Below are 121,424 nucleotides of genomic sequence, written 5' to 3'. Positions count from 1 at the left end.
GCAGGCTAAGGAAGGGGCCGGGGCATGCCTGGTGGGGAGGCGTCCCCGCGGCAGGCTGGCAGGTGACTGGCCTTGGTCTCAGGTCCAGCCCTCCTCAGCTGAGGTCCCCACATAGCTCCCCTCAGTCGGGCAGAGCCACTCCCCTTTGCCAGCTGGAGAGCAGCACTTGTGGCCACACTCAGCCCCTGGGGTCGTCACTTCTATTATTTATGGCGGCTCCAGGTTTCAGATTGGCCTTCCAATCACATACCCAGATGTTCAGAGAAGGGGGCCCAGGGCACCCGGACCCTACGTCCTATCGGGGTCTCCAGACTGGTGCTGTCCTTGGCTGGAGCAGGAAGAATGACTTCAGCCCTTCTCCAGGGATGCAGGGGGCCTGGCTTGGAAGTGATCGTGGATGCAGAGGAGATGCGGTTCTTAGGCTGGGCCCCTCAGTCAGTGCCCTCCGCCCGAGTCCATGCCTGCTGGACTCGGGGTCTTCTCCCACCTGACTGGAGCTGGGCCAGAGGCATGGTGCTCCAAGGGGCAGCCAGGCGGAGAGAGTCCACCCAGCTGGACCCTGGGGAAGATGAGGGCAGGATGCCAGCCTCCGCCTCATGCAGGAGTAGGGGGACACATTGACGCATGGTGCTATAGGGCCTCTGTTGACCCATGTGCTGTAGGGTCTTGGTCAGGCCAGCTGCCTCCCAGCCTCCTCCAAGGGGCAGGTACCAATCCTGGACCCTTTGGCTCTCAGGTTTTCAGGCTGTTCCTGGGGGTCCTCACTCCAAGGTGCTGAGGGGTCTCTGACCCTTCATGGGGGAAGCAGTGCTTGTCAGTTCATGCCTTTCCAGGCTGGCAGAAGAGGAGCCACAGGCCCCTGGCCTGGGACCTCCTTGAGCAGAAGTTCTGGGGCGCCCCTCCATGGATGGCTGGGCACGGGTGGAATCATTCCCGGGAAAGCAGCCGGGTCCGGGTTAGGGGGCATGAACTCCTGCATCCTGGAGACCCAGATCTTTACAATGTTATGTATTTATTAACATTGCCCTTTTAAACCCCCCAAAAGTGGTGGTGGCGTGTGTGGCTTTTTCTCTCTTTTGGAGGAAGGGGACAATGAAGCCCCTCTCAGGCCAGGGCTGTAGCAAGATCACTGGGGGTGGAGGCAGACAGGGAGGGGACAGGTTGGAGCTGCGCAGCCCTGGGCAAAGCACCACACAAAGGGTGGCGATCGATACCTGGGAGGTGGTTTGGGGCTTCACAGAGAGAAAAGTATTTCAATGGCCGGAGCTTTCAAACCTGTGTGGGGTGGCTTCCTTGGGAGGTGATGCACACTCTTTCCCTGGATGGATCTCACAGAACCCGGATCCCAGGTGGGAGGAGGGAGTGCCACACATCTCATTGGACCAGGAGGGCTGACGTGATACACACTGCAATTTTAAAGTTCCAATTCCACCTCGCCCAGCCTCGCCCGTGTCAGACATCACTAATCAATCACCACCGTTTCCAGATGCATACACAGCTCCTTCCCCAACACGTCAGCCTAACTCTTGACCCAAAGAGTACATGGACCCCTGAGCCCAGAGCACATGCCCCTTCTCTTCCTGCCTCCAGGGACTTGACATGAGTGGACAACCCAGCCCTCATGGCCAAGCTCCATTTACATCCCCCTGCAGACAGCCTCCCCTTGGGAGCTACCCCTTTGCAAATGGCGGCCACATGGGTCTCAGAGAGCACATGTGGTGACCCAGTTCCACCTCAAGGGGACAGAGGTAGAGAGATGTGGGCATAGGACCTGAAGCTGACTCAGGATGGCTCAGGCAGGAAATTCTGTGGGTCTGCAAAAGTGGAGAACATGGGCCCCAGGTGGGCGCTTTCCATTGGCCCAGTACAAATCGAAGGACGTAGTATGGGCAGGTGGGGCCTTGTACCCGGCTCTGACAGCAGTGCCGATGCATTGCATGGGCAGGGACAACACATGGAACACCTATGCTTGTGTGTCTCCATCCTGTGCCCATGGCAGACATTGCCAATCCATCACTGCACTTGCTCTTCCCTCTGAGTCAGATTCCCCCTAAGAATCCTTTATTCACATAGTCCTCTGGGCAGTGACCACTGATCATTGCTGTTGTAGGGACCAGGCGCAGGGGTGGTGGGTCTGAAATGTAAACTTTAGAGCACTGGAAACCCTCACTCGTCAGCATCTCTGGCGGAAGCAGAGATCTAGAAGCAGAGCTGCAACACTGGCATTGAGGAAGAAGGTTCTAGAAGCCATACTGAGGAACCACCATGGGGCTTCAGGGCCCACAGAACCCACTGTGGGGAGCAGGCCCTGCCTGGGAACTTCAGGACTCTAGCCCCGGGCCCCTCCGTTCATGTGAAAGAGAAAAATGAAAGCAGTTATTTGCCTTGCCTCTCTGGAAGCACCAGAAACAGCTGACAGGAAATGCATGCTCTCATGGTGTTGCGGGCGCCTCCTGGGGCTGGATGATCACTGAGCTCTTCCTAAATAGGGGTTAGGGATCCAGTCACCTCGAGACAGAAGAGCTTGCCCCAGAGCCCCCAACCTCAGCCTGTGGGCTTCTCCCCTTCTCCAACCTCTCCATGTCCCCACCCACCACGGGCCCAAGGCTGTTGGGCAGACAGCTAGGATCTTGGGACCCTGACCGCAGGTTACCTACATGCTGCCTAGGAGCATGGGATGTGGCTAGCGGCCAAGCGCATGCCTAGCATACACAAGACCCTGCATCCATCCCCAGCACTGAACACAAACAAACATACCAAAACCCGTCACTCTTCACTCTACCTTAACCAACAAAAGCCTGATAATCTACAAACTTCTCTTTTAGTCCATCAGAACTGAGGTTGTAAAGCAAGCAAGTGAACTAAATTCCGAAGGGTGACAAGGACATATGCAGTGTTGACCTACCTTGAGAGGTTTGCACGCTCTTATGGGGTTCCTTACCTGCCTGGAGAGCGGGTGAGACAATACACCTGGAATGCTGATAGATGTTTAGCAGTGAACGTGACCTTTACAGTCGTTGGCAGCCCTGGCCACAAGCGGAGCCTATACCCAATGGTAGCTCTCTTCCGCAGGCCTCTCCTGGATGTGCCCAAGAAAAATTAAGTCAGGGCGGGAGACCCAGGAGGGCCCTGACCCTCTTGAGACCCTGACCAAGTTTCAGAGTGTGAGTTTAAAAAGCAATATCCATTTCCAGGTGCATCAAGAATAGCAGACACCGGAACACCAAAATCTCTAAAGCATTACAGAGAAACTTTTCAGAATGTCTGCTTTAGATTCCACGATCCAGAGACCCGGCTACTGTTAAGTAGCCAGTGCCTCCCCAGGTGGTCTATGCTCACTGGGGTTCCCGTACCTGGCAAGCCTGCACCATGGCTGTCCTCTGTGTCCAGCCGGCTTCCCTGGGGCTCTGGTCTGTGGCTTCATTTGGGTCTTGGCTAGCAAGCCCTGCAGCTCTTGGTGGGGAGAATGGCTGGGCCTCAGCGGGCTCACCTTCCCACTCCTGCAGTGGAGGAAGACAGGCAGCTGAGCCTCGTCCTGCTCCTGGGGAGCAGCCCAGCCTCCATGGGGCAGCTTGGCCTCTGGGACCTTTCCTATTGCAAACCACCGGGTTTGGTGGACCTCTGGGCTTTCTTTGTAAAATGACACAGGGGGCAGGGGAAGAGGGGACAGCACAGAGTCTGCACCATCTAACCTGGAATTCTGTGGGCTCTATGAGAAGCCCCTATTCCCTACCTGCCTTCAGGTGCCTGAGGCTTGGGGGAAGGTAGAGATATGGGGCGGGTGAGGAAGAGAAAGGATAGGTAAGAGTATGGCTGGACAGAGCCTGGGGACCTGGCTACCACTGACTTGGTATCTCCAGGGCCTGCACCCCAACTTCTTCTCTCCTTTAAAAAAGTATGCAAAAATTACATGTTTGTTGCTGGACATGGTGGTGCACACCTGCAATCCCAGCAGCTGTGGAGGCTGAGGCAGGAGGATTGCAAGTTCAAAGCCAGGCTCAGCAACTGAGCCAGGTCCTCAGGAATTCAGCAAAACCCTGTCTCAAAACAAAACAAAAAAAATTTAAAAAGGACCAGAGATGTGGCTCAGTGGTTAAGCATCACTAGGTTCAATCTCTGGTACAAAAAAAATTACATGCTCATTATTGACAAAATTTAAAACTTGTTGAGAAAAAAATCATTTTTTAATCCTTCAATAGCACATTAACCATTTGATTACCCTTCTAGATATGTATCATATGTGTATGTACATACACACACAAGCACACACACAGACACCAGCTATTAAGGCCGTCAGCAACTTGTCCCCTCCCCCAACACCCCACAATAATATAAGGACACATTTCCACCCTGAAATATGTTGAGCTATATCTGCAATTCTAACGACCACACGGTACATTACCATATGGCTAAGTGATCATTTATTTAACAAGATCCTCTAGCACTGTAAATTTAGGTTATGTCTCAATTTTGGTATCATAAATCATGGTGTAAGGAAAACTTTGTCACACCCAGGGAAGGAAGGCGCACTGGGGTGCAGAATGTGCCTCAACCATCTCAAATTATTCAGTGTGCATTTCCAAACTGCCTCCCACAGAAGCTGTTCGGATTTTAGTCTCTCCAATGGTGCAATAACCCCAAGCGTGGAAAAAGTTTTTCATCTTCTTTCAAGACACTTACAGAAGACCTGGGCATCCAAATGGATGCTATTTCCAGAACCTTGTGAATTTGCCATCTGCATGGCAAGAAATGGCATTCATGATGATGTTCCCAAGAGCCTGGGGCATTCCTGGGACTTTCAGCATCAGCTGAGCATCTCGACATGTGTTGGGCAGGATGCAGGAAGTAGAGCAGGGTCTGGAGGCAGGAGGCCAGCCTTGCCTGAGGGTCAGGCTGTCGCGGCCCCTCTCTGCCCACACCTGCAAGACGGGGACAACCCCCTCTGGCCTGATCTGCAGCCGTGAGAGCTCTTTGTAAATGTTTCCTGTCCCCTGGCTAATGGGTTGTCAGGAGAGTGGGTATGGCGCTAGTAATGTGACTTTTGTGCTAGATTAATTCCGGCACTGGGTACTCGAGCGTAGGGGATACATTGCTGACGCTATATTCAGCATATCCTCTGTGCCAGACACTATGCTATGCCCTTGACCTAATATTTCACTAGATCTTTACAACCACCCTTGAAGTTGGTACTCTTATTGTCCACATTTCCCAGATGAAGAAACTGAGGCTCAGAGACTTTGGGTCACTTGTCTAAAGTCACACAGCCAGCAAAGTGTACAGGTAATCTCCATATAGGCAGCTGGGAAGAGACTACACAGTTGACAGAATACAGACCTGGAACTCTGTATGTAGGACAGCCCCTGCCACCTAGCAATTGACGGGGTTTGCAAAAAGAAAAAGACTTGAGGCTCTCAGGACTGAAGTCAGTGCCAAATCTAATGTCCCGGATGGAAACAGTCCCCATACTAACGAAGAAGACACAGCTCAGAGAAAAGAGATTCCCACTAAAGGTCACATAGGGAGTGGCAAAGCCTGGCTCTGAAGCCATCAAGTCTGTCCTCCTTCCCTCTGGCCAAGGAATAGCAGAACTGGCCACTAGACAAAACTAAGCAGTCACCAAACACTTTTTGCAACCGGTGACTTGGATCCCCTGCTAATTTCCTGTGACTCACGATGTGGTAGCACATTTCACGCGGAATTTCCCTGCTGTCAGTGGGCAAACACTTCCCTTGTCCAGGACTCAGCTGCTTCTGTAAAACCGATGATTGAACTGAAGGCTCACTGGGTGACGGTTCTGGCAGAGACAAGGTCAGAAGCACTTGAGCTGTCCCGGGTGGAGCCTGGAGGCCAGGGGTGCGTGAGGGCGGCACCTCAGGGTGTGGGGTGCCGGAGAGCTGAGCACACCAGAGCCTGCAGGAGGGGCCAGCAGATGTGCCCAGCAAGGCTCTCAAGCACCAGCGACCTTGTAAATGAGGCTGGGACTGTGGTGCCCACCACAGCCTATGCCATGTGGAGCAAGGACCCAGTGTTTCCGTTGCTTCCTTGGAAGACCGAATGCTGATTTTCAAACACTCGAAAACAAATACTCCAGTTGGGCACAGTGGTGCATGCCTACAATTCTAGTGGCTCAGGAGGCTGAGGTAGGAGGATCGTGAATTCAAAGCCAGCCTCAGCAACTTAGCGAAGCCCTAAACAATTTAGTGAGACCCTATCTCTACATAAAGTACAAAAAAGGGCTGGGGGTGTGGCTCAGTAGTTGTGCATCCCTGGGTTTAATCCCCAGTACAAACCAACCAACAAACAAACCCCAGGACCTCCAAACAACAGCAACAACAAAAACTCCCAAGGTCACAGGAAACCTATCGACGCTCTGGACTTGGTCTGCAGCCTCAGTGAGCAACCTCTGGTCTGCTGAGCAGCTGGAGAGAAGATGGCCTGCTGGACTGGGTTGGCCCGGGCCTCCCAGAACCTCCAGCAAAGGAGCATCTTACCTGGGGAACCACTCCCCTCTTCTCCTTGGCCTTGCCTTGGCTTTCAACTCCCAGGTGGGTGGCTCCAGGCAGTCTACCTTCCAGGAGACCTTCCCCAGGTTCTGGCTAGACCAGCTTGGAAGGGATGTCACTAGCAACTCTGGAAAGAAAGAGGATAGAAGAGAGTACAGACCTGGGAAGCCAAGAGACTGAGGTGTGCCTGAGGGGAGTCACATCTTTCTATGTGCCTTAGTTTCTTTTTGATTTCTCTGTGACACTTAGGGAAGCAGCAAACTGTGCCAATTCAATGCATGGGTTGCCATTTGCTAGCTGCACATCAAGCCACTAAAACTCTCTCTGCTTCACCTTCCTTATAAAAAATGAGTATAAATCGTATCAGTCAGCTTTTCGATGCTATAACAAAACACCTGAGAAAAGGAGGAAATACTTACTTTGGTTCACATTTTCTGAGGTTTCAGCCCATGGTTAGCTGATTCCATTGCTCTGGGCCTGAGATGAGGCAGAGCATTACCACAGAATAATGTGGCAGAGGAAAGCTGCTTACCTCCTTGCAGCCAGGAAGCAGAAAGAGAGGCCAGGGACAAGATATAGTTCCCATGGCACACCACCAAAGATGCTCTCCCTCCAACCAGATTCCACCTCTTACAGTTCCCAGTAGTCCATTCATGAGATCAGAACCTGTATGATCCAATCACTCTCCAAAAGCCCACCTCTGGACACTGCTGCCCTTGGGTCGAGCCTTCCACACCCGACCCTTTGGGGAACATTTCAGAGCTAAACTACAGCAATTGTAACAGTAGTTAATCTCTTTGTTACAAGGACTAAGTGTGACAATGCATACATGATTCTAAGCAGGGTGCCTGGAACATGGAAAGCATGAAACCAATGTTGCTAATTTTGATTTCTGGGAACCCCACGTGATTCTACAGTTTGAACTCAGAATCACACTTTTCCACCTATAAAGAAGGACATAGCTGAGGAGCAGACTGAGGCCCAAAGAGAGAAGAGACGGGCCCAGGGACAAACAGGAGGTCGGAGGCAGAGTGAGGGGACCAGTCATGGCTATTCCCTGGCAGGGCTTTGGGAGTGGCCCCGTGGTGTGCCCTTCACCCAAGGGCTGTCCAAGGTCAGGCCTGGATGATTGCCCACCATCCTGCCTGGGCAACAAAACTGTCCAACACCAGCTCTGTTCAGGGTCACCCCTGTGGAAGAAAAAAGGCCCAGATCTGGGACAGGGGCTCGAAGGCACGATTTTTGTTCTGCTTCCTGCTGCAGGAAGACAAGCTGAGCAATGACCCTGGGCTCGCAACCTCCAAAAGCAAGCAAAGCTTAGCCGGATGGACGAAATGCAGCAGGGGCCAAGCAGAGCAGGGCACCACAGGTGCGTGCCAGACCAGCTCTAGAGTGTAATCAGCCAAAGCCATCGGGGGTCAGGTCTGCGGCCTGACAAAATCTCATCATCCACTTGGTGGACGGCCCAGGGGGAGGCAGGGTGCATCTTGCAAGGGTCCAGTTGGGGCAGCCTGCAGAGGTTCCCGGGGAGGCAGGCTCGGCTCTGGGCTGGATTGTTTGGGAGGGAGAGTGAGAGGCTCTGGGATTAATGAGGGGTGGGGAGCCGCCATGAAGCCAAGGCGGCTGAGCCATGGGCGGGGGGGCAGGAATGCCTACAAATAGCCACAGTGGCTCTGGGGGCCTGACTGGAAAGACCAGTAGTTGCTCCAAGAGAAGGTGATCATGGCATGTGACAGCTGCCGGGAGGGACCACGTCTCCCCGGAACTCTGCTGCTGGCCATGTCCCTGGCTGTCCCCGGCTTGAGGAATGGCAGGGCTGCTTCTGTGCTTTTCAGTCCAGGTTGATTTAGGTCCCGTCCAGGTTTTTAGCCCTTCACAGTCTGGGCGCCACGGTGAAGGCACAGTCGCTGGCAGTGTCTCTGCTGCTGTTTCCATTGCCTTTCGCACATGGGATTGACCCCGGGAAATACAAACAGCAAGGTTCAGGTCCCTTGGGTGGAAACAGGGTGTCAATCAAAAGTACTTACTGCGTCAAGAGGCGAGGAGAGAAGGAAGGGCTCAGACCCGCTGGCGAAGACTCCAGGGGTGGACGCAAGGCCGGATCCCCAGAGAGGCGCAAGGAGGGAAGTGGGACAGGGCAGTCTAGATACTCAGGTCCCTTGTGGTTGGGAGGAAAAAAGAGGGTGGGTCTGGGAGGAGATGGGCCCTAGGACACCTGCTATTTGTCTCCCAGAAGGGACAAAGAGCCCCTTAGATGGTGACAGAGAAACTGCTAATGGGCACTGTTTCCTCCCTCCGTCCCAGCTGCAGGAAGAAGGTGTGCAAGCCACGACTACCCCGTGTTAATGAGCTCTCACTGACCTTAGCCGGCTGGAATTCAAAGCAAACAAAAACACGAGCTCCTCATTCCAGACCTCCAGCTTTCCTCTGAGGGCTAGAGAGCCACGCCAAGACGGAGTATTCTCACAGCCCACTCGGGAGTTCTATTTTTAAAAACACCGTTATATCTCAATTGCTATTTCTCCAAAGCAGATTTACAAATGGCCAATATAGCACATGGAAAGAAATTCAACATTGTTATTATTATTACCAGGTATTGAACCCAGGGGCACTTTACCATTAAGCCACATCCCCAACCCTTTTTATTTTTTATTTTTGAGACAGGGTCTCACTAAATTACTAAGGCTGGCCTCAAACTTGCAATCCTCCTGCCTCGGCCTCCTGAGTTGCTGGGATTGCAGGCATGTATCAGCTCAACATCATTAGCTGTTGGGAGAAATCCTAGTTCTTGGCTGGCAGCAGTAAATGCCTCAAGTGTGTAAGGAAAACTTGCAGTGAGGAGCGATCCACTTTGGCTACCTAGGAAAGTAAACAACTGCCTCAAGGTGACTCAGTGTTACCAAGGGAACCCGTATAGGAACCTGGTGGTCTGATCCCCCGTGGCACATTGTGATTGGGCAAGAAACCTATAAAATGTATAGCTGGTCCCACAATAAACAAGTTTGCAGGCTGCTCACCACAAGCCTGCTTCCACCCAAATCCCAGAGTCTGGGGTCTTGACTCCATGCCCTTACCCTGCATATGAGCTAGCCTGGCACAAGAGAAAAACTACATTTAGCCAGGTCAACATCACATCAAGGGAGTGCAGGTCAGAACACCAATATTCCACTCTGTGCTCACTAGGATGGCTGTAATTTGAAAGCTAGATAATGACAGGTATTGGCAGGATGTAGAGCAATCCAAAACTCAGGCCTGCTGATGGGAATTAAAATGGTGTAGTCACTTTGGAAAATGGTCTGGAAGTTCCTCAAAATGTTAAAAGTAGAGTTATTGTATGACCCAACAATCTACTCCTAGGTTGATACTCAAAAATTGAAAATGTATGTACACACACACAAACTTGTACACGGATGTTCCTAACAACATTATTCACAATAGCTGAAAGATGAAAATAAACCAAAGCCCATTTGCTGATGAACAGATGAATAAAATGTGGTCTACGTACACAATAGAATATTATTCAATAAAATGTGGTCTGCGTACACAATGGAATATTATTCAGCCACAAAAAATGAACACACTGCAACGCGGATGAAAATGCCATGCTGAGTGAAGGAAGCCAGTCACTAAAGACTGCACGATTCCATTTACAACCAAAATAGGCAACTCAATAGAGACAAGCAAATAGATCGGTGGTTTTCTAGGGCATAGGGAGCTTGCAGGGAAATGGGGAGTGACTGCTGAACCAGGTTTTCTCCTTGGAGTGATGAGAATGTTCTGGAATCGATTGCCTTACACACCCAGTGAATACTAAGGCCATTGAATCACACACTCTAACTGGGTGAACTTTAGTGTGTGGATTATGTCTCACTAGACCAAACCAGCAAAGGAAACGGGGTGAGGGAGCAGGTGGGAATTCTGTACCTTTTTCACAATGTTTCTAGAAACCTAAAAATGTTCTAAATTTAAGGTTTTTAAAAAATAAAAAATGAAGGGAGTGGAGCCCTGTTCTCTTCCTGGCCTCCCAGGCTCAGTCTTCCCAGCCCCTCTGTCCCAGGCTGCTGAGGCTGAAGCCGAGGGAATGTGAGCCAGGCGCCCGCTCAACACGTTTTCGTGGGGACGGGCAGAAGCCTGGCAGAGGTGAAGGCAGAAGCCAGCCCTGTGTCCGCAGGGCCTGCAGAAGTGCTCTGGATCCAGTGGGTGACAGCCCTGTGAATTCCATAGGAAAGGAGCAGCATGCTCTGCTGTGGATGTCTCCCCAGAGCTCTCCTGCTGGAACGTCATCAGCAGCACAGCACGAGACTGGCCACGCCGGCACCGCAGCAGTGCGTTCCTGATGAGAGGATGGACTGGGCTCCTGCCCTTCTTTCTCTCAACTGCGCATGCTCTTGACCTTCGGGCTCCGGAGGCTGAGGCAGGAGGATCCCGAGTTCAAGGCCAGCCTCAGAAACTTAGCGAGGCGCTAAGCAACTCAGTGAGACCCTGCCTCTAACTAAAATAGAAAATAGGGCTGGGGATGTGGCTCAGTGGTCGAGCGCCCCTGGGTTCGATCCCTGATACCAGAAGACAAACAAACAACCACAGTGACAACAAAGCAGAGTTCTGTTAGAGTGGCACCAAGCGGACTAAGACCAAGGGAAGGGAGGGGAGGTGGCATTTAGAGGAGAGGAGAAGGACACAGTCTGGAAGGAGACACCTCTGGAAAACTTTAGGGAACACCAGATAAGACATGCTCCATGTCCTCTATTCTGTACCATTGGTCCACCTGTCCATTTTGGTGCCAATACCATGCTGCTTCTGTTACTATAGCTCTGCAGTATAGTTTAAGGTCTGGTATGATGATGCCTCCTGCTTCACTCTTCTTGCTAAGGATTGCTTTGGCTATTCTGGGTCTCTTATTTTTCCAAAAGAATTTCATGATTGTTTTTTCTAGTTCTATAAACAATGTCATTGGATTTATGTAGGAATTGCATTAAATCTGTGTAACACTTTTGGTAGTATGGCCATTTTAACAATATTAATTCTGTCTATCCAAAAACATGGGAGATCTTTCCATCTTCTAAGGTCGTCTTCAATTTCTTTCTTTAGTGTTCTGTAGTTTTCATTGTAGAGGTCTTTCACCTCTTTTCTTAAATTGATTCCCAAGGTTTTTTTTTTTTTTTTTTGCGGTGCTGGGGATCAAACCCAGGGCCTTGTGTTTGCAAGGCGAGCACTCTACCGACTGAGCTATCTCCCCAGCCCCCTTTTTTAAAAAAGATATTGTGAAAAGGGTAGTTTTCCTAATTTCTCTTGCAGTAGATTTGTCATTTATGTATAGAAATGCACTTAATTTGTGGGTATTGATTTTATATCCTGCTACTTTGCTGAATTCATTTATTAGTTCTAGAAGTTTTTTGGTAAAATTTTTCAGATCTTCTAAATATAGAATCATGTCATTGACAATTAGTGATAGTTAGAGCTCTTCTTTACATATTTGTATCCATTTAATTTCTTTGGTCTGTCTAATTGCTCTGACTAGAGTTTTAAGGACTATGTTGAATAGAAGTGGTGAAAGATGGCAGCCCTGTCTTGTTCTGGTTTTTAGAGGGAATGCTTTCAGTTTTTCTCCGTTTAGAATGATGTTGGCCTTGGGCTTAGCATAGATAGCTTTTACTATATTGAGATACGTTCCTACTTTCCGTAGTTTTCTAGTGTCTTGAACATGAAGGGGTGCTGTATTTTGTCAAATGCTTTTTCTGTATCTATGAGAAGATCATATGATCCTTGTTTTTAAGTCTATTGAGATGATGAATTTTGTTTATTGCTTTCTGTATGTTGAACCAACCCTGCCTCCCTGAGATGAACCCCACTTGATTATGGTGTACTATCTTTTAAATATGTTTTTGTATGCAATTTGCCAGAATTTTATTGAGAATTTTTGCATCTATGTTCATCAGGGCTATTCTTCTGAAGTTTTCTTTCCTTAATGTGTCTTTGCCTGGTTTTAGTATCAGGTGATATAGAAGACACAGAGACAAACCCACATAAATACAGTTATTTCATACTAGACAAGGGTGCCAAAAACATTCACTGGAGAAAAGATAGCCTCTTCAACAGATGGTTCTGGAAAAATGGAAAGTCACATGTAAAAAAATGAAATTAAACCTTTATCTCTCACCCTGCACAAAACTCAACTCAAAGTGGATCAAAGACTTAAGCACTAGAACAGAGACCCTGCGACTACTAGAAGAAAATGTAGGTCCAAATCTTCACCATGCCGGCCTAGAATTTGACTCCCTCAACAAGGCCCTTAAAGCACAAGAAGTTAAATCAAGAATCAATAAATGAGATGAATTCAAACTAAAAAGCTTTTTCTCAGCAAAACAAACAATCAGTAATGTGAAGAGAGAGCCTACAGATTGGGAGAAAATCTTTACCTCACGCACCTCAGATAAAGCATTAATCTCTAGGATATATAAAGAATTAAAAAAAAAATAACACCAAAAAACAAAACAAAACAAATAACCCAATCAATAAATGGGCTAAGGAACCGGACACTTCACAGAAGAAGAAGTACAATCAATCAACAAACATATGAAAAAATGTTGAACATCTCTAGCAATTAGAGAAATGCAAATCAAAACCACTCTAAGATTTAATCTCATTGCAATCAGAATGGCAATGATCAAGAATACAAGCAACAATAAATGTTGGTGAGGATGTGGGGGAAAAGGTCCACTCATACATTGCTGGTGGGAATACAAAATGGTGCAGCCACTCTGGAAAGCAGTATGGAGATTCATCAGAAAATTGGAATGAAACCACCATTTGATCCAGCTATCCCACTCCTCAGTTTATACCCAGAGGAATTAAAATTAGCACACTACAGTGATGCAGCCACATCAATGTTTATGGCAGTTCTACTCACAATAGCTAAACTATGGTCCAAACTAGATGTCCTTCAACAGATGAATGGATAAAAGAAAAGGTGATACACACACACACACACACATACGCACGCGCGCGCACAGTGGAATATTACTCAACCATAAAGAAGAATGAAATTACGGCATTTCCTGGTAAATGGATGGAGTTAGAAAATATCATGCTAAGTGAAATAAGCCAAACCCAAAAACCCGAAAGCTGAATGTTTTCCCTGGTACGTGGATGTTAACTCATAATAAAGTTGGGCGGGGTGGCGGGGTGCCGCTAGGGAAGAATAGAGTTAGTTATGTTAGGTAAAGGGGAGTGAAGGGAGGGGAAGGGGTATGGGGGTAGTAAGGATAGTAGAGTGGAACAGACATTATTGCCTCATGTACATGCATGACTGCATGACTGATGTGATCCTGCAATATGTATAATCAGAAAAATGAAAAATTACACTCCCTTTATGTAAGATCTATCAAAAGGTATAAATGCATTCTACTGTCATGAGCAACTAATTAGAACAAATTAAAAAAAATAGTACCCCTTCCCCCAAGAAAGAAGTGCTCTGCATTCTCAAGTAGCTAAGGACAGCCCAAACTCTTTGCAACAAGAGATCAACGAGATCCGGCAGTAGCATGAGTTGGAAAGGAGGCTGCAGGGACCAAGAAAAACAGCAGGGACGAGAACCACGCAGGGCAGAGTTAACGGACCTAATGGAGTGATGTTCATGTCAAAAACAGCTGATGTGACAGAAAGCCAAGGCAGCGGCCTGGACGACAGATGGGAGAAAATCACACAGCTTGAAGAGGAGAGGGACACTGGGTGGGGCGGAGGCGAGCCATCCGGCGACCGCTCGACCTAGGAGAAAATACGTGCACCAGCTCTTTTTCTTTGGACAAATCATTTAAGCTCTCTTCTGCATTCTCGTCTATAAAATTGTGCCGATAACGGTGTCTCCCCATGAAGGTATCGTGGAGTGTTCAGGGTCAGGAGCGTGGCCTCTGCCCTTTGGAACTGCCAGGGTTTGACTCCAGAATCTGCCTCTCGCTGCTCATGGGACCCGGCAAGTACTTGCTCCAGTTCCTCACCCATCACACTCTGCCAGCGATCCTGCCTACGTCCTAAGCTGCTCCCGGGACCAGACACTGAAGAATGGAAGGATGCTTCCCGACATGCTTTATGAATCTGTGACTACTTCAGCATGTATGTATTCAGTGTGTTAACAAGCAAATTCCTGCCTAAGGTGAAAGATGAGCAATGTTCCCACTAAAATAGTAAAAAATGCCCTTTATCACCATTATGGTTTGACATGATTCTGTGGGAAGATTAGCTAATGCCATCAGGCAAGAACAGTCAAAAAGGGAAGGACATACTTGAAATGTGGCGGGGTCTGATTAAGGCAGCAGTTGACAAGGTCAGAACGTAGCTGGCAGGGGAAGAGCAGAAAGCTTCTGTCTTTGCTCTTGGGGGCAGAGCTAAGGCTGGCAGAGCCAGAAAAGGTAATGCCCTGAATTCTTACTGCTGGAGTTGTGCAGGCTGAGGTTGGACTCTGTCCCATGGACTGACTTCTGGACAGTGTCCCCTGCCTTAACTGAAAACGGGTCTGCGGGTCTCCAGCCCGTTCTTACAGAGCTGAGGAGGAAGGACCTGACGCTGAGCCAGCAAATTGGACAAGGAAGAGGCCACGAATACATCCCCGGGTCTGTCCTTAAGCCAAGAAGCACAGCGGTGGCCCACTCATCTTCAAACTGCATCTCTTCTAACCAACATTTCCCAAGGCGTGTGAGTGGCTGCTTTTGTTTATTGAGAAGGCATGTCACTTTGTTGCCCAGGCTGATCTGGAACTACTCCTGGGCTCAAGCCATCTTCCTGTCTCAGCCTTCTGAGTCACTGGGACTGCAGGTGTGCAGCCCTGCACCTGGCTTAGACTCTGTGTGTCAGTTTGGCACTGGATGTTGGGCTGTTTTTTTTTTTTTTGCAGTTGTTGTTTTTGGTGTTTTTTTTTTTTTTTTTTTTTTTTTTTTTTGGTTTTTTGTTTTTGCGGTGCTGGGGATTGAACCCAGGGCCTTGTGCTTGCAAAGCAAGCACTCTACCAACTGAGCTATCTCCCCAGCCCTTCAAGGGGTGCTTTTAACACTGACCACCTCCTCATCTCTTTTTATTTTTTATGTTGAGATAGGTTCTCACTAAGTTGCCCAGGCTGGCCTTACATGTGTGATCCTCCTGCCTCAGCCTCCCACCTTGCTGGGATCACAGGTGTGTGCCGCCATGCCCAGCCTGTACTCCAGGTGGCATGGAGGAACATTTTAAATTTGAACACACCTGTATTCCTGTATTTATTTTCATGTCTATGAGAAACTTTTATAAATAACACATCAAAACTGAGGTGTGTGGATATTACTGCTCAGGACAAAACTGTATTTATGTAAATGGGGGAAAAAAGTAAATTTAAAGCAACATTCAGGCTTGTAATCCCAGTTACTTGAGAGGCTGAGGTGGGTGTATGGCAAGTTCAAGGCCAGCATCCACAGCTTAATGAGACCCTGTCTCAAAATAAAACAAAAAGAACTGGGGAGGTAGCTTGCCTGAGTTCAATCCCAGTACCAAAAAGAAAGAAAAGGAAGGAAGGAAGGAAGGAAGGAAGGAAGGAAGGAAGGAAGGAAGGAAGGAAGGGAGGGAGGGGTAGGTAGGTGGGTAGGTTGGTTAAAGAACAGTACAGGTAAATAGCTGCAATAAACTTCATGAAAGGGCTCTGGGATTTGTTCACATTTAGGAAGCAACAGCTCTTATCAGTGACTGTGAGCAGGACTCCGATGAGTTTGCATTTTTATTCTAATCCTTTTATGACATGTGACCTAAAAATGAATCACTGTACTCCTGTAGGCCTGTGTAACAAGCAAAAACGTGGGGAAAAAAAAGTCACTGTTTTTGCAATAGGCAAAAAAGCGGAAACAACCCACAGCCATCAGGGACTAAATGGATAAAATATGGTAGATACAAACAATGGGATATCACTGAGCCTTAAAAAGGAAGGAAATCCCCACACATGCTACAAGGTTGAACCCTGAGGACATTGTTGTCTGAAATAATCCAGTCACAAATAGACAATGTGATGGTTCCATTTCCTGTGAGGGACCTCCCATGGCCACATCCACAGAGGCAGGGGCAGAATGGGGTCTGCTGGGGCTGGGGAGGAGGAGTGGGGAGCTGCTTATGGGAGCAGAGTTGCAAAGTGTTGGTGGCTGGTGGTGTGAGGGCTGCACAATAATGACAGTGTCAGGGGACAGAGGATGGTGGGGACACGAGGTGATAACAATCAGTATAAAGTGGGCCGACCGTGCTGACCCCACCATGCTTTCCTTTCCAAGAAGCAATTGACCTGCAGCCCTGCCTGGCCTCAGTGGACAGGATAGGTCACATTCCACAGCAAACTACCTGTTACCTGCAGGAGAAATGCAGGCCCCAGATAATGTTGATAAGGAACCTGAAGGAGGAGACTTTTGTGACCAGATGCTGAAACTCCGGGAGATAAGGAGAGTTCCTCCTGACCATGAAATATGTAAGAATGTATGATTAAGAATCCAATTAGAGCCGGGCACAGTGGCGCACGCCTGTAATCCCAGCGTCAGGGGGACTGAGGTAGGAAGATCCTGAGTTCAAAACCAGCCTCAGCAAACGCAAGGCCCTAAGCAACTCAGTGAGACCCTGTCTCTAAATAAAATATAAAAAGGGCTGGGGGCATGGCTCAGTGGCTAAGTGCCCCTGAGTTTAAACCCCAGTAACCACTCCCCCCAAAAAATCCAATTAGAACTGGACAGCATGGGCCAAGGTGACCTAGAGTTGACATGACAGTGGGGACTTGAAAGTCTGATGTCACCCTGATGTCACTCAAAAGCCAAGAGGTGGGAGTGGAAACTTCTCTGAGATCCCCAATAAGACTGGAATGCAGGAGAGGCCGATGGTCCCTCTCCTCTCTGAGAGGACCCACTCTCTCCCTTGAGAGAGTCCCCTCCCCCTTTCCTATCCCTTCAATAAACTCATACCTGTTACTCTGAGCAACAGTCTGAAATCTTTCTGACTTGATCACAAGAATCACGGTTTGAAGAGGCGGTCTTCACACCGACTCAGTATCTCAGAAGGCCCCAGTGCCCTTGTTAGCAGCAGCAAGTTTAATGCTGCTGAACTGTGACCTTAAAAATGGTAAGAATGTACATACGATTTTATACGTGTGTGTGTGTGTATCTCAATCATGGAGTGTGTGTGTGTGTATGCATATATATATGCATATATATCTCATGGAATATATATACTACCACAATTTTTCCAACTGGAAGAAAAAATGAGAGGATAAAGCCGGGAGGTGGCACGGGTATAGCAGAAGCGTGAAGATAGAGCAGCCTGGCTCCATCGCAGTGTCAGCTGGCGAATGAACCGTGTTTTGACACTGAATGTGAAGCCAGCTGTTTGCCAGATTCGCTGCACATGCCCCTGCACTCACTGAGCTTGATCGAAGCCCACTCACAGCAAGGCCTGTGGGTGTTTGGGAAGGCCCGGGGCAGCGTCCCTCTGAAGGAGCGGGGAGTCGTTGCGAGCACGTGACCCTGGGCCAGGAGCTGCGTGCGCAGAGCAGGAGCTCAGAGCCACAGCGGGCCATGACCAACTCGCCCACCATTCCAGCAGGGAATTTGCAGACACTTCAGATGCCTCCAGATCTCAAAGGGTGGACACCTCAGCTACTACCTGGGGAACATTTGTATAATGTTGGTTGATGCTTGTGCTCTTCAGGAGTGTGACCATGGCTTTGGTGGCTGTTGCCGTTGGTATCAGGGGAGTGCGGGGGTTACGAGCCATGCCTCTAGAGCCTGACTTCTAGGGCCTCAGTTTGTCCATCTATAGAATGGGGTAATATTAAGCTCCTGCCTCATGGGGCTTTGGGAGAATCAGACAAAGCCCTGCATATAAATTATGCAGAACAGTTCGCGTGGTGCGTATCAGCTCTCCCATCGCGGCCTCGGGACCGCACATGGTAGAGACTCAATATTGGGTAATGATGGCGGCCCGCAGGCTCCCCGGCCTCTGAGCCAAGCACGCTCAGCACTGGTGTTCTGGCCCCAGGCAGGCAGAGCACCTTTCTCAGGCCACCGCATCGGCTCTCTGCCCTTCAGATCTCCAGAGTACGAGAGACCGGGTCAGCCCCACGCGGGCAGCGGGCCTGGGCTTCCGTGGGAAGGGGGCGATTGAGCGCAGCGCTCCCGCTTCTGAACCAACCACTCAGCACGCAGCCATGACTGCCGGCTGCCCTCTGCAGGGAGGCCAGGATTTTATTTGGTAGACTTTTTATGGTAGGAAAGCCGGGGCTGCTGAGGAGGTGTGGGGGCTGGACGTGGGGGGCCGCGCTTGGACCAGAGCGGCAGAGCCGTCTGGTGCAGCCGGAGGCCCCGCGGCTCTCTGCCTTCGGCCTGGACGCCGTCTCCTCCGTGTCCTCTCACAAATGCAGCCGGAGGACTTGTGCTTTTCCAATGTACTCTGGGGGACCGGGAGAGACAGCAGCAGGAGAGATCATGGAGGGGCCGGGCCACTGGCAGCTGCCCAGAGTCCCTTTCCCAGGAAGGCCCTGGGCTAAAGGCGTGAGAGCACACAGGGAGGGAGGACCTGGTCAGGCCCGGCTTCCGCCTTGGCCGTGCTGGGACCTGGCCTCCGAGCCTCACCTCCTCCCTCCCTTCTTTGAACATCCAGGTAACAAGTGTCAGCTAAGGGCGGACTGTGTGCCCACTCTCCAAGTCTCCAGATCATTACAGCCTCGTGGGGGAGAGCGAGGTCCCCGGAGGTGCGTGTCCTCCTCTCTCCCCTCTAGCCCACCTCTCCCCTCCCCTGGTCTCAGGCACCAGGACGGTGTGGCAGCCCCTCCCCATCTCCCTCACCCGCTTGTCTCCCACAGTCCACGCCCCTCGGGGCAGTCGGAGGGACATGCCACAGCCTGCGGATAACACCCCATGCCTCTTTGTGAAACCACACACCTGGTTTGTCCAAAAGGCCAGGCTGCTTGCTCCTCCACCAATGCACCAGGTTGGGGGTGGGTTCTACTAGTGGCTCTTTCTAGACCTGGGCAGGGCTGGGTCCTTCCTGTGGTGCAGCTCAGGGAGCCCTCCCCCACCCCTATCCCTCACTACCTGCTGCATCCACCCACTTTATCTCCCTCCAGTGAGCTTCCCCTCAGGTGTTTTTACTGTCTGTACTCCTCACTGCCATGCAAGCCCCAAGCTGCAGGAGTTCTTCCCCAGTGGCTCCCCAGAGCCCAGCACATAGTAGATGCTCAATAAATATGTCAAATGAAGAGGTGAAATGAACAGCTTCCTTGTCCAAGCTGACCTGTCTCTAAGTTGCCTTGAGGAATCCAGCCAGACTCGGCCTCAGTGAGCCCCCAGAATGCCTTGCTGCACAGAATCTTACCTGGTTTTTCCTTTGTCGGTAGAGGTGATGTTCTCGTCTTCTTCAGGAATTGACTATAAACGTATACAAAGGAGAGGCTGGGGAGGCCAGGTCCCAGATGGGGTGGGTGGTGTGGAAGGGATGTGGGAGGGGCGTGGGAGGGTGACACAGGCGCACTCAGCTGCGCGCTCCAGGGAGAGGCGAATCACTTCTCCTGGAGAGCTGGAAGTGGACTGTCTGTGGCTGCGCCCAGGGGGCCTCCCTGCCTCCCCCAGCAGGACTAGGTGATTGCGATTCCAGGCCTGCCACGGCTGTTGGGAACCATGGCCCTCCTATCCCTGGAGCTGTGGGGATGGGGCCACAGTACGTGGCCACTGCAGCTGCCCTCCCTACAGCCCCGGGCTCACCCCTGGCATCCTCCTGGCAGACAGGAAGATAATACCTTCCATTGAGTGCAGACAGATGCCCCTCCTGAACAGGTGACTCAGAGCAGAGCTGAGCTCCCTATGTGGGGGCAGGGCTTCACACAGTCCCAACCCTTTTACAGACTGTCATTTCCCCACTGTAACTCTGGGAAGGGGCTTCAGAGAGGGTGAAACAGGCTCGTAAGGGTCGCTCGGCCAAGGTCACAGTGGTGCCTGCCTTTCTCACTACGCTACTCCTCTGGACGCTCAACTAGGAAAGGCAAACCAAGTTCAGGGCCAACATCAGAACCCACAGCTGCCACCAACCTTGGTCCACTTCCTAGGGCCGCCTCCTGCCCCAACCCACCAACTGGGGCTCCAGCCATTCCAAGCTTCACCTCCCAGGAAGCGTGTACATCCCGGAGTGCACACATTCCCAGAGGTGTGTACACTCAATGCCATCACCTGGGCTCCTCCCACTGCCTGGGTTGGCCTTTCCCCATCCTTCGATTTGCTCATTTAAATGCCATTAGTGTCCCCAGCCTCTGCCAAAAATACTTGGGTGATTGTTAAACATACAGCATTCTAGTCCTCAGAAAGCTTGGAATGGAACCACCACTTGACCCAGCTATCCCACTCCTTGGCCTATACTCAAAGGACTTAAAATCAGCATACTACAGAGATACAGCCACATCAATATTTATAGCAGCTCAATTCACAATAGCCAAGGTATGGAACCAACCTAGATACTCTTCAACAGATGAATGGATAAAGAAAATGTGGTACATATACACAATGGAATATTACTCAATCATAAAGAGTAATAAAGTTGTGGTGTTTGCCAGTCAATGGATGGAACTGGAGACTATCACGCTAAGTGAAATAAGCCAGTCCCCCAAACCAAAGATCGAATGTTCTGATATGCAGATGCTGATTCACAATAAGGACGGAAGGAGGGAAGAATAGAAGTTCATTGGATTAGACGAAGGGGAATGAGGAGAAGGGAGGGGGACGGGAATGGGAAAGACAGTGGAATGAATGGGACATGACTTTCCCGTGTTCACATCTAGAATACTTGACCAGTGTGACTCCACATCATGTGCGACCACAAGAAAGGGAAGTCATACTCCATGTGTGTATGACATGTCAAAACACACTCTACTGTCATGTAGGATTAAAAAGAACAGATAAAAAAATTTAAAAACACAGCCTCCTTTCTTTCTTATTAACTTTTCTTTAGATGTTGATGGGCCTTTATTTTATATTTTTATGTGGTGCTGAGAAACGAACCCAGGGCCTCACACACGCCAGGCAAGCGCTCTACCACTAAGCCCTGGCCCCTCAGCCTCTGTTCTTTGCCCAACTGCTGCTGTATTGGAATATCCAGGGGTCTGCTGTTTCCTTTCCCTGGAGCTGGAGATTGAACCCAGGCCTCGGTGCGTGCTAAACATGCTACCACTGAGATAGTTTTAACAAGCTCCCTGGCTGGATCTGGGGGTGATTGGGCTGGCGGTCAGATAGGCCCAAGGCTGATTCCCAAGCTCTTCTGCTGACCAGCCAGGTGACTTGGGGCACATCATTCAATTGTTCTGAGCCCGTTTTCTCATTTGTAAAATGGAGGCGATACTGCCTCTGTGGGTTGTGGTCAGACTCGAGATAGGTAAGGAGCCAGCAGCCTCAGGCATGCCGCTGGATGCCCCCCTGCATGCAGACGCTACCCACCTGCCGTGTGGGTCTTTCTCCATCCCTATTCATCCCTTTCTCCACCTGCCGTTGAGGACGTGTAGTGCCAGCGTAAAGTACTTTACGCTGCCCTGCCTTCAGACCCATTTCTTCCCATCTTGCCTTCCCTAGACCCAGAGCTTCTGGAGGGCAGATGGAGCTTACCCAGCCCTATCTTGTTACAACCGACATGCCCCCGACACACGCACAGCAGGCAGCGGCATCTGGTCTGACTGTGGACCTCCCCGCAGCACGGCTACAACTGGAGGGTCCCTTGGGGAGGGACTCTTGCTCCAGGATGGTCAAGGTGAGCCCAGGCTCTGGCCAACACCAAGCTCCTTTCTCTAGGCCCTGCAGGTCTCACCAGGGAGGCCTGATGCTGAGCATGAGGAAGCAGTTCTGGAAACAGAGGGGCAGGTGCGGGTGTGGGGCCCACCTGGAGGATGGCGGCTGCTTCTCTTGAGGTGCTTCTTGGACTTTGTGAAGCTGGTTCAAAAGTTTTTCTGCTGGGATGGAGGCTAAGGGTTGGGGGAGAAGCTGAGACACCGCCGTCTGCAGGAGTCCCAGAGCCAGGTCCTTCTCTGGAAGCACAGCACAGGGCAGAGTCCTCAGCCCCCAGCCTGCTTCCTGTCCCTGGACGGGTCTGTAGCTGGAACAGGGCCTCCCACTCTTGTCCAACCCCGGTCAAGGGCAGCTTTCTGTAACCAGCCCACATTCTGCCCACAGGTCCCTGCAGGGGAAGCCCTGCCTCTCTCCCCGCTTGGGAAGCACCCAGCCCTCCCGCAGACGCATTACCATGGCGTTCCTAGCTCCATCCTGCCCACCACCCTCCTTGGCTGCCTCTGGGAAATCTGCCGGTGGGGGGGGTCCTCCTCCTTCTTCCTGTCTCCCTCTTCCTCCTTCACTCTCCCATCCAGGAAGTCTTCTCGGCTTCCAGCTCTCCTCACCCCTCACCTTCCCTCTGAGATCACCCTGCACCCACTGTCCCAACATGTATCTGGATGTGTATTTGTGCACTCCTGTGAGTACACGTGTTCTTGCGTTTGCACGTGTGTGTGCGTGTGTTTCCCACAGTGGTGTGTGCTGAGTGTGATCTCGGAACTTTTCCCTCCTTGCTTAGGCCTGGAGGCAGTGTCAACTCCAAGATGGCCCCAGAAACCTGCTGAGAGGCGGGGAGGAGGGGAAAGGCTACTTTCAAGCTGCAAAAAAGTAGAGGGAAGACCCTGGGGTGGGAGCTTGGTGACATCTGAGTCCTGCAGAACCTGAGCAGAAGGGCGGGACCTTGGCAGTGTCCACTCAGGAAGGGGACCTGGGGCCACGTCCTCACCCATGGGGGTAGCATACAGCAGCCAGAACTGGATGGCACTCAGCGAATCCGTCTGAAGAATCTGACAAAGCAGTTCCAGGATCTGCAGGTAGGACGACAGGCCTGGCTCAGTTCCAGCAGGGGGCTGACTCAGGGACCCAGGACTCCTCCCCCTGAAATGGCTCCCAGAGTCACGGGCTTGGCTAAACTGGTCCCCAGACTAAACCAGAAAGAGATGCCTGCTCCTTTCTGTGGGGACCCTGCACTTTACGGAGGGCTTTCTCTCACAGCCACCACGGATTCCTTTTATTGTTGTTTTTTTTCCAAACCAGAGCCTCACACATGCTAGGCAAGTGCTCTACCACTGAGCCACATCCCTCGTCCCCTGGAGGAAGAGTCTTAACCTCCTCACTGGGTGGGTAGAGAATCCAGTGCCTTGAGGGAGGAAGACACCTGGCAGGGACTCTGGCAGAATGAAGCCTCACGCACCAGCTACTTGGCTCATTCCTGGAGCCTCCTTGGGATGGTTGTACCCCAGGGTCCCTCACTGGGAGGCAAAGTCAGGGCTGGCCAGTCACCTCCTCAGAGACGCACCGAGTCCCACACACCCGTGATCTTTGTCTGGGGATTCCGGGTACCCCACGGGCCTCCCCTCCCCGGAGCTCTCAGAGTCTGGAGGTGTTATCAAGATGGTGGGGATCTGGCGGTGGGCAGCCTGCGGGTCGGGGCCGGCTGGTTCTGCAAGCTGCCCGGCATGGGACTCCCTCCTGCTGAACAGTGGGCACACAAGGCTGCTCCCTGCATCCTCAGCCTTTGGCATCTTTGCTGCTTCTGGGCCCTTGTTCCCCTGTGCGCGCCAGTCCAGCAGCATCAGGAGAAGCTCCAGCTCTGCCTTAGATGAGCCACTGGGGCCCACTCTTCGGCCAAGCTGCGGGCGGTGGGTGTGGCTATGGTGGGACGGAGTTTGGGCCCATGGTGGGAGATGGAGCCCCTGCAGTCCTAGGAAAGGTGGGTTCCCTTAGTGTTTGGCGGTCAGTCTTCCTGGGGTCTGTCAGACCCCAGCAGGTCTGTCTTGTCCTTGGCAGAATGGGAAAGGGGCTGGGCCTCTCCCCAGGCCTGTGCCTGCTTAGGTCCCCACCCTCACCCCAAGACCCACCTGTGCATGACCCACCCTGATCTGCCCCTGGGCCCTTCTCCGTTCTCAGCATCCAACTTACCTGCCCTGTGCCCCCTCCCCACAGGACCTGAGAACCTAATTCCAGGCGCAGTGAGGCCGCTCTGCAGTGGAGAAAGTGCTGGTTCTAGTACCGGCTATGCTGCTCCTTCTCTGGGGACCTGGGCCACAGAACACCACCTGGCAAGGCCTCAGCGGCCACCCACCCCATCTGTGGAACAGGGATCCTGGCTCTCTCTGCTTTACCCACTGTGCGGACTTGTCAGAAGGCTCCAAAGGCACTGCCTGCCTGAATACACTGGTGGCAGGAAGCTGCTCGGTCTGACCCTTCTGGAAGACGTAGGTGCAATTTCACAGGGGCCTCCCATGTCCTGACCCACTGGATGAGGCATGGATGCATCTCGGACTGTGATGGGTAAACTCGAGCCTGGAGAAGGTGGCCCTGCCTTCTGATGCACAGGCCAAACCCCTCTCGGTGGGGTTTGCAGGCCACTCAAACTCCCGGGGTGATCTGCCAGGGCCCCAGCAGGACCTCCGCCTGCAGGCTCCTCGATGCTCCACTGCAGCGTCCTTTGTTAACTCTCAGCTGCTGCAGCTGGAAAGCACCTGCCATGGGAAGGCGGGCGTGCTCCCAGTCTGGATGCACCATGTAACCACGGCCCAGAAGAGGGAAGGACTTACACAGGAAGGGACAGGACCCTCTAGAGGCAGAGGGCCCTGGAGCCCAGGCTGCTGACTCCCAGGGCGGGGGTTTTCCTGACAGTTGCTGGTGCGGGCATTCCCAGGAGAGGCCATGCCCTAAAGCCATCTGGAAGAGCGGTAGCCTGGGGACAGGGACTGCGACAGCCTCTGCCCCCAGAGTGGGGCTCACCAGCAGCTCCTGGTCCTGCAGGACAGAGGGCTGGACACCTCTATCTCTGCTGGAAAGGTGGCTCCGCTGGCCCTGGTGGGAGCTGCGGCGACTGAGAGCCTGGGTGGAAGCCGGGATGAGCCTGCCAGTCTCCGCCGAGTACCTTGCTCCCTGCTCCCTCGGGGGCTCCTCTTTCTGCGGGGACAAAAGTGGCCAGAGACTCCAGGAGCCAGGGAGAGGGTAGGGAGAGGACAGAGGGGCACGATGAGGAGGACAGGTCAGCCTTCTTGGCTGCTACCCCCCAAGCTCCCAGGGCCACAGCATCGCTGGAGACCCAGGACGCCGTCTAGGCCACTCCCGCTCTGCCCTGGGCCTTCGCGACAGGGGCTGACCTAGCCGAGGCTTTCTTCCTGGAACTCACTATCTAGGAAGGCGGCTGGGACAGCCTGGTGGCTCTTGTCCTTCCCCCACACGGCCTCCCTGCTACCCCTTCCCTCAGCCCATAGAGACTGGAAAACAGCACCCTGCAGCAAGGCCGCCTGCCGACCTCAGGTCCAGCTCAGTGCCTCCAGGTCAGGCCCCCACAGCCAGTTTGCCACAGCACAAGGCCTGGGGCCTCCTGCCCTTAAAATTTCAGCTAAGAGTTGTAGTATCCATCTCCTCATTTTAAAGATAAGAAACTGAGACCCAGACAGCTGAGTCACCCTGAGAAAGCTCAGAGCAGGAACCGGAAGCCTGGCCCCCACTTTTCTACACTGGTTGTCCAAGACCAGGGACAGGGCCAACCTCAGCTGCAAAGGTCAGGGACTGTCCTCAGACTACATTCAGCTGCCTTTGAGTTGTCTCTGCCATTTTATCATCAAATAGTATCCCTGAGGTCATCCCACCTGGTGTGAAACTTTCCTGTGACTCTCTGCTCAAGTTGGGAAAGGAAGGACTCCCCACATTTCCCAGCCTCCTCCTCCCCTTCTCCCCCATTCTGCCCCCTTGTTCCCTGTACTCCAGGTCCTGGCCACTGGAGATGTCCTGCAGCTGCCAGCTTCTGAGCTTTGGCTCAGAAACATCCCACTTAGATATCGATGCCCCCGAAGGCCACCTCCCGGGGAACCTCCGTGGATTTCCCCAGGAGGTCTGTTCTCGCCCTCCTCTGACCCTCACCCCCTCCCTAATGCTTGCTTTCTGGGCCTTCTCCCAGGACCGCCAGCAGAGCTCTGGAGGAACTTCTGCACTAAGGGCGGCTCGACTTCCTGTCCTCCTGTCCTTCGTTCTGCACCCACCTCTTTGTCCTTCTGCTCTGTCTCCTTGGTGAACATGGCCACCCTTGAAGCCAGCTCCTTCAACTCCTTCTTCCAGGCCTCTGAGAGGAGGGGGACGAGATCCTGGGTCCCTGCTCCTCCTCCCTGGGGTACCAGGGCTGGGAGGATGGGGAGAGTTCTAGGTACAAGAATCCCTGCTTCCTTTCCGGCCTCCCTGCCCCAGTCTCAAGGGAAAGGGGGAGGTGGGGCCGTGGAGGGAGGAGGATTAGGAATCGCCCCACAGGCGGGAGGTGTGTGGTGACTTCACTTCTACGGGGGACTGATGTCGATACCCTGCCCGTGGCATTGCTGGAGGTCCTGGAGACACCAGGCTACTTGTGTCTGGATCACTGTGCTTTGATCTAGCTTTGCCTCCTATAGGAACCTGAGGCCAGGGCTGAGCTTCGGGAGACAGGCTGAGCCTGTTATTAAGACCCTGGGCGACTCGCAGCCAGCCCTCCAAACCTCTCTGCCCTGCCCTCTCTCCAGGCCCCCACCCTGCCAACCTGACTTTCCCACCCCCCAGGAGCAGAGAAGGGAGGGCTTGGCAGGGGAAGGCTCCAGAACGCTGCTCTGGCACTGCTGGATGGCCCTGATGGGCAGGTGCCTGTGCGTAGGAGTTACTAAATATTTTAAATATAATTCCTGACTGTCACTGATGGTCACATGACTTGTCTTTTGCCTTTTATTATTCATCAGTCACCTCAAATCCAAGCAGGGGCACATGTCTGAGGACTAGGACCTGGGGACGAGGTGGGGAGATAGAGATGAGGCCGCCGAGAAAATGAGGAGGGAGTGGGGTCCTCCTAACAGACTCCACTGACCCAAGAGCAATGGCCCTTTCCTTCTCAGACACCCACCCAAGTGTGCAGCCCTTGGGGAGAGGTGGGAACCCACAAGCAGAACATTGTGGCCCAAGTACCCACCATAAGAAAGCCGGGGGTTCCGATTGAACTGTGGGTCCCCAATGGGGACGGAGATGGTGGGCATCACCATCAGACAGTGGGATAAGAATGAGGAATGAGGCAAGGGAGAGAACTTGTTCCTGACGATGCAGATGGGCTTCCCAGTGAGATCTGTGAAGAGTTAGAGGTCGTGGGATGGAGGGTCTGAGTGGACCCAGGAACTCTAGGAGACCAGAAAAAGGTTAGGGGGCAGGGGAGAGCTCTGGCTCCACTTTTTCTGGTAATCTCCAGCCCACGGAGTGTCAGCCCATAGATTGCAACCACCTGAACAACAACTGCCTTAGCCACAGGACACTGAGAATCGGTGGGGGCCAGGGTCAAGCAGCGAGTTGGGTGGAGGCGAGACAAGAACCCATCCCTCTTGGGAGCCTAGCCCTGAGGCCCTTCTGGCTTCCTACGCAGGGCAACAAATCCACGGGGAGGTGATGGACCCTCTGGAGAGCTTCTGCAGCCCGGGGGGTGGCTTACAGTGGAGGACCTTTCCACCTCGAGTCCGCGCACTGTGACGTAAACACCAGCTGTCCTCTAAATGGCTGTCACCTTTGCACCCCGCTCTGCCTTCAGGCAGCTTCCACCTGGATCAGCCTCTCCCTGTTGTCTAAATGCCACCTGGCATTTCCCCTCTTCGGCCCAGGACCCAAGACACTTCCTCCCTACCCTCACCCGGCCTCGGGTGGCTCCTTGGTGTCGTCAGCTTGTGCAGCTCCCCGGCCAAGAGCTCGGGAGCCAGCCGGCCTTGACTCCTCTCCTCCTCCTCACTCCATTTCCTACTGATCGTCAGACCCTATTGGCTTCACTTTCTTCCTTGCTCTAGAACAGGGTCATGAACTCTTCCTGGGCTTGATGGTCCAAGTCACCATCAAGACAGAGGTTTTCTTTCTTTTCATTTCTATCTTTCTTTTTCTTTTCTTTTTTGTAGCACTGGAGATTGAACCTAGGGGGCTACCACTGAGCTACATCCCCAGCCCTTTTTATTTATTTATTTTTATTTTGAGCCAAGTTCTTGCCACGTTGCTGAGGCTGGCCTTGAACTGGTGATCCTCCTACCTCAGCTACTGAGTGGCTGGGATTACAGGCTTGCTCCACCATGCCCAGAAAAACATCTTGCTTCTTTCATTTCTGTACTCTGAGCTGTATGAGGATTCCTTCTGATGCCGTGAGGTGGCTCAATGGTGAACCCAGCGGCCTGCAAAGCCCACCAGATCTGGCCCTGCTGCCTCTCTGATGTCATCTCTTCTCCCCACGCTTCCTCTGCTACAGCCACAGCATGGACTTTACTTGCTGTTCCTCCGGCAGTGCAGGGTGCTCTGGCCTCAGGGCTTTGGTACGTGCTGATCCATCTGCCTGGGCACTCTTGTCCCTCGTATGCACACATTCCTCACACTTGTTTCCTCCAGTTCTTGACTCCAATGTCATGTTATTGGCCTGATCTTTCCTAACCACCTTTTAAAAATGTCACTCGCCCCCCATCTGCTTCCGACCCTTCCCCGTCTAGGTGCCAGCTCCAGGGCAGCAGCCACTGTGCCTGTTTTGTTCACCTTGTATCTTCAGGACCTAGAGAGCGTCACCCCCTTTTATGCCTAGTGAATACTGATGATGGGCAGGCGGGTGGCCCAGCGGCCTGCGATAGAGAGCAGAGCCCACCTCTGGGCAGAGGAGTCTTCCTTTTCTCTGGTTCGTGGAGTGCAGAAACCTGGCAGTGAGGGAATCCTGTGGGGACCTTTGCTCTGCCTGGGGAGCCTGCGCTTCATTTCTGTTCCCCAAGTCAGTCCTGGGTTGGTCACTGGCCAGCCCCTGCTCTCTGGGCCTGGGCCTGGAGTGGGCCAGAGGAGGGCGTACTTTCCAGGTCTCAGGGTCAATGAGTGATCCCGCAGCCCTCCCTGCCCCCGCAGACCCAGTGGGCCCCACCCTACCTTGCATGTGGGTCACCTGATGGGGATGGGGGTGGTTCCGGGTGAAGAAGGAGTGGTGGCTGAGTCGGCCGAAGCGGTAGGTGCCAGAGGGATCGGGCTTGGGGCTCCTGGGCACCTCCTGGATCAGCTCCAGATCCACGATGCCTGGGACCACCGGCTCTCTCTGTGGCCAGTGCCTCGGCTTCTTCTCGAGTTCCGGCTCAGCCTTGCGACTGAAGGAGAGTGTTTAAAGAGAAATGAACGGAGCCTCCTGCTGGCAGCAGCGCCCACCCCAACCCAGGGCGCAGAGTTCTCGTAGAGCCCACTCCCCAGACACTCAGACATCAAGCCCCCCACCCATGGCGTCAAGCCGAGCTCCCCCAGAGCCCTTTCCCAATGGTGCCCTCCAGTCCCGGGAAGCCTCTGTCTTCCTAAGATGCCTTCGCAGGGAACTAGGATCCATTTGTGAGAGCTCAGAGGAAATCCCTCAAGACCCCAGTGTTCTCCCAGAGATCAAATCTAAAACCAGAAATAGAAGCCTCAGACCCACCCGCTTTTCCAGACAGCTGGGATGGAGCCGCAGGCCCCTATGTACACCCAGGGGCAGTGGGGCTGGCCCCAGCAAGGGCGTCCCCCAAGCCAAACAGTGGGCAGCTCCAGAGAAGCCAGCTGGAGGCTGTCACCCTCCCCTGGGCCCGCAGGGGCTGTCCTGGCCTGGACCCAGCGTCCAGGGCTAAGATTTGGAGTCAGGCAAATCCTCTCCCCATAGGGCCCCTTCCCAGGAGACGCAGAGCTGATGGGTACATGTCAGGGCGTGCACTACAGGGAAGTCATAGGCTCTCACTGGACTTGGCTGAAGGCCAGCCTCTCAGGCTGCCTGTACCCTGTCCCTTCTGGAGGAGCTGTGCCTCTGCCCCTGGAGGAAGAGGTCAAGGTCAGGTCAGCAAGGATCCAAAGTGGGCCACTCCCACCTGCCTGATGGCTGTCTGCATTTCCTTCTCCAGGTGGCCCTGGCTGGAGGGAATCCCTCTGGAGGAGTAGAGGTGGATTCTGGATATGTTAAGCAAGTCTTGATGCCCTTGGACCCTCTGAGGACTTCGGTGACTGGGCCCCTGAGTTTCCTGTTCCACTCTTGATTTGCATCTAGGGTATCTGAGAATTAAAGAAATAAAGCAAACCTTCTCTGAAAGCCACAGTTAACTACTCCCCTATCCCAGAAGCCACTTCCTGAAGCCCCTCCTAGTGTCTTCTCCCTGCCCGGCCAGGGCCCTACCTGTCACCTGTTAACTTAGCTGAGGACCCTCTGGGGTCCTGGCTGATGGCAGGGGGAGGTGAGGAGGGGCTGCCTCTCTTGGACTTCCAGTCTACAGAGTTTCCCCAGGGCTGCCTTTGTCTCCGCGTGCCCTGTGCTGCCCCCATGCCCCAGTGCACAGGTGGGAATTCAGGGCTTTACCTCATCGGCAGATGTTCATCCAGAGACCTCACCTCGGTAGCCATTGTAAGATTTCGAATGGAATAAACCCAGCTCCTAATTCCCGTGTCCTAGATGGATAACAGGAGCTCTCACGGACTAGTGGTAAGAGTGAAAAACAGAACAGATATTTTGGGAGAGATGAAGGGGACAGTGTCTTGAAAAATTGAACCTTGACTTCTCTATCAGTCAGCCATTTCTTTCCCAGATATAAGAGATAGTCTTGCAGACGTGCTGTGACGGCTATTCTTAAGAATATTTCTTACATCATCCCAAATAGCAAACGCCTGGCATTCGCCCAAGTGTACGATGACAGAAGAATGAATTAACATGCTGTATTACATTCAGACCAGGGAACGTTTTGTTGCTATGACAAATAAGTGAGTCCCAAGCTACACACAATGACATGAGTGAATCTTAAACGCATGACGCTAGGTCAAAGAAAGCATGATTCAGAAGACTGTGTAGCGTGAAATGCTTTTTACAAATAGAAGTTTGAAGGCAAGTAAAATGATCACCAACGCGCTCAAACAACAAAAAACAAGGACATGAAAAATTCCTAGCGTGGCTATTCCTGGGTAGGCAAAGAGCAGAGATGTCCAGCGCTGACATTCTAGTTCTTGGTGTGGGTAGTTCATTGACTGGGTACTTATTAGACTGTTAAATAAACTAATTCAATGAGATGGAGGAAAGATGTCAGAGGTTGAAACCCCAAATTATGATTTATCTGGATCTATGGCCCCGATAAATAAATAAATATATCCCAAAGTGCTAGCGATGAGGTTGGGATAGGAAATAAGTACATTCTGAGAACTGACCCTCAGAGTCACAGAATCCGCAAGGGACCCCAGAGAACCCCCCAGTGCCAGCCTCCATCAGGTCAGGGTGCAATGGGCTGGCCTTGTCTGAGATCAGGAAAGAGGAGAGACTTGGTGAGGCCACAGAGCCAGGGGACCAGAGCCCAGGCGTTCTGACTCTCAGACCCCTGATCTTTCCTCCAAAAACAATGAGTCAAACTTCCTTTTTAGGTAGGTTGGGTATCTTGGAAGATATATCAGATGCTGCATGCTTGAAGATGAGGTATTTGGAAGCCCTGAATCCACCTGCCTACAAGAAAAGGGACTCTTTTGGGGGGGGGGTAGCGTTACCAGGGCTTGATCCAGGGGCTCTCAACCACTGAGCCACACCCCCAGCCCTATTTCGCATTTTATTTAGAGACAGGGTCTCACTGAGCTGCTTAGTGCCTTGCTTTTGCTGAGGCTGGCTTTGAACTCGTGATCTTCCTATTTCAGCCTCCCAAGCCGCTGGGATTACAGGTGTGTGCCACCAGGCCTGGTGAAAATGTACTCTTTATTAACAGAAACTTTCCAATCCTTTTGCCCGTGAGGACAGTAAGAAATTCATTTTTCCATCAAGACTCAATTCACACAGGTGTGTGTACACTAGTGTATGCATGTGAAACCGAAACCAGACTATCCCAAGACAAGACTTACCCATACTATGCAGAAAGCACACTGATTCTTGTTTATTCGTTTTGGGAATAGTAGACATGACCCATTACAGTGCTTCAACAAACTGCTTACAAATCCTGACAGAGAGGTCAACAGGGACCCAGGCCAGGTCTGCCATCTCCATAGTGGCACAGGTGGGTCCACTGTGGCCAAAGGTTGCCCTGCCCTGCCCTGCCCTGGGCCCCAGAGAGGCAGCCACAAGGCTGCCACCAATCTAGCCCTAGGACTTCCCCTCCACCTCTGTCCCTCTGGGCCCTCCCCTGCGTTCCAGTCTGGGACCCCAGCATCTTTTTCCTCCTGGAAAGGTCCCTGGACTCACCAAGGCAGGTGTCTGCTATAGCATGTGGACAAGAAGCCCCTGCTGACTGAGCAGGGAGGAGCGAGGGGACAATCCAAGGGTAGGTTTTGTCGGTTCTGTGGGCAGGTCTGTGCTTTGTGACTCCACTGCGTCCAGTGGTTGCTAGGTTACCCTCCCCACAACTCCAGAGGTGCTCCCCAGCACCCCTGGCCTCACCGCCCACCCTGCTCCTCTTTCCCTCTCCGGGACTTTCTCTTGTCCCACCACTTCCCACCAGGGCTTCGGATGGGGACCAAGGGAGAGAAAGTTGAGTATCTGGTTCAGCCAGCAGCAGGCGCCAGGCAGACAGAGAAAATCTGGCCAAGGATGCTGGCTGGGTGGGGTCCCACTTTGTCAACCCAACCCAGCTCGATGCTGCCATGAGCAGCTCTGCCTCTGTGAATCATGTTTCTGGGGATGAATGCTCAGGGGGATGTCGCTTAGAGAAGAGGAGAGCAACCATAAGCTCCAGAGTGTCCCTCCAGTCTCACTTGGTGGAATATCTGTGGGAAGACTCTGGGTTTCCCACTGGGCTAGGGTTCCAGTCAGGGTCTGATACCTCCTAGATGTGTCACCTCTGGTGAGTTACCTGTACTGCCAGAGATGAGGGACAGTCGGGAGAATACCCTGCTTACATTCCCGTTCTGCTCCTTCCTAGCTGTGTGGCCCCAGACAATTTACCTAATGTCTCTGAGCTCCAGTTCTTATACCTCTGAAATAGAGATGATACTCCCACTTATTCTCTCTTGGAAATATGAAGTGAATTAATACGCATTAAAGTGTTTAGAACAGGGGGTGGCACCAAATAGGCTCTCTTGCTAGTATTACCTAATCAGGGCCTGTAAAATGGGGCCTCTGCCTACTTCTAGGTTTGTTTTGAAGAACGAAAGAGCTAACGGAAGTACCTAGGTATCAGCCTGGTATGTCAGAGATGCCCACCAAAGATGATCACTATTGCTATGGTAACTTGATGAAGACAGGATTGTATGGCAGAGTGAGTCCTTATGTGACAGAGATACCCGCCTTGATTATAAAATGAAATTTTAAGAACATTATGGTAAAGAATCCATGTCTGCGGAAAGGGTTAACCCCTTCCCTGTGGCCAGCCTGTCTTCAGGGAACCTCCTTAAGGAGGGGTCCCTATCTATTGGGTTGTAAATGGCTATCTCAGGGAGCCTGACTCTCCTTGATACCTTAAAGTCTGTGACAGGCTTTTAAGGCCAGAGATCCAACCGATGCCTGTGAGGTTTCTTCTTATGTTTTGTAAAACTTCTAGGGATATAGCTACATCACTTAATTGCTAGTACAAATTGTAGGTCATTATGTCAATTAACTCTGTCTAAACTATAACCTCATAGGCTTAGTTCTTAGAAATACACTCTTAGGGAGATAAACTCAAGTCATCTGGAGTAGCTGCTGCCTGAGGAAAAGGACACTTCGTGACAACACTCGCAAGTGTTCCACTGTCTTTGTTTTGCACCTGTGAACTACTTAATGTAAAATTTCTGTACGTGGTCCTTGGTCACTTTGCTGGATTTTGATTTTTCTCCTGTTTCGCAGTGCTGGTATTGAACTCAGGGGTGCTCTACAACTAAGCTACATTCCTAGCCCTTTTATTATGTTATTTTGATACAGGGTTTCACTAAGTGTGCCCTTATTGAAATATTTTTCAATAGTGCTAAATATTTTTACTTAGGTTTAGGATGCTGGGTTGACAGTTCTGTTCTTCTATGACCTGAAAAATGTTCTGCCACTTCCTGTTAACTGCCAAGATTTCTTATTAAAAAAAAGATTGTTGTCAATCCAGTTTCTTTCCCCTCGTGGGTAAGGTCTTAATTCTTCTCTGGCTGTTTTGGAGAGTTTCTTTTTTCTTTTTTCTCCCCTTTGTCTTAGTTATTAGACATTTAATAACGATGCATCTTGGTGTGGATTTCTTCGAATTTATTCTGTTTGGTTTGCTCATTTTCTTGAATCGATAGGTGTATGTCTTTCCCCAAATTTGGGGACAACCTTTACTTTAAGTACTTTATCAGTCTCGGTCTTTTTCTCTTATTCTTCTGGGACACTGATGACACAAATATGAGAAATCACTGAGGCCTGTTTATTTCTTTCTTTTTGGTTTGTTTCTATTTTTCAGGCTGAATAATTTCTATTTTTCTATCTTCCAGTCCACTAATTTCTTTCTCTGCCTTCTCTAGTCCTCTATGATTGAGCCCTGAATGGAGGTTTTTACTTGTTATTGTATTTTTCAGTCTGAAAATTTCAACTTCATTCTTTTTATCTTCTATTTCTTTCTCTCTCTCTCTCTCTCTTTTCTTTTCTTTTTTTCTTTCTTTTTTTTTTTTTTTTTTCTGGGTGGTACTAGAGATTCAACCTAGAAGTGCTTTACCACCAACTACATCTCCAGCCCTTTTAAAATTCTATTTCTAGACAGGGTCTCACTAAGTTGCTGAGGCTGGCTTTGAACTTGTGGTTCTCCTGCCTCAACCTCCTGAATCGCCTGGATTACAGGTGTGCAGCACTGTGACAGCTGTATTCTATAGGACTTTGCTGAGATGTTCCTTTTTGTTTTTTTCCATTTGTGTTCCTAAGTGTTCACTGAAGTTTTGCTTTTTCTTAAAAAATCATAAGCTGCTATAACATATGTCAGATAATTCTAACATCTCTGTCATTTCAGTGTTCACATAGATCATGTTTTTTTCTAGGATTTTTCCATATCAAGTATATTTTCAAATTTACTGTATAAAGGCCATATCTGTGTGATGTTTCTAGGAATTATAATAATGTTTTCTTTTTCATGCCTGATATTGGACTGAATATCTTCCCCCTCCCTCCCTCCCTCCCTTCCTCCCTCCCTCTCATTTTTCAATCCTGCAAGGGGTTCTTACTTTTTGTTAATTATTTTTTCCAAAGAAACAACATTGTGCTCCATTGGTCCTCTTAACTATTATCATCCTTTTCCTCTCTTTGGATTTAGTTTGCTCTTCTTTTTATAGCTTCTTGAGATGGATATTTAAGTCATTGTTTTTAGTTACCTTCTTTTCAAATATATGTTTAAGGCTATAATATCTACATTCCATAAGTTTGTGAAACTTATCAGAGACAAATGCCACCTTAGTATACTTTAATTTGCATTTCTTTAATGAGTGAAGTTAGACATCTTTTCATATGCTTAAGTGCTATTTGTATATTTTTTGTTATCTGTTGGTTCATTAGTCTTTCTTACATGGATAGATAGATTTATGTATTATAGAGATTATCCTCTTGTAATATGAACAATACTTTTTTTCTGGTTTGCTTATACTATAAACTCATATTCCAGATTCTTCTTCTGCTAAACTGCTACTCTGGTGGGGGTAAGTCACTTACCTTTGGAGCTCAGAGAGGATAGCTCATTTCAACTCGCAGTGCTTTACTGGGCTCTCGGTTAACCCCAGGAAAGTTTCCACAAAGCCCAAAAGCCCAGATTCCAGAAATACTCAGGCAACCCTTCTCCAGCTATGTGACTGTAGGTAAATTTTGATTTACCTACAACTATGGGGCTGTCTGATGATTAAATAAGATAGTGCCTAGGGGAGGGAGAGGGAAGGGAGTAGGAAAGACAGAATAAATCAGATATAACTTCCCATGTTCATATATGAATACAGCACCAGTGAAACTCCACATCATGTACAATCACAAGAACGGGATCCTAATTAGAATAAGTTCTACTCCACGTATGTATAATATGTGAAAACACACTCTACTGTCATGTATATCTAAAAAGAAAAACAACAACAATAAAGACAATGCCTATATGATCACCTAGCACAGAGCCTGGGTCATAGTGAAGGTATAATGTGTGGCATTTGTTTTTTATTGTTGTTCACAGAAATGGAACAAGTGTTTCATGAATGGCTCTTGTACTTTGATGTTATTCTCCAGCAGTGTGTAGGAGAGAATCTCATGACCACATTCTCTTGGCTCACCTGTGATCTTTTCTTCTCTTTTTTATTGGGCTGCATCCAGTTCTGGTAGCTGCTCTGAGATTGAGTCTTTGCCAGGCTTTTGGGGTGCTCCTACCCTGACATTGCCTGTGCCTTCATTGTCCTGAGATCTGAGTGAGGAGGAGGGCAAGTCTGCAAGTCTTCCAGGGAAGTAGGGAGGAAAGAAAGGGCCCTGGCTAAATACCCCACATGGCTCATCCTCCTATCTCCCCCGGGATGATTAGTTGCCTGGTTGCCCGTCATCTGAGCAAGACAGGCATAGACTGGTCTAATCCAGCATTTAGGTAGGTCACTGAACTGGAAGAGCAGGCAGAGGAGAGAGAGAAAGCCTGAGCTCTCCAGAAAGTCCAAGGTCAGGAATCAGACAAGCTCCTTACATGTATCCCTTTTCAACTTCAATGTCTCTTCTCTGACCTTGGCTGCGCCTTCTTCCCTCATACTGCCCAGCTGATTCTTATGATTATATGTATCTCTTCTGTAGGCCTGTAAGCGTCAGGAGGTCAGAGTCCACGTTTGACTGGTTTATCACCAAGCGTAGGACCTTGACATGCGTGGTGGTTCCAGGGGTGTGTCTGTTTTGCACTGACTCATCAAGTTCCTGTACAGTGCCTGGCGCCCAGTATTCACCAAATGAGGAATGAGGAATGGTTGGAGTAATGAACTGATCAATCCCACAGTCTTAGATGCTTTCCCACTCCATTTGTCTACTGCATCCTTGAATCCTGGCTTCATTCATGCCAAGCGTTTGCTAGCATTTGCCAATTGATCACCTCTGGTGACAGCTCTGTTTGGTCCTAGGCTGCCTATTCATTTTCTGTATAGTTTTGTGACTGCAAAGTTCTCACTATTGAGATGAAGTGTATTTCTTTGAGACCTTCAGTAGCTATCCTTGTTCTAGTCTTTATGGCCACACAAATCGAATAGAGGCCTTCATTGTGATGACAACACTCCTGATATTTGAAGTTAGTTCTCCCACCCGCCTCTTCTCCAGGATAATCACAAAATCATTGATTAGAGATGTATTTGTGAGCATCTACAACCAGAATAGGCTAGAGAGCACCAAGATGAAAAAATATAATAGCTGATTTAGTGGTTACTGGTCTTATGGGGAATCAGAGAAATAAGATAGACTGTGGTTAAGTGTTAGGGAAATAGAGTCTAACTCCCACCCCAGGGGTCTTGGGGAGGTTTCACCAAGGAGTGGGCAACAGAACTTACCACAAGTAGACCACAAATGGGGTGGATAAGTCAGGAAAAGGGAGTAGCATATGCAAAAGTCTGGGGTTATAAAAGCTCATGGCATATTGTGGGAATTCTAAGTAGTTCCGCGTGGTTAGAGACACCAGATTTCCAAAGTTTCTCAGAGTAGTCTGATGTATGACTGTTGTCCCAGAAAACTTAAGAATATGTCTTCAGTCTCAAAAGTTCTCAGACTGGATGAAAATTGTATGGTCACTATAAGTTTGGTTGGGTCATAAAGTGTAAGGGTGAGGTAGAAATGGGAGAGAAGAAGGTGGAGAGAGGTAGAGGTTGATCATAAGAAGCCTTATGTGCCAAGATCAAGAAAAACACCCCATTCACTGGGCTTGTATGGAGTCCTTCCCTTTGATATGACCAAGTTCATAGGTCTGTCCATCACCCATTGACAGATGATTACTGCTGTGAGTTGCTGCTTATGGATAGCTTACCAGGCAGGTGCTTTCCACATGGCTTGGGGTGAGGCCCAGGCAAGCTCTGCTGACCCTTGTTGATGCATGTCCTCTAACTGATTCTCTGAGTTTTAGTCAGCATTTTCACTTCTGTGGCTAAAAGACCTGACAAGAACAATTTTAGAGGAAGAAAAGAGTATTAAGAAGCTCAGTTTCTGAGGTCTCAGTCCATAGACAGATGGCTCCATTCCTTGGGGCTCGAGATGAGGCAGAACATCATGGTGGAAGAGTGTGGTGGAGGGAAGATGCTCCCATGGTAATCAGCAGAGAGGGACTCCACTCTCCAGATGCAAAGGCCTGTCCCCATTGACCTACCGCCTCAAGCCACGCCCTTCCCACCGCTCCGTTAATCCCACTGGTTGGGTTAAGACTTTCATCACCCAATCATTTCTCATCTGAACTTTCTTGCATTGTGTTACACATGAACTTTTGGGGGACACTTCACATCTAAACCATAATACTCTGCCAGTAGGCCTTGGGTGTTAATTTGTTTTTATGGTTGCAAGTTTGAGCCTAGAGACAACATTGGGTAATACTCAGAGGGCCTTCTGTTTCCAACTAGAAACTTCATAAGGAGGGCAGCTGGGGTCAGAAGTAGGCCTACTAGCTATAAAAAAAAAAAAAAATGTTTTAAAGGAATGTTAGGTGGTGGCACACACCTGTAATCCTAGCTACTCAGGAGGATAAAGTAGGAGACTTGAAAGTTCAAAGCCAATCTGGGCAATATAGAGAACTAGTGAGACCCTGTCTCCAAAATAATATTTAAAAATAAATAAATAAATAAGTAATTGGTGTGGTTTGTGTATTGAAGGGACTTGTAAGAATGTTCAATGTAATGGGTTTAATTGAGTCTAAGGTAATGATGCAATAATGGGGTATTGAGCTAGCTGTTTGGACAGGCTGCCAGTAGCTTCGAATGGTTTAAACATTTGAGATATTTGAATTAAGTGGATAGTGGATAGTCAGAGTGGACATCTGAGCTGTGTCTGAGTGGTTTCCTCCCAGTACCCCCTGCAACATCTGCCCCTGAGTGTCAGGCATTGAGTTGCACCCAGAGCTGAAGGTCACAGAATGCCCAGCTAGCTTCAGGCTCCTTCGTCTCCCAGGAAGCCAGGGGGGCGGTGGCTACAGCAGGGCTCTGGATGCTTCCCAACTGCACCACTGCCCCCATGCTGCTCAGAAGGGACCCGAGGCCATTCTGTACTGAGTGTGGCCATGTTGCCCTGCCCCTTCCAGTCTCTCTGTCAGCCTACTGAGCTCTGGGGCTGTGTCATAGTCCCTTTTGTGCTGCTTTAATAGAATACCACAGACTGGGTAACTTATAATGATCAGAAATTTATTGACTGATGATTCTGGAAGCTGAGAAGTCCAAGATTGGGGACAGGTATTTGGCAAAGTCTGCTTTATTTATTTAATTTGTTCTTTTTAGATATACATGACCATTGAGTGTGTTTTGACATATTGTACATACACGGAGTACAACTTATTCTAATTAAAGTACCATTCTTGCGGTTGTACATGATGTGGAGTTTCACTGATCATGTATTCAAATATGAACACAGGAAAGTTATGTGTGATTCATTCTACAGTCTTTCCCATTCCCCTCCCCCTCCCTTCCCTTCATTCTCTTTTATTTAATCCACTGAACTTCTATTCTTCCTTCCTCCCCCGTTATTGTGTGTTAGCATCTACATATCAGAGAGAAATTTGGCCTTTGGATTTTTGGGTTTGGTTTATTTCACTTAACATGATAGTCTCCGGCTCCATCCATTTACTGGCAAATGCCATAATTTCATTTTTCTTTATGGCTGAGTAAGACTCCATTGTGTATATAGTACCACATATTCTCTATCCATTCATCTGTTGAAGGACCCTAGGTTGGTTCCACACTTTTTAGCTATGGTGAATTGAGCTGCTATGAACATTGATGTGGCTGCGTCACAGTAGTGTGCTGATTTTAAGTCCTTTGGGTATAAACCAAGGAGTGGGATAGCTGGGTCAAATGGTGGCTCCATTCTGAGTTTTCTGAGGAATCTCCGTACTGCTTTCCAGAGGTTGCACCAGTCTGCAGTGTCAAAGGCTTTCTTGTTGTGTCCTCCCACAGTGGAAAAGCAAAGAGGGCAAGAGAGGGCTAGAGGGGCCCAAACTCGTCCTTTACCAGACTCCACATCTGTGATGGTGATAATGGTGTTGACTGACCCATGCGGGAGGCAGTGGCCTGGTGGTCTACTAGTCCCCTCTTAAGTTCCCACCTCCCAGCACAGCCGCAGTGGGGATCAGATTTCCACCACACAAAATTTGGGGACACATTCAAACCATGGCAGGTAAGCTTGAACATCTAGGTACATCAGTTTGCTAATTAAGCTGTGGATATTAAGTGCTCTCAACTGTGAACAACAGAAACATTTTGCCTCACACTTCTGGAGTCTGGAAGTCTGAGATGGTGCTGGCAAGGCAGGGTCTTTCTGAGGGTTGTGGGGAAGAGCGGGCTCCACGTCTCTGCCCTGGCTGCCGGGTGGCCTGCTGGCAACCACTGATCTTTGCTTCGAAAATCTTCACCCAATCTCTGCCTTCATTTTTGCATGGCATTCTTTCATGTGCAGGACTGTCCAAATCCCCCCCTTTGATAAGGGTGCTAGCCATGCTGGGTTAGGGCCCACCCTATTCAGGACTATATCTCAACTAAATACATCAGCAATAATATTATTTTCAAATAAAGTCACATTCTGAGCACTGGGGGTTAGGAGGTCAACACAGGAATCTTTGGGGAATATAATTCAACCCATAACACCCAGGGTGGATTGGCATAGCATCGACTCTATTGATCACCATTGCAAACTCTACTGCAAACAACTTTATTTTATGGGAACCCACCAAGTCAGAAAAGTCTTACGGTTGAGGGACAGCACCCCAATTCTGCTACAACATGTTAAAGGTATAGCCACTAGAGTGGATTCACCCACCTTGAGCTGTGAGTGTCCTCTACCTCAGCCGGTATGCCTGGCTGGAGGGCCCAGGTGGGAGCTTGCTTTTCAGGCACATGGTGACCCATGGCTTTGGAGTGTTGTTCTAATCTGCTGTCTCACTTTCCAGGGTTTCATCTTCTGAGCTTATGCCATTTGACCCCAGGACCCAGCTACCTTCTTTCTTTGCCTGGACAAATGTAAAAAGCCTCTTAACTGGTCTTCCCATCTGAATCCTTTCCCAGCCACTCTCCAAGCTGTGCAAGGGGACCCTTTTAAAACACAAATGTGATACTGTGGGCTCTCCATGCAAATGATCCCAATGGTTACTTGTGGCTCTTCAGCCGAAGATCAAAGCCCTAGCCCTATGTCCTACGGGACCCTGAAGGTCTCAAATGGAAGGCTTGCCACCCACAGCCACCTGTGCTGCGTCTGTCTAAGAACAATTGAACTGGTGATGTTTCTTTTTTCTTTTTGTGGCACTGGGCATGTTGCTTCTAGATCTGGGTAGTGCTGAACAATGGTGTTCAATCAGTGAATACTTAAATAACTACACTTTGACTTGTCGACATGTCTGTACATGCGTAGACTGCGATTTAAAATACAAGAACAAAACAAAACTTCAAAACAATTGAATGAGTTTCCCAAAGTTCTGGAAATTCCTTGGTCATGCTCCGCTTTATGACCTTTTAGATCTCTTGACAATCAATGAGAGACGTCCCCCCGCCCCCCATCTTGGGGATAAACAAAAGATAGAATTAACACAGAGAAGTGATTCACTAGTCACATCACGGTCACAAGATAAACTCTGCATATTGCAACAAGAAAACAACATGGTCCGACAAAATCCTGTGCTCTTTTTGTCCAGAAATTGTGCTGACTTGCAGTTTCCTGTCGCTAAGTGAGAATCAAGAGGGGCTTTCCGTCTGCACCTGGGGCTCAGAGGACCTGAGGAAGGGACTGTGAGTGGCAGCACTGTTCATCTTTCTTGCTCTAGGGAGACTTGGTTCCCCTTGGGAGCAACAGCCTTGTCTTCCCAACAGAGCATGGGCAAGCAGGGGGCTGCAGGTCTCTGCATCTGCCACCAAAATACAGGCGCTCTGAGCTGCAGGGGCAGAAGGGAAAAAGGAAGTCCTCCCCACAGCAGGCTGCAAGCATTGTTGGTAACAGCTTGAGTATTTATGGGCCAGGGACAGCCCTTGAAGTACTGAAACTGCTTCCATTGTTTAACTTAACCTGAGTAGGCCCAGCAAAGAAGTGAGAATAATCCCAGACGCTAGCAGGCTCATAGGACATCATGATATTAAAACAGAGAGGGGTTGGGGTGCCCCTCAGTGGCAGAGAACTTGCCTAGCACACGGGAAGGTCTGGGTTTGACCCACTACCAAAAATAAATTTTTAAAATTAAAAGAATTTAACACTTCCTCAAAGATTTCTGTCTTTTCTTGGAAAACAGAGATGTTGGGCCTCCACCATTCTATTTAAAACTGCAGTACCCATGACCTCCAGCCCCAGCCTCATCTTCTCTAGGCCCCCTACTCTGAGTCACCTCTTTCCCATAGGCCTCAGTACCTTCTCACTTGCCACAGAGTTAACTTATTTATTACTTTTTTTTTTAAAATCTGTCTCCCTCCAATAGTGTGTGCGCTGCACGGGGACAGGGCTCTTTGCTCAGTGATCATGCCAGGCCCAGGATATTGCAACCTAGTGTTTACAGCTGAATGAGTGAGTGAAGGAGCCCAAGGATTATATTCCCACATGGCAAGTCGTATTATCTGCTGGGCCACTGCAGTCATGTGCGTGTGCCTTGCCCGCCCTTCCCCTCTACTCTCGCTGACCTGCACGCCAGGCCTTCCCTCTGGTCTCTGGCTGCACTGCCCACCGTTAGCTCCGGGTAGGCACAGTGTGGTCAGCCGGAGCCTGACCCCTGGCCTCTGCCTGGTTAGCTCCTGCTTGTCCTGTACTCTCAGCTCAGACTGTCTCCTGGATCCCTCTGCCTAGGTTGAATCCCTTGAGAAAGGAGAATAACTCTGCCCTTAGATTTTCAAACCTACTACAGAAAATTCCTTATGTTCAGTTTTTAAAGACATAAAAGTCTTTTCATGCTCTGTGGAGATGGTCTCCCTACTCCCTCCCCTGACATTTGAGCTGGAACCACAGGTGCTGCCCAGCCTCCCGAAGGTCAGGCCCTCTGAGTCGACCCTGGAAACTGGGTTCTAGGGGGCCAGGCAAGGAGACACTGTGCTCCAAGGTTGGTAATTACCCCACTGATCCTGTTTACCCAGGACTTATTTTACCTTGGGTGTCTTCATTAGGTTCCATCTGTGTCAACAAGGCAGAGAGCAGGCCGGGCCTCCCAGGGCATTCTGGCAATACTGCTCATCCTCATGGCAGAACCAGGACAGACACCCTCCCCAACCAAATAAACTTGTGACAGATGGCCCTTCCTGGGAAACTGCAGAGAGAGAGGAAAAGTTACTAAACGGAGGCTTCTGGGAAGCAGAATCCAGTGGGTCCCAGAGAATTCTAGACAGATAGAGGTGGAGAGCAGTGTCTTCTCTCTGTCCAACTTTGAGTTGAGAAAACTGTGGTTCAGAGAGGTTTCGCAGTGCATCCAAAGCCACACAGCACAGGAGTCTCAAAGTCAGTGCAAGAAACCATAAGTTTCACTACATTTTCTGGGTCTGCCCTTCTGTGGCTATCAGGAGATCTGGGTTCAACCTCTTCTTGTTGCAGGACCAAGGCATAGAAATAAATGAAATTAGACAGAATTTAGTAGCTTTTTCTGGGAGTGCCCCATATGCAGATGTCTAGGCCCCACTCCTTCACTCAGTCTACAAGAGAGCGCCAGCATGGGAATTTTGGAAATCTTGCAGATTCCGGTATCCAAAGCTGGATGACAAACACGGGCCTGGAGAATGCTTCAGTCCTGGCCTGATGAACATTGAGCTGTAGTCATTACAATCAGGCTCGTGTGGAGCATGTTCCTGTTTCAGCTTGCATCCTAGTGGGGCAGTCTGGCTCCCGAGACAGCATCCTGGAAATTCATAAAGACTTTTGGTGGTCACGATGATGCAATTCCTCTGGCACTCAACGATGGGATGCAGCTCTACACAATGGCAAGCTGTCTAGAGACCTGTACTTCATTCATCCTGCCAGAGCATTCACGTAGATGAAATGCCAGTTCAGAGGCACGGGCCAAAATCTCGCCTTCCCTTTACATACGAGAAGTGGAGTTCTGTTTTTGTAAACCATGGTTTTATTCCTGGTATTTTCTGGAGTACGACTACCATGTGAAAAGTTGCATGGACATTGTTCTTCACTGTGTTTAGAACTTCATCAGCTCAATCCATAATGTTGGAAAATAACATCACTTGTGGCAAAACTGCCCACATGGTAATTGAGTCACCAAGACACTCCCTCTATCCTGATCTGTGTGGCTAGCCTGCCATTCATGGTGATTTTGCATGCTGTATGACAATTCCAATCTAGTCCTTACTGCTTTGGTATGTGGAGGACTTTGAACTAAAGAACCAAGGTCTCTCTGACCTTCTGCCCTCCTTTCTTACCCCTCTTTCTCCTCGGAAATATAAGAAGATTCTTTCTCTGACTTCTCCTTATGCACTTAAAGACAGATCTTCCAACAAGGAACCCAGTTGTTATACACACCCCTCAACCAGGGAAAAAGAACTGTGTCACAGGAGAAGACACTGAAGGTGACACCAACTCACAGACTAGTATCTATACTTTTTTTTTGGGGGGGGGGGTTTGGGGATTGGACCCGGAGTGCTTCTGAGCTTCATCTCCAGTCCTTTTTATTTTGCTGAGGCTGGTCTCAAACTTGCAATCTCCTGCCTCAGCCTCCTGAGTCATGGACTTACAGGCAAGCGCCACCACTGTGCCTGGCACATAGCACCTATACCTTTGAGGGCTGCTTCAGGTCACTTATATTACCTGACAGAGACTTTTTTATTTGTATAACAAGACAAAATTTATTCACCACAGATGCCTCCTATTCCCCACTATTCTCCCAGAAGCCTTAAGCCCTGTTCCTTTCTGTAGCTCGGGATGCTATATGAACTTCAATCATCTGGCTTTCCTCCAGTCTCATAATTTTGTAGGGTTTCTGTGCTTATGCACATAACAAGCATGGTTCCTCTCCTCAGTGTATTTCAGAGACAAATTATTGAACCTCTCGAGGACAGAAAGTATCTTCTCCTCTGCAGTTTATAGGAATTTGATTTTAGAACAGTAAAAGGGAATTACAGCTCCAAGCAGTGGTGCATACCTGTAACCCCAGCTACTCAGGAGGCTAAGGCAGGAGGATCGCAAGTTCCAGGTCTTCTTGGGCAGTTTAGCAAGATCTTTTTTCAGAATAAATTGTGAAAAGAGATGGGTTGGGAGTACAGCTGAGATAGAGTGTCCTAGGTTCAATCCCTAGTAGTAGGGAAAAAAATGTCGTAAACAAGGATGTTGGATTTGTTTGGTTTGGGACTTGATAGCTCTCAGAGAAGCCGAGTGAAGGCCCAGGGTGTCTTAGGGCAGAGGCTCACTGGCAGAACTAATCGACATGTCAGGATCAGGTCCTCAAGGGGATGGGAGCCAGACCTACAGCAAAAGCTGGACGGGGCTAAGTTAATCACAAAGCTCTGATTGGGATCTTGTTTGAACACACCCTGGGTGTGGGGGAGGGTTCCACTCTAATTCTGGCATGCCTCCTCTGGGTCAGGTCCCCTGTGTGAGTGCAGTGGTCCTGCCAGTCCCAGAGGAGATGTGATTCACCCTCACTCTACAAACGCAAAAGCCCAGCTCAGTTGAACAACTTGCCCGTGCCGCCTCTGCTTCCCCCGCAGCTGCGTCTGACAAACCTGATATGGTGGAGACAGAGAAGTTTGATAAGGTGAAACTGAAGAACACAGAAACACAAGAGAAAAATCCACTGCCTTCCAAAGAAACAATGGAACGGAAGAAGCAAACAGGCCGATCTGAAAGAGGCCAATACACTGCACATACCACAAGCATCGCCTTCTTCTTTTACTTCTTTTAGCTGTTTACCTTTGTGAGATGCAAAGGGTTGGATCAAGTTAACTTTACGTGACTCTGCTGCCCCTTTCTCATTGAAGAATTAAGAACCTCTGAAAAGGAAGGCTGTGCCTGTCTCTGCCATCTGCCTGTCTGCCTGGCTGGCTGGGAAGGAAAAACAACTTCCATGTTGGTAAAGGAAAAAGTTCTGGGTGGGGCCATGGTGAGGTCTGGAGTAAAATCCAAGCTGTTCCTGAAACAGAGCTCAAACCTCCTCATGCTGAGCATATAAACGACCCCCTGGCCTGCACCAGTGCCAAGGAAGCTGAAGACTTCCCTGGCTAGCACAGACTAGCTAAATCTACGCGCACACGTCACCAGGCTTTTGGTTCTATCAGTTGTCACTCTTCTGTGGGACCCCAGAGAAGCCATCTAGCTGCTTCTCCCCAGTTTGATCCAATTGCATAAAATTCATTTGTCTTGTTTCCATCATTTGCTTATTTCCTAGGCAGATGAGTGGTTGAATCTGGTCAGGATCAGGCAAGGATCAGTCAGGATCCAGGCAAGGTCCCTGGCTGGGCTGCTGGTAACACTCCAAGTTGTCCTGCAGGCTGTAAAATTCAGTTTCATCAGAGTGCCATTTTGTGTGTGTGTGCGTGCATGTGCGCGCGCGTGGGCATGCAAGTGATTTTAATTATTGGAATGAACAAATTTTAAATATGCAAGTAGAAGTTATAAAATTTGGGGGGGGGGGAACAATTTTGCTGAAGATCATAAAATAGCCCCTATTGGCTGCCTTCAAAGCTGTTCTGTCACCACAGGTCCCAGCTGGTTTCCTTCTGCCAGAGGAAGTTTGTTATTGTCTTTGCTTTTTGATAAAGTTGCTGTTTTTGATGTTTTGCTAGGGGTGGCAGTGCAGCTCCATGGTGGCCTCTTTGGGAAGGGTGGGGTTTCCTTGGGAAACAAGTCTCAGTTCTCTGAGGGTTTGGCCACACTGACTTGGGTTGAATAGGCACCTGGAATATGTACCTGGGAAGGCCATTAGAATGCGGTGAGTCTGCCCCTTGTGCTCACTGCAGTGTGGTAATGTCTGGGCACTTGCTTCCTGCTTGGCTGCTCCCAGGTCCGACTGGCTTTTAGCCTGTCTTCCCTCTGGCTGCCAGCTCTGTTGCCATCCACCCAGCCTGCTACTGGAACTGGCTGGCTCTCTGCCCCTGCTTGGGCATTCTGGCTTCTGTGAACTGTTTGCCCCTGTTTGGCGCTCCTGTGGGTCATTCCTTTCCAGGAGAGGCTGAGAGGCCGCAAACCTCCTATGACTGGCTGTCCTGGGTGAGCCTCCAGCTGAGCAAGGGATATCAGGGACCGGAGAGGAGGCCTGGATGGGGGAAGTCTTTCCTTTCAGAGTAGAGAATGTGTGCTCAAGTATGAGGGGGAGGGATGTCACTATCTTGGCCATGGGTGGCTGCCATTTTAAGCAGAACCAGATTTGCTAGCATGATTTTTTGTTTTGAACAATCAGTAGATGCAGACGCTGCAGTGAGATCCTCCTAGCCTCAATTACAAAAGTCACACAGGAAAAATCCTACAGCATCTCCCTCCACTCTTCCCACCCTCCCCAAACCCACCGCCATTAACAGGAATTTCAGCTTCTTGCTGGTTTCCCACAGACACTTCTGATTCCTCCCAATTTTTTGTTACGTTGGAAGGTACCACGAGGGTACCAAAAACAGTTTGGGGAGTATTAACCCGGCTCCCCGACACTGGCTCCCCAACACACATACATTTTCTTCATTAACCTCCTGAAACTAACCCAAATGCACAATCAATAAAAACATTGTGCTTTCTCCATAAACAGAGCATCCAGGGAAGAACTTCTCAAATTGTATTGTGCAAGTACAGCACCTGGGGATCTTGTTAAAATATAGATTCCGATTCAGGAGATCTGGATTGGGGCTTCCAAAACTTGCATTGCTAACAAGCTCCCAGGTGATGCTAAAGCAGCTCTTGGGAAACCACACTTTGCTTCTGGAAGCTCCAGGCAACCCCATTCCTGCCTTCCACCGCTCAGCGAAATCCCTCCTGATCTTATTCCACACACTTCTGGGAGGATTGCAGGGTAGGAAAAGGGTGCCCGGAAGTCAGAGTCCCTCTGTCTGTCTCTGTATCTGTCTCTTTCTCACACACACAGCACCTCAGGACTGAGTTGCAAGTCCAGACCCAAGCTGTAGTCTCATCAGCTGGGAATTTCCAGGAGCTGCAATCTTCTCTGGGTCTCCATTTCCTCATGTGCATTCTGTGGGGTTGATCTGAAAAATGTCTGAAGTCTCCTTTAGCTCCAACATTGTTTCTAATTAATCAACAAGCACATCTGAACCCCTCCCTGCAAAGTGGGAGGCCTCAGCTTCCCATGCGAACTCCACCCCATTTTGCTGGTGACCTTTGGAGGATCATTACCTTCTCAGGTCTTGGTGCCTTTGTTTACCAGGTAGAGGATGACAAGTCATCTGATTTGGGCAAGTCAGAGTGTAAACAGGGCCTTGTACCTAGAGGTGCCTAGCATAGTTCTTGGCCAAGTAAGAATCAGTCAACATGGTTGGATTGGTTAATGCTTGTGGGGAGAAACACACTGTCTACCCTGTGTCAGTGTAGGGAGGAATCAAACATGACCCTGCCCTCCAATCATCAGAGTGCAGAGAGTCTAGGTTAAAGGATGGAGGTGGCAGCTAAGGAGACTGGGAGGGGTGCCTTTCCTATGATCTGAAGAAGAAATAAAACAAGGGTAGGGGATGGTGAGTGGGGAGGGCATGCCTGATGTAACTCCTAATAAGCAGGCATTGGTAGAAGACCCCTGGACATTTTCTGACTCAAACACCGAGAATGAATGCTTGCTGGGGGAACAGCAGCTAGAGGGGCAAGAGTATGGGGGTATATAGATTTGGGGACTCTAGATGGTAGAAATGTGTGGGACTTCTGATGGGTTGAGGTGAGGAATGCCAGAGATAATCTGCCCAACTTTTTCTGGGCCTTAATCATTCTGGTTGGGAAACTGGACAGTGCTAACAGGGTGTGAAGCAGAGGGCGGCTGTGATAACAAGGAGTTTCATCTTAAAAGCACCAAATCAGGAAAATGATGGTGGTGATGATATGCCCTAATTTTAGAGTCATGACACTTAGCAAGGGGATGAAATTGGGTACTCTCACTGGTGACATTTCTGGTTGGAAGATCTCAAGATTCCACCTAAGTGTTATTTAAAATTTTTATTTATTGAATAAAACATACTGTATGCAGGTCAGAGATGTAACTATGCTGCCTTAGGCTTCCACTAAATCAGTATCATCACAATATGAGCAAGTCGTGGAAAACCGATTTGATAGTCAAATGGAAATGAAGGGTGCCCTCTGTGACCCTGGTGGGCCCTTTAACTTGGCTATTAGATGATTCACAACATCGTTAAAGAAAATAAAGTGGGTAGGTAGCATTCTTTGCCCAACGCCTATCATCTCTATTTTGGGGGTGTAGGCGAGGAAGAAAGGGGGCAGCTGGGAGTGGTATTTCCATTAAACAGTTTACATGGGCCCTTTTTTCAGACTCTCAATGGAACAAATCCTCTCTGACCTAGGAAAGAGACAAGGGGCAACCTACCTTAAAACTTCCAAGCTCTCCGCAACAGAACCATGTTGGGTGGTTGTTTGGATAATTTGCCCGCAGGCTTACCTTCTCAGGGGCTTAAAGTTACCAACAGTGACCAGAAAGTTGTTTTTAACAACGTGGCCTGAAAGAGAAGTGGGTAACGAACAGGGGCCAACAGCCGTCCCAGCGCACACTGCTTGAGCCCTTCTCTGGAGGGCCCGGGAACCCCTGCCAGGCCAGCAGGCGGCGCGCACGCGCCGTGGGGCCCGGAGAAGAGGGTGGGCCTGGAGCCGCGACGGGACGTGCTCGCGGCCGGCAGCGGCGGGGTCGCGCACGCCGGGGCTCCGGGAGGTGGCAGGCGCCTCGAGAGCCACTTCCGGGAGGGGCGGGGCCCGCGGCGGCCCGACCTCCAATCTCAGGGGCCGCGGCTGCAGAGCGAGCCGCAGCCTGGTGGCTCTGGAGTCAGTCGTTCGCAGAGGAGGAGCGGCGGGAGGTGGGACGGCCGGCGAGGGAGAGTACCGAGGGCAGGAGCCGGCCAGCTGGTTCCGGCTGAGGAGGTGGCGGGGCCCCGCGGGCTCGGGCTAGGGAGAGCCCGGCCGCTGGGAGCCGGCGGCCGAGGCCCGGCGGGCCTGGGCGGGGGTCGGAGCGCAGAGCGCGCCAGGGCTGAGCGGGTGGGAGGCCTGGAGTGGACGGAGCGCGGGAGCCGGGGGCCGGGCCGCCCGGGCTCGCTGGCCCTTCTCTTCTCGAGGGAGCGGGGTGGAGGCTGGGCTGCCCCCGGGTCCGACCCTCGGCCCGGCTGAGGGTGCTCGGCGGGGCCGGGGCTCCGCGACCCCTGACGAGGGCGGGCGGGGCGTGTCCCCTGGTGTCTCCCTGCGTGGACTGCTTTGTGGGAGGCTGGATCTGGGTTCGTGTCGTCTGCTGTGGGAGGAAAGCAAGTTGCAGCAGGATTCTGATTTTCTGGTTTGGGGTGGAGTGTGGTATCAGAGTGAAATCTAAGCGCTCCGGAGGGGGAGACTACCCTGTCTTGGCTGCTTTGGTGAATCTGGGCGGACCATCGGGACAGTTTAAAGCTTTAGAAGTAAACAAATCTGTTTCCCTTTTACAGACACTGAGAAAGGGACGCACCGAGAGGAAGATGCCTAGTACCGACCTTCTGATGTTGGTGAGTCTTTCCCAGACATCCTCCTCTTTAGAATGTTCTTGTTCCAGAAGTTTTGTTTTTAGTCTAAAGGATCTTAGTGTGGCGATTCTACCTCCGAGGTTTTCTTTTGGTAGCTGAACGTTTCTGCCACTTTTTTTTTTGGGAGGGGGGTGTTAATGATCAGAGTGATTAAATGATTGACTGAAATATATTAATACAGCACATAGAGACCTTAAAATCCCCTCCTCTGTGCTGGGATCAACTCAGCACCTTGTCCACACTAGGCAAGTGCTCCACCACTGAGCTGCATCCCCAGTCCCTTTAAATCTTTTTGAAAATTCTTGCGGATGACTTTTCTTTCTTCCATACTACTGGACCAACCTTAAAACTCCTATTTATTCATTTTATGTGGATCTTTCATATATTAGTTTAGAGGTATTTATCTCCTAGAGTTTTGATTTCCTGAAAGGCAGATGACATGGTTTATATGTTTAGAGATGAATGAACAAGTATCAAAGTGCTCTGAATATAGCAAATGCTTAACAAATGCTTGTTAAAGTGAACTAGTCTGGATTAAAATTGTTGCCTTTTTTTTTGTGGAAGCTGTTTTCTCACCTCTGAAATCTTTATGTGTTGTTTTTTCACTGAGCAGGAAGAAAATACACTAAATGTACTAAATGCACAATGATATTCTATTCTTAGGACATTTATGATTCCATGATTCCACATAGGCTCTTTTTCATGAAAGTTGTGGGGAGCCCACAGTTTTCAAGTAGCAGTGCAGAAATATCTGGGTTTAGTTTTTGTTTAATAAATCACTACTCTGAGTCTGGTATCTCATTGTGCTCTATCAGTGATTTAAGAACAGTTTCTCTCTTTATCTCATTAACCTAGAGAGTTGTCATTGAGAAATTGCCAAAAATTAGTGGTATGGTTCTTATATTAGTACTGACTTTCTGTAGTGGTAACACCTGTAAGGTCTTTAGGAGGGATAAAGAAGAGAGAAACTAAGTTGTGATCCGTTCTGGCTTAAGGTGGGGAGCAAGGATGGTTTTTGTTGTATGTAAGAGACAGAGGAATACTTTGTTTATATACAGAGCCTGATGATAAGTTTACCTAAAATATATTCTTGCCCCAAATGTCATGGATTTTCAGCAGACAGTAAATAGCCTTATGTAATTTAAAACTTGTATTATGAGAGCATTATGTTAGAAACATTGTAAACTGTAAATAAGAAAAAGGAGACATATCTCCTATCCCCTTCCCTGCTTGCAATAATTTCATCACCCAGATATAATCACTGTTACTATCTTGGAGGGTTCATGCAGAATGGCTTATAACAATTGGAAGTTCCTGGTTTTCCTCTTATAGATTGATGTGTTTACATAAATTATAGATTTCTATATTTAAGTATGCTATTTCTCCATGTACAGAGTTGTGCTTATTTCTTCTGAGGCTTATGAGTGTACTTTGACAATCCAAGTAGTGAATGCATTTATTTAGAATATTAACTTTGGAGTCAGTTTTGTTTTGAAATATTTCTCAGCTGTTGCCATGTCTTTTACTTCCCCACCTAATAATCTAGAATGTTTAGTATTGCTTTGCTTTTTGCTATAAGGATTGATTTATGTAGGTGTGAGTGGCTCTTGATGATCATTCTTTCCTAAAGACAACATACAGGTTGCATGAAATGCTTTTACTGGAAAAGCTGTCATCCCTTCCTTGATTATAATGATCTATAGGCTAAATAGTAAAGAACCAATGACCAGCACTGAGGTTTTCAGTGGGACACAAAGCTGTCATAATGTAAGTTCAGCATTCCCTAAATAGTTTATGTGATATGTTAGGCAAATTCTTGGACCTCTGACTGGAAAGAAAGGATTCAAGTGAATGAAAAATAACGTTAGGGCAATATCTCACAGACTCTCACAATTAAAAATTATTAATCATATGATATTGATCATATACTCACATTAATCGTATGATTTAGCCTCTTATATTGCACATGAATCTTTTGTGGAATATCTCTGCTAAGTGGATATCCAAGTCACTCATCCTTTCTGCTTGCAGAATAAGAGGAGCAAAATCTAGGAACCAATGCAAGATCGAGTCAGTAATAATAGTATCACTCTTATAGCTAACTTTTATTGATCATATATATTAGATGCAGAAATAGATATTCTACATATTTACTCCACTTTCATAAAAACCATTTGAAAAATACGCTGGCATTCTTCTTTAATAGATGAAAAACTAGACTTAGATACCACAGCAGTTAAGTAGAGGGCCAAATCTCACCTCGTATGATCTGACTTCAGATCCCTCCCTCTTAGCTCTTGTGCCACTGCCTCTGGTCTATATTCCTGATGGGCAACTGAGTTTGCTCACTGTCCGTTGGCACTGACAGGAGAGGGTTAGTGTAGAACAGAAGGATTGGATTGCTCTGCACTCTAGGGGCACTTTGGAAATGTTGGGGTGAGGGAGAAGGGGGGAGTCTTTTGTCTTCTATAATAGTCTTATCTAAAAATACATTTTATTATAAAATTTTCTGTTAGGAAGACTATAAAGAGGAAGGGATTAAGAGGGAAGGAGGAAGGGGTGGCATGGGGAAGTACAGGAGAATGAAATCTACCGAGCTGTGCTACGTCCTTATGTGAGTGTACCACAGTGCATCTCATGTGTATGTATGTATACACACACATGTAATTACAATGCACTAATTAAAATAGCTATGATAATAATAGAAGGGAGATTAGTACAGCAGAGCAAGTGGGTTGAGGGAGGGAAGAGGGGAAGGTGCTGGGGAGTGAGATTGATTATTTTATGTTATGGCAAATACAAATATGGTATAATAAATTCCACTATTATGTATAATTATACACCAGTGAAAAAAGAAAAAAATTAAAATCTTGTTTATTCTACATTGTGGTTAGGTCATTATATGGAAATTTAAAGTTTGAATTTCAGTGAAAAAAGAAAAAAATTAAAATCTTGTTTATTCTACATTGTGGTTAGGTCATTATATGGAAATTTAAAGTTTGAATTTCTATAGGTACAATGTTACAATCTTTGAATTTCACTTCAAAATAGTAAAGGGACATTGCAGAATATTTGTTGTAAAAAGATTGGGTTTGGCATTGAGTTTGATAGGGCTGAAAACCGCTTGTGTGGACAGATGCTATGAGAGAGAGCCTGAAATCATCTGACACTCATATAACAGCTGAATCCACACCAGGGAGCTTGGGCTGTCACTCCTCAGTGCATTTCTGCTTTCAGTTTTGTCCGTATTTGATGAGGGTGGTTTGCCTGCCTTTTTCCATTTGCTCACATGTGGCATGTCAAGGACTCTTAATACTTTCCACCTATGCCTCAGAATAAAACAAGTGTGTTCATCTTCTGTGAGTCATGATGCTTTCAAAGGGAATTCAAGTCAGGCAACTCTTACTTCAGCAGCCTTTCTTTTCATCCTTATTTTTCTCAGTGCCAGCGGGTGGCATTACTTTGCAAGTTGCCAAATACTTGTAATTTAAAGGAAAAGGTACTTAATAAAGCCAGTTGTACTTCTCAGGTCATTTTTCTCTTTTCCCATTCAAAGATGATGATTAAATTAGCTGGTATCATATATGAATCAAGGTTTGCATTTGTGGCCTGGTGGTGCTGGCTGGGGTTTGAGTGGTAATTATTTATCTAGGGCAGTGGTTCTCAAAATGGGGCATGTTTGCTTCCCAGGAACATCTGGCAATCTCTGGAGACATTTTTGGTTGGCATACCTCAGAACTACATCTATAGGGTGGAAGTGAAGGATGTACCCAAACATCCTACAATGTACACACTTCACAACCAGAATGATCTGACTTAGAATGTCAGTAATGCTGAGGTTGAGAAACCCTGGTCAAAGGTTCCCTAACAGAGTTAACTGAGTATCTGTGTAGATTGCGCTTTACTATAGGTTGGGGAATGAGTTTTTTCTTAGAGTTGATGAGTCTACTCCCAAGTTACTTAAGGTTATTTTGACTGTGAATCAAGCTCTGCTGCTTTATAGTATACCTTGGAGAGGGTGTAGCATGATCTGCAACAGAACAAAATTCTTGAGAAATGCTTTCATTTTCAGTATTTCAGCACTCTTCTAATTTTAAAAATTTTTACTTGTAGATGGACACAATACCTTTATTTTATTTATTTATTTTTATGTGGTTCTGAGAATTGAACCCAGTGCCTCACACATGCTAGGCAAGTGCTCTACCACTGAGCCACAACCCCAGCCCCTCAGCAGTCTTCTTGAATTGAGAATGACACACCTTTTTCAGTTTGGGGTTTTGGTTCTTTGTTCAGAAATCAAATCTTTCCAAGTCTTTGAGCTTTATCTTTGAACCCCCTCAAATTTTGGGGGGGATTTAAAATTTTTCCTGAATTTCAAATGGAATACCAGCAATAAACTAACATTAAAAGCTTATTTATATTATTAGTGCCCATTTTTATAAAATTAAAAGAAAGGGAAAATTCATTGGAACTGGTAGATAAGACATTTAAAATTTATTGACATTTGGGTGACTGTTGTAGGGTGAGCACTATATTTGGTATTGTTCCAATCTTATAAATGAAGTGGGACTATAATAACTTTGACAGCCATTAGTCTAAAGAAAAGGGGAGTTATAAATAGGTAAACCCCCAAGTCCCAGTATTTGACTTAGCTTTGCAGTCTATGTGTCAAGAATTTTAGTAACATTTGCTTGTTAATTAGGCATTGCCCAATCTAATATTACATACAGTTTGTACACCTGGATGGCAGAGTTAAGAATCAGCCTGGGGTTAAGAATTTTCCTTAGGGAATTGATTTGTAGTGAATCAGTCCATATGTGTAAACATCCAGAACCCAATTACTGAAAGGAAAACCATCCTGTGGGGTGAGGGGAGATAGGAATCTTCTGGAAGGATGGAATAGTGAAGGCTTTAAGTAGCATGTTGGATATGTCAGTCCTCTTGACACACCCCCACTTTGTGATTGAGGTTATCAAGAGACTGTTTTCCAAGGCTGGTCAGGGTTAAGGAAAACCAACAGGGAATGGCAAAATATTCCAGGGCTAGGGAGAACCTTTGCCATTCTTAGGTCTCAGAGGGCAGGGAAGGGAGTGGTTTCTGGAACCTTGACAGTTTGGCTAAAGGAGGGGCTAACCTGTAAGATTGCAGCCACTGCACTAGTGGCCCAGGAGGAAGAGAATCATGTTCTTTTTCCCCTCTCTGATTCCCTATTGGAACTTCCCATTGGCCCAACCTAACTGGAAACCAGAGGATAAGGGAGCCTGGGTTGATTTAATTTAGAGGGCATCTTGTGAGATGTATAGCAGTTGAGAAGTTTGAATGGAGGATCTGGAGGAGAAAAGGAGAATAACCAGCATGCTGAAGTTTTGTTAAGTTAGTTTTAAAAGATACAATTAATGCTTAAGCAGAATCAAAATGGATAGGCTGTAACTGTTACAGAAAAGGAGTATTCCCACTGGTCACAATGGAGGAGGCAAAGTGTTGTCACAGCTCTGGCATGCCCAAAGATGCTTTGTCCCAGTGGTAACCTTAGCACTTAATTGCCTTCATGAAGTGCCTTTAGCAGCCTTGTAGTCCAGCTTTCTTGGTGCATAGCAATCTCTCCTACAGTGCTCTGTCGGGTGTGAGTGCTGAATATGTTCTCAGGGAGTTCTTTTCTGCTGTTGGATGACTTTAATCGTGGGAAAGTGTTTCATTTGTCCAAATCACCAAATGTGTCAGGATTAGGTTTTACTATCTAGAACAGAAAAAGCTTAATAGAAATTTTTAAAAGGTAAGGATGTATTTATTTCTTTAAGAGAAATCAGGAGTAGGCAGCTCCTGCCTGGTTGTGACCATTCCTCTGATTCTTTGAGGTTCCATGCTGCCTCTGTCTTGTGGTGCATTTCCTTCTGGTCCAGGGTAGCTGCTCTGGGTTCCACTTATCAAGTTCTCGTTTTATTCAGCATGAGGAGGAAAGAGAAGAAGAAGGGCTCACTCTCCATTTAAATTGTAGATGCTTTTGCATAAAATTTATTACACATACAGAAGAGTGTTTAAAGCACATATCTACATTTTACAGAGTAATAAAGAAGACAATCATGTCTACTGCTCATGTTTAGAATAGACCATTTACTCTGAATCCCTTATCCCCTACCCTGTTACAGACATCTCTTTCTTTTCCCTCTAGGGATAAGCACTGTCCTGACTATTAGGATAATTATTTCCTCGCCATTTTTTTTAAAGCAGTGTTATCACCTATCTATGCATTATTAAGTTTAGTCTTTTTTAGTTTGAAGTAAATGGATCTTTGTGTATTTTTTTGTGATTTGCTTATGTTGTTCAGTATTTGAGATTTGTCCACATTGTTGCATGTAACTTAGTTGACTCATTTTCATTGCTGTGTGGCATTTCATTATATGACTAAACTGTAATTTATTTATCCTCATTTGTACCCAGGAATGAAATTACTGGGTTGTAAAGCCCACACATCCCTGAGTTTGTTAGATATTGGCATACTTTTCCAAAGAGGCCAGTGCATACTGTCAACAGTTTGAGGGAGTTCTTGTTTCTGTACAGCTTGATGATATTTATTAGTCTTTTTTTTTTTTTTTTGCCAGTCTGGTAGGCAGGTAAGTCTACTTGTGGTTTCCATGTGCATTTCCTGGTTACTGTGAGGTTAAGTTCCCTTTTAAATGTTTGTTAACCTTTTGGATTTCCTGTTTTGTGGATGACTCTTTAAGACATGTGTTTTAACAATTGTCTGTTTCTCCTTGTGTGTTTCTCCTTGTGGTTGTATTAGATTTTGTTGAAATTCTGGGAGTGTGTTGAAATTTTGTGCTAGATGCATACAGATTTCAAATTGTTACATCTTACCTAGTAAGTTGAGCTTTTAATCTGATAACCTTTTTTTAACTTAATATGGCCACATTAGCTTTTTTTTTTTTTGACATGAAATAGGCATATGTAAAATTTGATGAATGAATTAATTACCTGTTGTATAGGCAGAGGATGCAGAATAGTCCTCCTAGCCCAGTCTTCTGGCATACTGTCATGTATGTGTTCTGTCATCCCATGAAATGAGAAAATCATATTTGAATTGAAAAACCAAAAGAAAAAAAATACTTTTTTTTTTTTTTTTTTTTAAGAAAAATGATACAATGAAGGACACAAATCTTAACTGTATAGGTCAGTAAATATTTACATATTGATTCAGTGTACTCACTGCCTGATCAAGATATAAAAATAGCCAGCACTCCAGTAGGCTTCCGGTATTCCTTCCCAGTTGATACCTACCAGAGGTAATCATCCTTCTTGCTGTAGAATAGTTGTGTTGATTTTTTTTTTTTTTTTTTTTTTGAGGTGCTGGGGATCGAACTCAGGGCCTTGTGTTTGCAAGGCAAGCACTCTACCAACTGAGCTATCTCCCCAGCCCCAGTTGTGTTGATTTTGAACTTTAAATGGAAACATACAGTATATTCTCTTCCGTGAGTGGTGTTTTTTTGTTTTGTTTTGTTTTGTTTTTTTAATTTGTAGTACTGAGAATTGGACCCAGGGTTGCTCTACCACCAAGTTACATCCCAGTATGCCGCCCCCCACTTTTAAATTACCAAGCTAATCCCCAACCCTTTTTATTTTTTGTTTTGAGGCAAGATTTTGCTAAATTGCCCCATCTGGCATTGAACTTATCATCCTTCTGCCTCAGCTTCCTGAGTAGCTGGGATTATAGGTGTGCACCATTGTGCTGGGCTGTGTTTGACGTTTTTGTTCAACATTATGTCTGTGACATCCAGCCATGTCTGTGACATCCAACTAGGCTTTTATGTAGCAGTGCATTGTGTTTATACAATGCAATTCATTTTTTCATTTTAGAGCTGAAGAACTTTTGGGTTTCTAATGTTTTGGTTATTTTGGATGTTACTGTTACATTCTTGAACTTGCCTTTTTTAACCCTAAAACATAAATTTAAATACACTTGCTGTGTCACAGCATGTAGTGCCAAACAGGTTTCCAAAGTGGTCATACTACTTTTCATTCCTCTTGGGTTTTCTTAATATATAACTTTTAGATTTAGCTTTGGGCATCAAATGTTAATTTCTGTCATCTGCACAGTAAACACTGAAAAGAGTACCAAGAACCCCTTCCTGGAGCCGTGTGGGCACTTTGTGAATGTGACATGCCCTTCCTTTTTTGTAATTTCCCCAGAGTAGAGCCTACTGCATTCTCGTTTATCTAGTCAAAAATATTAATAACATTTGATGGGAACAAAGAAGCTTTGATTTTTATTATTAAAAGGGCCCTGTTAAAGGCTAAATTTAGAGTTGTAAAATACCATTCATAATAGTTAATTCCAAGGCTAAAATCATAATCCTCTGGAACTTTAGAATCGAAGTGGCTCTTGGGGTTTATTTACACTCTGTACTCAGTATCGGGAGCCCATGGTGTCTGGAAGCTTTTCCTGAAGTAGTTAAGTGTGCTATTTTTTTTTTTTTTTTTTTTTGGTACAGGGCATTGAACTTGGGCCCTTGACCACTGAGCCACATCCCCAGCCCTATTTTGTATTTTATTTAGAGATAGGGGCTCACTGAGTTGATTAGCACCTTGCTTTTGCTGTGACTGGCTTTGAACTCACAATTCTCCCATCACAGCCTCCTGAGCTGCTGGGGTTACAGGCATATGCCACCATGCCCAGCTTTAAATGTGCTGTTTTGAACTACATTTTGGCAGATGGTTCTAAAATGGAATAGATCATTAGTTTCTGAATTCCAATCTTAGTGGTATCTATTCTTTGAGACATTTGAGGCAAATAGAAAATATGTTTTCAAACTCGAAGAGAAGGGAATCTAGGACCAATACCAGAATGCCATGGAGGATTTGCTCCTTATCTAGTTTTTAAAAAAAAATTTTTTAAATTTGTGTGTGTGTGTATGTGTGTGTGTGAGAGAGAGTTTGTTTATTCAGGGTGGAAGAACACTTGGAGTTGTATTACTCAGCCCGTTTTTGAAAGCATTTTCTTCAGATGGTTTTCCAAGAATCATGATGTAACAGTTAATAGCTTCTGTGTGGATGACTAAAAACACACACGTTTATGATTTGCAAACATAGTGGGTAAGTGATTTAATCCTGTTTTGTTGGTAGGTAAGAGGGCACTTGTAGCCTTCTGATTGATTTAGTAGATTGTTGACTCAACATAATTCTTACCAAACTGAGGAGCAGCCCCTTACTAAGATGTATTTTATTACCACCATCTGCAAGAAAATATAAGAGGCGTGGGAATTAGCCTACCGAGAGCCTCTCAGCTCCTTTGTTGCTTTGCTTGAACTCAGCAAAGGTTGCTTTCCCTAGTTGCTTGCTAAAGAGGAAAGGAAAATGTTTATCATCATAGGATTCAGGTCCATCAATATTTACTAAGTATTTATTATCTGCAGTCATTTTCTTACCTCATTTAATATTCATAACAACCCTGGGAGTAGAGGGTAGCATCTTTTTTTCCCTTGTGAACTTTTTATTTTTGCAGATGAGAAAATTCCAGTCATGTATAAGTTCAGTAATGTGACAAAGGTCTTACAGCTTTAACTTAAAGTTATAGCTTTTGTTTACCAGTGGTGACTTTCTAGGACCACATAGCTGCCTTTCTGCAGAACACATCAACATGCCTTTCAGAGTCACAGAAGCGATGAGGCATCAGTTCAGGGATGACTGAAAGGTGATCGTCATCACTCAGATGTTGTAGGATGTTGCTGTAGCATGTACTCAGGAATTGCCAAAGAAAAAACAATGTTTTTACTGAGTTTCATCACTTTAACAGTAATTCTGTTTATAAGTTCTTAAAAATGTGCTTTTAGACACTAATGACCCTCTTTCTCTAGTTTTATACATACTGATACGTAATGGTCCCACAAATTTACTTTTCTTATTTTTTTTCTTTTTCAGTATTGGGGATTGAATCCAGCAGATGCCCAGCCTGTTTTTTATTTTTTATTTTGAGACAGAGTCTTGCTAAGTTACTGAGGCTGGCTTTGAACTTGCCATCCTCCTGTCTCAGCTCCCAAGCTGCTGGGATTGCAGGCATGTGCCACCACGTCCAGCCTGTTCTACAAATCTCTAAGTTACTTAGAAACTTATGGTTGATCTTATTTGGAGTTCAGAATTATACTCTCTGTTCTGGAATTGTAGATTCAGCTGTGTTTGGCCCATTTGGAAACTTCAGAAGGCTTTTTTCCCTCCTTTTTTCTTTTTTAAAGAAAGGCTGTGTCTCAAAAGAATCTTAGGTAGCTAGTCTTAGCTAAGAGAACATATGGTGATCACAGATGGGATTGCTGAGTCACGGTGCTTTTTAAGTGTACAACTCAGTGAATACTTTGTATATTCAGAGATTTGTGCAGCCATCACCATAATCAATTTTAGGACATTTTCCAAAGAAACCCTATACTCTGTGGTCACTTCCTTATTTTCCTCTAGTTCTCGGAAACTGCCAGTCTACTTTCGGTCTGTTGATTTGCTTGTTCAGGGTATTTTGTTTAAAGATTTCATTGCATTTCATATAATATGTAGTTTTTCATGACAGGATCTTTTGGGATTGGCTTTCTTTACTTCGTTACGATGCTTTCAAGGTTCATCCACGATGTAGTGTGAATCAAAACTGCTTTCCTTTTTATTTCAGCTGTAGGACTTTTCCTGGAAAATTTTAAGTAGTGGATATATCCAATAGTTTTTCTAATATTTTGTTCTCATGTACAGAAGATATAGGAGTCTTGGTCTTACTTTACTTGTAATAGGGCCTTTTGTAATGCTAAGGCTATAGATTCATTTTAGAGAAGGGATTATTAATTAGGGAATTTGGACCCCAATGACTGACCTTCAGGATGTCCTTAACTCTTTTATAATTATTTATAAGATTTTATGTTTCTAGGCATTTCTGGGGTGGGGTTGCAGTTGAAGAACTATAAAGAGCTCTAACTTTTGTTAAAAGATAATTTTAATCAAGTAAAATCATAACTTGCATATAGATATAAGATGAACACATTGAGGATTTTATTTCAAAGGGGGATTATCTATACATGTGTGCCACAGGGGGTATATGAGGATTTTCTGTACTTTTCTACCCGTTTTTCTGTGAACATAAAACTGTCCAAAAAGTAAATCTTATTTTTTAAAAAGATTTCATTTTACTTAGAATGAGGAAATCAGGCAGATGTTTTAACTAGTTCAAAGGGGAAGTTCAAACAACAGACACATTTGTAGACCAGTAATATTGAGAATATGCAAATGGAGGTAAAAACTAGTTTCCACAGTGGAGAGGGAGTCAGCTGAACCTTAGAGGACCTGGCACCTTTCACTTTTTTATAGATGAAAATTAGTTTGTATTGCTTCAGTCTTCAAAAGTGGCTCCGGGGCTGGGGGAGACAGCTCAGTCGGTAGACTGTTTGCTTTGCACGTTCAAGCCCTGGGTTCAATCCCCAGCACCGCAAAAAAAAAAAAAAAAAAAAAGTGGCTCCGTGGTGAGTGGACTTGGAAGACAGACTTTTCAAAGGTAGTTTATATAGGCTGAGGGTCAGCAGAGACCTGAGGATAGGTCCCTGTTTTACTGTTTTATTCTTTCTTTCTCTCTCTCTCTCTTCATATATATATATATATATATATATATATATATATATATATATATGTTTTTAGTTGTAGATGGGCACAATACCTTTATTTTTATGTGGTGCTGAGGATCGAACCCAGTGCCTCACCTGTGCTAGGCAAGTGCTCTACCACTGAGCTACAACCCCAGCCTCCTATTTTATTTTTTGAAAGAATCATATGTCAGAAATCTCTAGAGAAGTAGCCTTAGCAACCTTACTTAGGTTGTTCGTATATTAATATTTCTCATCTCTGATAGCAGCATGACTCTTATAGGGATGGGATTTCTACAAAGAGTTAAAAATTTGGAAAATCTGTATTTTTTAACTCCATGACAAAGGAAGATAATCTTGTTAGTGAGACAGATATGTGGAGGGAGAAACTCAGCTGTCTTCTTCCCAGTTGTTGATGTATTCAGGGGAAGTAAGGCTTTTCTGGGTGAAGAACATGGGCTTATTTCAATAGATCTTTTCCAAGAAATTCCCTTTTCCATTCTTCAAAGATCAATGCACTTCTTTTGTACTTTGAAAGATAACCTCTGTGCTTGTACATAGTACGTCACTCAGCTATTTATTTTAATAGACTCAAAGTTCATAGCAAATTTAGTAAGACACCATGTGCAAGCTTGCATGAGTTTTCCTCTTTGTCTTACCTAGTTGCTTTAGGCCAAGAGTGTGATTACCTAAAAAGCCCATAATTACTCTTTACCTCTGTATCACTTGGCATGATCTTCTGCTTATTGAACTTAAGTTTATGCTTATACTCTTCTCTCCTAGTTTAAGTTCCTTATAGTACTCTATGTGTGTGGGTATTTTACTCTAGATTGAACCCAGGGCAGGGCCTTGGGCATGCCAAGCAGGCAATTTACCACTTAGCTACATGATATATACATGATATATATCAGAAGAGAGGTTCTAAGAATTATAACTTGACATAATCAGCATAATATTTACTTCATGCCTTGTCCTGATAACAAATAAATTAAATGACCTTAAAGCAATGTCTCCCCATCAGCTTTTATAAGCTTTGACACTTTGGTTTCCTGTGAGTACCCTCCTGATGACTTGGGCACATTGTATTCTGTCCCCTTTCTGAGACCAGGGTTATTTTGTATCTTAGATGGAAAGATGCTTTGCCTGAGTACTCGAGTATTCAGTGTGGAGCTGTTAATCTTGGAAGTACTTGTGGAATAGTACTGAGTGTGCATATCTGTCCTTGACACAGGATAGCTGGAAGGGAACCTGTGGATTGTTAAGCTTTTCGAGATGAGCTGCTCAGTTACTGGATAGCTTGTCTCACATAGTGGAATCTTAGGGGAAGTATATGGTTTTGCTGTTGATTGCCTAAGAAGTGGTGAATTCAGCTACTTCAAACATTTCTATACCATGCCAAACATGGTGGTGCCCTTGTGCTTCTAGTTACTTGGAAGGCTGAGGCAGGAGGATTGCTGAGCTCAGAGTTGGAAACTTGGGCAACATAGCAAGACTCTGTCTCAAAAGAAAAAGGAAAACGTTACATATATATTTTTCCTTTCCTTTATCATAGTAACCACTGGTTACTTGGAATAGTGTTTGGTTTTGTTGCTCAGTTCTCACTTCTTTAATGACCCAAGGGAGTTTTCCCTTTGGGCTTATGATCTGTTTTTGCTGATAAACTCTAATGCCTTTTGAAGCTCTAAAGACAATAGTGTTTTCTTACCTGTTTACTTTGCACTTGAAGTTCTACAGAATGTAACATGAAAGACAACCAGATTGAGTTACCTTTGATTTGTGTATTTTTAGAACATAAGTACACTAAGGATAAATATACTAACTCTTTGGGTTTATTTTATATTTTAACTTCACCCCTTAAACTGAGGTTTGATCCTTAGACCATTTGATCTTAAGACTAAGTTGGTGAAAACAGGTTTTTCCTTTCCTCCAGCAACATTCTTGCTTTAAACCTCAATTTCTCCTCTTCTGGAAAAACTGTTGGGGGTTGAATCATGCATTTGTATTAAAGGTGAAGAAAGTGGCAGGATTGCAGAGTGAAAGATTTTGATTTTCATTAGTGTCTGGCCAAAGAATAAATATTAGCCAGAAACAAGTAGTTGATCTAGTGGATTGATGTGGCTAGTCTCTAACTTGGACACTTGGTAAGAAAGCCTTTTGGGTATCTGTTTCCCCCTCTGAGATCTGGGTAGTCACTAAATTTGGTGATTGTGTCTAAAGAATGTGTTAAGTTAGCTGTTGGATGATTCTTTTATAAAAGAAAGGATTGGGAAGAGTTTTAAATCATGGGATGCCTGTCAGAAACACCTGGGGGAGGTTTTTTTCAAAACATACATTTCTGGGCTCCATGCTGTACTTCATGAACCACTGGGTGGTTCATTAAGCTCCTGCCTTGGGTGATGTTGATGCACCTGACTGATTTAATGGAAAGTGTTGAATAAAATGTTAGATTCTGGCCAGCCCATGGGTGTACACCTATAATTCCAGAGACTCCAGAGGCTGCGGCAGGGGGATTACACGTTTGAGGCCATTCTCAACTTAGGCCCTAAGCAACTTGGCAAGACCATTTCAAAATAAAAATTAAAAGGGCTGGGGATGTGACTCAGTGGTAGAGTGCCTCCGGGTTCAAGCACCAATACCAAAATATGCCTTCCCTGGGCTCAAACTGGAGAGTCAGGGCCCATATCAGAATTTAATCTTTTTTATTTTTTTGGTACTGGTGGTTGAACCCAACACCTTGTGCATGCCAGGCAAGTACTCTACCCCTGATCTACATCTGTCGTCTTTTTTTAAAATTTATTTTGAGACAGGTTCTCCCTGAGTTGTCCAGGCTGGCCTCAAACTTAAAGTCCTTACAGGCATGTGCCACCACGCTCATCTCATTTTGTGATTTTTGAAGACAGCTCTTCCAAAGTCCTTCCAAAGCACTTTCTAATTTTCTTTCTTTCAGTCTTTCTTTTGGAAGCAGATGAGCAGTGTGAGTGGTGTTATAAATCTGGCAGAATGAAGCTTACAGTTTGAGAAAGCCATTCAGTAGCTGCCCACACCCCAGAAGAGTCTGGCCTTTGTGAACACTTCATCTGGCAGTGTTGGCTTTCTTGAGAGTAGTGTAGCCATGGGCTCTTAATTTGGCTCTTGGAGTAAACTAGAGGAATGGACTCTGAGAGTTGTTAGCTTTGAACCTGTTGGTCTTCTGATTTGTACCATAAATAGTTTGTTTCCAGAAAACTGCGCAGTGGAAAATGTGGAAAAAACAATGCATTTTGAACCAGAAGGTTTGAGTACTTTCTGTGGCATTTTTGAGCTGCATGATCTTTGGACTCAGTGTCCTTGTCTATGAAGTACATATGAAGTACCTATCAGCTCTGATGGCCTGTGGTGTGGCACATCTGTGAGCTTGTCAGAACAGAGCCTGTGTATGCAGTCTGGTTACAAATACCAGCCTTCTCTTCAGATTCAGACCACTATCATTGTCTGCATAGCTTAAATGAGAGAGATGTGGGAGAGGGGGCAGTGGAGACCTCTGAGGATATTAAAACAAAGCTGTCAAGTCTGCACCACTGTAATTATTTCATTTTAGTCGAACAAATGTTGAGTTCCTGCTTTTGACCCTGGAACCTTAGTTTTGCACTGTGTAAAAATCAACACTGAGATTGCTGTTGTGAGAGATAGTAATTATATTAAGTTCTCATGCCAGCTCCATCTAGATGTTAGTCTGTATCATGACCTAGCTGCACAATTTTAGTTTGTTGTCAGCAGTACCATATATCCAAGATAGATTCTGCCCAGAACATGAATTGTAAGAGGAAGACTCTTGAGATGTCACTGAATGAAATATGTTAGGGGATCCTCTGCCCAGGGACACCAGGAATTAGGAGTTGAAAGTGCCGAATACCGAGTCAAGGGGCGTGGGTTCCTAGGTTTCACCCAGCATGAGACTGTCCATGCAAGGTCAGGCATCCATTTCTCTTTGGGCCTTGGCATGTGAAGTGGAAATATTGTACTTGATCTCTAAAATCCTCTTTTAGCTCCTCAATCTGATGCTTCCCAAGGGCTGGAGTATTGCATCAGGACCCAACCTGGGATTTGTGCTGTTTTCAAGGCCCAAAGGAACTACCTTGTCCTTTTTTTCAAGATAGGATGCATTACCTCGCAGAGCCCAATAATTCAGTGAGCTGTCAGTGTTATGAGCTGCTTTTCCATTGGGGACTGAACCTAGGTTGTTTGTGTAACCTAGAAGAACCTTAGAATGATGCCAGGAGATGTAATTTCTGTTATTAACTAGTTGCTTACTCAAAAAGTTGTCAAGACCCATCCAGTTACAATCCCATTCTTTTTTTGGAATTAGAGAATTTTAGAGATGTGTCTCCTCTTAAAGTGTTCCCTTTGAATTCAGGGATTCCCATTAGCCCCTTAAGAATCAAAGAAAACATATTTTCATTGAATTTAATTTTATAAATGTTAGTGAGGAATATTGTCATATTTTAATTTTAAAACCTTTAAAAAATTAATTGCATTTGCTGGTTCTTTGCTTTCTCCCTAATGTATAGGTTCTGTTATTTTTTGGTTTTGTGGTAGAAAGAGTTGATTACAGTCATTTTTTGACACTGGTAATCTCTAATTTCTGAGCAAATTGGAATTAGTATCTACAGAACAAAAACTGATCTGAGCGATTATTCTTTCATCTTTATACCATCCTATTCATTTTTCATACCCACTACTTCCCTGTGTGTGTGTGTGTGTTGCTGGGATCACACCCAGGGACTTACATGCGCTGGTCAAGTGCTCCAACATTGAGCCACATCCACTTTTACCCCTGTGGATTTGGTAACAGCTCTACCACACTAAGCAATTCTTCATGTGGCATAGCTTGGATGGTGACACACTCCTCTGGTCCTTCCGAGATTCTGAGTGATACTGCCACTGCTTTGCAGGATTGAGGTTGTTGATCGCGATAGTGGGCTCTGAGGGATGGCCACCAAGAACTATATGGTGGACATTGCGGTTAGGTTGTTTCCATGGACAGCCTTTGAGGGAACTCAGTCCTTGCATTAATTGCCTCTACCATATTCTAATTACTAAGGATATTGTCTTAGTCCATTTGGGCTGTGATAACAAAATGCCATAAACTGAGTGGCTTAAAAATAGCAAAAAATTATTTCTTAAAATTCTGGGCACTTAAACATCCAAGTTCAAGGCAACAGCAGATTGGGAGTCTGATGAGGGCCTAGAAGGTGGCCCTCACAGAAATGAGTTCATACAAATGCTTCATAGAAAGTATCTTCTGTATCTTCACCTGGTAGAAGTAGTGAATTGGCTTTCTGGGGACTCTTGTGTAAGAGCGCTAATCCTATGATAAAGGCCTCTGCCTTCCTGATCTAATCACTTCTCTGAGTCTTCCACCTCTCGTACCATCAGTATTAGAACAGCAGATTCCAGTGGAGGAATTTTGGGGGAACATAAGCATTTGGTCCATTGCAGGTACAAATGTTTTCAAGAAACATCTGTGAAGCACCTGGCCTCTCTAAGCTTTCATGATCTCATAACAGTGTGCATGGATGTCCTGTAGGAGTGTGAATCAAACCAGTGTTTATCCCTTTCTCAAAACATCTTCTGCTCCTTTAGCATCCCTTTCTCTTCTAGTCTCACCAAAGTTAGTGGTGACACCCTTAACCAGTCTCTCAAATTTGAACTTGAAAGTTTGAAATTAACCATATTTTTCCCACTTTGTAGTTTGAATATTTAATGAGTTGCCAAATCTTGTTTAGGTTACCTCCAGAAAGGTCGTTCAAATCCATATTCCTTTTTCTTTTTCCTATTTCCTTTTTTTTTTTTCAAATCATCCCAATGGTGTACTACTTGAGATAGAATCCCGTTCCTTTCTCCCTTGGATTTTCAACAATCTCTTAACTAAAATTTTTGTCTCTAATCTCTATCCTTTCACCAAATTATCTTTTTTTTTTTTAATATATTTTTTAGTTGTGGGTGGACACAATATATTTATTTTATTTTTATGTGGTGCTGAGATCGTACCCAGGGCCTCACGCGGGCTAGGCAAGTGCGCTACCTCTAAGCAACAACCCCAGCTACATTTTCTTTTTAAAAAAAATACTCTCATGTTTAACAATACATTTCTTTTGTTTTATTTTTTTGCAGTTTGTTTCCTTTTATTCAGTGTTGTATTCTAGAAATAGGTCCATGTAAAATGATCTGTTTTCTTTTAATGTTTCATAGTATTGGTACACAAAGTATGTCCTATAATTTAACCATTAACCTATGGATGAACTTTTACATTTCTTGTATCTTTCTTTTGCTGTTACAAAGAATACTGACATGACTGCTTGAACATATGTCTCTGTGTTCATGTGCAAGTATGTAGATACTGAAAAGTAGAATTTCTGGGTCAAAATAAACATACATTTAAAATGTTCTTAGATGCTAACAAATAGCTTTTGATTTATACTTCCACTCTTCATGTTTTCTTTTTTACCCCCAAGTCCATTTTTTCCCCTATAGCTTTATTGAGGTAAAATTGAAGTACAATAAAATGTACAAATAAGTATGCAATTTGATCAAGTTTGACATGTATGTAACCAATACAATCATTATAAAAAGCATTTCCATTACTTTTAATATTTGGAATCATGCAAACTGTGTTTCCTGCATGATTTATTACATTAGAAATCAGTCACCTTAAGATATATAGAAACCCACCCCCACATGTCAACTATTTCAATATTAATTGATACACTTATAAATATCTCAGAGGTCAAGGAAGAAAACACGAGAAAAGTAAATAAAAAGTGCTTTGAACTAAGTGATAATAAAAGCTTAAAATAGGGGCTGGGGCTGTGGCTGAGTGGTAGCGCGCTTGCCCAGCATGTGTGAGGCACTGGTTCAGTCTTCAGCACCACATGTAAATAAATAAATAAATAAAATAAAGGTATTGTGCTATCTACAACTAAAACTATTTTTAAAAAGCTTAGAATATCAGGATCACTGGGAAGAAACTTTTATAAATTAAGTACTTGTATTAGAAAGAAGTTAGAATAACAATCAAATTATTTTCAAATTATGTAGTAGAAAGGAAACAATAAGAGTAGGAGCAGAAATATGTGAAGTAGAGAAGAAATAATACAGCTGAAATTTTGTAAAAATCAAACAAGTCTAATCAAGAAAAACAAAAATTAATATCAATGGCTAGGGAGCTATCAAAATAACCCTACAGATGCTAAAAATTGTATGCCAACGTAAGTGATAACTTACATGATATTGTCTATATTGGAGAAGGATCCGTGTTCTGCTGAGAAGATATGTCTGTTAAGTCTGAATTATCAATTGTATTTTTTACTTCTATAACTTCTTTATTTAGTTTCTGTTTGGAGGATCTATCCAGTAGTGACAGAGGCATGTTAAAGCCACTCAACATTATTGTGTTGTGGTCTATTTAATTCTTGAAGTTGAGAACGGTTTGTTTGATGTATGATGCTGCATTATTTGGGGCCTAAATATTCATGATTGTTAATGTCTTGTTGATGTACAATTCCCATAAGCAGTGTGAAAAGCTTTCTTTGTTCTTTTTGGTTAACTTTGGCTTAAAGTTCACTTTATCTGATCCGAGGGTAGAAACCCCTGCCCAAGCCCATTTTTAATATGGGCCTAGTGTCCTTCTTCCAGCCTTAGTTCTCTGACCGGTGAGTTTATTCATTTACTTGGCACTGCCCACACTGTCCAGATTTTATCCAGTATCAGTTGTGGACTAGGCACTGTGCTGTTGGTTGGGGATTGAGCGGTGGGTAAGAGAAGTGGTCCCTACCCTCCTTCTTCTTACCACACAGAACCTCTGCCATTCCCCAGTTTCTTTTTATGTGTTCGTAGTTGCTGTTCTCTCTTCTGGTGTGACTTTTTTTTTCTTTTAACTTTTCTGCCTGGAGAATTTTCTTTTACCCTTTTAACTAGCCTAAGTTTTATCCTCTCTGATTGTCATCTCAAGTAGAGTTAAATAGGGCTTCCTCAGTGATCTCTTAGAACGTACCTATATCCTTCTATGGCTTTTCCCCTGAAGAGTTTTAATTAATTGTGTGTGTGTGCGCCTGTGTATGTATGCATGCATATGTGTATAGTAACACACAGATACCTCTCCTGTGAGGTTGTAAGCTCAGTAAGGACCAGGAGCTATGCCTTTACCTGAGTGCTTTTCCAGCTTTGTGCCTTCAAAATGTTGAGTAAATGAGTGAATAAGAAGCTATCAGATGAACTATTATTGCAAGGCACTCTAGGGGTTGTAAATATGAAAAGAGCTAGTCTTCCTTCAAGGACCTAACCGTGTAGCCAGGGAGATAAGAAATAGATGAGTAGACTGCAAGGTACATTGTGATAAGTTCTATATGGGCCTTATCACAGGTGAATTCTTGAATTTAAAGGGAGAGACAAATTCTCATGAAGGATTTTCTGGTAAATTTATAGATGATAGGATTTTCTTCATGCTTACATCAGGGATACATTGTGAGGGATACATATGATGATTAAAATATGGTTCCCGATGTTAAGAATTTTATAACTCAGTAGTCTATAGCCTGCAGGCTAAATCTAGCCCATGGACTGATTCTTACATTTTGTAAGTTGTTGGGAGGAAAAAGATTTGTGACACAAGAAAATTAATATGAAGTTGAGATTTTAGTGTTCATTCTTAAGTTCTGTAGGAACATAGCCACATTCATTTTGTTTACATATCATCTATGACTGCTTGTACTGTAGCAGCAGCAGAATATCCATAACAGAATGTTTGGTTTGTAACGCTTAAAATCTCACTGTTTGGCCTCTTACAGAACCAGTCTGCTGACAGTTGGGTTAGACAATGGTAAAGATTCAAGTAGAGACGAGAAAAAGACATCATATTGAAAATGGTGTCCCACACCTATAATCTGAGCTACTAAGAAGGCTCTGGAGTTACAAGTTCCAGACCAGTCTGGGCAACTTAGTGAGAGCCTGTATCAAAAATTAATAAATTATGAGCCGGGAGATAGCTCAGTCGGTAGAGTGCTTGCAAGGCCCTGGGTTCTATCCCCTGCACCGCAAAAAAAAAGATTGATTAATTAACAGGGTGACCTGGAATCAGTCCCCAGTGCTGCCCCAAAACAGGGTGGGAGGAACAGAGAATACTGGCAGTTGTATGAAAGCTTTAGAACTCACACAATGATCAAATTTAGCCCTCTTATTTTGCAAAATAAGCAGATCAAAAATCATGTCAAAGTTCACAGGGCTCATAAGTGGCAGTGTTACACTGGAATGACTGGTATAGAAGCTTTCAGGACTGTAGAGGATGATAAGATTATTGCTGAGGTGGGGCAGCATCATAAATGGCCTTGCCCTTGAAAAATGAGAATTGAGGAACAAAATAAGAACAGGCTTCCTTTCTCTCTTTGAATATAATGTTTCTTTTCTTTTCTTTTTTTTTTTTTTTCTCTTGTATTTCTAGAAGGCCTTTGAGCCCTACTTCGAGATTTTGGAAGTATACTCCACAAAAGCCAAGAATTATGTAAATGGGCACTGCACCAAATATGAGCCCTGGCAGCTAATTGCGTGGAGTGTCGCGTGGACCCTGTTGATAGTTTGGGTGTATGAGTTTGTCTTCCAGCCAGAGAGTAAGTATATTGTCCCTTTTGTAAAGGCATAGTGGAGTGTCACTATCCTTGGAAGTCATGGCTGATGGATTTGGACTAATTTCTTGTCCTTTGGTTCAGTTCCAGTTTTTAAAATCTGTTTAAATGGAGAGTGATACATTGTTTCCTGGTTGATAAAGTTTTAATAGGATTCTTGGGTAACCATTACTGCTTATATTGATTTTTCTGCATTGGTACCTTACATAAAAACTCCTCAGAAAATTAGTCATTGTAAGGATCCACAGATGTCTCAATGTGGCTTAAGCCTTCTTCAGTACCTAGAACATAATTATGTCATCTGGAGTTCCCAGAGCAGAAATTTATTGCTTTCATTTTGGACCATCCTTTTCAGTAAAGATTGAATGAAATTGGAACAGCACTTATGCAGCTACCATTTGAGTCCCTATTACATGCCAGTCACTGAACTAGGCTCTGGGGGTATCTGCATAAGTAGTAGAGGGACCCTCTCTTCTTGGAGTTGAACTTCTGATGTCAGGGGACAGTGGTAGTGACTGAGGGAGCCAGATCAACATGGGGAAGAAGGAAGCCATTTTCAGGGACTGCAAAAGAGAAGTCTCTAAGTGATCTGCTTGTAAATCCTCCACCCTTACCAACGTGGAAGCTGCACTCCTGCCCACTTATCTCCTCCCCACTTAGAAACCTGATTGCGTGTAACCCTCTTGTGAATTATTTTCCTCCTGTAGGTTTTGTTTGATCACACCTAAATCCAAATAGTAGATATGGTGGTGGGGATTTTGTAACACTCTCCTCGACCCTTTCCCCACTCTGAGTTACTGTCCTTGGTATTAGAAACCAGTAACATTGTTCAGTCATTTCCATTTGTTCAAAATTTTTGCAGTGCTTTTGTTACCCTGATCTCCCTGATAACATCTGTTTAAGTGGCCCTTTAACTGGACTTTTTCTCTTTTTCTTTCTCTCCCCCAGGGAAGACAATTTAGAAGCCAGATTGTATTTATCTCTTTATCATGCAGATAGCCATTGAGCTGTTCTTTTAGCATTGCATTTTTCTACTCTGAATCCCTTTTTGCAGAGGAGAGGGTCATTCTGGAACTCAGGGTGGAGACTAGGGAAGGTGAAAACTGGGAGCAGCAAGACCCTGAGTAGGAGTTAGCAGCCCTTGAAGGCACGGTCTTCCTTAATTCTCTGATTGTCAGTCATGGCTTATGCCCTTATACTTCAGTGTTGATTTTAACTGTGGGGTTGTCCATAGCTTATGCCTTCTTCATACTTCAGTGTTGACACATTAATAGAAACCAGGTTTATGTGTGGGTCTTTAGCCTGCCTTCCTCACAATCGAATGGGTATAATATTACATGCCCTAATTAGTCACACGTAATATGAGCATCATTTGTGTAAAGGGAATTTGTAAACTGTAAAGAGCCATGCATTATTGTTCTTACATTGGCACCTCTTATTTTAGCTTAAAAAATTCTTATTAAAATTCTTTCTTAAAAATCGACAAAAATTATATTTGCGCTATACAAAGTGATATTTTGAAATATGTATTCATTGTGGAATGGCTCAAACTAAACATATACCTCACATATCTTTTCATGATGAGAACACTTAAAATCTTCTCTCCTGTCAATTTTTAAGGGTATGATATATAGTTATTTATTGAATTCATCATGTTGTACAATAAATCCCTTGAAGTTATTCCTCCTGTCTGACTGGAATTTTGTGTCCCTTGACCAAAATCTCAGATCTCACTCACTCTTCCACCATCCCTGGTAACCACCACTAAAAAGTTTTCTCTTCTTTTCTTTCTGTACCTCCAGGGACTTGACTTCTGAGGTGATTACTTTAGTTCACATATTTCATTTTAAATTTCTCCATTTCTGTGCTATATTCTGTTCCTTTTGCTCTTTCTCTTTTTTTCTTACAATTTTCACAGAAGTAACTTATTCTTTTATCTCCCTCCTTGGACACATTACTATACTTCAGGAAAACTGGCTCAGTCTGCCAATTTTTAGATTGCTTTCCACCTCATTAAGTAATTACTTCATCTATTAAAGAAGCCGTTCGAAGTCTTTACAACTAACATCATTATGGTTGAATAAGCTGGGTATGGTGGTGCACACCTGTAATCCCAGGAACTCAGGAGGCTGCGAGAGGAAGATGGTTAAATAAGAAGCAGCTTAAATATCCAACATTGTTATTCTTGTTTGATCATATTTAAAATGTGTTTGGGAAGAATTTTTAATAATGTAGAAAATGCTCAAAGTAAGAAGAGACTATAGTTAAATAGACAGGAACTCTCAGTCGTGTATCACAATGTGTAGAACCTAGGACTAGAAGGAAATTACTCTGAAATTCAAACAGAAAAGTAACCATAAACCAGTGGTTTTTAGTTCCTTTGTCTTACTATTCAGTCTGTGCCTTGGTGACTGGTTTTGTCCCAAGCATTGTGAGAATGTCGATGGTAGATGGAGGTAGAAAGACAGGGAATCGCCTAAGCAAAAACAACTAGCAGGATGCAAACTGTCATGTAACAGACGTGAAAATAGGGAGTCTCTGTGGTGGTGGGGTGGAGAGGGATTAGGAATGCCTGAGTCTACTGGGAATGCATTAAAAGCTCATGCTTGCTTAAGCCCTGGATGTAAATTCTTACAGACTGATTTGGGATAACAGAAAATTCCTACTATGCATTTGAAGCAGCAATAGATTCCTGGAAGACCTGGGCTAAAAAAGTGAAGACTTGAGTTAAATCCCTGTTGTCACTGATCTGATCTATGGCCTTGAGCTAGTGTTCGAGCTAGATCTTTAGTTGTCCTTTATGTCACTATTGGATAATGTATAAAAGCCTGTTAGACCAACCTCAGAATTATTGTCAGTATGAGTTCAGACATTATCAAATATGAATACATTAAAAGGCATATTCATCTGTTTAAGTCTGCCTGCCATGTATTTATAATTATTGTAGTCAACAACATCAGAATTCTTAGTTTATCCTTTGTGCTATCTGACAAAATGGACTCTGGTATCCGTGATTTTCACCAAGTTCTTTTTAGATCTAAAAATGCGCTAGAATCTGTGTTGTTTGAGAGACTAGAGCATAGATCCAGAAAACAACAAAAACACAAACACTGCTCAGCCATTTGGTTGGGGAAAGGAAGAGAATTGTTGGGCATCTCTGGAAACCTGGGAAGGTCAAGAACTCTGGGAAGAGTACATGTAACATTGACTCTAGCAATTCTGCTTCTGAGAGTCCCTGCAGATATCCTTATATGTGTACAGTGTGGTGTGTTACAAAGGCATTTATTTTAGAATGATTCATAATAGCAACATTAGGGATGACCTATATATCAATCAGTAAGGGGAAGGTTAAATAGATTATGGTACATTCATATACTGGAATAATTTGCAGGAAGGTAAAATAAATTGTGGTACATTCATATATTGGAATAATTTATAGTTACACAAATGAACAAATGAGGTAGCACTGAACTTTTATCTTTCTTTCTTTTTTTTCTTTGCAACACTAGAGATTGAACCCAGAGATGCTCTACCACTGACTTAAGTCCCCTATGTCTTAATTTTTTGAGACAGGTTCTTGCTAAACTACCAGTACTGACCTTTAACTTAAGATCTTTCTGCCTTAGCCTCCCACGTAGCTGGGATGATGGACATGTGTCACCACATTCATCGATAATATTTCTAAGTGGAAAAATAAGGTCTAGTACAGTGGTAGACTGTTATTTTTTGGGTAATAAGGGCAACAAATAAGAATATAGCTTTTTTTCTGGTACTGGGAGTTGAGCTCACTGCCTCACGCATGCTCGGCAAGTACTCTACCACTAAGTACTCTACCACTACGCTATGCTCCCAGCCCTTTCTTTCCTTTTCTTTTTTGTGCTACTGGGTTCAGGGCCTCATCCTTTTTTTTTTTTTTTTTTTTTTTAATTTTTTTTAAGACAGGTTCTTGCTAAATTACTCAGACTGGGCTTGAATTTGTGATCCTCCCGCCTTAGCCTTCCTGAGTAGCTTGGATTACAGGTGTGCATCACCACACTTGGCTAGGAATGTATCTCTACTTTTACTTGCATATGTATAAAGAAACTATTGCAAAGTGTGCTGGAAACTAATAGAAGTGTTTAAGGACAAGATGATGCCTGGGAGATAAACGAGAGAGATAAACTTTTATCATGTATGTTTAAATTTTGGACCATGTGAAAAACTAAATTTGAAAGTTTTTTTTTTTTTTTTTCCCCTGTAATAAACTCAACAATCTGAAGGAAAGTAAGGTCGTGAGAGACACACTGAGTAATTGCTATCTATAGACTAGAAAATCCTATCTGTGGACATTCATTTGACTAATAGAACCATTTTTTTCTTGTAGGTTTATGGTCAAGGTTTAAAAAGAAATTTTTTAGGCTTACCAGGAAGATGCCATTTATTGGTCGCAAGGTAAGTGAACTTTCCTTAGGTCTTTTTTTACCCCTTGATAATCATACTTCTGTTTGTGTTAATATTCTTAAGGTGGAGGGATGATTTTGTTGCTCACCTCCAGGGAACATTTGGTGGCAGCGTTCGGAAACAGTTTTAGATTGTCACAACTTCATGGACTGATACTGGCATCTAGTGGATAGAGGCCAAGTATACTGTGAAATATCCTACAGAGCACAGGAAAGCACTACCACAGAGATTTATCTTTCTCCAGATGTCCAAAATGATGTCAGGATGGTGGTGCATGCTTGTAATACAGCTACTCAGGAGACTGAGGCAGAAGGGTCTCAAGTTCAAGGCTATTCTGGATAACTTAGATCCTATCTCAAAATAAAAGTTTACAAAGGACTGGGATATAGATGATGGGGATGTAGATCAGGGTAGAACACTTGCCTTCAAGAGCGCCTGAGTTTAATCCTTAGTTTAAAAAAAAAAAAAAAAAAGTCAAAAGGAACAAAGGTTGAGAACCTTGACTTAACCCTTTCTCCAGCATATTTGGCCGCAGGAGGAATGATGAGAATTTGAAATTAGAAACCCTGGATGAAGTGTTACTGGGCTTTAGAACATCATTTGGCTGAACTGAGTTAGACTACTGGGCTTAGGTCAGGGATTGGCACGCTTCTGTGAAGGTCTAGCTAGGAAGCATTTTAGGTTCCACAGACAATACTGTCTCTTTGAGCAGGAGAAGCACAGTTTAAGGAATAAGCCGGTTGTGTTCCAGGGAAACTGTTCACAAAAACAGACCAGCTTTAGCCTCTGGCTGCAATTTGCTTATCCCAGGTTTAGAAACTTAAAGAGATAACGGCCATTCTCTTGCTCTTTGTACCTGTTTGCCCTCTTCACTGTGTCCTCTCTACCCTCACCCCACTGGGATAAGATACCCTTTGTGTCCTCCACAGACTCCTTATCCCAGGCAGAGATAAAACAGGGCAGGCCCCTTGCAAGCTCTAAGGAAGGCACTTGAGGCCTTGATTTCATCATATCCTGCAGGACCCTGCCCTCACTTTTCCATTGGTTTCTTCCAACTTCACCTGCCTTCAGGTGTTCTTTCACGTTAGCCTTTTTTGGGGTGGGGAGGGGAGAGACTGGGGGATAGGCTGGCTCACAGAGGGTAGCAGGATTTCCCCCTTAGTGTTCCCTATGTTTTTTCTCCTCTTAACCTTGTCACTTATCTTCAATTTCAGGATTTTGAGACAAATGCTAGAGTTCCAGAACCCCATATTTAAATTTATAAAATAACAGAATTAGAAGATCCTTCGAGATGATGTGATTACCCTCTACTTTTCAGATACAGATTCTGAGGCTTAGAGACAAAAAGTTATTTATTTCTTCTGTATGTACACACACAAGAATCTCAGTTATTCACTTATGCAACACATATTATTGACACTGGCTCAGTGTCATGTACTTTCCTGGTGCTGGGGATAGAGTGTTGAACAAAACCAAGTCCTTCCTCTTGTGAAATTTATAGTTTAGTAACAATGACAAAACAAACAACTGAACAAATACATAACAGTTTCATTTTGAAATAAATGCTAGGAACAGATTAAAATTGGGTAATGTGATAGAAACTCTGAGGCAAGAATTAGAGGTAGGAAAGTACTTGCTGTGCTTTCTAATATTCCTCTCATAGTGATTTTTGGTCTGTTTATTATAGTATCATATATTTTTATTATAGTATCATAGTCCACACATGGAAGCTCAGCTTTCATAGGTTCTTCCTGTTGCATAGTCACCATGTGTTCAGCATAATTTTTTATTTACAACTTTAAAAATGTCTCCATGTCCATAGCAGGCCTCAGCATTGCCTGAGAGTGTGGACTCTGCTACCTGCCAGTGCTGACGTGGGAGACTTGTGCAGATATGCTTTAAAGAAATGGTTTTTCCTGTGATTTTTCTGAGGACCATGACTAAGAAGATCTTGTATTCTAATCATAACTTGGACTGAGAAAGTCTAAATAGTTTAGAGTGAGATCTTGGAATCAAACTTTAACAAATACATCACTGAAGCCCTAGCACTGTAGCATGCACAAATTGTGACATGTAGCTCATTTCCCCAAACTTACCACCTGAGAGTCTGCCTCCTTACTCTGCTCTGCTGTTTTTATTCCCCTAGCAATTTGATTCTGTAGCTTTTTAAAAAAATTATTTATTTATTGTTAAATTTTTTACAGACTGCATTTTTGATTCATTGTACACAAATGGGGTGCATCATTTAGTTTCTATGGTTGTACATGGCTGTAGATTCATACCATTCGTGTCATCATACATGTACATAGGGTGATGATGTCTGTCTCATTCCACCATTTTTCATACTCACCTCCCTCTCATTTTCTTCTACATAATCTAAAGTTCCTCCATTCTTTTCTAACTCCCCACACCCTCACCCCCATTATATATCATTATCCACTTATCAGGGAAAACATTTGGCCTTTGGTTTTTTTGGGATTGGCTTATTTCACTTGGCATGATATTCTCCAATTCCATCCATTTATTTGCAAATGCCATAATATTATTATTCTTTATGGCTGAATAATATTCCATTGTGTATCTATACCACAGTTTCTTTATACATCCATTTGTTGAAGGGCATCTAGGTTGGTTCCACAATCTAGCTATTCTGAGCTGCTGTAAACATTGATGTGGCTGTGTTACTGTAGTATGCTGATTTTAAATCCTTTGGGTATAAAACGAGGAGTGGGATAACTGAGTCAAAAGATGGGTCCATTCCAAGTTTTCTGAGGATTCTCCACACTGCTTTCCAGAGTGGCTGCACCAACTTGCAACTTTACCAGCAATGTAAAAGTGTGCCTTTTTCCCCACATCCATGCCAACATCTGTTATTGTTTGTGTTCTTGATAATAGCCATTCTAATATTGTCTTTAAAACATTTGCCAGAGCAATTAGGCCAAAGAAATTAAAGGGATACAAATAGGAAAAGAAGAACTTAAGCTGTCTTTATTTGCTGATGACATGATCCTATACTTAGAAGATCCAAAAACTCCACTAGAAAACTTTTAGAACTAATACATGAATTCAGCAAAGTAGCAGGATATAAAATCAATATGCGTAAATCTAATACATTTCTATTTGTAAGTGATGGATACTCTGAAAGAGAAATTAGGAAAACCACTCCATTCACAATAGCCTCAAAAAAAATAAAATACTTGGGAATTAATCTATCAAAAGAGGTGAAAGACCTCTACAATGAAAACTACGGAACATTGAAGAAATTGAAGAAAACCTTAGAAGATGGAAAGACCGCCCATGTTCTTGGATAGGCAGAAGTAACATTGTCAAAATGGCCATTCTACCAAAGATGCTCTACAGATTCAATGCAATTCTAATTAAAATTCCCATGAAATTCCTCATAGAAATAGAGAAAGCAATCATGAACCTCACCAGGAAGAACAAGAGACCTCGAATAGCAAAAGCAATCCTGAGTAGAAAAAGTGAAACAGGAGGTATCACAATACCAGACATTAAACTATACCACAGAGCAATAGTAACAAAAATGGCATGGTATTGGCACCAGAATAGACAGGCAGACCAGTAGTACAGAATAGAAGACATAGAGACAAAACCGTATAAATACAGTCACCTCGTACTAGACAAAGGAGCCAAAAACATACAATGGAGAAAAGATAGCCTGTTCAACAAATGGTGCTGGGAAAACTGGAAATCCATATGCAGTAAAATGAAATTAAACCTGTATCTCTCACCCTGCACAAAACTCAACTCAAAATGGATCAGGGACATAGGAATTAAACCAGAGACCCTGTACCTAATAGGAGACAAAGTAGGCCCAAATCTTCATCATGTTGGCTTAGGATCAGACTTCCTCAACAAGACTCCCAAAGCACAAGAAATCAAAGCAAGAATCAATAAATGGGATGGACTCAAACTAAAAATCTTTTTCTCAGCAAAGGATACAATCAAGAATGTGAAGAGAGAGCCTACAGAGTGGGAGAAAATCTTTTCCACACACAGTTCAGATAAAGCACTTACCTCCAAAATTTATAAAGAATTTAGAAAACTTTACACCAAAAATACAAAAAACCCTATCAATAAATGGGCCAAGGAACTGGACAGACACTTTGCTGAAGAACACGTACAGGCAATTAATAAATATATGAAAAAGTCTTCAGCATCTCTAGTAATTAGAGAAATGCAAATTAAAACAACTCTAAGTTTCTGTAGCTTTTAATTTTCTGTCTGTCTGACTAAAAGTACTCCTCATGAGATCAGGAGGGTTTTTTCACTGTCTCCCACTGCCTAAATTTGTTTTGTTCACTGTGTAACCCTGGCCTGCACTAGTTGCTCAGCAAATATTTATTGAACAAATAAGTAAGTGAATGAATGAAAGAAAATGGCTCAGAAATGGAGGTTATGAGAATGGAAAAGAAATAACCTTAACTGAAAAATTATATAGCAGCTTTGTCCTTAGTTCCTGCTAGAACTTCAGGGTCAGACAGTGCAAGCTGTTGACAGCAGCTTGAGAAGGAGACAGTTCTGAAGTCTTGTGCAAACATGGGGCACTTGAATGGGCTCTCCATAGTCCTAACGTGCAGTGTGCATGTCTGCTGAAGTTGCTCATCATTGCACAGAAGACCAAGGATCCCTTTTCATACAGTGTGGTAGGTTTCTTGACTCTGCCTTCTCTTTTTTTCTTACATGCACTGTAGGCTGCTGCCAAGACAGGAACAAGGTCCAAATATTGCACTCAGATTAGTGCTGACTTCAGCAACTGCAAACCAAGTAAAGCAGTGGTGATGTCAGCATGGCAGAGAAAAGGGGTGTAGAGCAATTGAGCACATCTTTGACCTGTAGAGAGAAGGTTGACTCTTCAGACTTCTAAGAGACTGTTGAAGCTGCTAGGTAAACCATCAAAATATCACATATCTTTAAGAAAAAAAATATCATTCTGGTTCAGTAGTCCTCATGCGTTGTCTGGTGTAGAGCAGTTGATTGGCTCTCATAACTGGTGTTTGGATCCTCTGTATTGCATCTTCTTGCTAACTTTTTTCTTTCCTTTTTTTTTTTTTTTTTTTAAACTTTGTTTTTCTTACCTTTGAAGATCCAAGACAAGCTGAATAAGACCAAGGAGGATATTAACAAGAACATGTCATTCTTGAAAGTGGACAAAGAGTATGTGAAAGCTCTTCCCTCCCAGGGTCTGAGCCCATCTGCAGTTCTGGAGAAACTCAAGGAGTACAGCTCTATGGGTAAGATGCTGTTCACGTGTCAAGTGTTCATGTGTCTCCTTCCTTTCACATACTGGTTTTGTCATTGTTTAATGTTCCTGTTTGTTAAGAATAACTCATTCCTGCACAGCCGGGTGCAGTGGTGCACACCTGTAATCCCAGCGACTGAGAAGTCTAAGGCAGAAGTGCTGTAGTTTCAAGGCTAGCCTCAGCAACTTAACAAGACCCCTGTCAGGAATAAAAAGGGCTGGGGATGCAGTTCAGTGGTAGAGCACCTCTGGGTTCAATTCTCTGTATAGCAATGAAAATAAAACAAAATAACTCATCCCTAATCCTTATATTTTTAAGAGGAACCCATTTCCTGTTTCAAAGACCAATTTACATATTTAAAAAATTATTTTTAGATTCATCTTTCATCCATAATGCAAGCAAATCTTAGAGTGGAACTTAGTTCCATTTCCTTCTGAAGACAGATACATTTCTGTTTAAAAAACAATGTATGAAATACAGAATCATATTGAAATTACAATCTGTATGAAGGCATGGAAAAAAAAAAACAAAAAGTCATTCTAATTTCATCATCAGAAGTGAACACAGTTCATGTGTATCAGACAGGTAAAGCAGATCTGGTGGGTCTCTGAATATACCTGATATCTCTGTATAGTGCACAGTGTTCACAGTGCTTTGTGTGGTTGTGTACACATACATGCATGAACACATATGGGAATGATAAAGACACCAGATAGCTTGATGCTCAAGAGTACAACCCATGGAATCAGTCTGGATGCTCATGCTGGGTTTGCCACTTACACTGTGATCTTGGGTGAGTTATGTACCTTCTGTCTGTCCCATTTGCTCTGTCTCTACCATCTCTATTCCCCTGGTGATTGTGGGATTAAATGAGATGATACATAGAAAGTACCTGGCATACAGAAGGTTTTCAGTAAATGTTAACTATCATTGCTGCTATTTTTAACACAACATATGCATGTTTATTATAGTGTAAGATCATATTACAAATACTTTTTTAAAAGTATGGTTTTTAGTTTTACATACTTTTTGATTTATAGAAAAGTGGCAAAGATGATACAGAGATTTCCTGTGTGCCCTTCATCCACCTTCTCCTGATGTGAAGTCTTACACGGCCATGGCACATTTGTTAAAACTGAAAACTTAACTTGGGAATAGGATTTTTATCCAAACTAAAAAATTCCATTCAACCACTTTTTCTATAAATGCCCTTTTTTCTATTCTGGGATCTAATCCGGGACATTATGTTGCATTTTGACAACTTTAAAGATTTCTAATTGACGTGTGTTGAATTGTTGGCATTGGATGGTACAAAATTAGAGTGTAAAACGAGATGATATAGAGCAGGGGGTAGCACCCTGAGAACTCTGTGCTAAAGATTTACATTTCTATGAGGCTGGTTGCTGCCACCGTTTCTTCCCTACCGAATGGTCCCTTGCCATACTCTCCAACATAGTAAAAGTACAGGAGATAAAACCAGGTGTCCTATGCTCAAAAGGCTGGTGACCATGGGTCTGAAGATAGGCCTGGTACCCAACAGCGTCCTAAAAGGAAAGAGTTAAAGTCAAACCAGTAGTAAGTCAGAGCTTGGCAGTTGACTTCAAGAGTGAGGAATTGGAGCTGGGCGCCGTAGGGCATGACTGTAATTAATCCCATTGGCTCGGGAGGCTGAGGCAGGAGGATCATGAGTTCAAAGCCAGCCTCAGTAACTCAGCAAGGCCCTAAGCAACTCAGCGAGACTCTGTCTCGAAGTAAAATGGAAAAAATGGCTAGGGATGTGACTCAGTGGTTAAGTGCCCCTGGGTTCTAATCCCTGGTCCAAAAAAGAAAAAAAAAAAAGAGTGAAGAATTTGTCAGTGTATTTGTATTTGCTTCTCAGTCTTCTACTGGCTTGTTAAAGCCAAAGATCTTTGTTTTGTAGGGCCCGTGGCTACGTGTAGTTTTCAGTAGTGTGTTTCTGTGAGAGCTGTCTCACTACTCACTTTCAATAGGGCACTGTCATGTAGCCAAAAGGCCCCGAGACACCCACGTCAGCAGATACGTTGGCCTAATGTGGAATGTCTCTGGGAGAGCGCCATGGGAGAGGAAATGGGAAGTCTGGCCCTGCGCTCTGGTCAGGAACCCTTTCATCAGCTTTATCCCAGGGTTCACTGGGTTCCTTATCTGCAGTGCTTTGGCATATGCTGCTGGAAACAGGTGGCTGCTTCCCTGTGGTTTCCAGGCTGAGTGGAAGAGGGGCCGGAGACCAGGTGCTCACCGCTCATCCCTCAGCATGGCCTGTGCTTTGGCTCCAGCTCTCATGATCGTGTCCTGAGAATTCATCTTTTGTGTTTTTCTCCCAACTGTTTACAGCACTTCTAACACTTGTGACTGGGACAGGAAGGTAGGGAAGGAGGGTACTGCTACAGAAAAAGGTCACTCTAAAGCTATACAGAGAACAGAAAATAAGGCAAGCAAAAGATAGCTTTTCTGCTAGAGAAGGAGCTGAGGACAAGGGCAGCATTATTACTGGACTGTCTGAATATTTTTTCTTTCTTAATTTAGTGTAAGAATGACGTGGGTTTTCACCCAACTTTTGTTTTCTTCTGTGCCCAGAGAGTTTTATTCCTGTTTGCTTTTTATTAGAACCTACCTGTCCTCCTGGGGCACCTGCCTGCTGATCGAGTGACCTTGACTTTTTCCACAGATGTCTTCTGGCAAGAAGGGAGAGCCTCAGGAGCTGTGTACAGTGGGGAGGAGAAGCTCACGGAGCTGCTCGTGCAGGTGAAGGCGCGGCTCCAGTGCATGGGTGCTGCACAGTGTGCTTGACCTTGCTCTTCCTCCTTCGTCTTGTAATTAGATAAACTTAGTTAAGAAAAACTGCTTGTTGACTAAAACCATAGAGGTCTAGTAACTTTCTCTCCATACAGACATACGTACGTGAGTATGCATAATATTGTCCAAGACATCTTCAGCCTGTAACAGAAGTAAAATGTTATTGATGTTTCTGGGTTTTAGAGAATCCCTATGAAAAAGGCAGAGTATTGGGAAGGCAGTCCTATCATTTGAGGTTTTACTGGTAGGACAGATTTGGTTTGACAGAAGACATAGCATGTCCTCCTTCCACATTTAATTCCTCTTGTTCTATTAAGGTTCCACTTAACAGACACTCCCAGAATACTCAGGGTATTATGCCCTCCTTTCGACTCTTCAGCATTGTGCACATAATCTAGGATTGTAATAGCTGCTCTGTACCATTTGAGGACCATTTAGTTATAATTTCCTCCAGTCACACAATCTGAAATGAGCAGTATTTTCAACTGTACTTCAGATTATTCTCATTCTTTGTTGACTTTAGGGTGGTCATTAGCTTTTTTCCTTTCTAATACTTTTTTCTTTCTTTTTAAAATTTATTTGTGGTGCTTGGAATTGAACCTAGGGACTTTTGCAAGCTAGGCAGCTGCTCTACCACTGAGCCACGTTCTCAGCCCCAGTCAGATTTATTTGTTTGTTTGTTTGTTTATTTATTTAGTCAGTCTATTTAGGCTTGGATTAAACTCAGGACCTCATGCATTGTAGGCAAGTGCTCTACCACTGAGCTAAACCCCAGCCCCAGATTTATCATAAGCCCACTTCATCATATAAAGTTGGAACTGATGATCTCTTAAGGCCTTGTGTTTGATTATTGTAATAACAGAGTTGCACACACTTTACTCAGTATTATGGTTTTTGCTTACCTCTATGTTGGCTTATGCTCTGATCTTACTTCTTTGCTTAAATCTTTCAGTTAGCTCCTCATCTGTAGGATCAATCCCAGTTCTCACGAAGCAGCTCCCTCCTATTGTTTTAATCACTCCTGATACCTTCCCATGTAAACGCTTACCCTTCCGTTTTTCTTTACTAAATGCACTCAATTTTTTTGTCTCCTTCCACACTTAATTCCTCTTTCCACATTTAATTCTTCCTGTTCTTTTAAGATTCCACTTAACAGACACTCCCAGAATTCTCAGGGTGTTATGCCCTCCTTATGGCTCCTCAGCATTGTGCACATAATCTAGTATTGTAATAGCTGCTTTGTGCCAGGTACTGTACTGAATGCTTTACATGCAGTATGCTGTTTAATTATTGTTAGAACTCTATAACATAGATAGATAGGATGATTATCCCTTTTTACATATGAGGTAACTCAGTCTCAAGAGGTATTTGACGTACACAGCTAAAAGTGACAGGCAAAACTATGATTTCAGTCTTCATTTGTTGGTGTCTTAGTCTGTGCTTTTGACTACATTTAAAATTCTTCCCTTACCACATTGTAAAATCATTTATTTGCATGTCTATCTCCTCCAGTACAATTTGATCTTTATGTTGGAGAACATATCTTCCTTTTTGCCAGCTTCTAATGTTGGGCCTGTTTGAAACTTTTAGTTAGTGCATGATTTTTTTGTACTGTAGAGAATACTAGTTTTATCTCACATCTTCTTACACTTCTTTGCAGGCTTATGGAAATTTTGCATGGAGTAACCCACTACATCCAGATATATTCCCGGGACTTCGTAAGATAGAGGCAGAAATTGTGAGAATGACTTGTTCACTGTTCAATGGGGGTCCAGATTCCTGTGGATGTGTAAGTATTATATGCTAGTAAAATCAGATAGCTGTATTTTTTAGTTTCAAAGGGACTAGTTTGTTACATGGTCTACAAGCTGTTCATTTGTCTTCTGGGGTTGATTTCCACTCAGGGAAAGAGCTAGGTTTTTCTTGCAGGGGTCTGGATTTCACTTTGTTTGGGGGCTTAGTGTATTTCTTTATGTTAGCTCACAGATGGATGTAAACTTTTAAAAAATGTTCTATCCAGTTTTTCAGTTATTTCAGCTAGAAGGGTGCTCAGGGTATTAACCTGGGTTGCTCAAAATAGAAGTTCCACAATTGTTTTTTTTCCCCACATGATGGGTCTTGTATATTTGAAAGCCCCTTTCCTTCTGAATCTTCTCGTCCTCATGTCGTTTCTAGGTAGCTTTAGTGTTCATATGACTCCCTGGGTTTCTAGCCATTGTAGTCATTCTCTGAATGCCCTTGGCTGTCTCTGGCCAGAGGAACATGCTAAGTCAGGAGTGGCATTGATCCTTCAGTCTCTCTTCATAAAATCTGGGTTCACTAAATTTATTTCAAACTTTTCTTTCTAAATCAGTATTTTTATCTTTATTCTCAGCAGTGTTTGTTCTGTTTCTTGCTCTTCTGATGATTTATTAGTTCTCTGTTGGTGCCATTCACTATTCTGTTTTTCAGGCCTAGGCCTGTGGTCTCCTCCTGGTTTCCTTGCCCAGTATTTGATCTCTGGTTTTCTTGAATTGCAATCCTGTGGTACTGTCCTAGAGTGAGAAGCAGTCCTGAGGCTTGACCTTCTGCCCTTGGCTTATTTCCTTGAGTGGAGCTTTTATTTTGCACGTTGCCTCTCTTCGTCTTGGCTAATCCTGGGCAGCTCTCTCCAGTCTGTTCTGACATAGACTGGGGACTCCTTGTCTGCCGCCATTTGGTTGGAGGCAGGGCTCAGCTAAAACTTTATTTCTATCTGTTAGAATTTCTGGTCTGTATTTCTGAAATTATGTTACAGTTCTCTCTGACCAGTTGGAAAAGAGTAACTTGCTTTGAGCTTTGATTACTGCTTTAATCCACCCTGTATCCCTGAAGTCTTCACTCAAAAAGAACCAGGCCTGATGTTCTCTCTCCCCATTTCTCTCATTTCTCCCTAGTAGCCATGTCCACTAATCACTGATCAGAAGACAAGGCAGATCAGGAAGCCCTCTCCACTTGCTTCTCTGAAGCTTTTTGTAGGCTGTTAGTGAGAATTCTCAGGATTTTTCTTGATTCCTTAGTATAGTTTCGAGGGCAGATTCGGAACTATGTTTTGCCATAACTGTGCTTCTGCTATGTGTGTTTCTCTCTCTCTCTCTCTCTCTCTCTTGCTTCCTGTTTTATATGTTGAGGGGAGAAGAAACTCTAGGAAGTAATTTCCATTTTCTATTTTAATCCAGAAATCCAACCCTAAGAGCTTTTTGTATTATGACAATTAAACTGTGTCTCTCCCATTATGATCTTTCCTGATGACTGGGGCAGGGACCAGGTGGATAGTCTGATTCCCAATCTCTTCTAGTATTTAGACTTCTAGAAGATAGCTCATTAGCTCTGGCATTCTCTCTGTCTCCTACACCCCAGCTCTTCCTGTCTCCTTGTTTCCCTCTCTTGTCCCTTAGTGTCTGCCATTATTCCTGTTTATCTCTCTTTGCTGTCTTTCTTTTGAGGATTTGCTTTTGGTGAAGAAAGAGTTTAGTGTTTAGAAGTAGGAAGCAAGACGCGTAGGCCAAATGACTGGACCATGTTTAGACTATTCCTAAGGGTCTTTCACTCTTCTCATTCTTAATTTTTCAACCTTAAACTGACTTTGCTTTTATTAACTTGGTTTGCCTCAGTTACTGTGTATAAGAGGTGACTCCATACACTAAGAAAAATTAGGTTGTCATGTGGAACATTGTTGGTTATACAGATATCATCAGATCCAGTAGCATCTGAAAGAAAATTTCTTGTTTTTCAATACATACATTAGAGTAAGAGTTTTTTATACGGGTTGAAAGAAGTCGAATAACATAATAAGTACTTACCTGAAGCCTTCATTTTCTTACCTCAAAATTAAATATCTGTTTTTCTTGGGTATAGGGGATGGATAGAAGTAGGAGAGTAACAGCATTTTTAAAAACAGATTTTGGGTATCAAAAGTAAAAATTAGAAGTAGGACTTAGGCATTCCTGCTTTCACAGTACACTGGTTCTTGCCCAACAAAATAATGACGATGATTTGATTAGTTATTGACCAAAAAATAATGAAGTGGTGAAGAGTAATTGGACAATGTTTTTGCTTAGGCTATTACCAAATCTTAGGAAGACATTGCTGTGCTGGAGATTGGCTTTGCTGGCACTTCCTGACTTTCTTCACAGCTGACTTGGCTCCTCACATGACATTCTGAGGTTTTATGCTAGACCACAGGGTGGCCTGCTGATTTGTAGAGCTGATCTCAACTCTAAGCACTTTGTCTTTTCCAGCATAGAAATGCAGAGACCTACAAACAAGTGTCCCATGCCCGTTTTCCACGTTATTTTGTGGATGATACTCACATGTTTCATGAAGGCTTCCTGAGTCAAAAATGACTAACTTTGCTGAGTTAGTTTTCATATAACCCCTGGATAAGATTCTGTATCCAATGGTATTTTTGTCGTGTATGGGGAGGATATTAGAAAAGTTTAGTAATCACTGTATTGTATTCCACCTTGTATTAAGCTACACTAAATATCAAAACATAGAAAGGGCTACTTCTCATCACCAGATGCTAACATATGGCATTGAATGAATTGTTAGGGACTCAGTTTTCTTACCTTTGAAAAGAAAAGCTGAGGATTGTATGAATTTTCAGAGATGATAAATCTAAGAAAATATACTGCTAGCTCAGTGCTGTAGTCTTTTGTTTGTTTTGAAATTATTCATTCTCAGATATTAGAAGATAGCCAGGTGGCTATGACATGCCTGTATTGGTCCCAGTTTACTGAGGTCAAGTCAGTCTTCAAGAAATGTTGAGTGAGGGCTAAGGTTGGGGCTCAGTGGTATAGCACTTGCCTAGCACGTGCTAGGCACTGGGTTCCATCCTCAGTACTGCATAAAAAGACATAAATAAAAAAAGATATTGTGTCCATTACAACTAAATATATATATATGTTAAAAAAAAGAAAAACGGTATGCCTCTACTTCATATACAAACAGAGAAACAAGATGTATCCCATTTGTTTACAATAAAAATGAATTAAAAAAAAAAGAAATGTTGATTGAGGAAGAAGAGGCAAGAACAACCACCCCTGGACTCAACAGAACAGAGCTCCACGCTGCTGTATGCCCATGTCCCACCCTGTCACCACCATGCCCAAGAGAAAGGCTGAAGGGGATGCTAAAGGAGATGAAGCCAAGGTGAAGGATGCACCCCAGAGAAGATCTGCCAAAGCCAGAGCTACTCCTACTCCTCCAAACCTACTCCTCCAAAGCCAGAGCACAAGCCTGAAGAGGCCCTGCAAAGAAGGAAGGTACCCAAAGGGAAAGGCTGACTCTGGCAAGGACAGGAATAGCCCTGCAGAAAATGAATGCCAAGCAGACCAGGCTCAGAAAGCCGAGGTGCTACAGACGCCGAGTGAAGCGTGAGCATTTTTATAACGGTGTACTTCTGATGACTGCACAGTTTGGAATACTATTTTCATCAAGTTTTATGAAAATGCAGAATTTTGGTGTACTTTTTTGTTTTTTAAAAGCCTTGTTGTTAGCACATAGAACACTTCGTTGTTGTTTTGGGAGAAGGAGCATATGTCACTAGTATAATGTCTCCAAAGCTGGATTGCTGTGGGGGAAAACACCTTTCCCTGCTAGTTTTGAGAGACTTCCTCTTGGCTCCCAGGAGGACGGATTCCCTGATGTTGGCACACACAGCCACCTTGGCACAAACACCTTGTGGTAAGGAAAAACTCGAGTTCATCTTTCTGTCCTCCTCTCCTTCTCTGCCATCGGCATAGACTTAACTCCCCTAAACTCAGACCTGTTGGGACCTGACTTCCAACAATTGGTTTTATCAGTGTGACGGGAAATCTGGGCTTTCCAGTGATATCATTGAGATAATGTCACTCAGAAGAGTGGCAGTTCCTTTTCTGGATTGTGGATCTTCAAATTGATAATTCATTTCCTGAAAGTCAGGGTTGGCTTATGAAAAGTTGAACAACATACTAAATGTGAAATGTCAACCCTCACCTTAAACTTTCCTATTCAGAGCATCATCTGAAGATCTCACTGGGTTTTTGTAGTGGCTTTCTGATTTAGTAGTTCATCCTAGAAGGGAGTTTGAAAGCTGTATACTATTAATGATTGTCTGCCCATGTCCTGCCTGAAATACCATGATTGTTTATGAAAAGTATCTTTAATAAGGCTGATACAGTTTGACTTAGGGGAAAAAACATGTTGATTGAGGTCTGTTAGGTGTCAACCACTCGGCTAAGTGCAGGAATGTTGCCAGGAACAGACTGACCTCTACCTTCAGGAGTCTGCTGTCAAGTGAGGAAAATAGAATAAATGAAGACTTCTGCATTTTTAAAAATTTGAACTCTCGTAAAGGAATTCACCTGTCAGCAGGGCTAAGCTTAGCTTTCAGAAATCTTTTGTTTCCCTTAAAAACATGAGGATTTTTGTTTTGCTTTCAGAAAAGTAAAGCAACAAACTTCTACATGGAAACTTCTGCATTTTTCTATCATCCAGACTTGTCAAAACCACAAGTTCACTTTGGAAAGTCTGAACTTCTTTTTTATGATCTTCTAATATATTGCATACTTTACTAGACTTGTAACTTCACCACTTGACATTCTTCGACAGGCTTTGAAATTTTAAATTAAAATCAATAATCCTGGGCCGGGTGTGATGATGCCTGCCTATAATTCCATTGATTTGGGGACGCTGAGGCAGGAGGATTGTAAGTTTAAGTTCAACCTGGGTAACAGTGAGATTCTGTCTGAAAATAATAATTAAAAGGGCTGGGAATGTAGCTTAGCGGTGAAGTGCCTCTGGTTCAATCGCCAGTGCCATCCCCCGCCAAAGAAAAAGAAAGACAACCAATAATCTGGGGCTGGGGGTATAATTTAGTGGTAGAGTGTGTGCTTAGCATGTGTGAGGCCCTGCATTTGACTTCCAACGTTGAATAAAATAAATCAGTAATCCTAATACTTGTGAATGGGATAAAATGTCCTATCCTCTCTGAAAATGGATGAATTAATACAGAAAAATAAGTGGATTGTAAACAGGTTGAATCTGGGCAGATACGTGTTTCTCCAGACAGTTCTAAACACTCACTCATTCTTATTTAGTTTTCTTTCTTCTGAAGCAAGATTGGACCTAGCAACATAGCCATCGTTCCTTCTGGAAGACAGACAGCATCTGCCCTGCAGTGTGCACCCTAGTCTTTATCTGTTTCTGCATCAAACAGTGTCAGGATCAGGGCAGGCAGTACATTTTGATATCTGTCCTTAACTCCAACTGATGGCATCTCTTCTTTATTATAGGTGACCTCCGGGGGGACAGAAAGCATCCTGATGGCCTGCAAAGCTTATCGGGACCTGGCCTTAGAGAAGGGGATCAAAACTCCAGAAATGTATATATGTGTGACTGTTTCCACTGAGACTGACCCTGTTGAGTGCTGCTGTGTATCTGCTGATAATCTGTTTCCTGCCGCTTCTCTTCCTCTAGCAAGTCCAGTCTTCTTTCCCCCTGTTCTGGCCCCTCTCCCCTATCCTTTCACATTCAACAAAATTCTGTTACTCTTGTAGACCATTCCCAACCCTGTAAGTTTGTGCATGATGTATATTATAAGCAGAAATGATACCCTGTTTCCAAAAGTGACAGTGTTGAGTCCTGTGGTTTGAATTCTATGGTTTTAAGTTTTCTGGAGCCTGAGGAAAACTGTCTACTTATCTTAGTTCAGTGGAAATTTCTTAAATGTTTCAGGCTATACCAGGGTGCTCCCTAGAAAAATTTCAATCTGAGTACTATTTCTGGGAGGAAAAATTGTTTAAAAATCTTTTTGAGATTTGCTCATGTTATCTACCTATGGACATAATTTTGGTGTTTGGTTACATTTTTTTTCTGTAGATTATCTCTTACAGTCTAATTATGCTATACTTTTTGGGTTAATGTTTTTTCTGTAAGAGGCAGTGACTAAGGAGTTTCTGTTGCATGTGACCTCAGAATGTGAGGTCATACATAGCCCAAGAGAGCAAATCAGGCTGCCATTCTTGCTTCATGGTTCATTCTTTGGTGTTTTGCACTTAACATAATAGTTTTCTCTCCTAGAAGGAACAGAGCAATTGTGAGGGCGAGTGATTGAGGGAAGCCAGAAAGCAAGTACGTGCCTGTGAACAGTTCCTGTGTAGGAAAAGTAGAGACTTCAGTTTCTCATAGGCTCATGATCCTTCAGAGTTGGGAGGGACTGCTGACTGGTGCTTGACTGCTGGCTTTAGCATCCCTGCCAGGCAGGCTGCCTCTCTGTGGGAGCACATGTTGGGTTGGGAAGCTGCTTCTCCTCGAGGTGCCTTAGGACAACCAGCTTTTAGAACGCTCTGCCTTGTACTGCTCTTATCCAAGCCGTGAATTCCTCCTGCCACGCCTCATTTGTGCTTTGAGTCCCCCATATGGAATTACTTCTGAGTTCTTCCTTTTGCCAGAATGATTTCCTAACTGATTAATGGGGAGAAGGTTTCTACAGGAAATTATTAGACCTCTTTTTGTTTGTACTTAGAAAACAATGTGAACACTTCCAATAATTTGAGGAAAAATAATCAGAAGTTTACTTCCAATGATTTAGATTAGCTGCTAACTGTACCCTCTCTTGAACCCTGTTTAGGGCTGAGTTTCATTATTCTCCTTTCCCCCGTCGTCTAGTGTGGCTCCCCAAAGTGCCCATGCTGCCTTTGACAAAGCAGCCAGTTATTTTGGGATGAAGATTGTGCGGGTTGCGCTGAATAAGATGATGGAGGTGGACGTGCGGGTGAGTGCTCTGGAGGCATGGGAGGCAGGACGCCTTTCCAGTCACACACAGACGGTTCCACTGTCCGGAGTAGCAGAAGCTGCCACTGATGTGGTGATGGACTGCACTTCCATCTTTCCATAGATCTATGAGTCCTAAGAGTTAGATGACCAAGCCCTAGCTTGGGACCTTAAAGACTTGTGTTTTGCTTTTGACACCTTCACTTTCTTTTCTTTTCTTTGGATTTGACTTCCAAAATGAAGACAACATGACTGAGTTGCTCCAAGACTCAGTTGTGGTTTTAATTGGCCTGAATTAATGCCATTGTCATCCCAACAGTAATTGTTTTTAAGCCTCACATTTTCAGAGTGTTATCAGAATCACACTTGAGAACTTTATGAGAGTCCAAGGAGGTTGTCGAAGCTGTTTTATTATTGTAGTTTACAGATGAGGAAACAGGCAGTGAGGTTAAATGGTTTGTCAGAGTTTCACTGCTTAGTAGTGTGTGGGACTGGGACTCAAATTGGGCTCTTTTACCTCTTAGCTCAATATTTTTTTTCATCCCACAGTGGTGGTGGTCTTATCTTGTGTTCTGGACAGTTCCCCAAATAGCCCTCTCTGTACCCCATGGTGAGAGGCAGTCTTTTTCCAGGCTGCAGCAGTGGAGGGGACCCTGGTGCAGAACACTAAGCTGTGGTCCCAGTTGCACTAGGCAGCAGAAGAGAAGAATAACTGTGACATAGATTCCCATGTTTCTTTAAACTTTCAATCCCTAGGCAATGAGAAGAGCCATCTCCAGGAACACTGCTATGCTGGTCTGCTCTGCTCCACAGTTTCCTCATGGTGTGATAGATCCTGTCTCCGAAGTGGCCAAGGTGATGAGATAATAGGGTGTCAGATTGAGATTTTCAAATAGAATCTAATGGAGCCCTGGGGATGTAGCTTGCTGGTAGAGTGCTTGCCTAGCATGTGAGGCCCTGGTTCCAATCCCTAGTACTATGAGGAAAAAAAAAAAAAAGGGGCAGATTATATAAAAATAGACTCTAATGGTATAATACTTGGCAGATAGACGTGGTTTTGATTTTAGGTTTGACCACAGTGGTGATGAATTGCTCTCATCTGCCCTAGGCTAAGTCCTTCAGTCCTGTTTGGAGCCTCTGAAAGTCACTAGCTTATGCTTTGGGGAGGGTCATTAATACATGACCAAGGCCTCGCTTTAAACTAGATATTCTGAAATAGTATTGACTTGGAGAGTTAGATCAGGAAGTAATCTGCGTTTAGTGATGTGGACACCGTCAACTGGCATTCCACATGCCACTTCTTCTTGCCGCAGTGACTGGAGCGGGACCTCTCCCTCACTCCAGAGGCTGCCTGAGTCAGAGCTCTGCTCATCTGCTAAGTGCTGGTATAGGAGTTTATGGTTATGCATATTTAAATATAAACTAGATACCACGCTTCAGATGGACTCTTTCAAAGGCTAAATACAATTGAAAGATTAGGAATGTTAAAAATAACCACCCAGAGACATGGTACACAGTGGCCTTGCATTTGTAGCCCACCTTTCCATCCATGTCTTGCAGAGTTTTTATTATAGGGTTATAATGAAATTCTCTTATGTTCTTTGTTTTTTGGAACCAGCTGGCTGTCAAATACAAAATTCCTCTTCATGTAGATGCGTGTCTGGGAGGCTTTCTCATCGTCTTTATGGAGAAAGCAGGATACCCACTGGAGAAACCATTTGATTTCCGGGTGAAAGGTGTGACCAGCATTTCAGCTGATACCCACAAGGTGAGCTAGGGAGCAAATCAAATGCTGACAGTTGGTTATTTTGACTATATGAAATAAATTGTCTAAAGCATTAGCTTGGTCCTCTAAGCATAAAATTAAATCTGGCTCTTCACTCTCATCCTGTCAGCCTTTCAGGTGATGGGATTGTAGTGGTATAGGTAATAAGCAGTAGTGGAAAGGATCTGATATCTTTGTCTCACAGTGGCTAAGAGAACCTATCACTCACTGCATGAAACTGGGGCATGCCAGCTTAGTGACCATTGTCACAGAGTTCCCTGAAGGCTGGAGGCTCCTTGAGGTGGTGGTGGAGTTGGTGAGTGTTGATCCTGGAGTTTGTGAGCAGGTGTCTGCTGATGCTGTAGCTCCTGTGGAGGGCTCCAGAGCGAGTCCTGTGCATGACTAGAGTGTGTTGATGGGAAAATCCTTGGGAAAAAGTGTGCTCAGAAGTGTTTGGCTTACGACGTTTGAAATGCCTGTGTCTGCTGCTGCTGGTGGCCAAGATGAAGTCTAGGTCGGTTGGGAATTCTTGAAAATGCATCCAGATGTAGGAGCGTTAGCAGACTCGGGAAGCTGTGCCTCTTTTGAGAGCGTGTTCAGAGCTTGTTTTAAATTAAAACATAGGAAGATTTATTTTTCAGACCCCAAATGATCTACAGTCAGTTTTCAATCAAGATCTGTCTCGCCTTACCACACAGCTGCTCCTGGGCCCCTGCTTCTTCACCATTCATTTCTGGGTGGGTGTGGGAACAAAACTGGTTCCATATTAGCTTCAGAAAGGGTTAATCAGGAAGGCACATTTTCCATTAGTTATACCAGTTATACAGTGTATTTTCAAGCTGAATTAAGTAGCTTTTAGATTCTGAGCACCATTATGTTCTTTTTTTTTTTTTTTTTTTGTGGTGCTGGGGATCAAACCCAGGGCCTTGTGCTTGCAAGGCAAGCACTCTACCAGCTGAGCTATCTCCCCAGCCCACCATTACGGTCTTAAAAAGAAGTGTAATATTAAGCAAAAAAAGAGGAGAAAGGGGTCAGATTGTGTTTTAGTTGCTCCAAGTGACTTCATACTTTCCTGGTTTCCAGTAGAAATTCATCCTTGTTTTCATCCTGATCTATCACCCAGAGAAAGATTTTAAATAAGGAAAATCACGTGCTGGCTAGAGGGAAGAAACCCATCAACTGAGCAAGACACCACTCTGCTCTGGGTCTCAGATTCCCCACCCCTCACGTAGAGAATCTGAACTCCACCCATTAAGTGCCTCTTTCAGAACTCTGAGTTTGAACCCTTAGTGTGAGTGGGGAACATCCCTGTGCCTGGTGTGCGGTGTGCCAGTGCTGCCAGGCAGAGCCACTCTCACGTTACCTTCTCTCCTCAGTATGGCTACGCTCCCAAAGGCTCGTCAGTATTGTTGTACAGTGACAAGAAGTACAGGAGCTACCAGTTCTTCATTGGCACAGATTGGCAGGGTGGCATCTACGCTTCCCCAAGCATCGCTGGCTCACGGCCTGGTGGCATTATTGCGGCCTGTTGGGCCGCCCTGATGCACTTCGGTGAGAACGGCTATGTTGAAGCTACCAAACAGATCATCAAAACTGCTCGCTTCCTCAAGTCAGAGTATGTGTGGAGGACGGGGACTCTGCCTTGCCTCTTGCTCTTTCTGCTAGTTGGCTTAAGGCATCTGCCTGGCCATGCACCAGTACCCTGACCCCTCTGCCATCTCCTGGGAGACGTGGGTAGAGGGCAGCAGCTCAGGTGCCGATGCTGGCGGGAGGAAATGCTTCCCTTCTCTGCTGTGACTTGGGAGGTGGGTAGATGGTTAGAAGCCACTGGTTCTGATTCTTTAGGTCTAGATGGGGTTTGGATTTGGGACGTGTAGTGTTCTGCCTGTGACAATGATCTTCCTAAGAAACACTGATCCCAGCCTAGCTGCCTTAGTGTAGGAGATGAGAAGACCAAAGCCCGGGAAGGTTAGATTGTGTTATAGCGAGGGCTTTGGTTATCACCAAAGAAATATATGTGGCTGAATTTCCTTTTTGTTTGCTTATTTTCAGACTGGAAAATATCAAAGGCATATTTGTTTTTGGGAATCCTCAGTTGTCAGTCATTGCTTTGGGCTCCCATGATTTTGACATCTACCGGCTATCTAATTTGATGACTGCTAAGGGGTGGAACTTGAACCAGTTGCAGTTCCCACCAAGGTATGCCTGAAGAGGCCTCTTTCCCTTCCTTCACTCAATGTCCTTGAGAACTTGGTTAGAAAGGTAACCTGATGTAGAGTCCCGACTGCTAGAGTCCAGCATTTTAGTAGCAGCTTCATTGTCTGTAGGATTTCTGTCTTGCTACCTGCAGCTTAATTAGACATTAAAAGATTTGCTATCAGTTTTAGCAGTATTAGGTAGCAGCCACCTGGGACAAGTGGTCAGCCATGACACCCCCCCCAACTTCTCTAGTCACTATACTTTCTGATCTATTTTTGTATACAGTCATGAGATTGCTAGTAAAATACTTGTTGCCTGGTAATATTTACCTCAAAACCCTCTAGAAGGGTCTCTGATCATCCAGGCCTGCCAGTGTATTCTTTGGTATACTTTTCTAACCCATCTTTCACGGTATAGTTAAGTCCTTTGCTCCAGCTGAATGTCCTTTATGTAGAGCTGGCCATTCACAGCCCTATCTACCTTTTTTTTTTTCCCCCATCTGGTACTGGGGATTGAACCCAGGGTCTGTCAAATGCTGGGCAAGTGCTCTGCCATTGAACTATACCCAGCCTTTTCCTCTTCATAATTCTATCCTTATCCTCCCTTCAGGGTGAGTGAGTTTCTTCATTGCCCTAGAGTCCTTTAAGACACAAGCCACATGGTCCTTTCCCTATGAAGGCTCATCATCTAAAATAAAAGAATCCCATTGGTGGTCACAGTGTTGAAGGAATCATGATTGACAGCTTGAAGGAAGGGATGGCACAGGACAACCAGCTATGTTCATTCTCTTAGGAGGTTCTTGATTATGCTGAGAAGCCCTGATGCCAGCCTGTGCTTGACAACACAAGAAGTTGAGAACCCTGATTCATAGGACTGGGAACAATGGAAGGAGGCAACCGATCAATTACTGTATTGGGAGATGCTTTATTTTAGAGCATATTTTTCTTTTTTCAAGGTTTATCTCTCACTCTCTTTCTTTCTCTCCTCTCATAGTATTCATTTCTGCATCACATTAGTACATACCCGGAAGCGAGTAGCAATCCATTTCCTAAAGGATGTCCGAGAATCTGTCACCCAAATCATGAAGAATCCTAAAGCCAAGACCACAGGAATGGTAAGGACACATGGAGATCTTTTTCCCTCCTTAGAAGGTTTTGGTGTTGGTGTGGGGGTCTGAAAGAATCAGACACTTTGGAGTCTATTCCTGTCTCTACTTCTGTCCATGAACTTGCCTCCTTGTTAGTTAATTACTGTGGATGAGCTCCACCTCACCCATTCCCAGAGTTGCTTTGCGAGTCTCAACTGAGATGTATTATGTATAAAGCTTCTATAATTGTAGATTAGAAAGTCCTATACAAAAGCAGGTGAAAACAAGGTCCATTTGAAAAAATAATTTCAACACAGAAAAGGCAATGGACACATTTTCTCTGGAGTTTTTTAACAGCAAATCCTGTGGAATAGTTCCTTTATGCAGAAAGGCAGATTGGAAAGTACCTTGGCAAAATGTACTGTCAGCTGTTTATCTAGTAGAACGATGCCTGGGTTGGGAAGGTGGGTGGGTGCACATGGAAAGCTTAGGCTGGGAGAACAGGGATTATGACCCCAGTTTGATCCTTGTTCCTGCATTCATCATCACTAATAATGTGTCCTTGATTGGATTTGTAGGGTGCCATTTATGGCATGGCCCAGGCAACTGTTGACAGGAATCTGGTTGCGGAATTGTCCTCAGTCTTCTTGGACAGCCTGTATAGTACGGACGTTGTGACCCAGGGAAGCCAAATGAATGGTTCTCCAAAACCCCGCTGAGCATGAACCCTTTCTAGTCCCAAGGAGCTACTGGCCTTCAGAAGGTTCTCGGGGTGTGGAACAGGCTGCGTGCAACTTTGACATCTGTTCCTGCTCCATAGAGCACAACGAGGTAGACCATAAGACAGCTTGCGCCTCAGGATTTTTGTTCCTCCTTTTGTTACTTTTTATGGTTTTTAATTTGAAGACCCCAAAGGATTCTACTGCATAATGAATCTTCCCTTGCCATCAATGTTACCCTTAGAATTGTTTTAACTATTTCCTTCTCTAACTTTTCAGCGTTCATCTTTGCTCAGTCCTTGTGTGGTGGCTCTGACCTGTCCTGACTCTGCAGGGAAGCTATAAGATAGCAAAAGGGTTTCCTTGTTACCTAGGCAGACATTTTGGCTAGCTAGGTAGCACACGTTTATGTAACAGATATTTCCCTGGGTGGGTGTTTGGAGCATTCTAAGTCGGAGTCTCTCTGCTCAAGAGTAGGTCAGTTGTCTCTTTCAAAATCTCTTTCACTACAGCTTGTTCTGTTTTTCCAGGACACAGGTTGGCCAGGTTGCTGTTCCCTGTCATGCAGCCCTGGAGCGATTGACCATGTCTGCTCAGTTGCCCATGGGGGGTATGGAGTGCTCCATTGTCCTCTTCTGCTTGCAGGCCCCATGAGATGTTGGTTGTCACTTTCTTTGGAGATGGTGTTTGAAGTCATGCACCTGTTGGCTTGTTGTTTCCTTAGAGTAGGAAGAGAATGGTTTCCAGAGCATCTAGGACTTTCTGGTTGTGGTGCTGCCTCTCTGCATTGGCAATGGCCAGAGTACACTTGAGTCCTTTTAGTGATGAGCAAAAACCAGATGGTTTTCTATAATTTCCTGAATATCAGCATAGATGAGCATCCTGGTTCAAATATGGGTCACCAAAGTTAGTGGTGGTTCTGCCTCCCTTGCCTTAAGCTGTCGTGTCACAGGAGTCTGTTTGCTGAAGGAAAGCTCAGAGCACCTCACAAGTTGCCTTGACTTACTCTAGGTGGGTGTGGAAGGGCGTGGAGAACATTTAATCTCTCCATGTTCTTCCTGCCTCTTCCCCCTTGATTCATCTTCCAAAGGTACTATGGCAATTAGCCTCAGGTACTGGATGCTGCTCAGTCTTAGCTCAAAGGGAGCAGCGGGAACGACATAAACATTTTGGAATAGGAATGCATGACTTCAAGCAGCCATTGTGGTCTAGGGCCTGGAATTCCTCCGTAAGACGAGCTGCTCAGGGTGGTGCAGAGGAAAGAACCAAATTCTGTGCTCACTTCCTTCTTTTCTCCCTTTTTGGGGGCCCTAATTTAGGTTGAGCCACTGCCCTGCTCTAGTGACATTATACCATGTGCCTTCTCCCCAGCGGTGAGCTCTTCCTGACTCAGCCCTAGGGGAAACGGACCAGTCTTAGAAGTTCCTATTGGGTGGGCGAGAACTTAAGTCAAGTCAGGAGAAACTGCTCTGTTCCCTCCCCTTCTCAGGGACTTGAATATCCAGCCTTTCTAGGCTGCTGTCCTCAAGCTGCCCTCAGCTCCTTAGCACATCTGTCACAGGTGTTCTTTAGCACTGTACTTTTCATCCAATAACTGTGACTAGCTGGCCATGTCACTGCAGGGCTGGTGTGTGTGTGTGTGTGTGCGCGCGCCCTCCTGTGCTTCCCTCCTGTTTGCTCTGCAGTGCATTGTGGGGTTCAAGAGCAGTTTATATATACCTTTGTGTGTGTGTCAGGGAAAGGCCGAGATCTTTAGGACATAGGAGTCACACGCTTCCTCCCAGTTGCTGAACCGGTGGGCACTTCCTTGAGAGAGTAGCTGTGGTCAGAGCCATCTAATTATTGCCTTGGGTCTCCAGGCTTCATGTTGGAGGAGGTCCAGGGGCTCAGAGCCACCCAACAAGCTCCACTATGGCTTGCCAGCTGCTAAAAAGGCAAAGCACATGCCTTGCTGTCTCCCCAGGACCAGACCCTGAGCCACTCACTTCCTCTGTACTGTGACAGCACTGGTGCTGTGGGGTGGTGGTGGTTTTCAAAGGGACCGACTGTAACCACTTTAATTTATGATTAAGAGCCTTAGTTTGACTTAACACTTGTGTAGGCTTCCATTTTATGTCTATTTGTGTGTAGGGGTGTGTGTGTGTGTGTGTGTGTGTGTGCACACATAATTCCTAACGTGTGGCAGAGGTGAGTAGGGTGTCTCTTAATGGTATCATGTTGCTAGCAGATGTCACATTGGCTTCTGCAAAAACTGTACTGTCTCGTTTCTGCATTAGAAGTAAGTAGACCTGTGAAAATACTGCCACGTCACTTTTAATATTACCAGTTTTATACTTGGAAAATGGTACTTGTCTCTTATATCTTTTTTGTCTTGTCTAACCTTCCCCTCTCCAAAAATACGCTCCCTTCATAATTGCAGCAATAATCTCTGAAATTAAACAATTCAGTGTCCCACTGTGGATGGTTGCATTCATTTGTTTACTTGGGCACACACAAAGGAGATCATAAATGCAGTGGGTGGCTCTTGAATGGGCTGTGGTGAGGGATCGCCCCCTGGTGGTTAATCGTTGTGTGACTGCTAATGGTAGCGCCAAGGGACACAAGCCAGCAGCAGTCGGGCTGTCTCTAGAAACTTTAGTAGATAGCTGATTGGTCTCTACACCAGGACTGGTGGGCACACTTGTTCTGGGAGCCCTGAGTTCAGGACGTTAGTTCCCCAGGACCAGTGCTGTCCTGTTTCCTGCCATCTTCTTCTTCTTGCCACGTACTGATGGAGTAAGCCACCTGGGTGGTCTTCAGCCACATGGGCCACACAGCTCTATCTAACCAAAGGACACATCATGACTCTGAGCCTGGCATTTGGTTTGGGGGCTGATAGAGCTCTTCAGGTGGTCTTCATGCATATCACTGCTGGGCATCTTGTTCCATCCTGAATGAGGAAGGACTTCCCAAGGGCAGTCAGGATCTGAAGGCAGTCTTCAGCTAGCCCAGCTTTCCATTCTGGCTTTCAGCCCGTTCGGACTTTGCCAGAGTGAAGGCAAGGAGTGCTGGCCTTGTTGTAGCTGCTGCCAAATGGCCTGGTTCCCTGAGCCACCTGAAAACCCTGAGAGAGGGAGGCCAGGGTGTGCTTGCAACGGGGGGCCTGGCCCATCTAACAAGTAGTGACTGGGATGCCTGTTACTGCCCCTGCAGCTCTAGGCCCCTTTGCCTTCTCTGTGGGTTCTTGGTGGCACCGAGTAGCTTCCAGCTGGTCCCAGCAGTGACAAATAATGACAGGTTACAGTCTGGGTGGGCAAAAGGCTTCAACAAGCCCTTTCTTGACTTGGGGTTTTAATGGCCCTAGTTTTCACTGTGCTTTTGTCCTTGACATCATCTCTTCTCTGCTTAATATCTTCCCCACTTATTTCAATTATTGGGATTAATTTTAGAATAAACGTGTATTTCTGAAAAGTGTTGCCTGTGTCTTTGTCCCACACAAAGGTTCCTCATACAAATGGAGTGCTGCCTGGGTGGAATTTTCACTCTTGATCCATGATAAAGTAGAGGCACAGTCCACACCTCCATGTCTGGTGTTTTCTGTCTTATCTTCTGTCCTGTAAGTCTCAGTCATCAGATCAAAGCACACTTAGAACACCTTAAGTGGGAGGTGGAACAGGTGAGAGCCCTCTGTCTGAATCCTGGTCTTGAGGCTAGGCATTGCAGAGGAATCACCATCCACATAGGTCTTGATTATCTTTTAGTGCATATAGGCTAGGAGAGGGTCCTGCTGACCCTCTTCTGACAATAAGCTTATTTCTAGCCACCAACCTCTGCCTCTTCTGTGGGTCTGAGGGTGTGATTCATCTTGGCTGCCTGTTGTGATACTGCAAGATGCCTGCTCCTAGTGACTCCGATGTTCTCCAGGCACCTAAGTACCCAGGCATTGCTCCAGGTCAGTACCGTGGGTGAGAGACCCTAGGAGAGGGGCTTCACTGTCTATCTCACAACACATGCGAGGTAGTGTCTGTGTGGCATGCACACAGGGGTGAAGGTGAACTGCCATCACTGCCCCCTTCCCAGTCACGGCACATCTGTGGACATATTCTGTCCTGGAGTTACTGGCTGAGGACCTGTCCTGTGCAAACCAGCCCTTAACTGACTCCTAAACCATACCTCATGTCCTCTCTTACAGAGTAAAAGCAGGTAAGCCCTGAGACCTTGGCTGAGATTCTGAGAAATGCAGAAGCCATCAGGATTAGGAGCGCTGCTTTAATGTTACAGGATAGTGTATTAGGGTTCGCCAGGGAAACGGCCAGTTTACACAGAAGAAATGGACTTATGTGATAATGGAGATCAGCAAGTCCTAAGATCTGTGGTTGGCAAGCTGGAGCCCAGGAGAGCTGAGGTGCAGCTTCAGTCCAGAGGCCAGCAGGCTTGAGACCCACAGAGCAGACTGTTCAGTTTGAATCTGAAAGCAGGGAAATATCAATGCCACAGCTCAAGGCAGTCAGGCAAGTGTTCTCTGGAGGTGGGCCAGCCCTTTTGCTCCATCCTGGCCTCCCACCTTAGGGAGGGCAACCTGCTGTACTCAGTACCAATACACGAATCTCATCCAGAACACCCACACTGATACACCCAGAATAATGCTTGACCAAATGTCTGGGCACCCCATGGCCCAGCCAAGTTGACACATGAAATTAGTCATGACAGCAGGAAGAAGATACTATGGCCACAGACTGTCTGTCTAGACGGAGGTCCCCATGCCCTCCTCACTTGTGTTCATGTTGCCTGCTTAGCCACCTCTGCCCCTCAAGAATCCTCTTTGAGTCTTTGAGGTATAACTTAGAATCACCCTTGTCACCACTAGTCATTGCTCATTTCTTATCCTGACATTTAACCTTAACTTCGTTTTCCTCTGTTTAGTTAATAGTCTTCCTGTTTGATTCCCCTAGATGGTACTGAACCTGAAGGGAGGGTGTTCTCCTTCCCTTTCTCCTAGCACCTTGAACTGTAGCTTGGGGCAGAAAGCATTTCCACTTAAGTGCCTATTGACTGGGGGTGCAGCTCAGCAGTAGAGCACTTGCCTACCATGTGCAAGGCCTTGGGTTTCATCCCCAGTAAGACCAAGTGATACATTAGGTTTTGTTGGAGGAATAAAAGTACACGTTTCCTAAGATAAGACTTTATTTCACCCTGTGTCACAGCTGCTTAGGAAATGGATTAGGGAGCAAGACACATCCTGGAAGGAAAATCACTACTGTTGCTGGGAACCTGCAAGGAAAGGGAGGGCCTTCTCTAAAGTAACAAAGCCCAAGGGTAAAGAGTGGCAGAGGGGAAGAAAGGTTTCAATTCCGGGTGTTGGCAGTGACCCTGGCATCTTACCACAGCATTGACCCTACCCCTACATGGAGGCCAGCAGGGTGAACACAGCAGATCTGACTGCAGCAGTCTCAGAGACCAAGGGCTCCCTACCTGGATTCCCAGATCAGTCACCCCTTTCCCCTAAGAATGCAAAGGGTAGGGTCTATGTCATGGACACTGCTACTTGTTCGATGAAGCTGGCCAGATTTATGTCCCGTTCTGAAAGGCCTGCACATTCATGGGTGCTCAGGGTGATATGTACCTGAAACAAAAAAAAAAAAAGAAGTTCAGGGCTGGTCAACTCCACCGACTTCACCTGAGAGTAGGAGGGTCACTAACTTTTGGACTCAGCCCCACTAAGAACTCCAGAACAGCAGGTGGCCACTACAGTCCCTCATGGGAAAAGCAGCTGGTCACTACCATCTTTCCTAGGGATTGCTGCCCTGACGGGTCTTGTAACAGCAATGCAAAGCCATTTTGTATTACATCTCCCCTTGATGTTTTCCAAAAATAAGGGTGACTTTAGCTACAGAAAAATTTAACATCCAGATGTCAAGAGCAACCTAAAAGCTACAGGCAAAACCCAAACTGCTGACTCCTAAACCATCCATTTACAGAGAGCTCCTTCCACCCTTAATGTTTTTAAACAGGCCAACAGAGTTCTTGGCACATGGCAGGTATTTAAGGACTGTTCAATTCATTAAGCAGACAGATCTGTTTGTTATGCATGGGTATTCTTAGCTCAAGTTTATTACTTTTTTATTCTTCTATCCTTCTAGAAGATTAAAACCATTTGGAGCTATTAATGAATAATCATGCCTGATTCCCACAGCCTTTCCATTCTTGGATTTTGCTTTATTGACATCAACTTTAACCACAAGTATCTCAAAGCGTTTTTAATTTGAATGTCCTTAATCTGTAGTGAGACTGGCCACTTAGGTTGAGTCTAGGAAAGAGGCAGATAGAATGAAAGAACAGTCAACCTGTGGTGGGGGCAGAGTCAAGTTCAAGGGAGAGCCTTCAGAACGAGCCCACGTGCTCAGATTTGGATGGGGACAGCACAACCCAGGCACACAACCTTGCTCACCTTGTTGTACATGTTGAACCACTCAGGATGGTGGTCCAGCTTCTCGGCCTGCAGGGCCACTCTGGTCATGAAGCCGAAAGCCTAGTAAGAGTAGTGAGCCCCAGGTTAGCACTCTGAGAGAAGGGACTCCTGGGCACCTTTTCCTGGTCAATTTAAGGCCTAGATACAGAAGGATGGACTCGCTTCCTCCAGGGAGATCCCTTGGCTCTCATCATTCCCATGACAGCCTGCCCCTGCTCTGAGACTTGACTTAGCGGTTCTCTCTCTGTATCAGGAGGAAGGTCTTTTACTAGGATCACTAACAAGGTACAGACAGTTCAGGAGGTTAAAGTCTGAGTCTTTTGACTATTAAAATGCCTCCAGATGTCTGTTTGCTACTTGGACTATCTTTTCTGAGGATTTTGCCAGGTAGAGTTCAAGACTTTTTCGTACTCTGTGATCCCCGAAGTGACACTTCCCAGGTCGTTCAAGGAAATGAATTTCCCCATTGGCACAGTGCCCAAATAACCTGGAAGAGTGTGGTCTGGCAGTCTTGGCTAATGGAACTTGAAGGGAGGAAACAAGTCTGAAGTGTGGCTGGTCAGCCCCAGGCTCAGCCCACCCTCCCTCCCGACACCCGGCTGAGCTCCCTGGACACACCCTGTTGAAGTCTTTGAAATGGAACTGCTTGAAGATGGCATCCCGGCCCTCCATCTCAGTCCAGCCCACAGCCCTCAGGTTTGGCAGCAGCTGGTCTCTCTCCTCGGCACTTAGCCTGTGTGCTTTGCCAGCCTAGAAGAGGAAGACAGCAGAGGCCCGAGGGCATTTCTCTTCATAGGTTCAAAGAGAAGCCCCAGACCAGAGGGAACTGAGCCAGCCTGTGCTGGTGGCTGTGGACACAGGTGACCAGTCAAAGGGCAGCAGCTCTTCAGGCAATAGACCAGGTCTTGAGGGGGCTGCTCTGCCCAGGAGGTGGGTCTGGGCTTGTTCACTGACAGAGCCCCCAGCTGTATTTATTATATCTATAATGAGGAGTACAAGCCAAGTCCAGTGCAGATCTCGTGTTACAGTACAAACTTTGAGGAAAAGAGCACCAACTGTCCAGTCTCCCGTCTTTCTTTTCTTCTTCCTTTTTTTTATCTGGCACAAGGGATTGAACCCAGGGGCGCCCAACCACTGAGCCACTTCTCCAGACCTTTTTATTTTTATTTTGAGACAGAGTATCGCTAAGTTGCCGAGGCCGATTTTGAACTCATCATCTTCCTACCTCAGCCTCCCGAGTCACTGGGATGATAGGCATGCCTGGCTCCAGCCCCCCTTGTATCTACTTGATCCCATCTGTGCTCACCCCCACCCCCGCCCCTTACCCTTCCATAACTTTCAGAGAAAACTGAGGTGGAGAGAGGATACAGGGCTTCTGCACTCTTCTCTCACCCCAGTGACGACATCGCAGGTTCTCAAAGTGTGATCTGTGCATCTGCATCCCTGGTGCTGGGCAAAGTGACAGTGTGTAGAACACATTTCCAGGCGACTCTTAACCAGCACAGCTGACAGAGTTGACAGCCTCTGGCACTACCTCCCATAGGTATTAACCACACCACCAAGCAGCCTCTGGTCCCGAGCTGCCAGCTCCAGGTTCTCAGACCTTCTGTCTCCTGGCAGCTTGGGGAGCTCTGGCCACAGGGCTCAGTCCCAGAGTGGGAGTAACTTGTCCCAAGGCAGTTGGCAAACCCCATCCTGGTTGTCTATTGTATAGAGTGCACTGGGGGAAGCCCGAAGTGGCACAGTTCAGGCCATGTGAACCCTCAGGGAAGCCAGGGAAGCCAGGGTCGGTTCTATTCTCTAGGGGAAACCCAGCTCTAGGAGCTTAAAGGACCCCAGAAGTTAGGCTTCTAAAATGAAACCACCCAAGATCGGACACGGAGAGCCAAACAACTCAGTTAGGTCTGGGGGAGAGAGCGGGGGAGGTCCGTTGAGCTTTCATGAAGCAGCCCACGGTCTGGATGCCCTGGGGTGAGTAGGCCCAACTGGCTCAAGCCTCAGTTTCACCATTTACCAGTCAGTTGGCCCTGTGGCACTCAAAAGAATTTTGGTTTCATGGGTAAAGGGATAAGAGCTCTACCACACAAATCATCCAGAAGTGCTAGGGGGACACTAATAAACCATATGGCTACTAAGTAAATGCATTTGCATTTTAAGCAATACCTCATGGGGCAAGGAGGCCCACAATGGCCTCACTGCATTGGGCTAGCATTTTGAGGTAGCAGATTTTCTCCCTCTGGAAAATGTGAAATCAGTTCTCTGAACTGATGGGGCTTGGTTCCTCTCTTGCCCTTGGCTGCAGATCAGGACAGGGATGGCAGGGGAGAGCAACATAACCCACTTAACAGCCAGGTCTCCTTTCCAGAACTGGCCTTTCCTGGGGCTGATAAGCCTGGTCCATGTTTCCAGGCAACCAGATGTCAGCCAAGGCATCAGAGCCCAGTTTATTTCCTTAGCTCTGAAAGGGGTGGGCAGGTACAGGTGAGCTCCTGAAGGGCTCCTATTTCTCTTTAGAATCTTCTGGACTCTCCAAAGTTCTGACAAACCTGAACTCAGAGGGAAGGAGTCTTGTTTGCTTAGTAAATCAGGGTCAGGCCTAGACCCGCCCCTGGTCTCTGGGGGAGTGAGGAGGTAGTGTGCAGAGGAGTTACTGATTACCCAAGCCTGTATCTTTCAGGTCTCTGTGCCTGTCCTCAAGCCATAACAGCCAAAATGCCATTCCAGTCCTGGATGCTCCCAAATACAGTTCCGGGCCTAATCGCTCCCAGATGCACAGCCGGGAGGAACCTAATAGCTCGCCCCGGGGGGCAGCTGGGGGGGGGGGGCAGCTCGGCCTGGAAGAAGGATGATCCTGAGCCATCAGGAGCCCACCGCTCGGCCCTACCTCCAATCAGGCGCAGGGGCGGGGTCTGAGGCCAGGTGTAGCGGTATAGGGTCTGAGTCCCTGCCAGGCCCCCCACCTCAGTGGGAGCAGGCAGGGGCAGTGAGCAGGCACCGCCGGGACGCGCGCAGCAGCCGCCCCGCTCCCAGCCCCGCCCCCAGCGCGGGCGCGCAGTAGCGCGGCCCTGGAGTCAAGGCCAGGCCCAGCTCCCGCCTCGCAGGGCCCGCCCGCCACCGCCCCTGAGCAGCCCAGTGGCCACCGCTGCCCACGGAGACCTGACTCTCCAGGGTGGGCCATGTGGGCTCTGCAGAGGCTTGAAGGGACCCCACCGCCCTCCCGGCGCTGGCTCTCCCCCACCCCCGCGTGGCGCGATCCCCCGCTCACCATGTCGGGGCGCGGCGCGCAGGCAGGTGGCCGGACCGGCAGCAGGTGGCGGCGGGCAGGGCGAGCGCGCGGCGGGGCGCTCTGGCGGCTGCCCCGGGGCGGAGCCGCGCTCGGGCCGCCCACTGGTAATGATTAAAGGCGGGCGGCTCTCGGCTCGGCCTCCTTCCAGCACTTTCCTGGGCGCAGAGAACCGCTACCGATGGCTGGCCACTTCCGAGTCACGCCCCGCTTCCCAGCTGGGTGATCCTGGGCTCTAGGCCACCTGACTTTTTCTTGGAAAAAAAAAAAAAAAAGAATATAATTGACTGAAATAAATTGCACACATTTAAAGAGGACAATTTGACATGTTTCTGCTGGGAAACCATTACCGTGATCGAGATCAGGGACACAGCGGTCCAATAGGTCCTAAAGTTTTCTCGCGCCATTTAATAACCTCTCCCACCGCGAGTCCACCTCCCCAGGCGACCACTGATGTACTTTGTCACTGTAGTTTGCATTTTTTAAGAATCTTATGTAGATGTAACTATATAGTACACACTCGGCATAAGTCTTTTTGAGGTTAATGCATATTGCATATATCAATAGTTCCTTGTTTTTAAGACCAAGTAAGATTTATATATTGAATAGTATTGCTTTGTATGTATATACCCCAAATTGTTGAACAATTCACTGTTGAGGGATCTTTGGGTTGTTTCCAGTTGAGCTATTACAAATAAAACTGTTAGGAACTGCATGCCCAAGATTTTGTATGGACTCCTGTTTTAAGTTTTCTAGGGTAATACCTAGGAATGGAATGTCTGGGTCAGCTGACAGGTGCATGTTTACAACCTATTGGGAACAACAGTTTTCTGAGTGGTTGTATTATTTTACATTTCCACTAGGGGAGAGTTTCAGTTCTACATTTTACATTCTCCCAGACACTTGGTGCAGCCGGATTTTCTTTTTCTTTTATTTTTTTCTTTATTTTTCTTTATTTATTTTTTCTTCTTGGTACTGGGGTTTGAAACCAGGGATGCTTTACCTCAGAACTAAACCCCCAGCCCTTTTCCAGCTGGCCTCAAACTCATAGTCCTCCTGCCTCAGCCTCCCAAGCTGCTGAGATTGCAGGCTTGTGGCACCACATATGTGTGGATTTATTTCTGCACTTGCTCTTCTGTTCCATTGATCTATTCATTCATCTTGACACCAATACCACACTGTCTTGATTACTGTAGGTTTATTATTATTATTTTAATAAAAATAAATTAAATTTTTAAAATAATAATGTGGATTGAAGCCAGGGATGCTCTACCACTGAGCTACACCTCCAGCCCTGTTTATTTTTTGAAATAGGGTCTCACTAAGGTGCCAAGCTTGGCCTCAAATTTTCGATCCTCCTGCCTCAGCTTCTGGAGTAGCTGGGATTATAGGTGTGCGCCAACATGCCTGTCCTGTAGCTTTAAAATAAGTCTTAGGCTCAGGTAATGTTAATTCTTTTAATATTCCAAAATTTTTTTTCTATTAACTTTTATTCCCATACTCCAATTTTCTTCTCCCTATAGTAGCAACCTCTCCAATGTGCTAATGTGGGTTTTGTTTGTACATATTCTTGCAAAATTCATGTTGTTGCTTCTTCTGTATGCATTTTAAAATTTCTGTAAGTGGTGGTGTTACCCATCACATCCTGTTTCTTATGAAACAGAACGCTTGGTGGAAAATTACGACCAACCCACGTTGCCAGGCATATACTTCATCTGCTCTACAAGTGTTGTCACTGCTGCTTGGTGAGACTCCGCTACGAGACTCCACCGCGGGTTAACATAGTACTGATCATGGCCACTCAGGTGGTCTCCAATTCCTTAACACCGCCACCGCCACTCTCATGCCCCAAGCATGTAGGTAGGTGGTCAGTCCCTTGCGCATGTGCACAGCCAGCAAAACGGCAGAGGGTGATGTGCAGCAAACAGCTGGGGGGGTGGGGGGACTCCCTGCTGGTCTGCGGGAAGCTTCTTAGCTTCAATAACCTATCAACCTGCAGTTCCCCTCATAGGTGTGGAACTCACCTTAGTTCCAGATGTTGTCCAGAATGGCCACTTGGTCCAACTCACCTGCATGCATGAGGGTTCCTATTTTCTCCACGATTCACACATGCTTGCCCTTGGCCTCTTCTGCCTTTTTTATTTATTTACTTTTTTTTTTTTTTTTTTGGTTAGGCTAATAGCTATAAAATGAGAGCTCACTGTTTTACCCTGAGTTTTTCCTGATTACTAACGATTTTACACACTTCTTCATATGCTCGCTAGCATCTGTGGCTGGCTGTTTGTAAACTGCTTTTTAATATCCTTTACCAACTTTTTTTTACAATTTGTAGTTCTTTTAATTAGTTCTGTGGAAGTTTATATTTGGACATTAATTGCTTATCAATTTTAGATGTTGCAAATATTTCTTCTATTCTGCCATCTGTATACTAACTTCATCCCTGATGTTCTTTGTGGGTAGAAATCTTACATTTTGATACAATAAGACTTATCTTCCCCCCACACACATCGTCTTATAATTTTGTGCTTTTCAAGATTTATTTAATAAGCTGGGTGTGGTAGCACACATTTGTAATCCTAGTGGCTTGGGGGACTAAGGAAGGAGTGTAAGGAAATTTCCACAGAACCATGCCGGACACGAGAAATCACATAAGGGAATTTATTAAGCAAACAGAGTGTCTCCCTGCAGGGTAAGAGAGAAAATGAGAGGAAAAGAGAAAGGAAAAGAAAGGGCGTGCGCTAGAGAGAGTGGAAAGCCAGGAGGATAGAGAAAAGTGAGCAGGACAGACAGAAGAATGGGAAAAGATGGCGGGGAAGCTATAGTAAAACAGTTGAATTCTGCCGGGCTAATAGGGGACCAATAATGGAGAAGGATATTTGCAAGCTGACTGATGAACCAATAGCTAGCTAGGATGTTCACAGATTGACAAGTGGTTGGGAGGCGGGGAAAATGGCTGCACCTGATTGAGGGGGAGAGCAGCTTTATACATTACAAGGAGGATCACAAATTCAAAGCCAGCCTCAGCAACTTAGTGAGGCCCTAAGCAACTCAGTGAAACCCTCCCTGTCTAAATAAAATCTTAAGAAAGGCACTGGGGGTGTGGCTTAGTGGTTAAGTGCCCCTGGGTTCAATCCCTTGTACCCCCCTTGCCCCCCCAAAATTAAAGGAAGCATAGGAGGCCCAGGACAGTCTTCCCAGCTGGCAAAACTTTTTTCCAAATAAGAATGGTTTTATGATAAAGGTCAAGATGAAGCCATAGACTTTTTGTAGTGACCTTGGATAGATTTGAGGCTCTGTTGGGTTTCTAAGAATCTCCGTGATGACACTCTTGGACCAACTTTTGCAACTAGCCTCCTATTGGAGACTAGAGGTCACTGATAACCTGGATTTGTTTGGACCATCTGATCATCCCATTCCACCCCAGAATTTTGCCCCTCCATTAAAATGACTTAGAAGTCATCTCTTCGAAGGACCAGGGACAGATTCAGGATTTTGATACTTCTCAAGTTTTGTTCTTTAAGAAAGAGAACACAAACTACAGAAACAATTTTAAGTACCAATGTAAATTTTGAGTTAGAAGGAGAAAGAAATTCACAAACAATCAGATTTAAAAGAACTACCCCAAATGTCATAAAGTTCAGAAAAATAGTATTTTTATTAGCTGCCTGGCACATGTCTATAACGGTGTTCACTTCCTGCCACATTGGCTGTGTTTCAAAGACCTCTTCATATGATGGTGGTTTTGCATTAGCGGTTTCTTTCTTTCTTTCTTTCTTTCTTTCTTTCTTTCTTTCTTTCTTTCTTTCTTTCTTTCTTTCTTTCTTTCTTTCTTTTTTTTATTTTTTATTTTTTCTTTTGAGATAGGGTCTTGCTAAATTGCTTAGGGTTTCACTAAACCCTAAGGCTGGCTTTGAACTTGTGAGTCTCCTATCTCATCCTCTGGAGCTGCTGAGATTACAGGTGTGCACTGCTCCCTCCCCTCCCCCCATTAGCTTTTTTGTTTGTTTCCAGAGATTGAATCCCGGGCACTCCACCACTGAGCCACATCCCCAGCCCTTTCTGTATTTTATTTAGAGACAGGGTCTCACTGAGTTGCTTAGCACCTTGCTAAATTGCTGAGGCTGCCTCAGCTTCCCAAGCTGCTGAGATTACAGGCCTGTGCTATTGTGCCTGACTGCATTAGCATTTTTTTAAAAAGAGAGAATAGGAAGATTAATTTGGGTAACCAGGCAAGAAGAAAGACATTGTTTTTATTATGCATGGTTTGTATGCATAAGCTGTGACCTCACACATAGTATGCTTACTGGTTGGGTTTGACCAATAAATAAATAAATAAACAAATAAATTTTAAAAATTCTGAAAAGTTCTCCTTGTGCAATAAAAAAGAAAAAAAGTAATGATGTATTTGTAATTGACTGTATTATATAATTCAGAATATTTCTGACAAGGAGAGACCATCTGTTTTGATTAGATAGTGATCAAAATAAAATTGTCTGCTTACACATGTCACGTACCTGCTGATTGGAACAATTTCCTGGGGAATCAGCTCTGTACATACCAAGCTTTGTTTCTCCTCTATTGCCCACAGACTTCTCTGCCAGGAGCCATGGAACATGGCTCACAAGTGGAAATATTCCTGGGAGGCATTCCTGTCACCAAGATGGCAGTGACTGAGAATCACATAGATGTATCCCTGTGTACCCAGATCAAATGTATCCTCCACTTGTGTTGCCCTAAGCCAGGGTCCCAGACACACCCAAGCACCTACGCTGACACAACCCAACTTTCATAGGGAAGGTCGAAGGTAGAAAAAGACAATGAGCTTAACCCACTGCACTTAAAATAGCTTCCTTTTCTGCTTTTGCAAAAACCCATGACATGCCTGGTGCAGTGGCACATGCCTGTAATCCCAGTGGCTCAGGAGGCTGAGGCAGGAAAATATCCAGTTCAAAACCAGCCTCAGCAACTTAGCAAGGCCCTAAGCAACTCAGTAAGATCCTGTCTCTAAAGAAAATATGAAAAAGGGCTGGGGAATGTGGCTCAGTGGTTAAGTGCTCCTGGGTTCAATCCCTGGTACCAAAAACAAACAAACAACAAACAACAAACAAACAAACAAACACGTGACATGTTGGTCCTCAGCTGGGTCCTATTCAAGGCTCAGGCCTCACTTGCTTCACCCAGCCTTAGCTATTGAGTTCACTTCACCCTTGGCCACCTTTGTTTGGTCCCTTTCCTCAGTATTTCACTTCATTTCGTTCTCTTGCACCTGAAGGATGAAGATGGAACACCTCTGGATCTCCACAGTGCTTGGCACTCTGCCCTGGACTTAGTACCTTTCTACAAATATTTCCCAAATCCATGTTTCTGGTTTTCAATAGCAGCGATGGTCGATGGCCACTCAGCACCCTATAAACTGTATTCAGGAAGTAGCATTTAACAATGACAGCTCGGCACCCTGCCATTTGTGTAGTAGTCATCTTTTGCCAGGCTCTGGGCTGAAAAAATCCAAAGATTTTTAAAAAGAGCTTTTTAAAAAATTATATTAGGAAACTTGTATTCATAGTGAAGGGGGGACCGTGTGGTTGGGTGGGAGGAGAAATGTCAAAGTTTGCTCACCCACCAGGTTCGGTACCTGCCCAGGTCACCATGCAGAGGTGTCCACCACCTTTAGAGAGGCCTGCTCTGAGGTGAGGCTCCTTCACTCCCTTAGTTGTGAGATCTTGGACAGTTTACCTTTGGAGTGACAGTTTCCTCACCTGTAAAGTGGGGATAATAATAACAGCTGCCTTGGAGGATTATTCTAGTGATTAAATGAGATATTCCACATTGGTGCCTAGCACTGTCACCCAGGTCCTCTCCACCCCATGCTGAAGGTCACCTTCACAACATGGCTTTCTGCCTCTTCTGCCTGGGGACCTTCTACCTACAGAGCATGCTGTGTCCAGTAGTAGGCAGACTGCAGGGGACAGGAAGTCAATGCCCTACTCTCAAACTTCCAAACCTTGTCCATGGTGGGGGGAGGTTCATGGATGAACACCCACCCCCAATGCCCCTCTGGTGCATCGCCCAGCAGGGTTCTGTGATCACTGCCTCACAAGCCCATTCTTCTTGTCTTTCTCCTCCCCCACTAACCCACCTGCTGTCAGTTCTTCTTTTATTCTCTTTCTTCTTTCAAGGTTGTCTTTTTCTCATGGATTTGTAGGATAATAGCCCTTCATTTATTATTTATGTTGTAAATATTTTCTCCAAATCTCATTTGCTTTTTGGCTCAGTGACATAGGGACATGCTTAATTCTTAAATTGCCAAGCCTGCCTGACTTTCCTTTACATTTCTGATTTAGGAAGGACTCCCTTGCCTCAAGTTTAACAAATATGTGTCTTTATTGCATTCTCAAACTTTACCATGAGTAAAAAGTTGGAAAGAGATTAATTTCTCTGGAATTTACTTTGGGGCCTCATGTGAGATACAGTAACCACAATCACAATATTCATGATTTTATTTTCCAGGTGGATCAGCCATCATCCCATGCAATTTTGTTGCTACATTGAATCCATTGTATCTCCTTTGCCCCTATCTGAGATGCTTCTTTTCTCATATGATGCCTTCCCATAATCCCCTGTCTTGGTTTCCTCATTTTTCTCTGCTCCTTTGATCCATCAGCTCCACCCTGTTTTAATTTCTCTAGCTTTGTTGTTCGTTTTGATAGCTGGTAGGTCACATTGCATCTCATTTTTCTTCTTCAAAATGTTCCTGCCTAATCTTGCTTGTTTACTCTTTCAGATGAGCTTTAAAATCAGCTTGTCAAGTTCTATAAAAATTCTTTAGGAATCTGATTGGGAATGCATTGAATTTATAGATTTAATTTGGAAGGAATTGACATCTTCATATTATCAAGTCTCCCCATCTTGAAACATGATATATCACTCCATTTATTCAGGGCTTCTTTATGTCCTTCACTAAAGTTTTATTGTCTTCCTCATATAGGACTCGGATATTTCTTGTTAGGTTTATTCTTAGGTTTTTTATAATCTCGGTTGGCCATTGCTTATGGGATGGCTTTTCCATTACATTTCTAATTGGCCTTGCTGGGTGTGGGAGAGGTGTGGCTTTTCATGTTATCTTGTCTCCAGTTTGCAGATCAATCCTCTATTTAGTTTTATTATTTGCCAGTGGATCGGAAAAACTTTGAACCAGTTGTGCCTGGCCCACGTGGGAAGGGCCTTCCTAAAGAGCAGAGAACCTCACTGACTGCTTTTGAACTTGTAGGAGTTCCTAATTCTGGCCCCTGTGTCTGTTTCCATGCGCAGTCTCCCTCGCTGCCTCCTCCCCCTCCTTCCTCAAGTGGACTTTGATTCCTAGGAGCCAAGCACTGTGGCAGGAGCTGGGAAGGCAGGGAAGGAGATTGGGATGATGCTCACTGATGTCCTTGCAAGGACCCAAGCAGGTTACAAGATTCCCAGAGCAGCATGGGTAGAGCCTGGCTTCCAGTGGCTGCAGCGCAGTCTGTGTCTGGGGCCCTCCCCTACTCTGCCTCCTAAGGTGGCTCCTGAACCCAGTGGTTTGCATAGTCTTGAAGGAGAGCTGCCACGCTCAGTGGCCCAAGAGCTCCGCTGCTGTCCCTGGATGCTCTCCTTGCCTTTGCCGCAGATGGACTGTTGTCGGGCCCTGACAACAGTCCCACCTATCGTTCTGCTTTGGCACTGGAAAGCCTTCTCAGAGTCCTGTACGGAGGTGGCAACTCCATGAGCAACCAGCCTTCTCTGATAGGGCCCCAGAGGCGGTTCCCTTTCCCTCAGGGACCCTCTCTGCCCTTCTCTAAGTGTGTGCAGACTCAGAGCCAGCGGACAAGGACAGTGGGGGTAGGCCCTTGCCTTGTGAGCCCTGAACTGGCCACCTCTGTCCCTCCCTTAGGCCCACAGAGCTATTCCAGGCCGGCTGTTCCCTACCCTCCCCCCCCTGCAAACGCCTCTTCCCTCCCCCCCATGCAAACGCCTCTTCCTACCCTTCCTGGGTCTCACAGGGACACTAACAGAAGGCTCTGGGGCACTGGTTCTCAGCTGGAATGGCTGTGAGTTTTGTCCCCTAGGGGATGGTTGGCAATGATTGGAGACGTTTCTCTCGGTTGTCACAACTGGGGAGGGTGCTATTGCCATGTAGCAGGTATCGCCCAGGGCACTGCTGAGCATCCTACACGGCGTGGAGCAGCTGCTTGCAAGCAAACACCAGTCATTTCCAGCCCCAACACCTCAGTAGTGCTGGGCTGAGAAACCTCTGTCAAGGGGGGCTGTCCAGCGGAAACAACAGGCACCTCACGTGGGTGCTAGGTATGAACTTTAAATGTTCTAAGGACTACCATTAAAAAAAAAGCAAAAGGAAACATGAAATCGTTTTCAATTTCATCTTTTATTTTACCCAATATATCCAAAATTTTATCATTTCAACAGGTAATCAGCAGAAGATTGAGATATTAAATTTTTATACTAAGTCTTTGAAATTCAATGTATATCTTGCAATTGGGGAATAACTTAATCTGGAGACTAAGTATTTCATCAGAAATACTTGGTCTATATTTAGATTTCATAAAATTTGAGGTTGAAAGTGTAGATTTGCACACATAGGTTGTTTGAGTGTGAGCATTTAAATGTGAACTAAGATTAATTAAAGTTAAATAAAATGTCAAATGCCTTGATCACATGGTCATATTTCAAGTGCTCAGTGGCCACATGTGACCAAAACTGGGGCCTCCTGAGAAACTGAGGCAGTGTGAAGACCCCCTCTTGAAACCCGAATTCTTGTGATCAAGTCAGAAAGATTTCAGACATGTCACTCAGGGTAACAGGAATGAGTTTATTGAAGGGAGAGGAACGGGAGAGAGAGGGTCCTCTCAGAGAGGAGAGGGACAGTCTGCCTCTCTTGCACTTCAGTTTTATTGGGGATCCCAGAGAAGTTTCCAGAGAATTCCACCCAGGTCCTCCTCTGCTGTCTTTCAACCTACATTAGGGTGACATCAGACTTTAAGTCCCTGTCATGGCCACTTTAGGTCACCTTGGCCCATGATGACTAGCTCTGCCTGGATTCTTAGCCATACATTCTTGCAGATTTCATGGTCAGGAGGAACTCTCCTTATCTCCCGGAGTTTCAGGATCTGGTCACAAAAGTCTCCTCCTTCAGGGAAACTCGGGTTCCTCTTATTAACATTATCTGGGGCCTGCATTTCTCCTGCAGGTAACGGGTAGTTTGCTGTGGAATGCGACCTATCCTGTCCACTGAGGCCAGGCAGGGCTGCAGGTCAATTGCTTCTTGGAAAGGAAAGCATGGCGGGGTCAGCCCGGTCGGCCCACTTTGTAGAACCAGTCTGTTAGCCTCCTGTTCCCACCACCCTCCTCTGTCTCTTCCCTAACGTGGGTATAGCTGCTGTATTGGATGGCACAGGTCTGGACATTGAAAGTCCCAGTTTCTTCCTCAGAGAGGTGAAAACTTCCGGCTTCCTTTCCCATGGGCCGGCCTGCCAAGTTCACTTGGTAATGGGTCACAGCCATGATGAGAACCAGTGTTTTCTGTCAGGGCCTCCTGATCTCAGGAGAGATGGTCACCAAGGCCATAGGTGACAAGCACTGTCATCCAGGGTGTGTCAGGCTGTAGGTAGCAGTGACATTGAGTAACTCTCCACGTGGGTGGTGGGGTCATGGGCAGCCCAGGAGAGAAGGCAGCCCGAGCAAAGGCCACCAGGTCTGGGAGTCCTTAGAGAACTGGAGCCGTTGGAAGAGGCAGACCATGGCTGACTTGGACTGCCCCCGCCCACTACCTGGCTTTACTTCCAACTGCCCTGCAACACTTTTTCCACCAACAGGGGGCAGGGTGTCCTCAGCAAATGATACCCATTCTTTCGGGTGTGGCTGCCAAGTTGAAGTCCTGAGTTAGGTGAGACCATTCAGAGCTCAGTGGACATTGTCCCTGTGCAGGACCTGGGTGTATTAAGATGAGCTCCACACCCTGTAGGCTGTTGCCCACTGTCCCCAGTGTCCCAGCCTGCAGAGATTGTGGGTACTCCAAGAAGGCAATGGGCGATTCTGTCAGTAGGGAGGCCAAAGGAGAATTAGGACTGGCTTCCCAGAGACGATTCTCCAGCTGAGCCAACAGGAGAAACTGCTGCCTCTACCAACAGAGGTGTGCCCTCCAAGGGGAGGGGCAGAGCAGGAGGCTAGGAGGTGCGACCCAGCCTCCGTGTCTGGTTGCTGACTGGTCCTGCATCCTGGAGTGCAGGGGACAGGGGCAGGGGCCACAGGCCATGGCTCAGAGAGCCCTGGAGCCATCCTGGTGCAACAGGGAGAATCAGGCAGACTCTCCACACACACACACACACACACACACACACACACACACACACACACATGCACGTAGGCACCTTTTTATTATGAAAATCTTTCACATACATATTAGAATACAGAGAAGAGTTCACGAACCCCAGGTACCCCTCACCAGCTTCCTCAGTGATCACATCCTGCCATTTTGTCACCCAGCCTCCCCCTCCCCATCTAAAACCATTTTTTTTTTTTTTTAATTATAGAAAATCCGAACGCACAAAAGTAGGGAGAGGAGCATAATGATCCCCAGGAACCTCCCCCGGCTTGACTCGAGCACTTGCCCAGCGTGATCCAGCTCTAGCCCTACCCGCGCTCCCAACCCTCTGGTTATTTTGAAGTCAGTCGCATAGTATTTCATATATAAGTATTTTGGTATGTACGTATCTCTAAAAGTTAGAGGAAAACCACCATCATCGCACTGTTATGGTCCCACCTGAACAAAGCAAGCCATCTTCTCTCTCTTCATTCCACAACCAGGATTGACCAGTGCTGGGCAGAGCATTGCGGGAGGCTCGGCCTGCCAGAGCGAGGGGAGGAAGGGAGGGACAAGGGGCCCTGCCAGCAGCCTCCGGGAGGCCTCTAGGAGGGTGCGGACGGAAAGCAGAGGGCTCGGGCTTGGCTGAGGCGGAGGAGCAGAAGAGCTCACCAAGGCCATCCTGCCTGTGGTATCGCAAGTCCTCCCACGCGGGGATTCATCGTGTCCCTGGTCACACATGAGGAGGCAATGGCTCAGAGGGGCGGAATTGCTCAGGGCCACACAGCAGAAAGCGCAGAGCCACGTTGCAGATTCGCACTCTGGTCTGGGTGTTCCCGAAGCCCTGGCTGCTAAGCAGGGGAGCCCCGCCTGGGGGTGCAGAAGCGGGCAGCTGTGCAGAGCTGCGCCTGCCTGGATGTGGGGCCAGGAGGACACAGGTTTGGTCCCCCTCTAAGCTCCAGCAGCTGTGGGAGACAAAGCCAGCACCCTCCCCATCACCAGGCACAGCACTTCAGAGTTTGCCTGTGACTTTCACAGAGGCACTCTCCCTGGGGCCTCGTGACCACCCATGAGCCTGTGTGACCCATGGAAAAACAAGGCCCAAAGGGGCCCCAGACTCATACCAGGATGGGGAGGGGAGTTGTCTGTCCCACTTCCTCGGGGCATCTTGGGGCACTCTGTGGGAGGGGAGGGGGTCGTGTGATGGGGCAGGGACCTTTTCTACCCCTTAGCGGTCCCAGGTGTCTGTGCAGGGCCTTCGCGCACCTACCCTTCTCTGCCTTGCCTTTCCTCGTCCCATCTCGGGCACATAGGGACCACCAGGGTCCCAGCAGGTTCCAGCCCAGGCGGGAGTATGACTCGGCTGGCTGACCCAGTCAGCCGTGAGCGGCCGGGCGCTTCCTTCCACATCATAACATTGCCTTAGAAGAAGACCATGCCTTCCGGTTCTTCAGCTCCCTTCCCGCCACCCCCAAATCTCGCACCTGTCAGCAGGGTGGCCAGCTCTCCTGGGCACGGGTGGGCTGGATGGCGCCCCCCTCTTCCTGGGGCTGGCCCACCTGGGCCAGCCAGGCCTTCTGGGACGAGGAGGGACCTTCCCAGGGCAGCCCCCACAGGACACAGCAGTAGGGAGGGATCTGTAGTCGGGAGAGTGGGCTCGAAGACCCTGCGGGCTCAGATTGCAGCTCTGGAGCCAGCGGGGGGAGCCTTCCTGGCTAGAAGTTAGGAAGCCTCCCAGCCTCTGCTTAGGCCCCTGGGGTAGCCTGGGGCAGGTCTCGGGCC

The 121,424-nt window shown here is 45.7% G+C and overlaps 3 protein-coding genes and 1 long non-coding RNA gene across 9 annotated transcripts; 1 reads left to right on the top strand and 3 right to left on the bottom strand.

Annotated features, from left to right (window-relative positions):
- Nucleotides 1–18,894: 18,894 nt before the first annotated feature.
- Nucleotides 18,895–29,807, bottom strand: TBATA (thymus, brain and testes associated; the record flags this gene model as incomplete). Its single annotated transcript, XM_079136214.1, has 9 exons — nt 18,895–18,935; nt 19,860–19,912; nt 22,401–22,545; nt 23,292–23,373; nt 25,316–25,489; nt 26,572–26,651; nt 27,516–27,665; nt 29,468–29,679; nt 29,797–29,807. 9 exons carry the CDS (start codon nt 29,805–29,807, stop codon nt 18,895–18,897), a joined length of 948 nt encoding a protein of 315 aa, XP_078992340.1.
- A 620-nt stretch (nt 29,808–30,427) lies between these two features.
- On the bottom strand, nt 30,428–36,287 carry LOC306659299. Its single transcript, XR_013763263.1, has 3 exons — nt 36,135–36,287; nt 30,900–31,016; nt 30,428–30,598 (listed from the first exon to the last, which is right to left on the bottom strand). It is a non-coding gene; the product is annotated as an uncharacterized lncRNA (long non-coding RNA).
- Nucleotides 36,288–50,474: 14,187 nt separating this feature from the next.
- On the top strand, nt 50,475–102,031 carry SGPL1 (sphingosine-1-phosphate lyase 1). Of its 5 annotated transcripts, none has more exons than XM_079135795.1 (15): nt 50,475–50,569; nt 51,182–51,238; nt 72,329–72,494; nt 76,873–76,940; nt 82,057–82,204; nt 84,900–84,976; nt 86,688–86,816; nt 92,323–92,411; nt 93,698–93,803; nt 94,559–94,657; nt 95,421–95,570; nt 96,944–97,182; nt 97,620–97,766; nt 98,760–98,880; nt 99,432–102,031. In XM_079135795.1, exons 2-15 carry the CDS (start codon nt 51,212–51,214, stop codon nt 99,570–99,572), a joined length of 1,707 nt encoding a protein of 568 aa, XP_078991921.1. In that variant the 5' UTR covers nt 50,475–50,569; nt 51,182–51,211; the 3' UTR covers nt 99,573–102,031. The 5 variants fall into 5 exon arrangements, with proteins under 5 accessions (XP_078991921.1, XP_078991923.1, XP_078991920.1 ...); XM_079135797.1 differs by having other exon boundaries at nt 50,503–50,633; nt 72,332–72,494; XM_079135794.1 differs by having other exon boundaries at nt 50,504–50,633.
- A 1,869-nt stretch (nt 102,032–103,900) lies between these two features.
- Nucleotides 103,901–109,444, bottom strand: PCBD1 (pterin-4 alpha-carbinolamine dehydratase 1). Of its 2 annotated transcripts, none has more exons than XM_079137489.1 (4): nt 109,286–109,444; nt 106,639–106,770; nt 106,000–106,080; nt 103,901–104,019 (listed from the first exon to the last, which is right to left on the bottom strand). In XM_079137489.1, the coding sequence occupies exons 1-4, from the start codon at nt 109,286–109,288 to the stop codon at nt 103,915–103,917; spliced, it is 321 nt and encodes a 106-aa protein (XP_078993615.1). In that variant the 5' UTR covers nt 109,289–109,444; the 3' UTR covers nt 103,901–103,914. The 2 variants fall into 2 exon arrangements, with proteins under 2 accessions (XP_078993615.1, XP_078993616.1); XM_079137490.1 differs by lacking the exon at nt 103,901–104,019 and adding an exon at nt 104,045–105,174 and having other exon boundaries at nt 109,286–109,443.
- Nucleotides 109,445–121,424: the final 11,980 nt, after the last annotated feature.

Source organism: Sciurus vulgaris, assembly GCF_902686455.1.
Source record: "Sciurus vulgaris genome assembly, chromosome: 4".
NCBI classification, from domain to species: domain Eukaryota; kingdom Metazoa; phylum Chordata; class Mammalia; order Rodentia; family Sciuridae; genus Sciurus; species Sciurus vulgaris.
The sequence above is the reverse complement of the archived record's forward strand: the minus strand, read 5'-3'. Positions and strand labels throughout refer to the sequence as shown.

Bases quoted from the DNA above. Each gene is read 5' to 3' on its own strand.
- SGPL1 (XM_079135795.1), top strand. From the start codon at position 51,212: ATGCCTAGTACCGACCTTCTGATGTTG. The intron at 94,658-95,420 runs GTGATGAGATAA...TTTTGGAACCAG, and splicing joins CTGTCTCCGAAGTGGCCAAG to CTGGCTGTCAAATACAAAAT. The intron at 98,881-99,431 runs GTAAGGACACAT...TTGGATTTGTAG, and splicing joins AAGCCAAGACCACAGGAATG to GGTGCCATTTATGGCATGGC.
- PCBD1 (XM_079137489.1), bottom strand. The intron at 106,081-106,638 runs GTGTGTCCAGGG...TACTCTTACTAG, and splicing joins ATTTCAAAGACTTCAACAGG to GCTTTCGGCTTCATGACCAG. The intron at 104,020-105,999 runs GTGAGCAAGGTT...CCCTGCTTTCAG, and splicing joins GGTTCAACATGTACAACAAG to ATTCAAACTGAACAGTCTGC.